Here is a 144,179-nt window from a genome sequence, read left to right as displayed (position 1 = left end):
ATTCAATCATCTTGTCCCGCTCCTTTCTATTTACGTTTATTTGTTCCTTGTATTTTTTTTCACCAAAGCCACTAAACCCACCTGATTTTTTCAGAGGTGGGGATGGGGGGCTTGAAGGGGGAGGGTGAGAAGGTGAAGATTTTTTATCTTTTAAGAGAATATGAGCAAATCCTCAGCTGGAGTATATTTGACTGGAGTAATGGGCAGGCTGCTTCCTGAGTGGAGGTCTGCAAGCCCTCACTGTGCCTCCTGCTGTGACTGTGACAGATAACGTGACAGAAAATGACAAGATGTTTAAGGACGACATCCGTGAGCTTTTCAACACAGCTGACCCAGTCTGGTTTATCAATCCAGAAGACAGATGGAATTTCTTTGGCTCTCTCTTTTTTTGCTGCACAGTATTCACTACTGTGGGTAAGTACAGAGGTAAACTAACACCCTTCAGAATCAACTCCTATTGCTGCTTTCTCTAACTCATTTCTTCCAGGGAATTAAACCACCCTAACAAACAAACAAATGAACAAACAAACAAAAACACCCCTTCTAAACCCAAAGCCCAAACCCCCTTGAAATGTTCCCCTGCGTATTGATGAAGAGTCTGCAAGCAGTTCTGCAAACACAGACTGCAGAGACATAGCTGAGTCACAGAAACAAGTCAGAATTTAGTAACTAATGAAGGTACACACGAATTAACTGCATCATTACATATATACTGTAATATGTATTCATATATGATGTGCACAAGGCTATTGGACTAAAAAGAAATCTCCATTTTTCAGTCAAACCTTATTCTTCCCACTGTTGTGTGTCCTCTTGGGTAATGTTTTCTTCTCTGGGAAAGATAATTCATCATGCATATATTGTCTTTCAATTGTTTCTCAGTTACTTATGCCCAATTCATCTTTGTTAATCTGTGGTTCTGTAATAAACCATGGTGTTCACATTTCTCTGGGTTAGTAGCACATGATAGTGTTTAAGTCACACCTTTGAAATCTTTCAGTCTGACTTCATATTTCAAAGCAGGACCTAGATCAAATGGAAACATCTGCTCTGATTTTGGGTCCCTCTGCATTGCTAAACACAACTCCTCATGCTCATTCCCAAAGCTACTTTTATCCCTTTGTTAATCTTTCTCAAATGCTGGCAAGTACAGGCACTGTCTATCCAAATTTGTCATAATCAAAGCTGGATGGGAAATATTCCCAGAGCATTGTATCAAATTGCAAAGGCATTTCTCCACTGCAGTAGGATATGCTTAAATCCCAGCATGGCTATGCATCTTACTGTAAAAGAGAAACTGAACCTTAAAACAGAGCTCAACCTGCAAAAGGAACAGCTGATGTACTTTCTCAGAGCTCTTGTGTGCTGTGTCACATCTCAAAGCCCAGACTCTCATCTCTTAGGTGGCTGCTCAAACTCAGCTTCTTGCAGTTTGAAGACAGAAGTCTGGGTGGTCAGAGACACACTGGGGATGCGACCAAAATCCTCAGCTCTGTGAATATTTCCTGGAACAAACCCAGCAGCCAAGAACTTTTGAAAGGGGATGTTTTATGAAGGATGTCTTCTGAAGGATGAGGAGGAAAATGGTTGTTTAAATTTAATACAGTTACTGTGATACCAGTGTTTTCTCCCACTATAATGGAAAAGCACAGACTTACAATTTGAGTTTCATATCCAATATGTTAGAGGAAGGAAATATAAATAGCATAATTGGATTTAGGGAAAGGGCATATCTTCTGCTACCATTTTATGTATCAGATCTCTCTCTTTCTCTTCTCTTCCCCTTCTTGTTCAAGGTTATGGTAATACTTACCCTGTGACACGGATTGGGAAGTATCTCTGTATGTTGTATGCTTTATTTGGGATCCCTCTGATGTTCTTGGTCCTGACAGACATGGGAGACATCCTTGCAACTGTCTTATCCAAGTCTTACAACGAGTTCAGGAAACTACAGTCAAAAATTCTTGCCTCTAAACTCTGCTCTGGATCCACATGTAGCAAAAGAAATGAACTGAAATCCAGGGCACAGTCTAAAATAGTCATCAACGAGCCCCTGACAATTATGGAAGTGCTGAGGAATCAGTCAGGTATGAGACAGAGGCCGGTCAAATATCGCAATGTGGAGCTTTTTGAAATGTTAATTGCCAGGGAGAATGAAAACACACAACCAGCAAGAAATAAAAGCATGGAGAGATGGAGCTCATGTCCTGAACTGGCCAGGGAAAAGACAGTGTCCAGAGTAATCAAGAATTTCGACAAAATAGGAAAAGAGTTAGAAAAATTAGATGTGCCCATTGTATTGATGGTGCTCGTTATCTTCGTGTACATCTCCTGTGCAGCTGCTATTCTTCCAAACTGGGAAAAAAAAATGGATTTTCAGGAAGCCTTTTATTTCTGCTTTATCACTTTGACCACTATTGGATTTGGAGATACAAAACTAGAACATCCCAAGTTTTTCTTGTTTTTTTCCCTCTACATTATCATTGGCATGGAAATTGTCTTCATTGCTTTTAAGCTGGGCCAAGACCGCTTAATCGTTCTGTATAAAAAGGTGATTTCATTTTGTGCAGAGAAAAATATGCCATCAAAGAAGATCTATCCAAAATAGGAGCACTCATTTCTCCTTCACTTGTTGGTCACTGGCCACTGCAATGAGATGAAATTGTTTCTGTGCATTTCTGCCTTGGGCTGGCAGGTGCCATATTTTAATCTGATTTCCTCTGAGAAATGACTGTGAAATGGTTGAATACCTCTGGAAGAACTTGGTGAAGGCATCTCCAGGGAGTACTCTCCAAAGGGGTCCCTTCTCCTAAATAATCAAAGATGTTGCATGATGAAGAAGCTGAAGGCTCTCCCTGCCAGTTCTCCCTGACGTATTTTGCAAAGCTCTGACCTCCTGCAGCCTTTCTGTCCCCTCTCCCACCACAAGCCAATTCAGGAATTTTGTTTTCAGTACTTGTCCAAGCAAGGCTCAGATCTCCTGGAAGGTCCTGTCCTGCCACCTTCTCTGCAGCCAGGGCCAGCTTGGCTGTGGCTATCTGTCCTGAGCTGTGACACCCTGCAGCTGCCATCTGCTCATCATCAGAGAGAGCTGGGGAGGAGAGGAATGGGCGCAGCTGCTGTGTGTGGCAAACATCACACCCTGCACCAGCAAGGGAAGTGCTCCATGGAAAGGAAAGGACACCACATCTTCCCATCTCTGCCACCTGTCCAGAAACCAGCCAGAGAGCTGCTCATCTGCTCAGGGCGGAAACCACTCCTGTTCCGTCATGATCCATGATGTCTGTACTCAGCCTGGAGTCAGTATGTGTCCCACAGTGTTCAGCTACAGAGGTGCTCGTGGCAAGTTCTGCTCCTTGGTGGTGTCTGGGGAAAGCACACAGCAAACCTGGGGTGGCTGCAGCCCTGGAGTGATGCTCCATGCCTTCGCTGTCAAAGGAGCATGTGTTGAACACCCACCCCACAGGTCCCCAGTCCTCACCCACATTTCACTCTGCACAGACCACTGGGAGCTCCTTGACCCATCTGCAGAAGGGCAAGCCCACCTGTTTCACTGGGATGGGGGAGGATCCTGTACTTATATAATTGTGGAGCACATTAGGATGAGAATATCGTTGTTTCTTCAAGATTTTGCTTATATTATTAATAATTTGAATTGTCAATAATAGCTTTTCATTTAAAAAACACCATTAATTTAGAATAAAATATATAATTCATATAGAAGAAACAACTAACTTTAATTAACTACCTTTTAACTTGCAGGTGATATGCATGCCCACTTAATGTGAACATCTCTAAATAATAAAAAAATGCTTGATTATGACAGAATGTAGCATATTCTCCATTAGCAAATTTACCAGTTGGAGCTGAGATTTTCAGAATATTTACACGTCATCTTATGTCTGTTGTACTCCATATATGTGGCAATATGTACTCAGTCCTAATTAATAATTAGATGCAATTAAACATTGATGATATGCAAGATATATAATGACTGATAGTAAATAGAAAATGTTTTATAAGAATAAAAATAAAAACTACAGAGGCTGGAAGAAACTTCAGTTAACTCTGTCATATTTGCTGTGATTTTGGCCTTATGTAGAAAGTCCCTCCATTAATATCACTACTCTTACATTACTCAATTTTGTGTCTTCAGATTAAAAATCAGTGTAGAACTGTGGTACCACGTCAAAATTCTCAGAGATCAATGAAAGGACTTGCATGATATCATGGACTTTGGATCAGATAACTGCACTTCCTGCCCCTCAAGGTTTTCCTTGTGATATTCTACACCTGCCAGCATTTTAAATAATTGGTCTTCATGTAATTTAATCTCTTTCTGTCATATCAGTGGGATCTTATTTATGGACAGCAGTTAATCCTGAATTTATGCCCCATATATTTCTCATTGGCATGGTACCTTAATGCCTTACCATTTACTTTATGGATTTAGGGAATTTTGGATGGATTTACAATAGGGATTCTGCACCAAATCATTCTAGTTATGGCCAAGGGATGGCAGTAAACAGCTTTCTTTCCTATTGAACCTGTCAGTTAAGGGGGATAAAAATTGATTTTGTAGAAGGACAGAGAACAAATCACAGAACCATTACTCTCCATAAACTAATAATGCACCTAACTCTTGAATATTGTGCACAGCTCTGGTCCTTCACCTCCCAAAGGATTTGTAAATTTGGAAAAAAGTTTATAGCCCAGGGTAAAGGATGAACAAAAATAGGGAACAACTTCCATACAGGACACTTACAGTAGCTCTCTAGTCTGGAAAGAGGTGAGAGAGTGATGGAGAGATGTGTAAAATTACCAGGGCTCAGAGAAGGGAAACAAGGAATGATGGAATGATTTTTAAACATCTCTCACTATGAGAGCTTGGGCTGACAAATGAATCCCACATGTGACAGGCTTAAGAAAAGAAACAGAAAGAAGAGAAAATGGGGCTTCACACAACATATAATTAAGCCGTAGATACTCCTTGCCATGGGAAGATGTGGCAATTAAAAGTTCCCATTAGATCAATGAGAGATGGGACAAAACCATGAAAGAAAAACTTCAAAAACAATTAAATCCAAAGATAACAATTCTGGCTCAGTAATCACTGAGTTCTAAATCAGACATGAGGAGAAACCCCTCTACAGATTTTGCTTTGTTTTCTTTCTTTGCAACCTGCTATCTCTCAGAGACAGAAAGTATTCTGTCCATCCTGTCCTGGCCTGATTTCCATGCCTGTAATGCATAGAAACATATTGCTGCAGAGCTAAAAAAACCACTCAGCAAATCTAATGCCTGAATAGATATTTAGTTTCATATTTGTGTGCCAGGTAGACAAACTAGTCCAATCTGATTGTGCAAGACATATCACCAAAAATTGTGATTTAGGCAACACAACACAACCAGTCTGCAGCAAGAGTAGTGTGGTTGTTTGGCTTGTGTCATGAACCTAAAGGAGGGTGGAGCGTTGGACACCCATTGCACTGTCAGGTGAAAAAAGGTATTTATGTCTTCTGTTCAGGTGCACTGAAACAGTGATCCCACACAAACAGGAATATCTGGGCCTGGTTCTCTCACTCTCAGAGTTTGAAGCCAGTTTCCAGATGGCAGAGCAGTGTGCAGCAGCCTTGGGCTGACAGTGACAGCAGCAGTTCACACTGCAGAGGAGGGTCTGAATGTAAATACAGTAAATACAGTCAGAGAGTTAATGAAAATGAAACAAAGTAGTGAGTAATGGCTCATTTAGTGCATAAATATTTATGATTTGACTGTTCTTATCATGGACTAAATCCTGGAAGAATTCACAGTCTCTGCCCACAGAAGTTTTTGTTCAACAAAATTGACATGGAGATCGGCTTTGTTTGCTTCAAAGCAGTACAAAATATTGCTTTTCATAAATTTTCCCCATCACAATCTGCATGAGATGCTGGATTAGATGTGAAGGGCTCCACTGAAGAACTCTTCTCTCAGGAAAGACGTGACTGATGGAGAAAGGGTTGCTTGATGTGCAACCCACAGCGGATATGAGTTATTACAGCCCCAGCTGGAGAGCTTTGCAGATCAAATGTACTTGACGCTGAAGGATGCTGGATCAATCACCCTTGATTGGGCCAAGATGGCAGCTGTCACGAGCACTTAGGAGCAGAGGGCAGGGTGTTCCTGGTGCGGGAATCACAGGGGAACCACGGAGGAATGAGTGGAAGGAGGACAAAATAATCTTTGGGTAGAAGGGTTTGAAGGAGAAAACGACAGCAGCAGCAGAGGAAAAAGCCATTTTCTGCGTCGACATAATTTTGGTGAAGAGATGCTTGAGACTGAAAATACAGTGGGGGCTGGTTCCTCTGGCTTGGGAATGTTTGTGCAGCCAGCTTGGTTGGAGAGCCCTTCTTAAACCAACACAGGGGTTATGGATGATGGGCTCCAGCACAGGTTTCACCACCAGCAGCCACAGCAGGGCAGAAAGTCTTTGTAAGGAATCCTCCTGAGAGATAAAACTACCAGAAAGAAGATACAGAATGAACTGAAAAGCCATTAATGAAACCATCAGAAACATTCCTCTTATCCTCTGCTTTGTCATTCAAAGAATTACATATTGTTCATGCTCGTCTTCTGCATGAGCAGTACATCCGAGGACTTAGGAAATTCTTAATGGGATGTAGGACTTGTCATCTGTATGCCAGTACTTCAGATGTAGTCCAGATTTTAGTGGGCTCAACGTTAATAACATCTGATAACACTTTGATGACTTTTATGCTTTTTCAACTTGTTCCAGGTGGAGATGCACCCACATCATAAAAACACTGCCATATAATGGATGCTAATTGCATGTGTGGTGGTGGCAGGCTCAGCAGAGGCAAAGGCTGGGAGTCCAGCTGGGAGCAGTCCCTGCAGTCCTCTGTGCTCCCAGGTTCCCAGCATACCTCGTGATCCTGATTTCCAGACCACAGGGAGCATCAAATGTAGCATGGTGTAGCTATTGCATGCAATGTGAGTGTTTTGTGAACCCAGAAGGATGGGTCTTATCATTTAACCTGGCTTTCATAAATGAAATGCTTTTTGAAAATTTATTATTCTTATATACAAGTAACAACAAGATATATTTTTAATTGCTATTATTACTATTACTAAGCAACTCCACAGGCTGTATTCAGCATGTTCTGCCAGGACATGATATATTCTAAGACCAACATTAAGTATTTAACTGAGCTATCTTTCCATTTCTTCCTCACCTTATGCACCACTTACAAGGTAGAAAAAATACTTTTCAAGCCACCTGACACAGAAGTCTGCATTTACACACAGAGCAAGGGAGATCAGGCTGCTCAGGATAAATTTCAGTTCTCTCTGTTAATGTACACAGGCACAGATAGTGGCAGAAAAATGAGGAATTTTCTCCATCATTCATACAGCAAATCATAGCTCTGTGAAGACAGCAGATCTCTCATATATGAAGCCAATATTTTTAGGATAGCAGCCTGAGGTCTAAGTGCAAACCTTCATGAGCAACGAAGTCCATGAATGTATTGCTTGTACGTGCCAATAACTGATTGTCTGCACATGGTTTTCATTAGAGGGTTTTAGGAAGTGCTTGAACGAATGTTAGTTGGCTCATGTGCTTATGGGTTTGCATGTGAATCTGAGGTATTTTCTTTTGTTGTTGTTTTTTTTGGGGGGGTTTTTTTTGGGTTATTTTGTTTTTTTTTTCTTTGAGTTAAAAATTCAGTCTCTGAGTAGATAAAATGTAGTTCTTTTGAGGTTAGCTCAGGTTTTTTTCAAACTGATGAAGCACTCAGTGTCTGGCCAGAGACAGAATCCTTCCAACACTGATCTTGTGCATAAAACTTTATGTCTGTGCAATTTCAGGATGCACCAAAGTCCAGAGGAAATGGAAAGCAGTGGGCAAGAAGGGAAAGTAAAGCAAAGCAAGAAGAAAAGAGTAGAAATTTGACAGTGAAAAATGACTTTCTATGTTAAGCATCTACTGGTGAGAAATCAGGGAAACGATGCTGTCTAAAAACATTGATTCATTACATTATCTGTTTCCACAAATCCCTGTGTGAACAGGAAAACCAAGTGAGAGAACACCACAAAACCAGCATATAAAATTGCCAACGTACTTGATGTGCTGCTGGAAGAGAGTTCCTTGGTGTGCTGTGCACTGCAGACTCTGATCTGTGCCCTGTGGGGCAGAGCCACTTGTTTGCTGTCTTTTGTCACACTTGGCAAAAAGATTTGAGGAACACCACCAGAGCTGGAGGCTGGGGTTCTGACTGTGGGTACAAGACACTCACACTCAATATTTTCCCCACTTCATATACTTTTCTTGTGGAAAGTAATAGAAGATGTTGCTGCGAAAGGAATTTGGGAGTTTGGGGAATACAGTTATTTATCAAACCTTCTGCTCACCAGCTTGATAATGCACATGGTTTTAGGATGTTTATCTCTCACCAACCATCCAACCTCTCAGGAGAGCACTGACTGCCTAGATTTCACTGATGTTTAATGGATGGTGTTCCAAATACACTTGCCAGCCAAAAGTTGCAAGTGTTTTCAAAGCAAATCTGAGTGTAGATAGCAAACACTAGAAAATACCAGCAAATCTGGTATTTTTGGCTGAACCACAAAATGTTGATGGCGAAGAGAGGGCTTTTGGAAAGGCTTTAACAATTCCACCTTTGAATGACTCTGTGAGATGAACATTTATGTCAGTAAGAAGGGAAGGACCTGAAAGATAAAGATCTTTGTGATCCTCCCATGCTGTCACTGTAACTGCAGTTTTTCAAGAGGAAATAAGAGAGCAATGGAGGCTCATGAATTTTCCTTGGAGTTTAAGAGCAGGACATAATTTGCTGCACTAAGAAGTCTGATTTTCTGAATGGGTGTGTAAATAGTCAATGCTTGGACTAACATTTGACAGCCAACAGCACCTCTTTTCTATCTGCCCTGCAAGAAAAGTTACGCTGCCAAATGGTTTTTACAGCAATTTTCTCTGCCAAGGAAAAGAAGACGTTTTGAGCTCAAAGAGATTAAGGACTGGCGTGGGTACATATGTTTGCCTTCTAAAAAAGCCACTTATAAATGCTATTTAAGAAGAAGCAGGCTGAATTCTGATCTTCTTGATATCCATGGCAAAGCTCACAATGCTTTAGAAAAATCAGGTTTGGAGAGAAATGAACAATAGAATATGTTCTGCCATTAATCACTTTGATCCTGGTTTCAGAAGAGCCATTTCATGCCTAAACTGTCCTCACATGGGAAGGTTTTTTTCCTACAAAAAATGGCCAAAATTACTGATTACTTGTCTTTTCTTTTCTCTTGAAAGGACAGGATATTTTTCCAGGTCAGCAGCACTGACCTGAAATCAGGACATGGTTACAGACTCTGGAGCAAAGGGAATTTCTCAATAAATCCAGGTTCTTCCTGGTCAAAGCCAGACAAGCATTAAGATGTGTCTTAAATCTACATTAAGCAGTCATGTGATTATTAATTTCTTTTGCTGTGGCTATGTTTGCCATTGTCACTGGCTGTGAACAGAATTCCATGTGTCAGAGCTCCCATCAATGGCCCAGCATGTCCCTGGATCCTCAGGCAGGGCCTGAGAAGTGTGATGTTCCCTGGGACAACAAGGCTCACCCTGCCATGGGTCAGAGATTTACTTCTTCCATGGAGAAGTGTGCATATATTCCCTCTCTTGGCCTTGTTTTCCATTAAAAGGGGAGCAGCAGCATCAATAATAACAACACTATAAACACAGCAACTAAGGTAGTCATTAAAGTGAGTCTCCAGGTGGCTTTAAAATAGATTTTAGGGATGATGTTCTAGAAAACACTTTGACTTGAGCTTAATTGAAGTCCAGTGTTTTGAGAGTCAGGTATTTTATTTGTTCAATTATAATCCTTTACTGTTGGGAGCAGGAAAGCATGCTAGAAACTCTTCTCAGAGTTTCTAGTGTTTGGAAAAAGGTGTCATAAAAAATCATTAGGGAGTCTGTTCCTGTAAAATTCTCCCAGCCTACCACTTCACACAGAAGGATTTGAAGTGGCTGGTTTTGGCAAATGCTGCTTTGATCTAAAAATCTCACCTGCTTTTTAGTCTGAATAGCATCACCATGGGACTATACAACCTTTCAGAGCAGCTCGATTTTAAATAAGGAGGCCAAAAGATTTGGTCCCTGGCTCTGATTACACTTCCAGCACTTTCAGAGGGAAGCAGCACTGTCAAAGTCAGAAAAACTCATGAAATTATAAACCCAACTTTGGATTGGGGTCTTGAATTCTGTTAATAATTATTATTTCTGGTGTTTATTATTTTTATTATGGCGGTTCCTTAGAGCATCTTAGACAAGGACTTTAAATCCCCATTTATATGACAGTTTCTAGCAGCATGCCTTCTGCAGAATGCATCTCTGTATCTAAAGCAGCTCTTATCACTTCCTGCCTGTCCTGGCTGAGCAAGAAAGAGAAACTCCTTATGGCACGTGCACAAATATGTGTCACTGGGTGATTGAGTAGATCTGCGAAGCAGCTGCGGTGTATTTCAAAAAAAGAAGAAACCCAGTGTAATAGGAGCTGGGAATGCAGAAGCCTCCTGCAACACCATGAAATTTCATGACAGGGGAAGTGTCTGCATTGTCCATCTGTCCTGCTCCAGCTGTGCCACTTCACCCCACCAGCTGTGCTCCAGCTCGTGGACACTTGGCCTGGTCAATCCATCCATCAATCAATCAGTGAATGCCTGACCAATGCATTGGCTTTGGGTGTTGGAATTTATAAATATCATTACTGATCTCTACATTAAACTCTTGGATAAGCCAGAATACTGAGGAAAGCACGAGTTTTTCAGCCTTCAGACATTAATTTAGCTCTTATGATGATGGATAGCTCTTGTTGAAGGTGCTTGGAGCTGGTTGGAAAGCTGGAAGAGTGGTGCAATCCAGCATAGCAACAGTTTGACAAGCACAGATAAAGGAAATCCGTTTCCTCCTCTCTAGAGCGGGGAAAGAAAAATGTGATAAACCTGCAAAATTTCAAATCATCATCAAATTTTATGAGACTGGACTAGAAGGCATGTGAGTCAGAGAAGTACTTACATAGGAGTGTTTATAGTCATATTATTTTATTGCCCAGATTAAGTGATTTATAGTAAAAGAATCTGTAATCTGGGTTCCACAAGCATCACTTGTATGCAGGCAAGAGTTGCCTTAGAACCAAACAGAAACAGGTGCGGGAAAGAGATCAGTCAGAAAAGCAACCACACTTGAATGCTTGTTATCATTGAGCAGAGACTGAGACAAATTAGTGTGTCCCCTTACAGGAGATGTTTCAATTCAGAGCCCTCCTGGCTCAGCCCCTGAAATATTTGTCAAAATTGTACAGAGAGATGCTTAGCTGGAAGAAAGCTTTATAGCAAGAAGGGCTTAAAACAACGTGATTTAATGGAAAAGAAAGAAAATCAAAGCAAAGCAAATTATAGTGTCTGAGAGAGAGCTGGGCAATGCACAAATGGTCTGATAGGTTATAAATGTCAAACCTGGCAGGGAGATGAACTCCTGGATATAGGAGAGCCCTCCCTTCATTTCTGCAGGCCTATATGGATCTCTGGAGACAGCAGAGCAAGGTGCATCCTTTCACTCCTTTAGTTCTACAGAGAGGTCCCTGCAGTCTGGAGAATACACCCCTCCTGCAAGATTAACATGGGGATAACCTCTCTGGACTATTTGCCTTTATAAATTTAATTCTTAGTCCCAGAGAACACAGTGAGTGAAGGGAAGTTAAATTTGTGTTTACAAGAGGAAAGCAATATGCATGAAAAATTATCTGCTTGAGCTCACAGCCACCTAAAGTCCCAGAGCCTTTTAAACCAAATAGGCTCCTGTTGGCTCTGCAAGGTGTAGGGCGCTCTTCAGAAGGACTCAAAAAAACCCTAAAAAAAACCACTTTATGGCAAACAGCAAGTGCTGAAATTCCTGGAAAGTCTTTCCAAGTCACGGTGTACTTCAGTTCAAACATGACTCAAAGGCTATTCTGAGTGAAGGATGTGATTTACAAAGAATTCTGTCCAGGTGGTCTAGCAGGCTGTCTCTTTCATAGTGGATGTGTTCTACTTTCTGTTTATATTATGCTGTCCTGAGGAATGAATCAGTAGTATTTGAAGAAGGCTTTAGGCACCCATTAAACACAGCCTGGAACTTCACAGCCAAGTGCCCCTCTCTTCCCGGAGGTTTTCCATCCTCTGGCACGACCATGGATCTCCATGGTGAGAGAACGAGGTGTTGTTTGCTTAGCTCAGGTAAATCCCCACACTCAGAGCAACTGACAGCAACTGCAAAACTCTGATTTTCTTCAATGGAAAGCCATAGACCTTTAATGTGAAATGGAAAGCCATAGACCTTTATTCTGTCCCTGAATAATGCAGCTCCTGTCACTCCGGTTGTAGTTCTGAAGTTTTGGAGATGCCTTTCTTTCCATTCACTCAATAAGAGCGGTGAGACACTCTCTCTGTAGCTTTGCTTTCACAGCTCTACTTCTCTCTGGAGGAAAGCAAAACTGTTCTTAGGAAACTGCAAAAGGAAGAATGTGTTATAATGATCACAGTCTGACCTCCATAATACCCGTCCTGGAAGTGAGACTGGACAGATGCCTTCTTTTGTATTGTTGTGGGAGGACTTTCTTGCTTATTTTATTTCTTAAGGATTCTGCTTTTTTTTTGTGCTTTGAATGGCGGTAATGGCAAAGAAAACTCGCGTATGGGGGAAAAGAACTGATTAGTAGAAAATTCTCATTTTATTAATTTATTCGCTTAGAACTACCTGAAATCGCGAATACCTTATCTGTATTTTTATTACTCAGGCTCGCTGGGGACGTGTGCGGGAAATAGAAAATCCCTCCGGCTGGGTTACCCGAAGCCACTAGATGGTGCAAGCAGACCTCGTTCCTTCGGGAGGCCCGGCGCCACCAGATGGCACGGCTGAGATGGGAGTCAGGTCCTCCCGCTCCTTCTGCTGCCTTCCTCCGCCTCGGTGACCGGAGGATGCCCCAGAACATTCTCCGCAACATCAGCCACACTGGGATTGTTAGCGGAGGACTTTAAAAGGAGGAGCATATGAAGGAAGTTTAGGAAGGAATGAATAACAAAACACTTTACACAGAACAGTCAATCTGCCGCTGGTTCTAAAGCAAAACGGGGCCACAAAGAGCGTTTGATGTGATGCCCTACATTTATCATCTCAGGGAAAGCATAGATTTTAAAATGCTCCTTGATCAGTTCTTATTTTAACATTCTTTTTAGACAGAAAAATACACAGGAAGGATTGAAAAAACTCAAATCTCTTAATCATGGCCACAGGAATGGGCAAACTGAGGCACAGAAGACTCAGGGCCACAGGGCAGGGTCAGAGCCAGCAGCTGGGTCTGGTGGGAATTGGCACAGTGGTGCCTCCCTCAATTCCTCCTCTGCTCCTCGGGAGGTGAAAATGAGCTTCCTGCAGTGGAACCTGGAGCTCACTGCCCGAGGCAGGCACAGGGAAGGTGACAAAGTGTCAGTCCCTAAGCCAGGCTCAGCCGAACCCAGGTGGGAGGCAGGCGGTGAAAAGCGAGGCTTTTGCAATCCTTGTTTATGTGCAAGGAGGGCCAGGAAGGGTAAACCCAAAACCCCACATTGCTCTGCCTGCCAGTGGGGGAGGCACCGGCCGATGGCAAGAGAAACTGATCTAGAACAGGGCATTTTATGCTCTGCTTTTTATTTTGCATCAATTTGGGAAAAATGACCTAAAATAAAGCAAATTACAGCCTCCTTTGGCTTTATTTGCCCTCATCCATTGAAGGGTGGTAATGATACCTTTGAGGACTGTGGCAAAGCCTAATATGCTGTTTGCTCACCATAGGATAAAAGATTTAATTAATACCAGAGGAGGAGCTAGGTTCTAACTCTTTGTTCCCATAATTGATCTCTACAAGCCTTTCTAGCATTAGAAAAATGAACATCTCCAACAGAAAGACTTATTTTGAAGTGTATTGTCTTGTACTGACAAAAAATCACTGGACACACACCCAGAATTTTAAAAAGTCAAACCAAATCACCATCCATCACACTCCAATTAAAATAATGGTCAAAACAAACCCTAACGCAGCCAGAACAATGCTGACTTCAGGGTGTGTTGGAAGACAGGGGAGCTCTTTAAAGTCATTTCACCAAGCACACCCCATGTACAACTGGAGGTTTGAGATGGGTAATCACTTCAGGAACTCGGTGGGAAGGTGTTTGTTACCATTTCAGGGTTAGGAACAGAGAAAGAAAATGGATCTTGTTGAAGAGAACGCTGAATGCACAAGCCTTCTCTTCAGGCAGATCAGTTCCCCATGCATTTCCCACCATGTCCACGGAAACAACCAGCAAGGAGGATGCCTTCACAACCACTCTGTAAAGCTGGTGTCACCACTGAGCAGTGCCAGAAGTTGGACTTGGTAATCCCTGTGAGTCCTTTCCAACCAAGGATATTCTATTCTATGAATACTAAACACCACAATGCATCCTGGATGTGAAATTTATGTCTCCACTCAGATTTCAGACTGAAAAAACATCTCTGAGATATCCCCCTCAAGGCACACAATGCCTTTTCTCCTGCTTTAGAGCCCTGGTTCTTTGTTGGAACCCTCCAAACATCATTTTTGCTTCCTGAGTTATCTCTGAAGCAAACTCTGCCATTTCCAAACCACTGCAAGCTGTGATTTTTCCTATTCTGCAGCCAGTCAATATTTGAATTGGCAGGAAGATGGGGTGTTTCAAAGGACAGATAATCTTTTATTTGTTCTCTTCCATCCTTGCTTATACTCGGCCCAGACTTCTGCTTAAATGTCTCCAGTTTCTCTTATTATTGTTATTTTCAGTGGAATTTAAGTTCCAATGGTAGAGGCCACGGGACTCGAGTCATTCCAGCCTATAGTCATGGTAGGATGGCTGATTATAACTGCACGAGGCAGATCTGATGTAAACACACAAAATGTCAGCTCCTGCACCACCAGGATAACACCGACCCTGCCACCCCTCCAAATGCTGCTCCGGATGCTGAACTTTCCCTGCCCTGAATGCAGGAGGAAATACAATGGACAGGGAAGGAGAATGGCTGCCAGCAATGGCCAGCAGCACATCGGGGATCACTGCTGAAGCTGTGAAGGAAAAGGAGATGTTAACCAGGGGTGACATGCTCCTAAGTGTCATTCCCGGGCCATGGAGGGGACTGTGTGACCTTGGGGTACCTTCCTGAGAGGAGGGGGGAGAATGGCGGCAGACCCCTGCCGGTGGCACCGTCCTGGCCCTTTTGCTGTCCCCTTTTCTGTCCCATTTCCTGTCCCCCAATGCTGCACCTTGCCGGGGTTTCTCCGTGTTTGCTTTTGAAGGAGGAGGCAGAGCAGGGGCTGAGCATGCAGAGAAAACACAGCAGCCCTTCCCCTGTCCTCCCTGCCTGCGCTCTCCCCCCGCCTCCTGCAGGGCAATTCTCACATCAGTTCGGACAGAAATCCGGGCAGAAATCGGTGTTGCATCGAGCAGCGTGGACTTTCAGTGAGGGCTTCTGAGAAGGACCAGCACCAGCACCGAGCCCCTTGGGCTGCTCTGCACATCCAGGGCTGCACAGAGGGCTGGAAGCTGACTCAAATCCATCTTCCCGACACAGATTTATTACTCTGGCCTTCTTCAGTGTCCTCATTTACATTTGTGCAAGCCCTGGCTGTGACTCCGTGACTTGGGGCTGCAGCAGCCCGTTTTCCCAAGCCGTGGTTATTGGCAGGTGAGAGCAGGACACAACAGAAGGGAGAGGGGCTGTACATGCACAGAAAATGAGCCCAAGCATTCATTTTGCTAGCTCCCCAATGAATGTTGCTTCTCTTATTAGCAAAGCCTGTCTGGAAAGCTGTAACAAAAAGCTCAAGGGTTGTATCAGAGCAAGCAAATTGTTTTGGTGAGTATTAAGTAATGTTTCTCAATTAAGTTTTTTGGGACAAACAAATTTTAAAAAGACCAAGATCATAGAGTTTCATGGAGTTACCTTTTGAGCACCTATCACAAAAGCAGCGTGCTTTAAATAAGATCATATATCCATAGGCAATTCCTGGCAAGGCTTACGGGACCCAGAAAGGAAATGTTAATATTTAAAAGATATCTTTGTTGCTGTTTAATGATCTTTGCTATACATTTCAGACCCTATTCATTTCTGACTCTACAAGTTGTGTATATGAAACTGACAAACAGAAACAGAACCATTTAATCTGTGCAATCAAATAGGACTAAACCACACACAAAAGAGTTTCTAATATTATCAGCCTTTTGCACTGAATGGATTATTGTCTCACAAAGAAATTCAGCTGGATTACAATATTTGATAAACACCAAGAAGGAGTGTTCTGCTTGTGCAATACCCACAGGGAGAAGTTCCAGCTACAGGATATTGTTCTGCTTTTGTAAACATTTCAAACACAGCCTTACTGAGTGGTTGATGGAAATGCTGTTTGGGGTTAGGTGGTCATGCTCTGGCTGCAGTGTGACAAACTGCTCAGCTCAGTGCTGTCTGATGGAGGGGTGTTCCAAAGAGTATTGATGAGCCCCTATTGATATGGAGGGAGCCTGTAGCCCCAGCCCAGGAGTGGAAGTCCTTTCTGCTGTGCACTGCATAACTAAATAATGTAAAGGCAATGCCTGCCCTGGGTAACATCCAATTACTCCAGACAGCAGAGGGAGAGCTGCATGCAGGAGTACAAGGGGGAAGTGGCACTGCCTAAGGTCAGGCAGGCAGCAATTTCTGTGTGCCACCTGTGCCAAGGTTTTTTGTACTCCCAAGGTTTTTGAGGGAGGACGACAGAGTTTCTTTAATTCTTCTTTGGAGAACGTTTTTGGTGTCAACAACAGCAGACGAGGAAGGACAATATATTTATTAAAACTTAACAGAGTCTGAGCATCAGCAGGGGAGTATCCTGAAGCTGGCACAGAGGTGCCCAAGGGCACACCTTCAGCCAGGCTCTGTGTTGTTTAAAGCAGCCTGTTTACTCTGGTATTCGTGGACACAGCCACTGCACTTTCCAGCAGGTGCAGTAAATGCAATTAGTTGCTATGGATATTGATCCTGCCTTTAGAGTCTAACTTTGAAGTTGGTTTGGGTTATCTGAAAAACAAAGATGTAGCACGATGCTTTGCCTTCACTAGGATTGCAAATTATTTCTTTTATCCTTGAATTTTCCTTTTATTGCTTTGCTTTCTCTCTTTTATTTATTCTTGTGAAGAGACAGTCTGTGCAAATATTGGGATTTGAAAATGGAAGCAATGGAGGCAGCCTATTGAAATCTCCTTTCATGTAGATGCAGGTTCTAGCGGAGCTAAATCAGAGGTAATTTTTTTTTTTTTTTGTGAGGAAGTGGAAGTAGCTGATTATTTTTGACAAGGAGAAATCACACAGAAAGAAAAACATAGTATTTAATGATAAGTGAAACTCTAGAGGTGTTCAAGATACAATTGGATTCAAACTGAGACTGGGAACAGCCCAGAATGCAGATGTCCAGCTCATAAAAAATCCAATGGCCATTTAGAAATATCTAGATTTTAATTCTGAATTTCCAGAACTCCTGAAGATTACAGGAGCTTGATTCTCAGATCCTTGATTTGGGTTGCCGGTATCTTAAAGTATGAGGGATCTGCTACTATATACTTACATGACAATCTAGGAGAAAACAGGTTTTACATTTAAAAAAAAATTATTTAATTTAGGAATTTAGGAATATTTATTTCAGAAAATTAATCATTTAGAGATATGCAATGTTGCAAAATTATGCTCTTTTAATATTTTGGTACTTCATATTTCTTTCAGAAGCTTTTCCTTATGGTGATTGTTCACAGCGTACAATTTCAAAAAGATTCTTGCCTTCCCCTGAAAAAGGATTTTTAATCAGAAATCAGGGAAAGTTATTGGGAAACACATCATTACACAGAAGCCAACTGGCATCTTCATCACTTCTTCACCTTCTTTACTGCAGGCAATCTAGATAGTTAATTATAATTACGGTTCTGGACATAATTTGCAGCTTTCAGTGGATGTATCTTACCTGGGTTCCTCATGGAAAAGGCACAGAATGAGAAGGAAAAAAAATGAATGAAGATATGCTCTCCTGTTAAAATCCAGAGCCTTTTTCCCATGTCAGGGCTTTAAATCATGAACTAAACCAGAGAAGATATTCATCTTTAGTACAAGTCATGTGGTGCTCAGTCCATTTCCCTTTCAGTCCAGAATATGTGGTCAAAATGTGATTTCTGCTTTAAATCTGCATATAATTCTTGTGCGCAGCATCTGTAGTGCCTGGATTTCATCCCACTAACTGCAGTCATTTTTGAAAATGCAAAACCTGTTTTCTTTTTGTAAGAATTTTCTTTAGTAAAAACGAAAAATTGTAGCCTGTAAACGTGGGACTGTTTATTATTCATAAAGCTATTCTTTTCCATAACTCCTTGCATATGATGGGAGCCCCTAGAAGCTAAAAAATCAAGAAACTGTGCGAATATTCACCAGCACAGAGTCAAAAAACACAGTAAAGGACCTGAAAGTTGAAGGGAAGAGGCTGTGAACATGGTTCATGGTTAATTTAGCTGAATGAAGCAAACAGACCTTTGGAAAATGAAAATGAAGAAATCAGATAACGAATAACTATAAAGGCTCATTAAAACTTAGACGTGCGCCCCTCAGATATAATTACCTTTAATACGATTTCATCAAATGTCACCGGAAGAGCTGGAAACTCATAATGATGAAACACTTTCCACCCTACAGTGAGGAGGTCTCACTGGGCTTTATAAATATTGACAGTGACTGACTCTTCCTGCAGGGGGAAAATCGGGTGGCTGGAAGATGTGGATGTTTAATCTAATTCGAGAGCGCAGGCAGCGTCCCCCGGCGGGTGGAGGTCGAGCCCCTCTGGCCCCTCTCAGCCCTGGTGCCTGTGTCCTAGCACCTGCAGGATGGTCACCCGCACTCAAACCTCACATGTGGGATGCTAAACATCTGTCAGGACCGTGGAACTTCCCTGAAATGTTTAAACCTCACATGGATTAACTAAGCTGCCCTGGATCAAAACACCGGTTGTGGTGAGCTGCAGAAGCAGAAAAATTAGGAGGATTTATGGCTGTGGAAAGGCTGTCCCCAAATATTTTGTGTGTGATTGGTTTTGTTTACAGAGGAAAATGGAAGGAAAAATGGTATTGGGGGAATCCCTATTGGGGTACGCAGGACAGAGAGCACTACAGATTTAATTAGCATAGCCAGTTTGATAACCAAGATGCCTTGGCACGAACAGAAAGAGCTTGGAAGACTACCTGAAGATTGGATCAAGTCAGTCTGTCAGACACTAAAAGAAGATTGAATCGACCTTCTACAAGCAAGAGATGTTGTAAAATCATTGTAGTAAAAAAATTATGAGCCTTCCTAGAATAGTATAAAAGTATTTGGAAATCTCAGTAAAAATGAATTCTGATCACCCAATCAGTCTTCCTGTCTCTCTCTCAATCGTCCATACAAAACTATATAGGTTAAAAAAAGTCATATAAAGTCAGGATTGTATGACAAAGAAGATATTCCACATCACAGAATCCTGATTTTACATAAGTTCTCTTCTCTTTTCAGAAAGGCAAAAATGTTATTTAGTGAAAAATTAAGACCTTTGATGTCATGCAGAGAGGAATCCTTCACTCCCTTTGCAGAAATACTCTCCTGCTCAAGGGCTGGTCCCTGGATAAAGATGGAAAGGTTTGAAAGGGTACTGAAGGTTTTTAAATGCAGTGTTCAGCAAATCACATTTTTCGATTTCATGGCTTCTGTGGTCTTATCCATTGCATTGCATTCTGCTATATTAAAGAAAAAAATCTCCTGTTGCCAAACTAAGCCTTTTTAATGCTTTCAGGGAAAGCTCTGGCTTCAGCTTAGTTTTTACAGTTCATGGCATCTCAGTTTGAGCAAATGCATCTTTTGATTCAGCACTGACTCCGTCATTTGTAGTTAACTTTTCAATGCCAAAGGTGTGAATCGCTCCCTCCCTGGACCCTGTGAGGAGCATTGGTGCTGGTCAGGGGCTCTCAGTGACTGAGTGGAGTCTCACCTGAGAGCTGCTCCAAACTCCCATCTCCAGGAGGGCCCTTGCTGGTCTCTTTGCTCACCTGTGTGAAGGCTGATGGCATTTTGCTCCTTGAGCCCACGTGCTTCACACCTACATACCTGCCTTTCCACATGCCAGACACAACCAGTGGAGATTGCTTCCCACTTTACCTGTAAATTCCTGGGTTTTAACCATCTGACCAACTTTGCTCCTCTGTTGCGTTACTTGGATAAAATGGCAAAAATGAAGGCGTCTGAGAAAGTACAGGTGTAAAGAGGTATTCTATTGAACTGCTTCCCCATGGAAGAGCCATGGAGATCCTCTAGGCCATGTACCGTTGAGGGCTCCTCTAGCACTCCTGTGGCTCTGAGAAGCTGTCCCTGCCAGCAGGCCGAGCACACCAGGAAAGTTTTGAGCCGTAGGAGTGGAATCTCACATGAAAATATGCAGCAAATTCACTGATGGCCAGAATTTTCTTCACTGCTTGGAGCTTTCTGGCTCATATTTGCTTCCTCTTTTTCTGAAAGCATTTAACACAGCTCCATGCTCTTACTTGTTGTGTTCCCTTGGAAAATGTCCATAAAGACATAAGGAAAAGCTCAGTCAAATATGCTGCAATATAAATGTCCAGTTGCAGTGCATACATTATATAGTTTAAGTAGGATTGAAAACAAAACTGCAGAGCTCAGTTTATTAATATATTGTATTCACACCTACATATAAATACGTGTGTTTATACATCAATGTGACATTACATGTCTGTGCTCATGGACCCCTCAACACACTACACAAAATTATCTATCACGTTAAGACTACACAAGACTCACTAAAGCTTGAAACACTGACAGAAAACAGGAGGGAGCACAGCCAGTTTTGATGGCTTCCGACAATAAATAGTAACCTTTATTTTTCACTTACAGGCCATGCATCACATCTATGGGCAAGCCCTGCTATAGCTAGTGGAAATATATCCATTAACAGCATCAATTTATTCTCCTTTCATTTCAGGCTTCTACAAAGCAAAATAAAATATGAAATAAAGCAGGCTTTATGCTAAGGGAAATGTAATGCTGAATTTGAACTCATTGATCAGGAAAGAATAATTTGCTCTATGTTTTGGGGTCATTAGTGTGGGAGATAGTGCTGTGTAGTCCAGCAGAGTCTAAGTTTAGCAGTGATATTTCTCATAGAGCATGAAGCTAATTAGTCCCTCTGAAAATTCCTTCTCAATCCCTTGTGGATTTCTTTCTGAAAAACCTCAGAAAGCCAATACAAAAGTTCCTCTTAATGCTATGCATCTCTAGTTAACTCTTTATTTTTCAGGGTAGGACCAGGACGAGTGTGGCAGTCTTGAAAGTTGTTCACAGTTGTTACATTTATAAATACACACACTTTTCTGGGCTTTAGTATTGCAGCCATTAATAAGGGGGGGGGAAAGGGGGAGGAGGTGTTGTCCTGCTTTGATTTTCTGTTGCTAAAGCCAATGCTGAAGAAAAGAGGGTGTGTAAGAGCACAGAAGATTTGCACCTTCAGGCTGCAGGCACAGCAAGCGCATGAACACTGGTGATAAATACACCACGGATTTCAGTGGATCCTCAGGGAAACCAACAGCTCTACTCACAAAAAAAGCGAATTGTTTTACACCAGAGTCCCGTTTTCTACTGCTTCCTTCACTTATGATCCTTCCCTTCCCCTGTTTGCCCTCTATCCTGCCCTGCTCCCCATGTCCATTACTTACTTCTGCCACCTCAAAGGCTTTTGGAGAGCAAACATTATGAAGACATTTCTGCCAAGGGCAGCCCAGACCAGGACTTACACCCCTGTTGTAAACTCGGTCCCTCACAATGATTTCCTTAGCACTGACATGTTTTCCCTTCAGTTGAGCAGCTGCAAAAAATTACAGGCTCTGAAATCTCTGTGTATTGTTCCCTCTCTGAGTGGTAGGGATCTGCTGGAGCCAAGTTCCCTTCCATATGTGGAAACTGTTCTCCCCAGGAATACTCCTGCTAACTCTGCTCTAACCAGCCACTGCCAGATTATTTCTAGGCATTAAAAAGATTTTCTTCAACCAAACACATTTAGGATTTTCTAATAGCAATTTAAACCTAATCTGAGAATGTCTGGAAGTGGAAAATGACTTCTACATGCTGAGGATAGTGTTCCATTACCAGTAATTTATTGTCTTTAAGAGCATCACTGGAACATTTATTGACACAACAAAACACAGACATTTCTGGTTTATTGTAAAATCTCATTGTGCTCAGCCATTTGTGACTAAGCACAGCAGTGCAATTTATACTCCCAGGCAGGGCTTCCTATTTTTCCAAGTGTGTTTAGACTCACATGAAGATTGTATCGTCCAAGGGACAACAAAAATCTCCTGTTGAAAACCAGTGTAAAACCACAAGCACTATTGGTGGAAGAAAATCAGTTAAGATCTTCAGAAAGGAATCTGGCTGAAGAAATTCACTCCAGCATTTCCAGTTGTGTATGCTGGTGTCTAAGAGATTATGATTGGTTTATTGAAGCAAAGGGTCTCAGTCATTTGAGATTGTAAATCATGTTTTCCTGTGTTAAAAATTCAACAAGCTCATGTCAGATATAAACTTTGCATTTGTCTCTTCATTGACTCCAGAACACGTATTTCAGAGAAATATAATTTCTAATTAAAAATTGCACAAAAGAGAACTGTTCGAAAAGCTTTTTTTTAAAAATATACTTAAATATTTATAATTATTGCTAAGACATTTTAGATCCAGTCCTGCAAAATCACATCTTGAAGTCAGGGATAATACATGTGGGTACCTGTTAGGTCTGTCAGAGGACTAGAGTAGAAATCTTCTTTGAGTTTCATCCATTAGCAGTGGGTGAGGGAGCAAGTCCACGGATGGTTCTGGGTGTCTAAGGAGGTCCTGACTGAGTCACACATGGCTGAGGTACAGCTCATGCACCCCACATTTCATTGATGTTCTACTGCGTTATTCAGGACAATCTCAGAACTGAATTCTGCAAGGATTCAGAACTGTTCAATGTCAATGTTTAACCTTCAGATATTTTAGAGGCTCTCATGCATTTTTATTTTGAATATATTTATTTCTTGATATATTTCACCAGTCAACTTAACGTCTATCACCTACCAAATGAGAAAAACCATCAACTTCTTAGGTTTTTGTGGGTTTGCTCCTACTTGCAGATGTAGGTAGGAGGCAGAAACCTCTTCTTCTGCCTTCCCATCTTTCCTGTAAGACCAGGATATTTCATGTAAGGCCTTGTCCTGTAAAACTAATGTGATTTTCTCCAGACCAGGCAGTTAACATTTCTCATTGACTGCACTTCCATCTAACATATTGCATAAAGGTCTGAAGAGATTTCATTTATGCCAGCAATATAAATAAGGCCATACAAAAGCTTTTTGTCCCCTAGCTGATCTAGTATCTTTGTTCCTGCATTACAGTTGTTTGTTTCCTTGCAGGCCCTGAATGTTTCCTTGTACTCTTATGCCATCATTATTTCATTAGGACCCACGAGGCTGCTGCATCAGCAGAGCACATTCAGCCCAGGTGTTGCTAAAATTATAATCTATGGGAAGCAATCACAGCAGCCTGCAGGTCACACCTGCTCAGGGTGGTTGGCTCATTTTCCATTACGAATTTTCCACAGGGTTTATTCCAAGATAATACATTTAGATGTAGGTCTGGCAGGCAGTTCAAGGATTTTAGAATGGACTTTTCATGATGGATGGGATTTGCACTTAAATGTTCATTAAGTAAGGCAATTTTTTGAAGCCCCTTTCACTGATGGTTGTGTGTTTGAGGGACTCCACTGTGACATCATAATTCTTTAAAATGGCATTATTCTTTAAAATAATAAATATTTTATGTTGTTGACACTTAACTTGCCCTTTAAAAAGACAAAGTTAGAGCTTGGTTTAACATTCTTAAAGCCAGCTGCACTAAAACTATGTTAAAGAACAAGGAATGACCCCACAAGAATTCCCAGGCTCAGTGTGTTGTGCACCCTTACCTGAATAACTGATCTTAGACCCTTTATGTGCATGTGTCTGTAAACACAAACTTACTGCATGCTTATTGCTAAACATTTTTCTTAATAAAAGGAGTTCACAGTTTGTGCCTGGAGGGGACTGTGCTTTCTTGCACAGCCACCTAGAAGACACCAGTCTCAAAAGTCATGGAAGCAGTCAATATAAACACAATTCACATGCAATGACTAAATTCCTCTGAGCTCCTGCGATAAGAACGATTTTTTTTTCCCAGATGCTTTTTTAGTTTCAGACAGATTTCTGAAGAAAATAATTAGGTTTTTAAGACTGAGACTAGCATTTCTTCCCACTGATCACGGAGCTAAGAGTGACTTCAGGGCTGTGTTCACTCCAAAAGGAAAAACAGCTTGGAAAGAAAAGACACAACAAGGTGTTATTTAGCCTAGTTGTTTTCCAGCTTTTAATGTGCTTGGCTGAGCCTCTTTTCCTGTCAGATGAAGCATGTCTGAGGCAGATCTCTCCATCACTAACCTGTGGTCAGTAATACCGGAGTAGTCAGACAAAGCCTGCCATGGAAAGGCTGGAAATAGCTCCCCTGGCCATGTTGCAGTGTGATGGTTCTCCTGGACAACTCATGAGGACAGACACGTTAAATCCTCTGCCCCATGCAGCTCTTGGCAATGTTTGCTCTCAGGAATGAAGAATATTCTGGGCGCTAAAGGCCAGCAGAGAAATGGTGATGTTTTGGGATGGGAGGGCACTGCCTCTCCTTCCTCTCTTATCTCCTGGTTCTTGAGGTTAAATTTTCAAGCAAATCCAAAAGGTGAGGATATGCCTGGCATACCAGAAAACCATTGCCACTGATGAAGCATTCATGGTGTCTCTTCTGTCATTACTTTAGCTACCATGTATAGATGTAGACAAATATTTTCCCATCTATACCTAAACACTCCTTGCATGCTGTAACTCATTTAAGTGTCCCAGGTGATGTGTTTTCTACAAGGGGTTTAGACAAGGAGCAGGGTTAAGGGGTGTTTTTCTACTCAAGCAGTTCCCTGAGTCCAGAATTGTCAAATGCTCTTTTTCTAACGTGGATAGCAAAAAAGTTTAAAAAATTAATTTTAGAGATGTTTTACAGTAGAATACAATTTCCTAAGTTTGAAATGCATTGAAAATTTAAGACCTTCATTGAAAACCTCACAATGTTGCATTTTTTGATTTGTTTTCAGTGTGAATTGTACAAAGCAAACCTGAAGGAACACCATCTCAGACTGCTACTACTATTTTGGGTCAAGATTATGCGTGAACAATATTTTAGAATAAGTGCCCTAACTTGAAAAACTTTACTTTTTAACAGATTAAATTATTTAGTGCATATAGATAGCCTATGCCATTATGTATAGAGGTCCAGGAATTTTGTCCATGACACATATATACGTGTATGGTCTTCCAAAAGCATCCCAACGAAGCATCACCTGTTTATGTTCATGTTTTCACCTACTCTTCCACTACAGCCCTCCTACCTCTGTAAGAACCTCCAGCATAGTTTCTTGGTGGATGGGAAAGTGTCTGCCCTGTATTCTGACATTAAAATCAATGTTGTTGTTTCTATTCAAAGGGGAACAAGTGATATTTTCTCCTTTTTACCAGAGACACAGAAGCTGTTCAATCTCTCTTCTTCTTCTCCCACACCCCCTTTCTCCACCCTGAGCCTTTCCAGCTTCAAAAATTACCCCCTCAGAGCATGTCAGACCTGGTTATGACACACATATCTGCTCATCCAAACAAATGCTTAGCATTATTGATGAATTGGTCAGTGATTCTCTTAAAAGCAAAATTTCTGGTTTTTTTCTCTCTCCTCTGAACGTTACATGCCACAGTGAGTAGTCGTACATATAGAAATACACATTCGCACTTTCTGTAGGTTATAATTTCTGCAGATTAAAATATAATGCACACTCTCTGTGCCTGGAGAAGAGGAGATGCATTATTCAGTGGAACTAACTACCACAGTCTCACTGCAGAGTAATTAGCAGCATGACTGTCGGGCACAGAGGGGGAAAAAAAAGAGTCTGGAAAGAGCTGCAAAGGATGAAAAAACTGACTAAGTGTATTACTTGCTATTAGTAAAACATAAGGTGCCAGGTATGACTTCCAACTTAAACTGTAAGAATTATTTATAGCAGGAATTTACCCCAGCAGCAATAACTGCAAATGATTAATTCATACAGAAAGCTAAGTTAATTATGAAGTATTGCAAATTAAAACTCCAAGCACTAAAAATAAATGGAAAGCTTAAAAAGAGACAGCTTTTAAAGGGATTACTTTTCCCAAAGAAGCCAGCAAGGTAGTGCATTTCTCAGACTGGATTGTGAGAACCAGGAGTGTTTCTTTATAAATTTCAACATTTAAGGAACCTGTAGGCAAATGGCCAAAATTCCACTTTTCCCTGGTGATTACAATGGAATCATAGAATGCTTTTTGTTGGAAAGGATCTTAAAGATCATCTAATTCCAAAGTCCCTGCCATAGGCAGGGACACCTTTCACTTGACCAGATTGCTCCAAGCCCCATCCAACACAGTCTTGAACACTCCCAGGGATGGGAAGTATTTATAAGTCATGAAAATCTTTATTTCTAAATAAATATATGCTTTTGGAACTAATTCTGCAGTTTATTTATTTTAAAATTTTCTTATTAGAAGTTTATTTCATATTAATTTCTTATTAAAATTTTAAAAGTGATCACATTATTAAATATGGGTCTAATAAGCATGTGTATAGTTAAAGAAGCCAAAGCAAATAAAAAGTAGAGGCTTAGCAAAAGAGGTGGAGCTGACCAGCATTTTTCAAAGCATGGAAGCATTTTTGAGAATTTTTGCTCCACTGTTGCGTTGAAAGCTAAAATAACAACTGGAAGAAAATACTCCCTGGCTTTTCTTCACTCTTTTTTGACCAGTCTTAAGTAAAAATTACAGAATAGTAAAAAACTCAAAATCATCAACAGCTGATTTGGCTGAGGTCCTATTCCTTTTCTGCTTGCTCTTCAGCAGACACCGGCAGATGGGTATTAGTGAAGGAATCATTATTTGCCTGAATGCAGCTCACACCTGCAGAGCAGCAAACCTGCCCTGCTCCCTGCCTGGGGGTAACCACAATTCCATCAGCTGGATGGGTAAAGCAAAAGTATCCATGCACCAACAGGCATCTTCACATGTAAATGAGTGGTTTTGAGTGCTCTTCTGTCTACCCATGCTGACAGCACAGGCATGATCCTGCATTTGTATTGCAGCATAATTTATCAAACAATCAATTAGCTGAGGCCAAGAGAACCCAGGGCAGTAGGAGAGGGGAGTGATGTAAAACTCCAGCAAAGTGAGCGGGTATTGTCAGTGTGTTGTAGCACCACAGCAAGAGAGGGATGAGGAGGAGAAATATGCCAGAAGAAAGGACTGAGAGAGGAGGCAGGAGGAAGGGAAGGTCCCCCCAGTCATGTCATTGATGTCAAGAGATACAAACAAATTGCTTCTACGGTCATGTCCCTCTTCAGGAATGGTTACAGAAAAATCTTATTCCTCTCCAAACCTGCTTTTTGACAGGTGACAAAACAACCGTATTGCTGTTGATTCACTCCCCTGTGAACTGTGGGGAATAAAAAATACCCAGGCCCACATTTTCCTGGTAAAATATTGCTATTGACATTCCACTGACGTGTATTCCATATTAATGCTGTTTCTGCTCCTGACCAGAGCTGGTGCTCCCAGCCTCCTACTGCAGCCCATGCAAGTTGTCAACTAAATAATGTCATTTTTTGACTAAGTGCCTTCAGTATCTGACACTCAAAAGATGAAACATTTCTCCTCAGTTCAGTCCAGTCAACGGTATTTTTCTATTTCCTCTGAATACAGAAGTCCTGTTTTGGAAATTTAGCTTCAAAAATGAATGTGTCCAGCTCCTGAAGCTGCTGGTTAAAAAAACTTAAAAACCTCAATCAATTTTAAGCCGTCATTCAAGAATCAATCTATTAAAAGCCTTGTGTGATGCTTGTCGTGTGCTGTCATAAGAGGTTCTACATAGAAATAATTCATGGTGGACATGTCAAATAAAATCAAAGCTACCTGCATGCAAACAAAAGGGAGATGAGTTGTCAGCAGATCCTCTCCCACTTTTCATTCTTTTTAGAAAAATCAGTGTATAGCAAATAACCCACTGTTCTGAAAATTTACTCCCGTTCCCAAGGCTTGTTAAACTTCCCTCAGAGATGGGTTAAGACCTAAGAGAGCAATTTAGACCACAAACATTTATCTCCTACTATAACAGACATTGGCAAAATTCCAGTGCAAATGTCTTTTGTTCTCAGTCTGGGTGTTTACAGCACGGAAGGGCCACAGAGGCACCAGCAGAAGTTTGAGCACTTTCCTACGAAACCTGCATCAGCAGTGAGATCACATCACACCAGGGATGGAAACCTCTAAATGGATCAAAATGCGCAGCAGACAATGGAGCTACAGAAATAAATGACCTGCGTAGTGATGATGTCATTCTCTTCAGCGTGACATTTGGGTCTGGGGCTACTGAGGCTTTTCCAAAAGTGAGACTCTGTGAAGCAAGGAGCAGTTCACAAAGTTCAGCATTTGGTGACTAGAAGAAAGTAGTGTGTTATGTGATATGAAAGACAAGAGTTTTACGGAAGTGGAAGCCTTTGTTAGAATGTGTTTCTTGATCGGTTATATGCGGTTAACCTCTTTAAAATTGAGAAGAAATCAGTAAGGCTGAGTCAAACACTTGGAATACCATGATGAGAAGACCAAAAAAAAAAAAAAAAAAATTTGAGGGGAGACCTCATTGTGGTCTTTAACAACCTCATGAGGTGAAGACTGATGGGCAAATAATGATCTCTTCCCTCTCATGAGTCACAGGACTCAAGGAAAGTTATGAAGCTGAGTTAGGGGAGGTTTAGGCTGGATATCAGGAGGAAATTTTTCTCCAGTGGTTGGGCACTCAGGCTCCCCAGGACAGCGGGCACAGCACCGAGGCTGCTGAGCTCAAGAAATGTTCGGACAATGCTCTGGGGCATATGGTGGGATCCTTGGGGCTTCCTGCACAGGACTGGGAGTTGGACTCGATGACCCTGGTGTGTCTCTTCCTATCTCTTATGATTCTATGAGATTCCTAATTCTAGGCAGCTCTGTGTGGCTCGCCAAAGGCTGCGCTGGTGGGCTCTGGTGTCTAAGCAGCGGCTTTTGCCCGTCCTGCCCTGCTTCGGCACATCCCCCTGGGCACACGGAGGTTCCCTGGGCACACGGAGGTTCTGGCACACCCCACTGGGCACACGGAGGTTCTGGCACATCTCAGTGGGCACACAGAGGTGCCCTGGGCACAGAGGTTCTGGCACATCCCCCTGGACACAGAGAAGTTCCAGCGCTGTCCCGCAGCCCGAGCCGCCCCGGCTGTCCCGGAGCATCCCTGCCTGAGCTGGGGGGACAGAGAGAGGACGGCAGAGCAGGGGAGTCCCCCCGCGCCGCTGCCCAGCGCTCCCCGGGCTCACACGGGGACCAGAGGTGCCGCCCCCTCTCCTCTCCTCTCCTCCTCCTCATCCTCCTCCTCCTGCCGCTCCTCCTCTCCCCGCTCCTGCCGTGCCGGTGCCAGGAGCGGCGGCCGGGGTCGCGCCGGGAGCGCAGCGCGGAGCGGGGCTGCCGGAGCCGCCCGTGTCCCCGCCCGTGTCCCCCCCCGTGTCCCCGCCGGTCCCCGCCGGCCTCCGTGCGTCCGCAGCCGGGCCGGAGCATGGCTTGGGGCGAGCTGGGGCTGCTCCGCTGGCTGCGGGAGAGCCGCCAGTCCCGCAAACTCATCCTGCTCATCGTCTTCATCGCCCTGCTGCTGGACAACATGCTGCTCACCGTGGTCGGTAGGTAACACGGGCTCGGGCTCCTTCCCCTCTCCCGGTTTCCGCCAGGGATGGTCTCCGGCCGCAGATGTGCTCCCGGAATGCCTGATTGATGCTCTCAAACCCAACGTTTTCAAACGCCGGTTAATTGATTTAGGTTTTTTAACCATGAATTGGATTCCAGGCATTGCAAACGCGCCGCCGTGGACATCAAAGTCTTGCTTTATTTCCATGTTAATTGCGAGATAAGGAATGGTGTAAAAAGGTCTTATTAACTCCTTTTTTCTCTTTTTCTTTTTTTCCTCCCCCTCCCCCCCCCCCCTTTTTTTTTTTCCTGCTAAAGGCTACTAATATTTCATAGAATGACAGATAACAGTATTTTTAGCTCATCATAGTTGTTTTTTTTTTTCTCCTGTGGTCATGCAACTGAAACGACAAGCTAGATAATATTGGAGATGCCTGTTTCCGTGTGATAGTTCCTGTTTCCCCCACACTGGTCTTAAAATGATAGCTTAATAAGAAAACTATCTAAGTCACTTTTAAGAAAAGCACTTCCATGAGTTAGTTTAATAAAATAATACAAGTTGAGATCAAAGTCTAAGATCCAACTTTTAATGGCTCCGGTGGCACAGTGTCAAGATTCAGAAATCTACTCAAATAAAACAACTGAATATTTTTCAGTGGTAGACTTCGAACTCCTCACATTCAAATGTTTATATGAATTGAAATAAAATGGTCCAGAGAAACCAGTGGCTCATGGATGTGCACAGAAACACAAATGAATGCACTTGGTTCTCCTGGAAGTGTCTTGGTCTGTGCAGAGCCAGCTCTCAGATGATGCTCCAGACTCAGCTTCTGAATCAGACTCCTGAATTTCTTGGAGGGGTTTCAGCTTAAAAGTTGATGCCACAAGATAGACCTTAGTTAAAAAAATATCCATTTTTAGTAAGTTGATTTTGGATTTTTTTTACATTATTATTCTTACAAAGTTATGAATATTCTATATTAATATAGAAGCCCTAGAAATTATGACAGTTTGCAGACTTGAGAGGCTGAGCTTTTTCAGGACAAAATGCAAGATGGGAAGGGGTGATTCTGTCACTTGTGTTAAAATGAATGAACCTGACATCTGTTTTTGCAAACTCTGAAATCCTAAATGTCTGAGATACATATTAATGCAATTAAATTGCGGCTAAGATCCTAAAACATGTAAAAATGGTTCCTTCTGGATGAACTTTTCTATGAAAATTTTAAAATAATGAGACATGCAAATATCATCATATTAGTTCTGATTCTTTGACAGAGGTCTGTTACCTTTCTTCCTTCTTATGGCTGGTACCTATCAATATTTTTTGTGGTTTATTTTAGAAATGGTTTTTATTTTTTATTTTTATTGTATTTTTTATATTTTGGTTTAATAATCATTCCAATGCTGTTCTTATTATTCATGCTTTTGCAGCCTAATAAAACGACTTGTGCAGCCACATGCAACAAAGTGGCCTCAGACATGGGTTTTGATACTTCAAATATTTTGCTTTATGATGTATGTATCAACCTTATGGAAATCTTATGAAAACTGGCAAAAAATAAAGAATAATGTAGAGGAACTTTTTGTTTTAAACTGCACTCCTGAGTTATGGGTGTGGTTTTTTTCTCCCATGAGCAAACTTCTTTTTCAGTTCTGTGTTTCTGCATGTGCTCTGTAGGAAAGCCTCGTATTTCCTGATCAATGGCAAAGCAAGCAAGAAAACTTGGTGGTTCCATTTACAAATAACCTGCTAGTAAGATGCCAATGTATTCTATTTGTTTTTCCAGTGCCAATAATTCCCAGTTACCTTTACAGCATCGAACACGAGAGAAATGCCACAGAAATCCAGACCACTAAGCCTAACCTACCCTCAGCAACCATGGACAGTTTCCAGAGCATCTTTTCCTACTACGACAACTCCACCATGGTCACTGGGAACGAGTCTGACAGGACACAACCAGGAGAGCTTCACCAGACCCAGACAGAGCAAATGGTTGTCAGTGTGACTCCTTCCCCCTCTGACTGCCCCAAGGACGACAAGGAGCTGCTGAATGAAAACGTCAGAGTGGGTCTCTTGTTTGCTTCAAAAGCAACGGTGCAGCTGATGACCAACCCCTTCATAGGGCCTCTGACAAACAGGTATGTTATTGCTGCTGCACCAGCACTGAGGATTCCATACTGATATTTTAGTATTTCAAACATTATTCACTCTCTTTTGGTCCTGGCTTACTGCCTTCTCGCTTTTTCTGGAGGAATATTTTAGTGAAATACGTTTGGTCAACACCTCTAAACACTTACACCCTTTCTAAAGTAGCTGCACATCAGCCATCAGTATCACACGCTTCTCCTCCAGCTCCTGAGACCTTGGGTTTTTGTAGAAACCTTTGCTGAGATGGTGTTGAAATATGGTTACAGGAGGCCAAAAGACACTGCAGTGTAGTATTCACAAAGATTGTGAATTGTCAGTATTCCTGTGGCACGCACATTAGGCAAAGATGGCATTGAAACCATAGGCAGGGTTCAGATCCCTTCCCTGCTCTCACTGAGATGAGCAGCTCTTGGTGGGATTCGGTGTGTGATGGTTTGGAGTTGTCTGAGGTGAAAATCAGTGGGAAATTCATGTGGATTTCAGTGAAAGGTGAACAAATGTCCAGCTTTGCTGGTACCATGTTCATCACCAGGTTCAGTGGGTCCCACATCCCCATCAGTACATGACTCTTGCCCAGCCTTCTAATTGCTCCCCCTAAATTCTTACAAATATATGATATCTATTGAACCAAATATGTTTAAATGAAAATCCACAGGAAATTTATTTGAGCCAGGATCAAGCTTATAAACACTGATGTCAATGACTTAAAGCCCCTCTCCAAATCCAAGTACTGATGATGTTTACATGAAGATTAAAAAGTATATGTGATATCATTTAAATTTTTGATGTTAATAATTCATTTGATTTCATTGTCTGCATTTTGTGTCACTGCTCCCCACAGCTTCAGCCCTCCCCAAAAGACAATGAGATCAATCTCTGCAGGAAATAAACTCCAGACTGTATTTAGTCGGGTCACTGATCTGCATATTCCTTATGTAAACTGTTTTCACAGAGAATTATTCCTTTCAGAAAATAATAGTGAGCAGAAATTTGTACTTGTAGAATGCTTTTGTTTAAGCAGTCAATGTCCATCATAGGTGACAATGTTTAAAACAGCCAACACACTCCAATGCCAGACACTTCAGATTTTGAAGCCAAAACTACCTTGTTTAGATTTTACAGCATATATATATATATATAAATACATACATACATACATATATATATATATATGTAGTCCGAGTGTTTCCTTTCAGTCTAATAAAAAGTATCCAGCTGAGGGCTAAGCAGCATTTGGACTTACAGTGTTATGTATTCAAAACCTGTGTTTGATCTGTGGAACTGATCTAGACACAAAAGCTTTAAATGAGAGAGACAGTTTCATTTCTCTCTCATTTCCCCTTATCAGCAATACATATCACCTACACAGATATAAGTCTGCCACCACAAAATTACTTTGCACAAATATTGCTGCAAGTTGAGAACGAATTTTCTTACCTGTATTGTTTAGTGAGGATATCATAGCTCCTCTGTGGGTAAAGTAACATAACATCAAATAATGTTTTTATGATAGTTCTTTGGATGTGCTTCTAGATTTTCCTAACTGCCTAAATTATTGCCCTATTGATATTGGCTCTTTTTCTGTTAGCATCACCATTTCCAGAGCCTGCCAAAGCAGGAGGAAGCCGTGTGGTCACATCTCTGCCCTGGGACGTGTGTGATGCATCCCTGGGGTTGGCAATGAGGCAGCGGATGTTCTTGTAGCATCTCCCTTTCCTGTTAGGGGCAGGGTTGGCACCACATCAGTGTGAACTTTAGTGGTGGGAGCTGAGGTTTCCTCCTGGAATCACCCTACAGGTTTTTGCCTGGGGCAGGGTATATGACTGCAGGCACAGGGGTAGGTTTGCTCACATGCCCAATGAGTGTGAGAAGGAACAACAAGGAGCACGTCATCCCATCATTGCAATGACAAACTCTTCCCTCTCACAGCTGAATTGAGTGGCTTAATGGCAAAGTGGCCCTAAATTAGATTTAGGGCTCACTGGTTTTCTTTCATGCATTATTTGTGTCCTGGTACTGGTATCTGCCTTTCTTCTGAGAAATGTTTAGAGGGAAATATCAGTTAACACATTTATCAATTAACTGCAGAAGTGATTGGATACCTTCCCCCGCTTAAGTTGACAATTTCTAATAACAATTTATATGATCAGCAATAATTTGTGATTGTATAAATCAAACAGAAAATATCATTAGAAAGACTCTTCTTCACCACGGATAAGCTCTTTGGTTACTGTCAAGCTTTTTGCCTTTATTACTTCTACAAAATTCTAGCAAAATGTCAGAGCTTAAGGAGAAATACTTTCTTGTTTCAAGATCAGTGTGCCCATTTGGTTAAGATGCCCAGTAAGTTCCTTTTTCAAATGAGTAGCACGCTGCATACAGTGATTTTTATTTTTCAATCAAATATAGCTGTTCAAGAGTAGTTTAGAGTTTGGAGTTTTAGTGCTGGTTTTCACCAGGCACTGGCTTTGAGTGCTTGAGTTTGTACGGCCAGCAATAGGATGTTCTACTCATATGGGTCTGTGCAAATAATCACTATTTTTTAGGTTTTCTGAAAGTTTTGGGGGCCTGTTTTCCTTTCTTTTATAATTACTGAGGGTACAGATTTTCAAAAACAAATTTCAGATTTGGTTTCATTCAAGGAGTATGTTCTGCGAAAAGAAACATTTAAAGCCCAGCTCTGTTCATGGAACCCCAGACACACCTGGCTCAGAGAACAGATTTGCTATTCCTGTGTATTCTGCCCTAACAGAGTCCTAGTAGAGCAAACGCTGGTGATAGCTTTGCCATAGGAAGCCAACAACACACTTCCCGCCATGGCACAGTTTCAGGACAGAGCTGATAACATTTTGTGGGTCAGAAGCACATCATGTTTTTCCTGGTGGTGAAATTTGTAAGAAACTGTAGACAAAGCACAGCATTTGACACAGGGCTCTTTGTGAGGAGGATGCACTGGCAGGGGGAGAGTGAAGGCTCTGCCTAAAGCTGTCCAGTGAAGAGATTGGGCAAAAGGCTGCCCTTTATAATTAACTGGTTTATCTAACTGCGCTGGAACAGAGCCCAGAGCCCAGAGCCCAGCTGGTGGCTGCCCCATCCCTGGAAGTGTTCAAGGCCAGGTTGGATGGGGCTCTGAGCAACCTGTTCCAGTGGAAGGTGTCCCCTGCTCATGGCAGGGGTTGGAAGGAGATGGCATCTAAGTTCCCTTCCAACCCAAACCATTCTGTGATTCTCTGATGGACTCCAGTGCTTTTTTCAAACTCCCACCAAGCTCTGTGCCCAGCTGTGCCAACCCCTCAACCACCAGAGCCAATCTATGCCTCTACCATGTGTGCCCCCTTCTTTTTTTCATCAGTCTGAAAAGGTTCGTAGTTCTAACCTTGTCCTTATTCACAGCAGCCTCAAAATCCATAAAAAAATCATTAACTATTTTCACCATCACTATAATGTTTACACCATCCTTGCTACAGCTTTGAACTCCTTTGCATGAGAGAGAGAGAGAGAGCAGCTGGGAGCACAATGTGTTTGTGCCCAAGACACACACAGAGCAGAAAGCAGAGGAATAAATGACATTTGTAACTACATATTTACTGTTCAGTTCCTGCGTGAGCTTTCCTTTCAGGCTTTGGCAGGAGGCTGCAGTGACCTGTTCTGCAGGTCGCTCCGTCCCTCTGCCTTCCCCGTGCTCCAGCATGGGACCACACTCCCTGTTCCTGCTGACCCTACATTGTCCTTTTTTAACTCCACACATATTAAATGGTTCATTGGTTCAGAACCTCAAGGAACACATTCTTGCCATAAATCCTCCCCAGTCTTCACTGCCAGTGAAGAAGAGAACCAGAGTTCCAGCCAGGACACAGCTAGCAAGGGGTGCTCACAGGGGCACCATGGAGCTCTGTAACAGCAAGGTTGGAATCAGTGAATTTGCAGCATGTAATTGGTAATTAGGCTCTAATAATCCACAGCTGCTCACCTGGTCAATGTAACCTTTATTGTGCTTTTGCACAGAACCAACAATCTGTTGTCTTATTCTGGAATAATCTTGTTAATGGGTGTAAATAATTTCCTGAGAGTCCTACAATCTAGAACCACAGTGACTGGAGTTGATTTTCCATTCTCCATCAGTGGCAGCCTTTCCTTTCCCTCCTTCAAGCAGGGACTCAGACTTTTTCAGGGATCAGAAATACTCATAATAAGAACTTTTAGCTGCAAGTAGCCTTAGTGAGACGTGCTGGACTCTGCTTCAAAATTGCTTGGAGGGTTTTGACAGGAGTGCCCAAGAAAATTACATGCTTGGCCATAGTAACAAGGAAAAATAAGAGAGAAGACAGGCTGTAATATTCTTTGGTGTTGCGTACACGCAGAGGAACAAAATGCAGAGGTGATTGTGAGAGTGCTATGTCATGGCTGAGAAAAAACTGCATATTCACTGTTTCCACATGGCAAGAACATGAATGGCCCAGGACCAAGGGACAGAATCACTGAATTGGCTGTTACAGGTGGTGCCTCTCCTTTTTGTGATTATTTATGTTTTATAGTGAACAGTTCAGCAAACGCTCCCAGTCTGTGCTCTCTCACATCTGTAGAACAGACCAGGGAATGCAGCTGCAGATGAGACATTGGTGGTAGCACGACTGCCAACTAATTAGTGCTGCAGTTTCAGGAGGAGCAGGGTTTGCTAAGAGGCAGGGTTTGTTGAGGTTGCACAGGAAATGACAATCTGCACATCTAATTAAATGTCAGCCGGATGTGGGCAAGACTGTCCCCTGAGAAAGCCCAACCATGTCTTCTAGAGGTCCAGCAATCCCATGCAGGGGCAGCACTCCAGAATTCTGCATCTCCACGTTGTAGGGGATGCTCTAGGCAGTATTATCCTCTCAGGTAGGATAAGGACTTGTTTAACTCCACCCTCTGCTGCGTGTCACTTTCCACCCTGCTGTGGCCCTGTTTGTCCAAGGAAAAGGGAGAATAATACCTGCAACTGCAAAAATTAAGAACAGTGTTTGAACAGTGTTAAACTGACCGTTAGAAGTGACTTCCAAAATGCTTGTTTTCTTCCTGCCTTCAACCATCAGAAAGTTCTCAGGTGTAGGAAGCCTGCTGGAAGATTTGAAATCCCCTTTGTTTAGCATGATAGCACTGCTCTGTGTTTAACTCATGAATGTTTATGGGAGATCTCACAGCTCATGTGTCTGATGTAAAGATGGAAATGTGAATGTGGGAGCCAATTTGGATGGCATTTCTCTTTGTGCAAATAACTGAATCTTATTTCAATGTACTTGGAGCAGAAGGAAATTGCTGTCTCATAGGCCCTGTGTCAAGTCTATGAATTGCTTGATTTCTGTACTGAAAGCAGAATTCTCCCTCACAGTGTCCATTCTAGATATGTCTGGGCTGGCCTTGACAGACCCCACCCTACTTTACTTTGCAGTGGGGAAAAGCATAAGGACATTCACCTTCTGCTTTCATACCCCAGAAAAATCTGATACCACCCGCAGTATCCATACCTGCAGGGTTTGGGGTTTTTTTGGACTGTACTCCTATCAGTGCTTTCTTTAATTAAAAAAACCTCCAAATCAAACCAATTATGGTCAAACTCTCTGTAGCCTGTTCTACCTGAGCCCACTGGGAAGGGAAGTGATCACTTGAGCTCTGAGGCAGGTGAGAAGTTGGCAAGAGGTAATTTTTTATTTCCTCATGTACATAGAAACACCAGTGGAGACCAGCATCCCATTGTGTAATACCTATTACACACACAGCAAGGGAAAGGCTGGCTTAGAACAAATCATTCACTTCAAATAAAGCAGACAAAGAAAAGTATTGCTCTTTTATGTATCATGTATGAAGGTGCTGGGAGATTAAAATTATTATCCTAAGGCCACAGGGGAAGTTTGTGATAGGGATTTAATTTGCTTTGGGGACACCAGTTCAGGTAAGTAGCCCATGAGTATCCAGTCTGTGCTGGATATTTACAACATCCATTTACAGATTTCAACTAGGACAATGTGTGCTCTATGTTTTTTATCATAATTTAATACCGTGATGATTTAAGGCAAAATACCACGTGGAAGCTCAATTTATTTCATTCACAAGAATGAGGCAAACAATGAACATTGAGCTCTGCACTTTAAGGTGTTTTCCATTATCAAGGGTCCTTGATTGTATAAAAATATTAATTCTAAAACAAAGCTCAGAATAATTATTTTGGTTTGCCCATGTTTTTAAAAAGACCTTTATTGACCCTTCCATTATTTGATTGACCTGCTTTAGCCAACACTGTGCATTTAAATGCACAACACTGTCAAATCAGTGGACACTGAAATCCTTTGGAAGTACTCCTCTGAAAAGCCGTGTCCATTGTTGAGGAATTTGGCCATTAAATAATGTCGTGACAAATCCATTTGAGATGAACAATCCTACAAAAAATGAAGCTGTGAACAAAGGGTGCTGGATAGAATATGCACACTGTCTTCAGAGCTACCTAGGGTTTGACTCTAGCGTAGATTTTTAATGGTGTGAAAAATAACAAATTGTGATTTTTTTTTTGGTTGAATTTTCAGTTTTATCTGCTAAAAAAAATGTATTTGCTTCCCAGCCAGGAAGTTCTTTATTTCCTGGAAACTTGAAAATACTTGGAGCAACGAGGCATTTCTACAGGCTGTTCAGAGTCCTAATGAAGAAATGGTCTGACGGAGAAAGCTTTGATCAGCTCCATTTCTACTCCTAAACCCATGGAAAGCAAAAGTATTATTCTCAGGCTCTTTGGGACTCTTCCAGTGCTCCTGAGGCAAAACTCCCAGAAAAGCTGATGACAAATTTTTCCAGTAAAAAAGCCACTGGCTTGACTCTGTCTCATTATAATCATTGTCTCATGAGGACTGAAACAGATGAGCATTGAAACTCGACTGGAGTATTTCAAAGTTCAGCACACTCAGGGAAATCTTCCCTTGGCATATCTTTGGCAACCTCGTGGGGGCCCAGAGGGGTTTTATTGGGAACAATTAAGGCAGAATGAGAAAAGGGCAATCAGGGCAATCATGAGAAGGATTTCTTCCAAGGATTTCAGATGCAAAGTCTGCTGTGTCAGCCGAAAAGAAATATGTAATGTGGACGAATTTGGCCGTGTGGTCCATAATAAATAGTTCTAAGCCTACCAAGAGACTACAGGTTGGGTTTGTGTGGTGTGTGAACTCGTGTAAGACTAACTCAAACCCTCAGAAATGTGAGTCTTCTTTTTGTTTTCCAGAATAGGCTACCAGATTCCACTGTTTGCTGGCTTCTGCATCATGTTTGTTTCAACAATCAGTAAGTGTCCAACTCTGATTTGGTCTGGCCCAGGCACAACTTTTAAATAAATGGTCCATAATAATTATCTCTAGGAATTCTTCTTGTTGATGCATGGGGACTAATTTCCAAGGAAAATTTAAGGCATCAGCTTAAACATCAGCTCCACGTGGATGGTGGTACTGATGAGACTGAACAAGAGCTCTCTTGGGAACGTGCTCTAAGGAATCACAAATCTTCATCTCGCCTCAGCAGGTCTCCTCCTTAGCTGAATCTTCCAGGTTTTTCTGATCTGGAGCAGTGCTCAGACAGTTTTAAATAGCCACGGGGGAGCTGTCTTGCAAGGCCCTGAGCAAGGAGATATCATGGGGGTTTATCAGAAAGATCGTGAGGCTGCAGGGGCTCATGAGCAGAGTATGAGTCAACAGGATCACAGCGTTGCCAAACATCTCCGTGGGATGTGCAAACAGGAGCACAGCCTGCAAGTCAGCTGAGATAATTTGTCTGCCCTAATGGCATTGATAAGGCTTCAGCTGCTGTTTTATGTTTGGTTTTGGCCTGACATTTAAAGCTGTGGCCCAGGCAGAAAGAGTACAGAGAACATCAAGGTTCTTTAGAAGCCTGTGAGGTGAAAGAACCATTTTTGCCTCAAAAGGCAGATGTAAGATGTATTAGAGACCATGACAAAAAAAGGAAGGGGACAAGCAGTTTTCCATAAAAGAAATAATAATGAGAGGTCCCCCAGAGGAGGTATGGATACCCCATCCCTGGAAGTGCTCGAGGCCAGGTTGGACAGGGCTTGGAGCAACCTGGTCTAGTGGAAAGTGTCGCTGGCTATGGCAGAGGATTGAGCCAGGTGATCTTCAAGGTCTCTTTCAACCCAAAATATTCTGTGATTCTATGATCTTAAAACTGTATCATCAAGGGTTCTGAAGAACTAGAGAAGATGACCTGGTCTTAGAGCCACTGACAGCTCTGTGTTTTAGGAACGTTTTAGATAAATTCTGGTTGGGATGTAGATAAGAGTAGTGAGCCTAAATCATGGCAGAGGAGAGAACTGCTGATCTGCTAAAATTGCTTTTTTTGCCTTTATTTTTCTTGATTTTTATGTGTCCACACGGTAGGGATTTTTGTAAGATGTGGTGGGAAGCCCCAAAAAGGAGGCACAATCCCACAGGGCAGGTGGGAGGAGTGCACATGGATCCCATGTTTAGTTGGTTCATTACACCTTCCTGCAGCTATAACCTGCCCAGCAAAATTCCTTAGGTGGCCAACAGATGGGAGCTGAAAAAAAAGCTTTATAAACTCACTTTAGATTTAATGACACTGACAACCAGATGGGCTCTACAAGCAGAGATGTGGTTGGGTTTCTGGGAAGCTCCTGTTTTCCAGCGTTGTGGATGAGGAATGTAGCCAGAGTGCAGCATCCAGGGCCTTTGTCCCAAAAGTGACTGAGGGAGGGAGTGGCTGAGGGGGAAGCCTTGGGTTAAATCTCTTGAGGAAAGAAAGTGTTGGCACGTCCTCTGGTGCGGTTTCTCTGCTATTGGGAGGAGAAGGAACTTGCTGAAGGTTTTGAATGTGGGGATCTGGCTTCCCTGCGCCTTCAGCCAGCTGTGCTCCACACATCTGGCACAGGGCTGGCAGCACCAGGGGAAGAGCTCTCTCCACCCACGGATTATTGGAGGAAACATTGGTGAGTGTGTGTTACACCCTGCCTTCCCCAAGTGCCTGGAGCCCCAGACTGGGCAGCCTTAAATGAAGCAGCGTGGAGAGGTGAGGCTGGGAAGAAAAGTCTTATTACTCCTCTTGTGTGCAGCTGAACCAGAGCAGATGTAATCAAATCCTAAGTAATTAGTTAAAACTGCTTGGGCTCTTGCATTCTGTGTTACCTGGAGGCTTAGACACCTGAGATCGATTCAACACTGACACATCTAAATGCAATAAGAGGAAATAATGCAGTTAGCATTGAAAGTGGCACAAGTCACTGTAAACACTTGACTGAATTGTAGGAAGTTTTTGTGATGGTTTCAAGAAATCTAACTTTTTAACCTAGTTAGAGTTAACCTAATTTTAAAAATTACCTCTGTTTTTTATTTTTCTGCAGTGTTTGCCTTCTCTGGAAGCTATGCACTACTATTTATTGCCAGGTCCCTTCAAGGAGTGGGTTCCTCGTGTTCTTCTGTGGCAGGTAAAAGGAGAGGTGATAGAGGAAAAAGCCGATAATTTTCAGTTATTTTTTCAATTGAATTTTGTCAGCACATTCAGTAATTAATACAAAAAATATTCAATTGAATCAATTTCATATTTGGTTGGGGTTTTTTTCTGTCTCTTTCATATGAAGTAGCTCAAAAGCAAATGTCTTTTAAGACTTCCTTGGTATTTGGGTTGCAGTAAGGTAGAGCACTAAATGAACTGCACTCTCCCTGGGATTTCTGCACCTGTGTCTTCAACATTTTAAATTCATTTTTAGCCATTTTAAAGGTCACTGGGAACTTATCTTGGTACTTATTACAGTTAGAACAGCAGTTCTGTCTGTTACGGAAATTTCTGTTATAAAATGTTGTTTTTAGGGGCTTACCATGCTGGCTGCCACTTTGGGCTCAGTGTATCTGTTCCACATTTCCAAAAAAAGTGCCTCATTTTTAAATAGAGTAGGTAAAATGGAGTATGCCTTTTCAGCCCAAATTATTTGAGCATTCTTGAGGCTGAGGCTGGAGAAAATATGTTTTGTTCATGCTGAATATTTCAGTCTTGGAAAAATTTCCTGCAATGGCAGGAACTGACATTGGAGAAGATTGCAAGCCAAGCTTTCCCAAGGGAAGACATGCCAGAGTCAGAATTACTGTTCAGCTGTAACTCAGCCCCTGTGCAAGGGGACACCTTGAGCTACGGGCTCTTAGGTGAGCACAAGACTTTCTGGTTTTTTCTCAGCCAATGTGCACAAAAGAGCAGAAGAGGCCAGGGATCATCTAGTCCTCCCCTTCCTGAAGGCAGGATCAACTTAATATCAGTCATTCCTCATGCACACTTGACAGGCGTGACCTCAGAAGCCTCCAGAACTGCCCTCGGCATCCAGCTCAGTGCTTAAGTACTTCTATGGTCAGGAAGGTTTTTTTTTCCTGATGTCTCATCTAAAGGCTCTTTACTGCCATGGGAACTTATTTCTGCTTCCCATCCTCCAGAGAACACAAAGAACAGTTTCCTTTCTTTATCTTTCTGGGTCTCTTTCATACTGCAAGACTGTTATCACCTCTCACATCAGTTTTATCCTCTCTGGTTTTAAACTGGAAGTCCTGCAGTTGTCCCTCACAGATACAATTCTGAGCCCTTGCTCACCCTCGTTGCCGTTCTCTGCATGGTCTCCAGGCACTCCCAGATTTCTCCTTGTGCTGCACCAGAACCAGCTCTGGGAAGAAGCTTTGATTCCTCACAGGGCCACCAGCAGTGAGAGTCTCATCCTGTATCTCACAGGCAAAGGAAGTTTTGGTACCATTGCTGCCAGTCCTTCACTCCCCTGCATTGCTGTGGGCAATCATTCCTATCTATGTGTAGAACTTTTATTGTCTTTGTATTTCTCCCTCCTTCTTTTTTCCCAGAATATTTCCCCAAATCCCACATTCATTGTGAATTCTAGTGCAGTTGTCTAACAGCTCTCCAGCTGTTCATGCAAACGATTTGATGTCATCCACTCTTTTCAATAAAGATGGTAATCCACACAGGACCTCTGCTCTTTTGATGCACATGATAGATGGTATTTACTGAATGATCTGCCATGCAATGCATTGTTTTCCTTCTCTGTGTAGCTGCGGACCTTATTTACTGAGTCCTATGTAAATCTTGATTTGAAACCAGAATTATTAATTTCTACAAGGACTCTTCTGCAGCATTTACGTCTACAGTGTCTGAGTGCTCCACAAAAAGACAAGCAAATTAGGCTTCATGTTTCCTTTTGTGAAATGAAGGTTCATAATCAAGTGCAGAAATAAGGCATGTGAAGATAAAGGTCAAAAGGATCCTTGAATTTTTTGGTGCTGAACTTGAAAAACTCATTTACAAAGCAATCAGCTCTGCATAATACCTCATGCCCAGACCACTGTCCACAATTGGAGCTAAGTGGGCACCAGACCTTTGTGCACTCTGGGGATAAATAAATGATGGTGAATTCTTGTCAAAGCTTTGTTTCTGCTCATTGGAAAACATAATCTAAAAGCTCTGTGACAAAGAGATTAATAAAGAATCTAACAAATAAGGGCATCACTAATTAACCTGACTAATACTGCACAATAGAACATGGTCTTGGGGACCGTGGACGTTGCCAAAAACATTTTTGCTTGGAAGTTAATTCTGTGGAGAGGGACTATATGTATATTTATATATATTGAAAAATACTTGGTCCTTTCTGTATGATTAGTAGATGTGGCAAATGGTGGCCATAAACTGTAGCCCACAGATCCCTAATTTTGTGCTGAGCTTTTTTTTTCTTTTCTTTTCTTTGTCTCCCTTTTCTTTTTTTTTTTTTTTTTTTTTTTTTTAATTGCAGGCATGGGTTTGCTTGCCACTGTTTATACGGATGATGAAGAGAGAGGCAATGCAATGGGAATTGCACTTGGAGGCCTGGCTATGGGAGTGCTAGGTCAGTGAGCTGGAGGCTCTGCTGGCAAAAGAAACCATCCCCAGCCGTCCCAAAGGATGTTCTTGGGAGCAGCAGAAGGGTTTCATTGGTGTCATTGGTGTTGTGCAGTCTCCAGACTGGATTCATGGTGCACGTGAAGAACAGCTTTTCCCACAGCACACGTTCCCTGTGTGGATACACGTGTCACGCAGCAATCTCTGAGATGTTCGGGGTTTGTTTACACTGCAGAGTGTTTTGGGGAATGAAGAACATGGTTATTGCCATGACAAACAATCTTTGTGGGGGTTTTCAAACTGGATTCTTGGTCGCTGTGTGCCAGTAGCAGGGTGCCCAAACGCTCGCAGGGGGTTTGTTCAGAGTCAGAGTCTTCACAACTGTGTCCTGTCCTTTCCTTGGCAGTGGGCCCCCCTTTTGGGAGTGTCATGTACGAGTTTGTGGGGAAGAGTTCTCCTTTCCTGGTGCTGGCAGCCCTGGCTCTGTTCGATGGAGGTCAGTAGAAACCCTGAGTCAGTGTCACCCTGAAGGGTGTCCCTTTCGTGTTCCTGGAGGAGTGTTACAGCGTTGGTTTCTTTTCACAGCTGTGCAGTTACTTGTTCTGCAGCCCTCCAGAACACAGGCAGAAGTGAGTATTCGGGTAAAACACTGCAGGAATGGGTGTCACTTTGCCTTTCCTAATCCCAAGCTTTTGTTTTGCAGAGTCAGAAGGGGACACCGTTACTGACCCTTTTGAAGGACCCGTATATCATTATTGCAGCAGGTACCAGACCTTTTTTTTCCTTCCTGAAACCAGCCATTGATGTCATTCCTGGCCTCTTGGCATGCCTTGGGCTGAGCAGCTTTAACAGTGTTGCCATTTGCTGCTTTACTTTACATAAAGATCTAAGAATGTGTTGGTAATGCAGGATGAATGTACCAGTAGAGAAGCACAATAGGCAGAAAAATTGAAATAAATGTGTCTTTCCAACTGAGAGGCCACTAATGACTTGCAGATGCCTGCTGAGGCAATGAGATGTGGCCAGGAAACTTCCTGTGAGGCAAGTGACTTGGGCCAAGGCTTTCAGAGTGAGGGATTGCCTCACAGGCAGGCACAGGGATAACATTGAACTTTGTTTTTGTTTGAGTTTGGTCTCTTGAGCATGAATTGTATTTCAGGAAAGGTCTGGGTGGAATGGTGAATGGTGTTTGGTATTATGTGTATCGTTTTTCTAATGAGCCTTTCTGTCTCAAGAGAAGTTTGCCTTTTCTGCATTGCACAGTGTTGAATGTTTATCCTGAAGTCTGCAATTAAGCCTGGCCCTTTCTAATGTTGATAAAATACCTGGAAACAGATAATTATTTTCACAGTTCTGTTTCTGCATCCTAACTTGCTTGACCAACAGAGCAATTCTTCCAGGCCTTTCTGGAAGTTTTCTGTTTCTTGCTGATCTTAGGGAATTATCATAACCTGTGACTTGGTGGAGCTGTGACTTAAGTTACACAAACCCTTTTGCTTGAGAAGTTCTTGGTGCATAAAGAAACCACTGAATAAAAGTATTTCACGGAAAAGTATAGCACAGACAGTACTTGTCATAAGAGATCAGATTTGTCGTTCAGCTGATTCAGTAACTTCTCTTACAGCAGGTAAAGCGTCTAAAGTATGAGCAAGTCCCTCCCATGGATTATCAGTGGGACTTAGGGGAGCACTTGGGGTCTCTGCCTCCCAGGACAGAGGTTTCCCAGTGCTTTGACAGTACAGATGATGCTGATGTTCTCCAACCCCAGCCTCCTCTTGCTTTATTTCCCTTGCAGACCAAATTTGGCTTTGTCAGAGCTGAATGCCCAGTGCCCTGGTTTGTGTCAGAGGTGATGCCTCACTGACGTGCCATCAGTTGCCACCGAGCAGGCAGAAGAAATGTCACTGACATGTTTTGTCACTGCTGGCGGGAGCTCAGGGAGTGAAATCAGTGACATTGCTGAAGCCAAACCTCACTGACAGGGACGACAGGAAAATCAGTGCTACTGCCTGACAAAGTTAGTTTCAGTGATCAGGTTCAAAAAGCAGAGCTGAGACAGCTATCATCAGAAGCACACAGGTCCTTGAGAAGGTGTGGGACAGCTTTTCACTGGGCGCCTGCTCTTTCACAGGAAAATCCAGGGACGTCTGTGGCACTCTGCCAAAAGCTGAGGGCGCTCTTGGCTGTGGGGATGGGATTCAGCTGGAAGGCTGCATTTTCACACCTTCTGGCCAACACAGGACATTTAATCTAATTCAAGGAAGAAAAGATGTAGGATTCATGCCCTTGACACATGGCACTTTGAAGAAAGGTCAGCTCCATGCAAGATTGAGGCAAAAACCAATTTATTTTCTTTTGGGGAAGCTTTGCTGAGGCAGCAGGCTCTTGGACTTGGCCCTGAGGTTGCAGAGAACCAGCTCAGGCTCTCACTTTTCTCTTGGGGCACCTTCTACAGATCTGAAGTGCCTCTATCACCACGTCCCTAAGAACTTTGGTAAGCTCCGGTGATGCTTCCTGGCCTAAGGAGGAGTAGGTGCCACAGCAAGCACACCTGTTTCTCCTTCCTTTGTGAGGTTTGTTCAGAATAGAATAAATCCTTTGCTATTTGAGCTCAGTTTAGAATGGTCCTGCTTCCTCTGGCTGCACTTTGTGCAGCCTGTAATGTTTTTTTTCCAACATCAAGGAAGCTGTTTGAGCATGGCTGATTTTGGCTTGGGAGAGCCCCAAGGTTTTTAACTGGGGCTCCTTACAGGCACTCTCTGGGAGCTTGCACCCAAGTGGAAAGGTTGGTTTTTGTCTTTAGGGCAAAGCAGTGCTGAACTGTTGCTCCTTGCCTGGTGAAGGGAGTGAGCCAGCTAGCCAGCAAGTTCATTTTAGGAATTGTGGATACACAGTCTAATATATTCTGACAGGTTTGAGCAAAGAATGACATCAGTGCTCATTTGGTTTTGAACCTTATGATGAGGAACTCCTTCCAAAAGAAACAATATTTCTCTGACCTCTGAAAAATTCATCTTTTTTTTTTTTTTTTTAAATGAAAAGTGAAATTTGTTCAGTAAATGACTGGAAGATTCTAGAATATTTTCCTGAAATTCAGAGATTGTAAATATTAGGCAGAAAGATGGGAACACAAGTTTGAGGCTGTCACTTCCAGCAGGGACTTCCAAAAGCCATTTTGTAAGGGATTAGCAGAGGGGACTTGTCCTGTTGCCCTGCATTAAGCTTTGAGTGCCTGAGGGTCTTTTGAGTAAGCATGAAAGGCATCCTGAACACACAGAAATGCCATGGGGTGTCATAATCCCTCCAGTAAAGCTGAAGTGCACCACTGGGGAGAGATGAACATGACACAAACCCACTGGAGCCTGGCTCTGCAGGCAGCGGTGTAGGGCAGAGCTGAGCTGGCAGGCAAGACTGAATCAGCACTTCCACCACTTGTTATCCTTTGTGTCTGGGTTATTAAAGGTCCAGGAATTCAAAAGAGATTGGTAAGTGTTTGGAATTCATAGGGCTCTGTGAGCTCAAAGCCAAACCTGTGTTTGCTGCACAGGCTGGCTGACTGTAGGATCTCGAGAGAAAATCCCCATTTGTGGGGAACAGACATCCCTGTGGCTGTATCTTGGTATTTTTAGGATCAAGACCTCCACTTCCTATCATGTGATGTAGGCATGAGCTCTCAGATGACAGAGGCACAGGGTCAGAGCCTGAGCCTCTTACACAACAAGGCTCTGGTATTGCCCCAGGAGAGCAGGTGAAGACCAAGTGATTGTAGTTTCAGCTAATCATTTGTACAACAGACCTCATGAACTTTCCAAATGTCATCAAGCTCACCGCAAACTTTCACATTATGAAATAGCTTAACCTTTATTGTAGAGTTTCTGGGAGAATAGAAACATATAAAAAGTTCAGTGATTTTACACTGGGTTCTATTTAATGTTAATCACCATCTGACACATGACAAATAGGGCTGTAAAAAGTGCAACATTTTATGTAAAAGCATTCATTATTTGCACGGTGTTGTGTTTATAGTCAAAAGAAATAATTACTACTGTTTTTTCCCCTCCCTTTCTTTCTTTAAGGATCAATCTGTTTTGCAAACATGGCCATTGCTATGCTTGAACCAGCTTTACCCATCTGGATGATGGAGACCATGTGTTCAAAGAAATGGCAGCTTGGTAAAGTACAGTGTATTGTTTGCATCTCTATATTTTTTCCATTGAATGTCTGTGTTCTGGTCCTGTTAAAGATCATTTGCTTCAGGGGGGTAATTTTGTTTGTTTTACAGTCTGTAGAGTGTCAGTGTTAAACCTGCACAGTTACAAACACTGCTGTGTAAGAAAAATACGGCGGGGTGGTGTTATTGCAGTAGATGCTCCTGTAATGGGCTACAGTCACATTTCAAGGAAAAAATAGTTGCAGGCAGCCTCAGGACTAGGGTTGGTCCAGCTCCTTTGGGAATCCCAGCGCTGCTTTGGCAGTGAATGTTGGCCAGGGCAGCTGCAAGGTGCCTGCTGAGCTACAGAGCCAGCCTTGCAGAGCAAAACCATTTGTTTGGCTTTTCCCCTGCAGGGAATCCCTCCTCAGTTCCTGGTTTGAATTGCCCTGAGCAGGCAGGCACAGCGACCTGCAGCAGGTGCACTGTGCTGCGTGCAAAGCATGTTTGTGGCAGCACACCCTCCTTCCAGACTGCTCCTGGTGACACGTGGAAGAAAGATGGACTTCTGCTTAAAATGTGGCCACAAGGACACCAGGAGCACTTTCCCTTGGTATTTGGCATCCCTTAGTGATTACTGAATCATCCCTTTCAGCAGAAAGCAATGGGGAGCCCCACCTTGGACCTCGTTATGGCTTTTAGCAGGGACACAGTCTTGGGAACAAAGTCTGCAGGCAAACATGGGACATGTCCCATGTATCCATTTGCACTCCAGAGGAAAGCTGGGGCAGTTATTTTCTCTATGAGGTGGACAAGAGCAGGGTAGAAACCACCAGAAAGTGGATTAAATTCTAGTGAATGACAAACTGTGTGTGAGACGTTGATGTGAATCTTCTTTAGTGGGGGATGCCCAGCCTTCATCTATCTCTGATTAATTTATTAGTGTGTTCATGAGGGTATTTTTTAACATCAGTGAATAGTTTGAAACAAAAAGAAAAATCCCTCATGAAAATGATTTTCAGCTGATATCCCTGCTCTGTGTTAATTTAGGTGTCCCTACACCCTATAAAAAGCACAAACCTTAGTTCTAATTAATGTAATTGAGATCTAGAGGGGCCACAGATACAGTTCTTAATGTACTGCTGAACCTGGCAATAACTTCTGGCCTGTAATACAGCAGAATGAACATGCAAAGTTAGGCATTTTGAACCTCAAAAAGGAAAAATAAATAGTGCCTCTCTACCTCCCTCACCAGTTTCATATTACTGGTGCAATAGAAGTGAGACTTATAAATCTCTTCATTGAACAGAGGTTACTAGAAGGAAAATACCCATTTTAAATTAAGACTAATTTAACCCCTTAATGATACAAGTAATTGACTCCATTTCACTTTGTCTGATTTGGCAGCATTAATTAAAAATTTTAAGCCTCTTAAACTGTAAATTGAACTGCAGGGTTTTAAGCAAATTATTATCTTTTGCAATTGGAAATCCAGCTGTTTGAAGCATGATCTGAAGAAGGTATAAAGAACCTTGGTTTGACCAATGAATTTTACTGTGCATAAAGCCTATTTAGAAAATTATGGTTCTGCCTCAGTATAGCACAGCTCACAGGCCAACCTGGGCAAGTCTTATTTGACAGGCATTTGCAGTATTATTTCTGTTTTACAGCTGTCAAGGTCTGCTCTGTGTGACCATTTGTTATAACCAGACAGCTCCAAGCACTACTGAAGTAGCTGTGGTTACACAGGCTAAAATTAAATCTTTCCCCAGCACCACCACTATAACCCACAAGGTTTTTAATCACAGGATATTGCTGTGCTAAAAATTACCTCTTGTTTTTTTTTTTTTTTTGTCTTATGAATATATCAGAGAGCTGGGAAGGAAGATGGATAGGCAGGAAATGAGAAAACCTATGTTGCCCTGGTGAAAGATGAGGAGCACACACACGTGAAGGCAATGGTTGGATTGTGTACCTGATGCCATGGCTGCTTTCTAAATCTCTGGCTGGGCCCTGCCCTGGGACTTCTGTTTAAGGAGAGGATGAATCCTCCAGTACAAACTCTAATAACTGGCTTTTAAACCAGGGATGTCACCACACAACAGCATCTACTCCAGATACAGCCACTGCTGTGGTAACCTCAGGGATAGAAAAACATTGCTGGTGCCAACAGTGTGCTCTTCCAAGAGGAGGTGGGAAATGGGAGAGACAGAATTTTCTCAGGTGTCCTCATCTGCAAGCTATCACAGTTTTTGTTAATTCTGTTTTATTTAAACCAACACGTGATATTTAAAAATATATATAAATATGTTTGCTAAATCATTTCAGTACAATTTTTAAAGGTTTTTCACCCTTACATATTGATCCATGCTTGACTCAGGGCCATGTCACAGCACTACAGGCTTGCCTGTAGCAGGAAGCTTCATGGCATTCCCAGGCTTGGAGGAGAACTATCACTTGCAAAGCCACAGCAGCCCTGCTGTCCCCTGCTGCAGGGAGAGTCACCCCTGCCCTGAGCACCCTGGGCTTGGCTGCATGTGCTGAGCATATGTTCCATAAGCCCTGCACCTGCAGGGGAGTTCTCTCCTTGACCCATCCCAAAGCTTATTGTAGTCAGATACAAACTTTTTTTGCTCTTTGTTGTTCTGTCCCCTCTCCCAGACCAGCTCTTGTACCTAATGCTGAAACACTCTTTTCAAAGGCATCATGCTGCTCCTGCATTTCACAGATGATGTCCTTAGATTTCACAGGAAAGCTGCAACAAACCGGATATTTGATTCCTTGGGCTCTATTAGACGTGTCCAGATCAAAATTGCAGTGTCTGGGATTTATTAGTTTCTTCTAACACCTCACTAAAATCCTTGCTGATAAAACATCTCATTCATATTTTTCAGGCGTTGCTTTTCTTCCAGCAAGCATCTCTTATCTCATCGGGACGAATCTTTTTGGGATACTTGCTCACAAAATTGGAAGGTATGCTTAATTTAAAACCACTAATCATCTTCCAGTCCCTTCAAGTACCATTTCCAGTGTTTTCCAGGGTAGTTTATTGATAGTGGAAATTATAAAGGCTTGTTCTTTAGGAGCAAAATTGCTTTTTTTTGTTGTTGTTTTTGAACACGTTGCTACTTTTGCTGTTTAACTCAGCGCTCCGCACATGGCTTTGAAACATTCAGGATCAGCTCTAATATCTCATTATCACCCATCTCTGAGTGATGTTTCTTCTTTGATAGGTGGCTTTGTGCTTTGCTGGGGATGCTAATCGTGGGAATAAGTATTTTATGTGTAAGTAGACAATCATGCATCTTTTAAATCACATGAATGTTTGTGTGCTCACCTTCAAATGTGCACTTTTCCCATGAGAGTTTTATGACATGTTATTAAACCATGGGTGGTTAATAGGTTCCAGATCAGAGGTTTGAATGCTTTCCAATTTCAGAGCTTCAATTATTTTTAGACATGATGACTCTGAGAGGAACGTGCTCCTCTGCTGAGCTGTCACTCAGCTGTTCATAATAATAAGTGTGTCAGTGGTTTAATGGCACAGCTGTCTGAAATGACAGCTCAGAACAAGAATCAAACTCTCAGATCTGTACAAAGTGGGCCATACCTACTTGGAGAATTTATCTCAGAAAAAGAAACTAACCTCATTAGCATGTGCAGCATGCTGTGATTAACTGCCTGAAATTTCTTTTATAGGTACCATTTGCTAAAAACATTTATGGGCTCATAGCACCAACTTTTGGAGTTGGATTTGCCATAGGTAAGAAAATTTGCAATGAGCTCTTACAATCTGTTGTTTCTGTAAAAATGTTTTGATATGAAATTACACAGAAGATCAGTTTTGTTGCCATTCTGATCTAATGGTGGTGAAGCTGTGGCCCAAACTGGCAGGCAGAGCAAGCAGGATTAAGGGACAATACTTTGGGAGTTTGGTCCAGGCTGCTTTAGACAAGCTGGAACCCCCAAGCCCATCCAGAATTGCTCCATCGACCTAACCAGATCTTTCAACCTGTCCATGAATGTAAAGATTGTTTTCAGAAATGAAGCCGTGCACTGCCCCAAACCCACACTCTTCCCTGTAATTGAAAAGGATTTTTATAGACATTTCCACAGGAAAAAGAAGGCTTAAATTTTTGGTACATAAAGAGGAATTCCCAAGCTCACACACAGGTACTCTCCGAGTAACATGTGAACTTTCCTTACTCTGGGCCACGCAGGCAGGCTGCAGTGGGGACCCTGCCTTGCTTTTCAGTGCTTTGGCCGCTCAGCAAATGTTCTGGGGCACCTTCACACCGGGGATGTGTAGTGAGGAAAGAAGAAGCTACAGGCACAGACTCAGACCCCAAGTATCTCAGCAGTTTTGTGAGCTCTCTGTGCTGTTTCTTGCCAGAAATGAGGGTGTGTGTCAAGAGACATGATTAAAAACACTGTAAATAATTTTGATTGACTGGGGGCTAATGCTGCCTTTTAGGCCTTCAGTCAGAGCAAGTTCACACCAGATAACTTTCCCCTAATTACTTGGCAGTAATTAGGGGAAATGTGAGGTGGGAGCTCTGCACAGACAGCAGGTGGGAAGTGTGGATGCACCCTAAGCTCACATCTCTCCTGTCCTCTGGCAGGTGCCACCTGTACACCTGTTTAATGTCCACACACGACCCCAGACACTGCAAAGACCATAAAAAGCAAAGCTAGTACAGACTATTTTTACACAAATCTTTTGCTTATTTACGAGCAAGCATCCTTTTAGGTGCTTCTGCATCCCTTCTCAGCACAAGATGTTAAAAGAAGGGGAAGAAAAAGGCAGCATTTTCCTGAAACGTGTTTTGCAGGAATGGTGGACTCCTCCATGATGCCAATCATGGGTTACCTGGTGGATCTGCGCCACGTGTCAGTCTATGGCAGTGTGTATGCAATAGCTGACGTTGCCTTTTGCATGGGGTTTGCCATAGGTAAGTCCAGCCTTTCCCTGCCTGGGAAGCACAGTGCAGAAAAGGGGGATCTGCTCCAGTGCCAGGTGTGAATCCCAGTGGTACTTGCAGATTTTGTGAGAAGACGTTCTTATTTTCTGCAAGAAATCAGAGCAGGGGGGATTGTGTTTGGCATCTGTTCCTCTCTCTGCAGCAGTGTTGTGCTCTCTCCATTAGCTGTAAGAGGCTTGAAGGTGTCTGAAGGCACTGAACACAAATGGGATATGCCAGGAAAGAGGCCTTGGAACATTTAAACCTCACACCACAGCTGTGTTCCAAGAGTCTGTGAGGAGAATAACTCCCCACTGACCCCCCTGCCTCCTTCAGAGCACGTATGACACAGATGCCCTTAGGAACATCTCTAATCTCCTCAAGGAATTTGGAGTATGGAGCCAGGAAAGTTTGATCATATAATTACAAACATGTCTTTACATTCCTCAAATCCATTTGTTAGATGGGGGAGTTTTGTATTAAAAAGTTACTGTTGTTTAAAGTGACTGCTGCAAATTTTGTGTCTGAGCAATCTCCAGAAAAGGGTTTTTATCTGTACAAGGTCCCTCTGCTGGTGGTGCTATTGCCAAGGCCATTGGATTCCCATGGCTCATGACAATTATAGGAATTGTGGATATCCTCTTTGCTCCTCTGTGTTTTTTCCTTCGAAGTCCACCTGCCAAAGAGGAGAAAATGGTAAGTGTAACTTGGTGGGGGTTTTCTTGGGTTTTTTTTTTTTTTTTTTTTTTTTCCACTGAAATAAATGATAACCTACATTTGCATCTTTGCCTCTAACTTCCTCAAAATGGGACCAGCACAGTCAGGCATTACCTTTGGAATGAACCCTCCCTTCTTTTTATGTCCAAGATGTATAAGGGCAAACCCTTTATTAGTTAGATGTTGCAGAGTCACAAATTGGATTTTAATGAAATAGGGTCCTGCAGACATTCCTCTGCAACAGCATAGGCTGTGGTGGAGTCAGGATAGAATTCATTTCTCTTTTCCTCGAAGAGCCAGAACTCTATTGGCCAACTGACCAAATTATTCCTTGGTGTGCCTCAACCTGTTTTTTTCCCATGGTCCTCTGCAGTATATTTTGAATCATCTTTTTTCCTCCTCCTTCCTTCATACAGTTCATCTATCCCTACAAACCAGTGGCTTCTCTCTCTTTTTTTTTTTTTTTTAATTTTTTAAATATAAATTTGCCAAAGACTTAATGCTCTAGAGCACTCAGTGCTCCCCAGCCACTGTAGGGAGTGTAAGGACAGTGTCACCACCTGTAGGTTTAGCCCACCCGGCACTCCATCCTTGCTCTTCCTGAAAAAAGCTGACCTGGGCCCAAAACGTGGTTGCTGGCGGTTTCTTTGGGTGGAAAGAAGCTCATTTTGCATGGTCATGGTTTCATTCTGTAGTGGCACATCTCTGCAAGGTGAGGACAGCACCTGCCGCTTGTGCTGCTCCCTTTGTACCGGCAGAAGGTGGAAAATTGAATCTTGCTGAAATAATGGTGTGTGTGAGGTCAGAGACCTTCTGTTTTGCTTGTATTTGGACTGCAGAATCCCAGAGATCCCAGTTAATCCCTTGTCATGACCTTTGCTGACTGCACTGGTTTCGTTTGTTTTGGTTTTCTTACATTAAATAAGGCTGAGGAACAGAAAGGGGGGAAAAAAGCATCTGATGTTTCCTGGCAATATAGAATTTATCACATATTCCCGAAGTCCCTGACAGTTTCATTTGTAACATCACAACCCTCAAAGGGACAGGATCTCTCCCCAAGGCTCCAACACGCTCCAGCATTTCCACCTCTAATACACCTTTAAATGCAAAATAACTCCTGTTCCCAAAGTGGCTCATGGCTGTAAAATCATGCACCAATTCTTTCAGGCTGGAGCAGAGTCAAAAGGAGGGTCCCAAAATTGTGGTCTTTGCATAATTATTAACCCCCAAACTTAATTACATTCAGCATGAAGAACACTACACAGCTGCTCCAAAACTCCTTGGGAAATTTCAACCCAGAGAATTCAGTATTTGATCTGGCCCTTACCATGATCACCACTTCCAGCTTGCCGTGGGTGTCAAGGCACAGTATTGGGACCACCACTCTTGGCATTATCCTCAGTTCTGCTCTTCTGGATCTCCATGGAAAGAGGGGACAAAAGCAGCAAAAGAGAATTGGCTTGCAGCACTAGGGCTCCTCTTGACCATTCATCCGGGTTTCAATAGATGGAAATTAATTGTGGGAGTGGTAAGCTAATGTTATCTGGAGAGCAGGTAGATGTCTTTCAATAATACCTGGGCTGAAATACTGGAAATAGAATTTTTCTAGAGCTGTCTTTAGCACCAAAATCCCCCCTCACACAGACCTGCGGACTCAATTTACCCTAATTGTAATCAGTTTGGGCTCTACCTCGAGGGAGGAGAGGTGAATGCCTGAGTGGTGCATGCAGCATGCTGGATCAGCCCCAGCCTCAGCTGGATGCTAAGCAGAAATACTCACACTCTGTTTTCTTCCAGGCAATACTCATGGATCACAACTGCCCCGTGAAAACAAAAATGTACACCCAGAACAACATCCAATCCTACCCCATAGGTGAAGAAGAGGAGGAGTATGAAAGTGATGAATAACAGAAAAGCCATACCACGTATCTAGGTGTACAAAAATGCTGTGGTTCATGTGAAACATCTCATCCAGAAATAGGTTTTAGTTGTACTGTACATTTAATAGTGAAATGGTCAGAAAAACCAAAGGTATATTATTTATTGCCCGTGACTATAAAGCAGACTGCAAACTGCCTTACAGGGGGGAACGAGCTTTTATAGACCATTTGTATAGTGTTACTCTGTGTATTTAATTTTATTGAATATTACACTCTATTTTTTATTAAATGTGTAGTATAAACCTGTATAAAATGTGAATTTTAACTATTTGGGTTTTAACGTTACTTCCTTGAGAGTATTTCATATTTCATTTGGAGTCATAGGTTACTGTCAAATTTGAGTCTTTCTGATATAACTGGGAATTTAAAAAAGCAACCCTCAAAGAAAACCTACCCAACTTGCCTCCTTTTAAGTGACACCCTTGTAAGTGCACTGAAAGGAGCTGGAGTTCAGAGTGTGGACAGCACTATCACTTTTTTCATCAACTTCAGGTCGTAGTAATATATTTTAAAAACTAAATAAGAGGCACAACTTCTCTGCCAGTTTAAATAGTGGGTTCTCCCCGAACCACCAATGTTGAGGAAAACATGCTGTTAAACAGATGAGTGTATTGCTATTATTGGTATTTAACAAAGTTTTAATCAAGCGGTTGTGCAACATGAAGCCCCCCAGACAAACACCACCAGGTAAACAAATCAGTGTGAAGATGCACTGTTCCTTTCCCTTAGCAGGGAATGTCACAGCATGAGGATACGTTTCGTTTTTCTGTCTTTTGGATCTTTTAACATATTTCAACTTTGTTTTGGTTGCATCTTCAGTGACTGGTTGGGAAAAGCTGCAGTATTACAGTATTTAGTCTTAGCATGTACTGAAAGTGAGCTGCTAACTGGAGCAGTTCAAGTGACACTTTTACATGCATTTACATATCCATCTAAAAATTCAATGTATTTGTTTTTTTAAATGAGTTCAAATATACTCTTTGCTTAAAAAAAATGGAAGAAACAGCCAGTTTGTTGCCAATCTCTCTTAACATTTGGGGACACAGTCCAATACAGGTCAAGTATTGTATTAAGCAGTCCCTGTCTGCATTTAGAAGCATTTTAAAAACAATCCCCATGTCCTTCTCAACCATAGTGTATCATTTCATTTGTAAAATGAAAATCTTTATGTGCCTTCTCTCATGTAATTGCAGATGTTTTATGTACTACAGCATAGATACTATGTTTACATATAGTTTTGTAAAGCATATATACTATGGTCAAAAATATGAAAAAATATAGTGGATCAAACTTCAAGTATTGCTCTGTCAATAATTATGCATTCAGAACGCATCAAAATAAAGTTATCTGACAGAAGTTCACGATCTATTGTAATAAAGTGAAAAGAAGAATTAAAAAAGAACGACCTCCCCTCATGACTTGCCTTATGCAGTGTGCTTTACCAGTGTGGGCAAAGCTGTCAGGTGTCTCAGCTGGTGGGAAAGCGTTTCTCAGAGCTCCTTCAGAAACCAAGATTCTGTTGTATGATGAATTCTTCACTGCCACCAACTTATAACTGTGCAGATCAGTGACTATTTACACTAGCCTCAGATTTTACTGCGATTTGCACACTTCAAACTTTGCCCCAAGAGATGTTATTCTACTTAACTTCACTGAAGTCTTTTGGTCAACATCAAATTGTTAATCTGATCATATTTGAGACTGAAATACCAATGCAAGAATTCTAAATTATTACAGGATGTGTTTTTTTGCCAGCTGATCAACCAGTGTATTTCCTGAATTCACAAGTACGTAATTCAAACATAGCAACTCACTTTTTTTAAAAAGCATGGAAAGGCTTCCTTCATGGCTTGGTTTCATATTTTTTTGAGCACATCAAAACTAAGGAGGAATTTCCATTAATCTGCAACATGAGTAGGAGGAGAAGACCCAAGGAGAGATTAATGGATCACATTCCTTTGTGCAGCTGGAGCCAGGTTTCTGCTGGGCCTTAGGGAGCAGCATCTTCCCAGGATTTGCTGAGCAGATCAATGCAATGCAGTGGCTCCCCTGCTCTTGCTCCACTCCTGCTTCAGCAGAAAAAGATTAATTAAAATCCACACAGACACTCATGTTTGGAATCTCTGTGTTACCTTTCCTCCCACTCCCAAATAAAAACTTTGAAAAAGGTTTGGTTACTCATTACTCAAAAAATCCAAAACAACTGCAGTGACAGGAAGAAATTTTACTCAGAAAAATACACAGAAATCCCACCTCTGTCCTGCACAAATGTTGATTTTTTCCTATTTTGTATATTTTGATCTGTGTCAATTCAGTTGTTAGACACTGCATTCATTTGCTCCCACTACTTATTCCTCCTCTGCAGCTGGAAACTTCCACAGATGCTGTATTTCAAATTTCTCAGCCCAATTAATCCAGTTATCAGTAGTTTCATACAATGCAAAATGTGTTTTTCCCCTGAAGATCCTTCCTTTTAGTGGTGGCTTTAGATGATAAGCTACTGCAATAGAAGTGTTTAAAAAACATTGACGCAATGCAAGAAAGTTGATAATTTAGCAAAACTATTTTATTAAAGCTTATTCTCATGATAAAATAATAGCCAACAAAATCATATTAGGCAGGTCTTCTGCAAATGTGTGTAGCTGCCACCTATTCAGATATCATTAAGTCAAGATATTCTTGGTTTCTGTGGTATTCTTTATTTTCAGCTATTTACAGTCAAGCATGAAGCAAAGATTACATCAGGAATGTAGTATTACAATTTCCCCTTCGAGATTCACTGCTTATTGTAAATAATGCCAGATAGGAATTCGTGTTTTCCTTCTTATCACTAAAATACAACTATTTTGCCCTTTTTCCATTCGGCATTTTTAAAAATATTGCACTACATTTAATTTACCTCTTACAATCATCATCATCATCATCATTAGCAACACTACGCGAGGAAAACGATATCCAGCTTTTCTTACCCACTGCGTTACACGAGTCAATTTAAAACCATGAATGTGTTTTTGAAATCAGTATTTGCATTGTTTTCACAGCTCCTTCATGTGCACCAGGGCTTAAATGAAGCACTTGGATATATTTGAAAACCTCTGTAGTAGTCTGTAAGAGCAAACACTGATGGGATTGAATGCAGATCACCACCAATGGTAAGCCGCTGAGAAAATGGAGTGGGGAAGTCTTAATATGCATCTCAAGCAAGTATAGGTTAAATAACTTTTAGACAAGAAGGGAAGCTAATTTTGTGCGATTATTTGCTGAAGCTTAATTTCAGAAGTGTGTCACATGCCTGTTTTAGCATGGATAGTGTTTTCCATACATCAGCTAAGTAGTATCAACTGCCCAGAACTCACAAAAAAGTGCAAGTAGTTGCATGACTGGCAGTAACCATTTTGTTTAGAAGCACAAGCACGCTGTTCCATGGTAAAAACCTCTGCTTCTTAATTTTGCCCATCACAAACTAAACCAAGAAGCAAATTTAAAGAAGAGGTACATTATAGATTACCTCAAAAACTAAAGGAGTTTTTTTTACCATCTCAAACTCCACTCCCACAAAGGCATTTTTTTCCTACTACCAGCAATACCAGTGATAATGATACGAGTACCTAGCACAGTACCTAAAATAAAGATGATATTTTACACAAAATTTCTATACACAGAAGATGAAACGAGGACATGTCTACAGGAAATAAATAAGAACAATGGCCTCAGCCATCACCAGCCTTAGGTGATGCTAAGATCCACGGTTTAAACATAGCACAAGACCAGACAGTTCTTTTCAAAAGCAGCTGGCTGAATTTCTTCCTCATCTCTACTGGACTTACAAATTGACTCAAATAAACCATGTTATATACAATATAGGACATTTTGCTGACAAAGGTGATCCTTCTGCTCAGACTCTGTCTTCTGTCTGAGAAGCTGAATGCAACTTACCACTCTATGATTATTCAAAAGTGTTGAGACAACATTAGTTACTTTGTGTTTTGCACCTCAAGCTTTCCAAAATGATAGTCTGCAGCAAAATATTAATTTCTTTATATTACTTACACCATCATTATACATGCTTTTTCACAGAAGGCGATGAAACCTCCAACTCTTGTGAAGAACAACTTTCCATTACCAGGCTATCAGATAATACAACATCAAAAACGTATGATTTTGTTCTGGAAGGCAACAAGCCTCTTACCTTGAAAATATTCCCAATAAATTATTATGAGATACCAGTTTATACTTTGATATCTAACAAGAGTCAGAAGTTCTAAGGAGGATTTTTTCTTTTAGCATAGCATTACTATATTTTGTGTTAAATAAAAACTACAAAAAGTTCTTCTATTTAACAAAAACATGGAAAACAAGTGATATGCAATGGTAACATCAGTAAGTATTAATAACAGATGGAAGGAAAGACCTTTTGTTTGCTTTCAAGATATGTTTGGCAAAAAATACACAACTACCTAGAAGACATACAATAAAACTGTGATCAACGCTTAAAAGCCTGGCCCCTCAGTGACTTCTGTGTCAGTCATCAGCTTAGGCATGCAACAAGCTTATAATGTTTTCATCATACACTGAAAACGGAACATTTTGAAAACCCTGCCTGTTTCCCACTAAAAACACTAGCTAAAAAAAAAAAAAAAATACAGACAAGGGAAGTGGGGGCAAGTAACACAATAAGGAAACCACACACACGGATGTGAAATGGTAAGGTTACATAATTAGAAAAAATAAAAATAAGTTATTAAAAATAAATTTCCAATATAAACCCCAAAGTGTAGTTTCAACCAGCTAGTTTAACAAAATGATGGTGCTCTAGCTGGAGAAGAACCACTATGAGCAATTAATTGTGGAGAAGCAGGACACGCACATTATACCAGTGTTTTAATGTAATTTGTGTGTGTTTGAAGTCAAGTGCAAAGTATTCTTTTAGTCCATTCCTTCAAAGACTAAATATGTAAATATCAGTCTACTGATTGAGGTGGATCAACTGGTTCTTCTGATATGATGTTCAATGTTGGAGCCTCTGTCAGACTGGCATCTTCGCTATCCACTTCTTCTGCTATACTGGATTCCTCGAAATCTTTAGTCACTTTTTTGGATTGCCTCTCAATGAACATGTTCTCCAGGGACTCTATATCCTCAATGCCTGCCCTGTAGTGGATCATCAGCAGCGTGAGGGCCTGCAGTCTCTCACCCGACTTAGCCAGCGCAGCAGAAATCAGGGCTTTCTTCCTCGCGTCGGTCGTCTCCTTTTCCTCCTTAACGAGCGAATTATTGTTCTCCAGCTCTTGGTCTATCTCATTCTGCAGCTTATCCAACATAAACTCCAACTTCTGGAAACGCTCCTCGGTGGGTAAACTTCTGTAGAGATCCCTCCCAATCTCTTTGACGGCGATGAAGACGCTGTCGTCCAGGCCGCCCTCCTTGCGCACCAGCTTGATGCCGGCGCCGGCGGCGCGCTTGGAGGGGCTGCTGGGCCCGCTGAGCTCCGTGTCGCTGCTCTCGTTGTCCGACGTGTTGGGGGTGTGCTTTGGCGAAGGCTCGGCCACGTCCGGGCCCTGCTCAGCCAGGCGGGTTTTGGGCACCTGCCGCAGGTTCAGCAGGCGGGTGCTCGTGTTGATGATATGCCTGGTCAGACCTGTAGTTCTGTTAGCAGACTTGGCCTCGGGATCGACCCGAGAGGATGAGGCTGCAGGAGGCTCCTGCCCCTCCGCTCTGCTGCTGCCCGCAGTTCGATCGAGCCGCTTTTCAGCTCCTACACAAAAGGGCATCTCAGTTAAACATTTCTCTTGACATTTTTTATGGCAAACGTAAGCACAGAACATGCACTGCGAAGCTGCTTTAGTCCACACTTTCTTTTTGCAGTAATCGCACCAAGTTGGATTCTGAAACTGGGTATCTTGAAAGTTATGCTTGTTGTCTGTGAGAACTTGTCCCAAGCAAGGATCCTCTTTCTGAAGGGCACGAGCTTCTTCTTCTAAGTGAGACTCCCTCTCTTTCTCCAGATATACGCTTGAATCATCCACTTCACCTTCTTTTAAATACTTGAAGTGTAAAGTTACATCACCGTAACAAAATTTTTCATTGAAACCTTTATGGGTTGTCAAACTCCGCAGTGCTGTTCTGGTGACTGCTGCTTTAGGTGTAGGAGCACCCAGGGGAAATTTTCTAACAAATTCCATTGAGGATGTAGCTAGACAATTTAAAGCAATTTCTTCAAGTTTTATGCTTGCATATCCTAAGCAGATAAAACCACCTGCTTTGAAAGGGTCTCTGCACCACAGTGCAACATTAAGGTACTTGTGGTATTTTTCTACTTCAAATAGACAGGAGGATGTTCTCGTCATTGGCCATCGGCCCTGACGACCTTTATAAGGAATTTCTGGTGACTCCCATGTTCGATGATCATCACTATCTTTGCAGCTACGTGCATTTTCTGTAAGTCCATCTTTTAATGTATCTTGCTTTGGTGCTGTTACTACTTTTGATAGTACTGGGTCTTCTATCTGATCACTAATTTTATTTACTTTCTCTGTAGATTTTTCTCCATTATTCGCAGGTGGAGGTGGCCTCTCTGGTTTATCAGAACATACACTTCCAGTTTCTAACGAAGTTTGGCTATCACTAGTAGACAAAACAGGCTTAATTTGTGGCCTAGGTGGCACAGGAGGCTTGGTACTAGATCCTTGTGACTGTTTACTCAATGGCTGTGATGCATCTGAAACCTCAACAGTTTTAGGTGCTGCCACTTTAGCCACATCTTTCTGTTGCGTTTTGGATGCTGCCTGGTAACTTCCTAAATGCAGTTTTCTATTCAGGATGGGTGATATAGTTCCAAGAGGTTTAGCAGCAGCAAGAATTACTACCGACCGTTTGGGACTCGGAGTAGTTGGCAGATCTTCTTTTTGGTCAGGTGCATCACAAGCTAACTCTTCAAATTCTGCATCCAAATCTCTGCTGTCAACATCAACTGCTAAACTAGTCTGGTCATCTTCTCCCTGTGGCAAGAAAGCTGTGTCCTCCAATGGTCCAAATCCATCCTGCAGTGTTGAGCCATGCTGATTACACCCAACAGGCCTCTCATAAAAGACTAAAACTCTGTCCCCAGCTTGTCTAATAAGCTTCAACACTTGGACAGTTGATGTGATTTTAACACCTATTAAAAAAAAGACAAACATGATTAAGTTCTAATTATGATAATATTCTAAGTGACCAAAAATAGTCAACAAACACATTGTTGCTCAGTAACAAAGGAAGTAAATTATGACAGAAGAGCTTAACTGAAATGTAACAGATGGATTCTGTCCCTTTTAATCATACAAAATATGGAGCTGGAAAAAGTAATTACATAAATACTCCAGTTTGCTGCTCACAAGAATACTGTAATCTTACACAGTAATGTTGATCTGATATGGAAACAGTTTTAAACTTGCTCTTACTGTAAGTTTGGACTTTTTAGCAGTAGACATTTAACAAAGGACTCAAAAAAGATGCGTTTCTTTAAGCCCAGTTACAATTATAACAGAAGCAGGCTAAAATGAAAATAGTTCCAATATGTTAACGAAACATGGGCATAATGCTGCATTATCAGTGTGGCTGGAGTGAGCTGAACCGTCTTCCTGAGCAGAATTTTCAGAGCCATTTGATGTATCTCCAAATTACATCCAAGCCAAAATATCTTAATGAGCACACAGTCCAAATACAGTCATGCAGGGGATCACGTAAAAATGACTTTTCTTTTGTTCTAAAGCAATCACCAGTTATCTGTTCAAAGGAACTGAAAACCCTTTTAAATTACTGGAGTATTGCAATGGGGATTTATTTAGGCATTACCTAAGCAAAAGAACTCATTGTAGATTTTAAGCTCTGGTCTGTAAAACCTCTGTAAAAGGTTAAACTTCCTGCTAGCCCAGTCACATTAATGTTTTGCCTGTTTCGTTTTGTTGTTTGTTTGTTCTGTTTTTACTGTTGTTGCCATATGTTTATTCAAGCTTCTTTTACCCAAGAAGGAGTAAATAAATACGCAAGAAAATAAATCAAGCAAACAAAGACCTTAAGTGACCATAAATACATAAATGTTAGCTTTTGAGTGCCAAGCACAACCGTAATTATAAAGAAAGGGAGGTTAGCTGAACTGCACACACGACAAGACGACCCTTATTGTGAAAGCTGACATATCACTCACTGCCAATTGCCAGCAGTCTGTCTCCTCTCTGTAGATCAGCAGCTGCAGCCGGTGAGTTTGGAGTCACAGTTTCGATGACAACGTGCCCTGCGTCCTCCTCCTTGGACTGCACAAGGCGCAGCGTGAGCCCAACGCTCTGCAGATTCCCTTTCACAAGTTCTGCCTGCAGGGAAAGAAGTCAAAAGTATCTCAGTAAAGCTGACTGCAAGGATTCATGGCTACTAACAATAATTTAAATAAAAATTAAATAAAATCATACAATTTTAATATTAAAAAACAAGTTATTATTTAAAAGACAAATTAGGACATCCATTGACTTCACCTAATTGATTAACAGTCTGCCAACTAAGTTTACACCTTTGGAGATAAGTCCCAGTCCGAAATAAAATACTACTATTAAAAACAAGCTCATTATCCATTTTATTAGGAGCACTGTACCATCAATCTAGGTATCGCTTTGAATGTAGCCCATCTGTGTTATAAAACAGAACACTATGAGCAGCTCTCCAGTAGTCCGTACAAACGGGTGTTTGGAGTGACAAATCTCCTATGTACTTACACATTGCATAAGTATATTCAGAACAAACCTCAATTAACAACAGCCTAAAAAGTTTCTTCAGAGACACAAATCATTTCCTCATCTTTACCTTGCAAAATAAATGCGATTTAAATTTTAACTCAAACAACCTCAAATACCCTTAAAAAAAACCAAAACAAAACAAAACAAAAGGACAACTGAGGTGCTAACTCTGCAGCTGACTTTCATACGACAGACCTAGATAGTGATCAATTACTTACAGACCTCAGTGTCTGAGATCTTTGGCAACCTTTTTCCTAATAAAAGCAGTCTTTAATGAATTTAACAATACCATTTTTCCCCTAAAGTACATTCCTTTCAGGTTGTTTCAAATGACTGTCTACCATCATTCCATCAATAAATATTCTATTTGAAAGGAGAACTCGTATGTTTCAGCTTCAAGGATAGAAATTTAATTTGCTTTTTTGATTCCCAAGAAGAGACAGGCAGACAGTGTAGAAACCTCCCCAGGAAATTTTGTATTTGGTTTCAAGTTACTGAGTTCAGGTAGACAGCCTTCTCCACCAGCCTTCTGCATTTACTTTGTTGCTATTCCGATGTGGATGTTTGAATTGTCTGGAGTTGATCCTCCTCTTTGGAGGATGTGTTTGTTTATTCAACTTGTGCAACGGCTTTCCAGAGATGGAAGAGGATTGCTTAGCTCAGTCCATGGCTCTCTCCTTGGCTGCATGGCTTTCACTCCTTTCCTATAATCTTAATAGCACTGCATCTTGGTTTTGGTTTAATTGTAGTTCAGTTCTTTATAGAAATAAAAATGCTGTGCTGCTTGGAAGTTTGCTATAGAACTGCACTGAGTTAGAAGAAGCAGACTTGTATTAACTTTCTAAGCTTTGTCACCGCTTCCTGCATTTCCCACAGGAACCGACTCTTTTTTCTCAAACTTCTATTTTTAATACCCAGTAATGTATGTAAGAATACCAAGACCAATGTAAGCTTAATTGCAGTTCCAAGACTTAAAGGTTATTCCAGAATGAAACAAGTAAATAGTTGCCTACAGAAACAGCCCTGATGGAGTCTTCAAGTTGATTTTTGTCCATTTGTTTGTTTAAATGCCATCCTCATTTATACCAAAACTACTGTTACATAATTAAATTTCAAAAAAATTAAATAATAAAATACTAAGTGTTAAGAAACAAAGAAGTATTAGAAATGCCCGTGGAAGAAGACAAACTTTTTTTTTTTAAAGAATTGCTCTTCTACTTTAGTCCTTTATTTATATGCAATATAGCTTTAAGCTAGCAATTCACAAATGTTGCAATGTGCTGTATGGAAACAACATGAACAATTACTGCAATTTCAAACAACACTAATTGAATATTTTAACTGTCAAAAACACAAATGACATGAATTTGCTTTGGCAGCACGCAAAGCTGCAACAAAAACAACATCCAAAGATCACAATAATATAACTGCACATTCTTATCAAACAATGAGGAAGCCATTATTTCTGAGCTTTGCTCGGAGTCCAAGTACTTAAATCTCAGTTTTCCTATGATGGTCCCTTTCTAAGTCTCGCTCTAAGTGATTAAGCTCAAAAAGATATTTCCAAATCATTGTGTTTGAATAGAAGAGGAACCATCATAATGAAGATCAGGAAGTAAACTCGCATTTAAGGAATGCTGACAAACATGAAAATTACAAAAGGCTGAAAAACAAATTATAACCACTTTTCCCCCTGATTTCTGTTAGTGCACTGAAGTAGAAAGCTGTTTAGTGAGAGAATTCCAGGAAAGAAACGGATGCTTAGGAAAAAAAAAAACCAAAACAACAACAACAAAAACCTCAAAGTGGTTTTCCTTTTAACACCCTGCTATTCTGACCATTTAATTATACTCCTTTAGGAAGTCATCTATTTTGACTGTATATAGTTTCTTCTGAAATCTTACATTAGTTCTGTATCTCAAAGGCCAGAACTGGAGTTCATTAGTAAGACAAGAGAGTCATGGGCTGTCCAGGGTGGGCATCCTGCTAGCTCTGCATGGCAGCAGAAGAGACGTTGCTGTGAGTTTGTTCCAAACATGAGACAAATTCCTGACCACTCAGGCCCTGGGCAGGGCAGAAAAACACCCAGCTTCTGAGGGAAGGTGGCCACCACAACCCTGCCACAGGAGCTACCTCAGGCAAACCTACTCCTTTCTTTTACAGTTGGTATTTTCTCATCCATTCAAAGAGTGGCCCAAAGTGATAAGATTTCTCCAGAAAGTCACAAGTCTTGTCTGAAAGATAATGTCAGGAGGAAGGGCTGGAGTTGCAACATCTGACTTTTTGAAGAAAGGCAGCAATGACCTCTAACCACTGTTTGTACTTGCAATCATGGCAAAGTGCATGATGAGCAGATATACAGAAAGAGCATTATTAGACAGTAAAAAGGAAAAAAAGAGGTACCAAAAGGCTTTTTTTTAAAGCATTTGTCAGACTCTGATGCTCTTGAGTTTCCTTTGAATCCAAGAACTCCTTTGAGCAGAACTATATAGTGAATGACTTAACAGTGAAAATATTCTGTAGTGCAAAGACCAGAAACCCCTGAGGTGAATCCCAGCATTTCACCCTTCCCTCCTCCTCCAGGGAAAGACCACATGAAAGAAATGAGGGACAGCTGGGACCCAAGATATGTAGGTATCTCTGAACATTTGGCTCCCATGCAGGGACACAGCCTGCAGATTACAACACGTATGACTCACTGATGGCAAGGAGACTTCCAATATTCCAGCAGTATCTGATGGAAAGCTGCTTTTGGAAGGAGAGTGCCTTTGAACGTAACGAGCAAAGTTCATCTCAACTTTTTTATTAACTTTGGCACAGTCACAAGCTTTCTCATGAAGTAAAGTGGTTTTGTTTATCAACCCAAACCAGATGAATAGTTTCCTTGATTATTCTTTCTGGAAACTGCAAGGAACACCACACTATCTCAGGCTAAGATGAATGCAGGTGAAGACCATTTGGAGCTCTCAAACACCCTCCACCACAACAAGTTCACTCACAAACCCAAACATCTTTGTACACCCAGCACAGTTACTTTATGCCTTTTTGTCTCCCCCTCAAATTAAGAATTGATAATAAATGCGAAGAGCCAAAGACCTATTGGAACACGAAACACGAGGAGGATGAAAATCAGCTAAACGACACAGAGGTTAGAAGAAAATTGCTGATAATGAAAGGACATTTATTATCCAGAAACCTTGCTGCAAGGGAGAAAAACTAACAGCTGCACCCAGGAGAAAGGGAAATTTTAACCAATTAGCTATATCATATTGAAGCAAGTTTATTTTAATTTGCTCTAATTAATAGCTCTATTTTACTAGGTCCTGCAAGTCTTAGTAGTTATTTAAATAAGGAGCAAGATGAAGCAGATATTAATACTTCATTGTCAGGACAGGCACACATTCAGTGTATTTTACATTGAAATATTTAAACTGCATCACAGAGCTTGGAAAATGTGCTTTTTTTTAAAAAAAGTAAGCAATCTCCAGACTATTTATTTAATACTTGTTGAGATTAAGACACAACAAAACAGGAATGACTATCCTGGAGGAAAAAAAAAAAAAAAGAAAAAAAAAGTAATTTCCTTTGTTTTATTATTAAAAAACCCCCAAACCCAACAACAAAACAAGACACGAGACGTCCATTAACTTTAAAATTAATAGAACATTTTGATGTGGAGCTGTGAACACTTGACTTTTACAGGACGAAGTCCACAAGCACTGATTCCACAGCACAGGCTTTAGCTCGTTTATATGCACCAGTGTATGAGGCTCTGCAGAGCACAACCCCACGGCTACTTTCAGTTCAATATTGGATGTATGCTCTAGAAACACAATGCAGGAGAAAATGATCTTGTGTCTCACAGCCTTTCCTTGCCTCAGCCTAGCTGTTCTGAAAGCCCAGCAGTTGAATGTCAGTGAAAATCAATTTTTCCAAACCTTTTCAAACATACCAGTACTGAACTCCACTGCTCCACAGTGATTAATCAGAAGTTTATAGCTTGCTAGTATGATTTAAATGGCCAAATATTTACACGAGTGTCAAAACACAATGCAGTTTTAATCTTCAAATGCTTCATGAAGAAGCATTTGAAGCACTTGTAAATTATTTCATAATTATTTATTTCATAATATTTCATATTTACAAATACAATGGCATGAGAAATAAATATCCCTTTTACAGGCAACAGACAAATGTGATGCCATCTCATTTACTATTTTTTCCAGAACTGTACATAAGAAGTTAGATTATTATTTGATTCAGAGGTAAGAATGCCACCAGTAATACTGCAGTCCCATAAGTAGAATCTAAGTTAACATTAGATACTGCACTTCCATTCAGAATTTCTAAGACAAGACAATAATAAATAATGTCCATTAATAAATACAGAGATTATAACATCTAGGAAAATGTGTATTACAATCTCTTACCTTATCATCCAGCTAAACTTAAAAAACTCTTAGGTGCATACAAAAATAGAAAATCACAATTAAGCCATAGCAGGATAATTAGAGCATAAGACTTTTGCTTTTAAACCAAACTGCTTATTTTCAGGAACTAAAAAGGAAATTGTTTTTGTAAGCTTAATTTTAAACTGTAAAATAATTTCTAATACTCTAAATTTGCTTAACTATTTGTAAATATTAACATCATAAATCTTTACTAGAATTTAGTAAGCATGTCACATTCTTTTGAATAAATGCTAAGAAAAGCTTGATCACCCAAGCACAAATAAGAAATCTTATTTTACTTCCTTTACATCAACTAGAAGAACACTGTTTTTCCAAACTGTTCCTATTCCCCAGCAGGGGTAGGGAACGCTGTCTATGCAGCAGAAACTGAGCCCATGTCAGTGCTGTATGACAGATAAAAATAATTTTTTTTTGGCCAAACCATCGCAGTTGCCAAAGGGAATCTTAGATATTCCTGCAAGGTATAGTCTAATGCATTTTGAGGAAAAAGCAGTGAAAATGTCTGTGAAAAAGTCAAGTATTATATTTTCCCAGACAATCCTCCATGCCGAGAGGAGAGGAAGGAATATTTCATGTCAAAACCCCCCAAAACATTAAAGTCCAAAATTGGGAAGCAGTTTCTGCTCTTCGGAAGACTCGCTTATTTGTATTATTGAAAAAAGGTTTTTGGCAAACATCCTTAAAACACTGACTTTAGTATTATGGCTTTTTTCAACCCTATTACTGAATACAGTTATTATATATGACCTGCACAGCAAAGAGACCGTGAGATTATTTACAGGGGAGAGGAGGCAGTGAAAGGAAATGGGTAACACCAAACTCATTATTTGCTGCTTAGAAACATTGGACACAAAGGAAATAAAATAATTTTCTTTTAATGTTCTGAGAGGATTTCAATCTATGCTTTAGGAAACGAGTAGATTCTCCTTCTCCTTGTGACACAGCCCTGCAGCCTAAAGAGAGAGCCTGTGCTAGTGTAGCACAAGTCTTTTCCAAACCTCTTCCCCAGCCCTCCTGTCCAGGGGCAGGACAACCCCAGATGTGCTCTGATGTAAACCTTAACTAAGGAATCCATGATGACAGAAACACTTTCATTTCCCAGGCATAGAGAAAACTCCCAGCTACAGAAAGAGAAACGTTTTCTGAGCATTCAAGATCTAACCCTGTTCTTGGGATGCTTAAATAGCTCAGTAATCAATAAAGTATGCCCTAATTATCAGTTATTCACTGTGTTCACTCTCATGTCTTACACATGCACAGGTATAATGCTGCAGACTTGTGGATGTGCCTCCATCTCCAGATTTAACCTTTAGCAGGTTCAGAAATGTTGAAACATGCTGACAGAAGGTTGAAATAAAATAAAAAGTTTTAAGAATTTATAGAAAAACTAAACTATACAGTACGACAAACAATGAAAAGGAAGGAAATAATCTCTGCAATCAAATTAAATCTGCACAGAAAATTGACTTAAGTTATTTTCCTCCCCACTAGAAACAAATTACAAATTACAAATCACTCAAATCATTACAAATCACTCATTAGAAAAAAGACTGAGGGTAATGTAATGTAAAAGATAATACACTGGCTACTTAAAACATCAGTGTACATTACAGCTAGAAGCAAAACGCCATTCTAAGAAAACAACATACACTAGAAAACACATTTAAAAACTTAGAAATTAATTTACTGATTTGTGAAATTATTTTTTTCAAATAATTAATAAAAGACTGCTTGAATAAAAATCTGATTTAATTTTTCCATAACTGAATCTAAATCCTAAATCTAAAATTGCTCCTGTTCCACAATTAGTATACTTCTATGACAATAACTAACATACTCTTCCTTGCTATGGGCTCCTTCCTCCATACCGAAGATCTTTACACATCTTTAGAATCATTCAAGTGGGAATTTTAATGGATTTTTCTACCGTTCCCAGATTTATGTTGATTCAGTTAATTTCAACAAACATTTTGATTTGTCCCCCCCATTTTTTAAATATTTTGACAAAACATATCAGACAAACATCTTGAATGAATATTCTTCTAGATATGCAGAGCAGTAGGTGAAGAGTGGGTGTGTGATTTTTTTTCCAAAATTACTACATTTATTAATACATAATATTATTATGTATATAATGTATATAAATTATAACTAGCCTAGAACTTTCAATCAGAAATCAAAAAGAAATTATCTGCTGCTTATAAAAAAGTCCTGTTGACCTGCAATCCCAATTATTGTTTTTGCCCCATTCCTTTTACAGCCATAACTGAGCAACGGCCAAAAAGATATTCTTATCCCATTACGCCTGAAAGAAGAAATTTGATGATAGTATTAAAAACATAACATGCAAAACCAAAACAATTTCGGAAAAGCTACTAAAGTGGACTTTTACCGTAAGGAGATATCACCAGAAAAAAATAAAATTTCAACCACATTTTCTTGATTTCTCTTTCTGTTCTATGCCATTTATTTGATAGTTAAAACTTTCTTACTTCTACCCAATGTTCACTTTAGTGTTTGTAGTGGGTTTCTGGACCAAATTTTAGACAGTTTTAATTAATTGTTTTTTTGCTTAACCTGGAGTTCTACTTTCTTCCACTGCAGCTCTCGATCTGTGCTGAAACCCCGTGAGCCAGGAGGGCTTTTCTGTACTCACAGCTGTCCTGAGCAGACCTTGCCTAATTCCCTAAGAAAAATCAACTTCTCACACTGCTCACCTTCCTCTCCAAAACCTCTGAACAACACACTCTGTCCTGAAAATAATTTTCATCAGTAAAACAAAGCAATCAGCCAACACCCAAAATCATCTTGAGACTAAATACTCATGCAATTCTTCTAGTACAAATACCAGAAAATATCCAGTACAGTATCAGTAAATAAGCTCTTCAGCTTCTTTCCTTTGATTCAACATTGCCCATTCTGTAATTTCTGCGTTTTTGACAAATATTTGCATTCCATACCCTACCAGCTGGAGCAGCTTTATAGGGCTGGCTACACCTTGGTGTCTCATTGAGTGTCACTGAATGAATAGCCACCAGCTGTTTTGGTGGAATATAAGGAAAAACAGATTTTTGATGCTATAAAACAGTGAAAAAAGGGAAGTGGGATGTTCTATCTTTCGCTGTTATAATCTTGTGGAACTGCGGTCTGTGCATGGGGAAACACAACGATCTCAGATGAAAACTGCATCTTTCTCATTTGGCTTGGTTTACTTTTAGGATGAAGTGTATTTATGGAAAAGGGTCTTGCTATTTTCTTACTAGTCATCTTAAACAGCGAGCCAGTGGGATTCATTTTCTGTTCTACACGATAACTTGTAAAACCCAAAAAATACAAGTTACAAAATATGACGGTAATTTCATTATGAAATGAGTTACATATTGGACCTAGATCATATTTATAAGTAATTCATTAAGGTCACTACACTGCAAATGTTATGCACATGTCTAACTTCAGCATCATGAGCTATTTGTCTGAAAATAAATGCGACAATTCATCATAGGAAAATTAAACATCTGCATGTCTGCCTGATGAGCACTGAAAACATTTGCCATCAGCAAAATCCAGAAGAGGCTTGTTCCTGAACAGAATGAGGAGCTGTATCTTATTTTCCCAAATACTGCTGACACATTGCAGGTACTCTTTGGCTATGCTACCCCTAAAAAATCACACAGTGAAGCAGGTTAGACAACATGCAAAAAGCAAACTGTTTAGCAATTACCGTGAATTGCTGGGGCATTCTTACAGCAATTACACGACTTGAATGGAGGAGCTAAAGACAAACAAGGCAGCAGAAAACCTGCATTTAACTTTGAAGTGTCAAAAGCAGGTAAAATAAAGGCCTTCAGCTTTAGGTGGAACTCTCCTTTGCAGAGCAATTTAGCACAAACACCAGCGTAGGTCTTCTTTGAGTGCTCTTATTCACTGACATCCTTTCAGTGTTTATTAAACCCAACTTTGATGATTTCCTTTGGCTCTGAAGAAATGAAAAAGGTAATTTTTTCCCCTAATGTTATACCACCATATAAACCTTTGATAGGGAAAAATCTTCCTCCAATATTGCTTAAGCATTACTTGGTCATCATATAAATATTATGTGCAAAACTCAGGTCGTCCAGTAAGAAATACTGAAATAACGTTATTAAGTTCATTAATAATATTGTGTGACATCAAACCAATAAAAACTTTACACCTTGTTATGAATCACTGCATTGCAAATTACAGATAAAGGAGATTGATGAGTACCTGTGAGTTTATGCACTGTGAATACGTGCACATGAGAGAGGACAACTCAGGGGTTTGTCCATTTCCGAGACAGAAGCAAAAACCGATAAAAACATTCAAGTGTACGCATTAAAAGTAATCCCCCTAAAACACTAACTACTTATATGTATCTTGGGAGTAACTAATCAATGGTGGTAAGACAGCTACTATTAATCTTCCTGCAATAAACTCAAAATACTGGACTATCAGGTAAAGTTCTTTATGATGGAAATAATAGACACAGAGAAAACTCCACACAGAAACTGCTTGGCAATTTTGAATATCGGACCCAGCAGCATTAACTACCTGAATACTCACATGGATACTGCCATCAAAACTAGAAATATGAGAAGTTATTATCCACTGTGATTACAATAATATGCATCACAGATGCTAGTCTCCATGGAAATAAGATATACAATGTAATTTACACGTACTTAAAAGTAGTAATGCTCAGATTTCAATAATGGGCTTAAAAGTCACATTTTAAAGGGCTTAGAAGTTACTTTTCTGACAGAAAAGCTACACTCTCACAAACAAAGCATTAAGACTGCAAGTAATACAAATTACACTCTTATCAGTAACACAGCCAAAGCAACAGGGACCTCACATGCACCTAGAACCTCCATAATCACACAATTTGAAATCTCATAGAACTTCAAGGAACAGTTTGTTATTTCTGCAAAAACACACTATCTTCTTGGCAACTGGTACATTTCTCATCAGCATTAATGGCTAGATGGCTATTAATGCAAAGCACAAGCCTGAATAATCTCCTGTGTGACCCACTGAGTGTTCAGACTCCCACATTCCCACTGAACTAGCTAAGTCCAAAGGAACTAAAGCAGATGTAGTAAAATGATTCGTGATCTTAACAGCTCTTCAGAGATTAAATAGAAGACCCATCTGTATCAAAATGAAGTTCCTGTTGCATACAAGCCTCAGCCCCACCCTTTGCCCAGTAAAACCAGACCAACACTTCTCCAAAATTCTACATTACCATGGCCAGAAGAAATGAGGATTTATATTTAACTTATTCCAAATAATTGCTGCAAGAAGGCCAAGGTTTTGTATATAATAATCTTTCTGTACCTAGAAAGGCAGCCAAACCACACTGAGTTGTTTTCAATTAAATTCTGGACAAAACGCTGCAGTATAAACACACAACTATACAACCAGTAAAGGTTTCCATGACCATACATCTATTTCTGGTTATTTTGTTGAACACATCACATCAAATCAATTTATTTATGGTTATAGAGCACAAGTCGCTGGCAGGCAGTGAAACAGCAGCTCAATGTCACATCTAATTAGCAGCACCAAGACAACAGCACACCTAGAAACCAGATTTTCATTCTGTTACCCTCGACCACCACTTGTAAAAATTGCCACAACTATTAAACTGAAAATATCTTTACATCAACTCAGTCAAATACCGACAATTCACGTTGCAAAAGAAATCAATACCCGGCTCTATCTCCTCTGCACTTGAAAAATAATCCAGATTATTTTTTAATACACATAAAGATCAATTCCCAATAGATTGAAAGAATGATTTAGAAGCAGAACATTAGCTGTAAATTGGAATCCACATACCAGCTGTAAAGTGGAATCCACATACCCGCCAGCTTTGCAACCGAGCTTCTAAAAACGCTTCATGAAAATCCAAACATCTGAACTTTCCACAGAAGGGATCTTTGTCTGCCGTGTTCTCCCACGCAATCAACGTAACTGCAACTGCCTAATAAAAAGTAGGATTTCCTTTCCTTATAGTCAGCTATCTGAATGACAAGAAAACAATTTGTGTGACTATGTCTTCTCCAGAAACCAATTTTAGATCTCAAACCACTAACACTAAAGCACGTGAAAGAGCTAAAAAAAATACTCTTCCAGAAACAGCTTACTTGGAGTAAACCCCCCAAAAAGTTACAAGAGAAGCAGAACACTACTCATAGTGGAAGTAAAAGTTCATTCTTTTTGACCTTTTTTTTTTCAGTATCTTCCAGATCAGGGAAGTAATATATACCAGGTCCTCATCTCCCTTTTGTAAGGTAAGTAAAAGAAGGAATAGGAAATTATGTCAAGCTTAAAAACTTCTTTTACTTCAGCACTCACTATCACTTCATACATTCTGGTTTTATGCTCTATTATTTTTAAATTAGCAACATATTTTATTGATACTTGGTGAAATATATATGAAAAATACCCACGGGATTTCACAAAGCAATATCTTTCTACATCCCTTTTCCCCTTCTCTCTTCTGCCACAAGAAACACAGCTTGCTTGGGACTGTGACCAATTACCTCTTTCAAAGAATTCAGAACTCACTCATTAAAATAAAAATTGAACAAAGGATTAGTCAATACCATACAAGGCTTGAGAAAGAAATCTAACTTTGAAAAAAAGTCATACTGAAGAAGGTAGGAATAATTCTGCTTACTTAATAATTTCAATGACCCTTATCATAAAAGAAAAAGAAAATTGCATCCAAGAAGTTGATGAAAACTTGTGAAGTAATTTGAATACTTGGTTCAGACCACAGTAATACACTTTTTTGATCACCACTGTAAGGGCATAGGTGAAACAGCCCGAAAAAGGCATCGTTCATAAACGGCACATTCAATACTAAGTATTCAAAAGTCTGAGGTTTCTCTTTTTAAGTGATACTTTTAAAATACTTCTTTTGAAAATCTACAGGGTTAAGACCTTAGGACTCTTTAGAAAAAAAAACAATGTGCAATGTGATGAATGATGAAATACCTCACAATAAAAAGAAGAGTAAACCCAACAAAATTCCCAATAGCAAAGCTTCAGGATACAAAATTACAAATTTAATCATCAGCTTGCTCCCAATGTTATACAGCCACTTTCCTCACACCACAGTTCAATACTTTTATAACCTCTACAACACACTAAAAAAAAATCTACCCGAAAAATTGTATTCAGTCAGGGTTTGGGAGGGGGAGAAAATAAAGGGGTAAAAAGACCGTGTATATAGAGATGGGAAGGGAAAGGAGGTTGGAGATGGAAAAAAGAAATCGTATCTGAACCGGAAAATCGCAGTTTGTAAATCCATGGCTGCACTATGATGGCAAAACATTTCTAATTTTCCCATTCCCATGACCTCTGATTAATAAAACTTAATTCACATCAACTACCAAGAAACCAATGGATTTAACTTAAAATTGATAATTTTCAATTATTTGTGCTCAGTGTTACATTTTGGTAGAGACATCCATGCATATATTACAATCTATTAAGAATGGAATTGCCTTTTTTGCATGAAAAAGGAAAAAAAAGACAACTTGGGAGCTAAGAAAGCAAAACTATCGATACCTCTTTTTTTTCTTTACTTAGGAGTTATACCAAAAAAAATCATAACGAATAATCATGTGTGTCCATCATGCACAGCTTGCCTGTTTCCATGAACTCCTGAAGTCCACAAAACCAGCCTGTGACTTACATACTTTTATATCATTTGACCAAGAGCATTGCAAAGTACTTAAACCTCAGGTAAATGCACACTATTAAGTCAGACAAACATCAAAATTAACTGTAATTTGGATGCTTTCAGCAGAAGCATCACTGATTTTTTGCCATTTTCATACAAGGACACATTTCTAAGTTGAAACACTATTTGGCATAGAAAGCAATCCAAGGTTAAAAATGGCATGCAAGGATCATAATCTGAACATAATGATAACATCAACTAATGAGTTGTTAATAATTATTGAAAGAGCTATGGTTTTATTACACAGAGAGTGAAGTGCTTGCTGCCGTGGAGAATATCAGCTTTTTTTGCAGGCCCTCCTCCAGGGCAGCTGCCAGAGCTGTGGACACAGGGGTAAACGCAGCCCTGATGGGGACAAGTGGCAATGGTGACAAGATGCACCCAGCCCAAGGGTGAGTGGAGAGGGATGGGGTGGTCCCACAGCAGCACCCTTGGACACCCATGGCAGCAGGAGCCTCCTGGGAGCCATCCTGCCCTGCTGGGGATGTGTCCCTGCTCTGGGGGACCTGAGAGCCATCCTGCCCTGCTGGGGATGTGTCCCTGCTCTGGGGGACCTGAGAGCCATCCTGCCCTGCTGGGGATGTGTCCCTGCTCTGGGGGACCTGAGAGCCCACTCACCCCATAGAAACCTTGAGCTTTTCACCTGGGCTTGCTGCAGCTCTCTGCAGACCACCCCCCGAGGTTTCATACCCCAACATCTTTTTATTTCCCTTTCCTGCTTCACTCCTCTGCCACCAGAAACCCAGCTTGCCTGGGACTGTGGCCAATTACCTTCCCCAAAGAATTCACAACTCACTCATTTAATTGAAAATTGAACAAAGAATTTGTCAACACTGTCAAATGCCTGAGAAATAAATACAACTTATAAAACTCATACAAATAGAGAAGTTCTGAGGACACAGGGCAAAGGAGCCTAATGAGGACTAGAGCCAAGCTAGGCCAACTTCTTGGTTTAAGTCTCTGCCTGGGTAAACAACTTTTTTTTTTTCCAACAGAAGTTCACTATTTTACAAATACCTGTGCTTTTTTTTAAAACAAACAAACAAACAAACAAACCAAACCCAAAACATTATACAGGCATACAGACACTCAGAAGTATCAAAAAATGAGACACAGCTAAATTAATACAAAGATGAGACTTTTCCAATGAGCACTGAGACTCTTCGAAATGGATATCAAAGTTATGCCTCCAGATTTCAGTGACACTTACTCAGCTGACATACCAACCTTAAAGCAGCGTGGCTAAAATATGATTTTCTGAAATTCTTAAATAACAAAAATTGCACTACTAACAATAACCAAATAAGAATAAATCTGTACACTAGATAAGACCCCTAGCCAAAATTCACACATTACAGGGTATTGAAGATAAATGAGAGCAATACTCAAAAAATGGAACTAAAGATATGCTGGGAAAGAGGTGAAGTGATAGAAACTCAAAAAAGCTTGTCTGCATCTACAGTGCACTCCTGCACATTTTGCATATCAGCTACACTCTCTCTCTTACAGAAGGCATTGCTTTAAAGCATTTCTGACCGACTGATAGTTACTGCTGTGCCTGCTCATGCAGCACTCTCAACTGCTTTTCCTTCCTTAGTAAATGCTATGTAGAAATGCACAATACTTATAGATTCACCAAAAAAAAAAGACTGTACACTTCAAGGTCATGGCTCATTTGCAAAATTTTCACTTTCCAGTAACAACAAATTAACCACTGCTCTCCTATTCTGGGGTTTATGCTGCCACCTCAAGAGAAATTCCGCTTAAAAAAATTCAATCTGTTCTATTGACAGTAGAAATTTATACTCCTGCACTCTGCATTTGTCAATACATAATACTTGAAGCTTACCAAGTAATCTGTAGAACTGCTAGACACCAGTCATCAGGAAAGCACACAGCAAGAAAAAAAGAATCTAGTTTTCGAAAGGAAGAAGAATCTCTTTCAGAAGCTGGTTGGTAACCTTCCTCCCCAGTAAAACACAAAAAGAAAAAATAAGAAAGAGTGCCAAGTTTCAATGTCAAAGATTTATTCTGATATAGACAGAAGAAAGGAATTTGCTCACACCTCTCCCATATTACCACAGATTTGCTGAAAAGGAAGCCCAGGATAAAATCTGTCAAGACCCCTGCAGCAGTTTTCCCTACATTGTTCTTCCTTCAGCCACAGCAGCATTCCTTGAGTCCTTTCTATTGTAGACTTAAAATATGTACCTCAGCATTTGAAGAGTTACACACCAGGTTGAGGATTTGGCAAAATCAAAAAAGAACCCCTTGCTCCACTAAATTATTTCTGAATGTGCAGGGAAGTTTGTATTGTGTCCAGGACACATTTCCAGTGCCTTTATAAGTTACTACTTCCATCTGTTAGAACAAATTCAGAAATAAAACTAATCTCTGCAGAAATAATTTTTTTCTTCTTAGTGAGAATCAGGTTCTTAATTTTCTGGTAAATTGCATTTATTTTCATTACAATTACCAGATATGAAGGAATATTGCTTTAATGACCTACCATAAAATCTGTTCCTCCTAGCAGCTATTTTTAAAGCTCAAGAATTAATTACAACTCCTGGTTATGTCAATCATATCCAACCAAGACTTGGGGTTCCTTATCCCCTTCTACACATCAGTTGGCAAAAATCTGAATGCCTCTGCTCACAACAGCAGCAGGAGTTTGCTCCTAGTTGCTACAAACATTTTTAGAATATTTCCTATTTCAGATTCTCTTCCAAAAGTGAGAGCTTCAAGAACTCCAGTGGAAATACAAATGTTTATCAAGATTGGCAAAAAACTTGTTTAAAAAAATGAAATTTTTTCTCAAATATTGTTTTGCAATGAGAAAAAATCCATCATAGATGTTCCCATATTTTGGCTAGACACCCATTGTAGCCAAAATGAAGAAGTTTAATACTACTTTCTCTCTCCAGCAGATCTGTACCTGAGATGTAATCCTGATGCAATTTAAATAAGAATTTTTAGGCTGCAACTGTCTCCAGCCTGGACTGCCTGCTACACAAGGAAAGCTTATTCCATCTGAAGCCATCCCTACAGGTGTATTCTTAGGCTAGTCTGAAGACTAAATTAGTCTTTTTGTGAATTTTTTTTATTTAACTAGTTGAAATCAGATAGCTCTGCTGCCCTCCCCTCCCTGTGTAACAGCATCATCTGTCACATACTATTTAGCCAAAGTGAAATACAATTTGAAGAAAAAAGACTTTTTTATCAATGAGTCTGGCTGTGCTCAGGAAGAGGGTCTGAGACAGCTTGGCACTGACCTGGCTGGAGCTGGGACCAGATTACTTCCAGAGGTCCCCTCCATTCTAAATTACTGGCTTGACTCAAACAGATACCTTGCCCAGATACCATTTTAATCCTGTTTTGGACTAGACATATATATATTTATAAAGAAATGCTTAGAATCAAGTCAAATTTTCAGCTGAATGTTTCTGATGGTACAACCACATATTTCCTGGGAGTTTCTCAAACCTGTAAATAACATACATTAATCAGGCACTTTAAAGGTTCCACACTAGCCAAATATTCACAGCTACTCTACTCCCACGAGCTGACTTTACTGACAGCGTTACTCTTCTACTTATTCTGCTCTGTGTTTATGCGGCAGACCTGGTGCAGGTATTTATCACTGCACATGGTCTCCAGCACCAAGATGACAGTCACTGTTTGCTCTTCCTTACTGCTGTGCACAGCCACAGCTTTTTAGTTCAGACCAGCCCTTGAGGCAGAGCATGGCCCCCACCTCCTGTGCTCTGATTTGCATTAGGAAGTGCTGCTGCTCCTGGAACACACCAAATGCATTCCCTGCAGAGGAAGCTGCACCAGTGTGTCAGCAGTGCTAATCCTGATGTGAGTATTCCAGGAGGACAGAGCAGAGGCAGAGCCCAGCAAGACCTCCAGGACTGTGGTGTGAAGTGCTGCCCCCAGCCCCGAGGCTGTAGTGGCTCTAACAGGGGCAGCCTAAGCACCCTGCTGTCCACTCTGCTTGCAAAATGCACATCCGTTCTCCAAACTTCCATTTATTTATATGTACATCTCCATAGACAGAACTTGATCTACAGTCTATACATCAGTCTTGAATCCAAAAACAGACTAATTGCCATATTGGTGTGTTTCACAGTCCACAAGAACAGCCTATACAGCTCAAACAGAATTGGACTCCACGTTTCACAGAAATACCACGTCACTGAACAGCAGTTTGTGACTTAAGCAAGTTATTTGTTGTACACTTAACTAGTCCAATGAAATCCTACTGTAAATGTGCATCTGATTTAAACCAGTGGAGATCACTGGTTTGAATCGGGGAGATTTACAGTGGAGATGAACCACATGTTTGTTTGCATTACAAGTTCTGGACATTGTAATCCTATGCTCCTTTCCCATGCAGCTCACATTGTTATGTAAAGTAGAGCAACTGATGTTTTTTCATTATATATATATTTATTAAGTGCATGTACTTATATATATGCACACCTGATACATAGAAAGTGCATATGTATATTTATAATATATATGCTTTTATATAGCTTTTATAATTAAAAAACCCCAACAAACAAAACACAAAAAAATACTTCTAGGTATTTGTCTCAGGTTTGTAAGGAATTAAGTTTCTTTTCTTTCCCTCAGCCAAGGAAAATCTAAAGCTTCGATTAAGATCAAATGGATCTGAGGGTGCACAGCCATTATATTTGCTCCAAATTAAGCATCAAAAAATGGAAAGGGATGACATAAATAGAGATCTGAATAGACTGACTTTTGGTTAAAGTATCTGTGAAGACACTCATAGCTCATAAATTCTACTTATCTCACCCAAACTCTGACAGAGACAGCCTTTTACCAGATTGCATTAAGGGAAATGCTCCATTTTCTAATGATGATTTACTCCTGATCACTTGTGATCTGCATGTGGCCTTTGCAGAGCATCACTCTGCTCCCTCTAACCTTAATACACCAGGTGACCTTTTAGTCATTTCATTTGTATGACGGGAATTGGCAATTCCAGGTTTGATCCCCAAGGCTTTTCCAGGACAATTGCTGTGCTGCCCACTCACATTATTCTCTTACTGCTCTCTGTTGCCATTACAGAGCTCTGGGAGAACATGCACTGCATTTTCCTCATGAAATGTTTGCTTATACATTTTCTTAAATTATGGAGACTATTTTTAAGATGCTTGGTCACCATTAAGAATCACTTATCTTGCACTGATAATTATCTTAACATTCACTTTTGCCTACAAAGTGAGATTCCACTCCTGCTATTCAAAAAGACATCGCACAGCCACAGTAACTGGCAATGCAGTAACCAGTGAAAATTATATCAACAATATAAATACACCACTGTTCTCATTCACTCTGTGCTGCCTCCATGTGTTGAGCTCCACCAGACCTAGAAGAGACCTGTAACACTGAGACAAGCACCTAATTTCTGGTTCAGCTTGTGACTGACGAGGGAGAAACAAAGAAAAAAGATAAACAGTCGATTTGAGATAATGTTCAGTTAAATAATTACATTCTAGGAAGGCAAGATGTGACACATGTAACAACACTGCATTACTTTGAGTCCAAGAATCCGAACTACTTAGAGCATTTGACTTCATAAAAAGAGCTACAATACATTAGAGTGAATTCAGAATAAGGAATTCTTCCCACAAAATTAAAGGCTTTCTTTGCCATCACTCAGTACATTTTATGTCTGTATTTTGACACTTGAACCACAAAATCTAAAATGACTAGACATTAACTAACTATTTGTGGTGTATGAAAATTTATTTCTATCCTATTGAAGGGCATCAGATACAGATGTTAAAAAAAATGGAAGTTTTATATAGTTAAATAATTAATATAAATAATTATTTTATAGTTATTAATTAAGGATATTAAAAAAAAATCTCCATTCCAAATTTCTTCCTAGTATGCAACCTGATGATGCTTTTGTTTAAACTAATGTAATTGTTAATTTTGCCAGTATAAACAAAAAAATAGGAACCAGAATCAAGCAGCTGAGATTTTTTGTATGGTCTTCTCAGTAATTATGAATGCACTCTAAAGTCTATAAACAGGTGAGATGTTTAAACTCAGAAGCAAGGATAGTATCAGATTCCTGAAGGGCAGAAGTTAAACATCAGCTGTTCTGTGACAAGCACTTGCCTATCCTTTGACAGTCTGCAGAAACTCCAAAGTAATTTTCTCTTCCTTAACTGCAAGATGAACTTCCAGATGATGAACTGCTTGTGGCAGTAATGTTCAGACAAGCTCCCACTGAGCAACTCCCAGTCAGAAAAGAACAACTCTGCAGCTCTGTCCTGTCAAACCCAGACATCTCACACAGATTTTGGAAGATGACTGGTTTTAGGAGAGTTTGTGAGCACCAAGTGCCAATACCTTGCTACTTCTTAAAAAGTATTTTTACTCACAGCCATGGGCCTTTTTCCCACAACTTTTTACCCAAGCTGGACTTTCTCTCTGGAAAATGCTGCTGTTCAGTAATTACACATTCAAGCACAGACTCCCCTCCTTCATTATTTTGGGAGACATGACATAACTGTTCACCAAAGGAAGGAAAACAGCTGTCAACCTGCCCAACTTGATGAGGTCCTGATTTGGTAGCGAAACATTGCAACATCACAAAATCCACAAGGATGAGTAAATTAGCTCTAATCTAGCTACTACCTCCTTAGTAAGAACAGATCCCAGTCTCTCAATCTGAAAAGAAAAAAACCTATGTTAGGAAAAGGCTAACTATTATAAGGTTATCAGAGAAAATATTTTAAAAGTAAACTGGAGGGCTGAAGAGGAAAACAAGCTACAAGCCAATGAGAATAAAACCAGTTTACTTTTCCAAAGGTGGCTGTAGATATCTGTGTTTAAGTAACTCCCTCCCCTTCCACTTCAGCCATGTGAGGCAGCCTCCAACCTAAGCTGCCAGCTCATCTGGCCATGCAACTTTGCAATAGGGTGTAAGGAAATAATTTAAAGAGTCATTCCAGAAATAGTGAATTACCCAGAAACCACTTTGTGTACTCTGGTCAATAAAACACTGTTATCTCTCTTACAATAAGCCCTACTGTTTATACAAACAAAGTTAGCTTTCATGCATCAGCCATCTATTTATTTAGCAAGATCAGCTATCACTGTAAATCAATTTCTTCACAAATGAGCAACACAGCTGCTGTAAAACCCACTTAAAACTCTTTACTGCATTCAGTATTTGGACATGTTGCAGAGGAGGCAACAAGAACAGGGGGAAAAAAAAAAAAAAAAAAAAAAAAGAGTCACCAGCACCACATCCTGGTGACACTGAAACAGTCTTCACTTTTACAAGCATTTCTAAGGGAAAGTATAATTTACTGTTTACTTAATGGTTATACATATTAAATAAGAACCAGTACATTAAAAAGTATTACAAGAAAAGCTTATAACTGACAGTCAAACTGAGTACTATCAGGATGAGAAATAAAATAGGCAACTGAAAGGTAACTCATAGAATCTCTACTACAGGTTGGCTATTACATGCATAAAAACACAGCAAAAATGAGTATTCTTTTCGTATCAGCTGTGTAAAGAACACTAGAAGAACAGATCTAATCCCTGAATAAGCCTCAAGTTACATGTAACTTTTGTCCTACAACAGTCACACAGAAAATTCTTGCTAAGGACAATTCGCCCAACAAAACCAGCTAAAAAGCTGGAGCCTCTTTCATGACTCTGTGACGAACCAGGAGGTCACTGCCCTGTTTTCAGACGTCAACACCTTGCAAAATACCAGCTTGGAAGAGCTCAGCTGGATAGACAGTATCACCAACGGCATCTGCAATACAACTTGGCTGCAAAATCTAATGGAGATTTCAACTGGAATTAGGTGGCTTCAAATCAAATTTATTTCACTATACAAGACTATATCTGGTTCTAGAAGAACTCCTCCTAAATCCAAGGACCATGAACTAGCTTTGTTGGCAGCTCTCGAAGTAAGAGCTGCGGATGAGGAAGTGCAAGAACACAAAGCACTAAGCACTGCTCAGCACAGCTTCTTCTCACTCAAGTTATTTTATCCATTCATCTTTTCATCTACTATTTTAAATGTGAGACTCAGCCAGGCAGATTTGTTGCAAGCAGTCGATGACTGCAGCACTCCAGGGAAAATCCCAATGTCAAATTTGGACACAGGGAGGAAAAGGTGCAGAGAAGGGAAGCTCCAGACTTGGATGGACAGGCTACATTTAGTATTGTCTGCTGCCAAATGCCAGAGTGTGGCAAGTTCCACTCTCTGCCTGCCCCGGGGAGGGTGTTCATGCCCAGGATGCAGCACAGGACAACTTCTGATTAGCAGGTAAGAAATACCAGGTCAGGTTGTGACTGAGATAATGGCACTGCATTCTAAAGAACTATCTGAATATACACTGAAATAAATCCTTCTATCAATGGGGTTTTGGTGGGTCGTCTTTTTTTTTTTTTTTTTTTAATGTTCATATTCAACAGTCTCTAAGCAATAAAGAACTACAGTGCATTTTCACAGAAGGTTGTTCCTTAAATCACAGTAAAGCTTTCTGAAGCCCCAAGCCAAAAAGCTTAAATGTTTAGGATGAGATTGAAAAAATCCTGATGGCCTTCAAGTTTATTTGAAAGACAGATTACAGAATATTATGTAAGGCACAAATCTCAGAACTATTCCCCATTGTATTTACAAATATTACCAAGTTTTACAAGATCATGAATTTTCATAAAAAGTGACATTTTCAAAAAGCTTTTCTTGCTTTAATCCTCCTTCTTTCTTTTGATAGGATTAAATGCTGAAATGGCAGGCTGTTAAATAAGCACAGTGAAATGCCAACTGTGAGGCATTTAACTCCATGTATTCACAAATTAACATTTCACAGTTGCTTTAAATTTTGACATTATAGTTTAGTACCTTCAGGCAACTCATTTCAGAAAGTGCTGGATTTGATTTACATTATTTTTCATTTTAGATTCATATATTATGGTACTGGAATACCTTGAAGTTCCCCTTAATCCCTGATAAAAGCAATTCAGTTTTATGAAAAGCTGAGAAATATTACTCTCTTTTTCACAGTGCAAGATTGAAAGATGGTGTTACAGGCCCTCCCCTTGAGTTACTCCAGTGCTGATTACAATATTCAGAATGAACTGGAGAAAACATCAAGCAGTATTCAAAAAAAAAGCACTGGGATGCTTATCTTAATTCTTTAATTCTTTCTATTATTAGATTACTTCAGGAGATATGTGTGTGCTTCTGAGACAACTGCTGCAAGAGTGAATCCTATGGGATACAAGACGTCCTGTTTTAAATGGAAATTTTTACTTTCCAGAACATGAAATGCAGTTTCAGTATTGCTAAAGTTAATATTTATAGAAGGGATTAAAAAAAAAAAATTGTAATGAAAAACCCTACCAACAATAAAAAAGCCCCAATACTTGCTGCCTGTAGAAATAAACTGGAGAAATATGAACCCATGGCTATTCTTACAGTACCACCTCAGAAAACATAGCTGACATCAGAGGTTAAAGGTGTTCCCTCATATTTTTCTTGGGTTATGTAACTTATTTCAAGATCAATAATGGTTCTCTCGTGCTCCTGAATTTGTATAAAAAAAGACTTTAAAAGAAAACTTGGAACAGACACATTTTTGGTGTGCAGTTGAGAACTTCTCCCCGTTATTTCATATTCTTACAACCAGTGAAAAGCACAAACCATTTACAATTTACATTCGTTTTCTGGGTATAAGACTACCAGAAGATACCAATGTCTTTGCAACAGTTTCTACAACTTCTAGAAAAAATACTTTATCAGAAAAATCAGTAGGTAGATAAAAGAAACATGACTACAAAGATTTTCAGAGCAGTTCATAAGAAACAAGATTCTCACTTCAATACAACTGCACTTTTGAGTCATTCTTCTCCACAGAGGTGGATCCTGAGAAAAGAACCAGCATCTACCGAGCAGTCAAGGCACTGCAGGCAGTGCACAGGGCACTTCCAAAGCTACCCCAGGTCTCTGCTATTCATACTTCAAATTCATCTCCATGTCCCTTCTCCTGCCAGTTCTAAAGAAAGCAGGCTATATTTTCCTTTTATACATAAAGAAATTTTGATTTTTCTTGAAATATCATGCTGTTCTTTCACAACACTACACAGAAAGTGCTGGCGCTGGTAAAGTCACAGCAAGAGTCTCACCAAGGGTAGAGAGGGCCCAGGGTTCACTCAGAACAGATGTGCTCCAAGGAAAAACAGAACAGCTCTTTTTGTTTGTAGAAATCAAGCTGGGACTGCTGACTGGCACTGCAGTGGACATAACCATCCACATTTATGATGCAGCCTCCACTTCATATGTACAAGCATGTACCTCATTATTGAGAGATATCTCATTTAACCATAGAACACCTGTCTGGTAATCCAATGCTACTAATGCTAATTACTGCATCCTAGCCATACACCATTTTTAAATAGCAATGCACTGATTAATGCTAATTCCAGCAGCACGTACTACTAATTAAGGTATTTAAGGATGTTTACATGTTTCACACGGGAATGTGCCAAATCACTCTCTGAAGTCTTACTCGTGTTTCACATTTGACAAACGTAAGCCTGAGACACCTTTGTATTGTAACAGACACTTCAATAATGCTCCAGAGATATTCAATAACACAGCAACTTTTTTCCAAATCAATTGTGACATCCACTAATGTTCCATAAATTCTGGGATCAGATTAAAGTCTTGCCAAAATTCATTACAAAGTATTAAACCTGTCCAATCTTTTATCACTACTACTAACACAATAAAATGAATGAAAATGTCAGGAAGTTTAGAAAGTTACGAGAATTCTCCTCAGGAACACTGTAGAATGTAGTCTGAATCAGGGGATGTATTGTCATGCCTTTGTGAGGCTTGTATAAATTAGACCCTGTTAAATCAGAATGTATCTTTTAACTTTTCACTTCAGCTTTGTCTGCTATTTCTCCTTCGTAGTTTCTGAAGTTGTTATTCATTCTAACTTCATCTGGAGTAAGTATTGCACATGTGAGCATTAAAATAAGGACTTCATATTAGAAAGATATTAAGTATTGCCATCAGCTGCCTCATGGTTAATATTGCATTAGGGCTAATAATCACAACTAAGGATAGAAGTAAACTTTTTGTTTGGAAAAATAACACCATTTTTTCATTATAACTTACTATTTAACTACTCAGTTAATATTTCTGAAAAGAACAAACTAAGTTCCAGTGCTAAATGTGTAAGCAACACTTCCTATGTTGTTGAGGACCTTTGAAAATACTCTTGCCACTCGGTGAGATGTCCTAACATTTTGTAACTTAGCTTGCAAATTTACCTGGATTTCCTAAGGAAAAGAGATTTCCATGATTTCACTATATCTGTTGAATATAAACTGAGAACCAAAAAGTAGTTCTGCAAGTTGCTAATTTTCAGTTTCCATATTGTTCCACATATTGACACATTCAAAAGCAGGATTTTAAACCAGGCCACCATTCCAGGGGTCTCAAGTCCAAGGTTGGGCACTGATTTCTCCAGTGCCAGCTGAGCTCCAGATGCAGCAACCCGAAGTAAGGAGCCTCTGCTCTCTGGCAGTGCTTGAACACAATGAAGGATTGCAGCACAGATGCACAGAAAACCCTCTGGACATTGCGGGCCAGATTTCCAAAAACTCAGGACATTTTTTAAAAGCTGCCATTTCATGTAAAAATCTGCCATTTCACTTCAGATACTGACACAAAAGACGAGTTTTTGAGAGTCTCTCCCTGAATACTTTTCCATAGTTCGAAAAGAAGCCATTCCACCCTCACTCGTTTACTCCTGCTGCCATCTGCTGTCACTAACACATCAGTGCCACAGAGTCTTCAGAGAGTTTTTTCTTTCCTCTTGTGAGAGTATCAAAGAATGTGTTCTAAACACTGCTACTCAACCTCTAAAAATAATCCCAAGCTATTTTGTCTAGAGGAGTGTACTGGTGAATCAATGCATTGCCACCTTCACTGCCAGAGCATCAACCCTGCAGATCCATTTATGTTTTCATGCACAGCTGTTATTCAGCCACACACCCTTTTTGGCAGTAGGCTGAAAACAAGTATCACAGCATTTGTTAAAAGTATTTTAGACCCAAAGCAAAGTGAATTTAATGGCGAAAAACTGAAGGAGATGTTGAAATTCTGGATTCTTGCTGCCCCAGTGGAAAATGATGCTGGTCTCCAAACATAACTCCAGTCAGATGTAACAAAGGCACAGGTTTAGGTTAGTGGCACTCAGCAGAGGGTAAAATGCAGGACAGGGATTTTTGTTCCAGTGATTTTTTTACATGAAACCAACTGTTAACATGAAGTCTTTTTAAAGCTTTGGGGGGTTTTTCTTCAATAAGCACACTACCTATTGCTCAGCACAAGCCCAATTCAATTTGATTACTAACACAATATCCCTCTAATGTAAAACTGAAAGGCTCTTTCATACATCACACCTCTTCTCTGCAGAAACAGAAAAAGTTCATTCTCACCCTCATGCACAAAAAAAGGCGGGCAATCTGCAGGCTGCATGCTGCTAAAATCCTGTTATCAAGTGCAATAATTAGTAAAACACTACTTTACAATACTGGCCAGGCAAAGGCAGGTGAATCATACTCACTGCTTTCTAAACGCCGCCCCACCCAAATACAACAGGGCTATAAAATGTCTATTTTCCACTATTTGTTTCAATGCAGCTAGGCAGCTGACAATATATCCAAACCAGGCAGTTTCAGGCACAGCTGTGAGAACTGAACACGATGTTATCCATACATGGTAAATTGACAGGGGACTAAGAAGTAAATAACTGGTCTGCTATGTTTTGGATTTGGTTTTTTCTCTTATATCACCCATTTGATTGCCTAAAGACACAATTTCTAGACAATATATCAAGAGCATAGACAAACTGCAGTATGCAAAGATGACACCCTTCTTTTTTACCGTTTTAATAGAACTTCTTGACTTTTCTTCCCAAACATTACTGCTCAGCTCCATTGTGCAATGAACATTTGTTTCTCTTTCATAGGATCCAAACATCAGTAACCTGAAATAGAAAAGCCTATGGTAAGAACTGTAATACCATTACATATACCCCAGATAATATATTTAACTCTCTATTCTTTATCTATACACTATTACCAATGTGTATATGTAGAAATCCAGAGAAAACAGATTGCACAGGCACAGCATTAAACCAAGGGAAAGACACTGCCACCCTCTAGTGGAAAACTCCAAAAATGTAACAAAATTTTCAGCTGAGGTTTTTTTTCAGTTGACTTTTATCCCTACAGTGTTTTCCTTTTTTTTTTTTTTCTTTGGGGGGGGGGGTTGGTTGGTATTTAAATAAAGTATTAAATTGGCATTTTTTTCCATGAAGGGTTTTTGTTTTATTTTAAGAACAGCAACAATAGCCACCAGAGTCTTCCACTGTCATCCTAAACATCACAATTTGAAGCTCTTGTTGGTTTAAGAGAGTGCTACTGTAGAGTAAGTCAGTTTACTACTGCTTTATATTTGTATTTCACTAAACTGGGATCCTCTTTTCTATGATTTTTGTAACATTTCTAACAAAGAGTGGTTCTTCATCCATGATACTGTACTCCAGAAGGCTACACAGCTTTTCAGACAGATATTAGAAGAAAAAAACCTCATACTATAAACTTGAGGCTATAGAACAGCAATCAAGCTGTTCTCAGCTTATCTCACAGTAGCTGGAAGCAGATAAATATTTTGGAATAAAAACTTCAAACAAACCATACTCATTCAAAAGAGCTGTTAGATTTTAATTCCCCCCTAAACTTTCTATGTACATTTGACAAGAACAGTTTCTAAGCTTTCATCCCAAGTATCTCATTTGTGATTGTGATGTGTAATACAACTCTTTAGAAGATACAGACAAAAGCTTTCAGAAAAACATGTCAATTTTCTCTGTTTATCTTGACATTGTTAAATAATGTTTCTAGGTTAAATATTTATAATCAAAAAGTGCCTCATCTTTCAGATGTGGAGATTTGTAGTAAGCATACTTTGAAAATTAAGTAAAGCTATTGAGGATAACTTTCACTAATATTTAGAACTGGTAAAATTAAGACAACCCAAGGGTAAACACCTCTCTGACTGTGACAGTTCTCAAATTTGCTTCTGCTCACTCAGACACACTCTTAGGGAATTTTTCAGGGGTACTTATGGCCCCCTCTAAAATATCAGCACAGGATCTATTTCACTGCACTGGAGAGAAAAACAAGCACATGAGATAGCTCAAAACAGGAACTGAACAATTTTTAGCTGGAACTACAACATAAGTCAGAAGCAAAACAAAGAGGCACACTGAGATTTCACCTCACCCGGGTTAGCAGCACCTGCTGACCTGGTGTAAGGTGAACAAACACATCACAAGACAGCCAAAGCACATATTTAAATTTTAAAGAGCCCCTCATGCTGGAGTTTAGAGCAAAATTTCCAACTTCAGAAAGACAATGGAGAAAATTTAACTTCTGCTACAGTAAGAAAACTTTTGTTTGAACAGTATCTCCATTAATGTGCAAACAAAGGTGCTGTACCCTGTAAGACAGCTGCACATAAAAACTGACATTATTATATATTACTGTATATTAAAGAGATAACTATATCCTGCAGGTTGGAAAGTACACACTTCATGGCACAGTTTTAGAAGTGTATCCTTGCCTAATAAAGTCAGAGTTTATGAGCTTTGTTACTTTCTTCACAGTATTTCTTAAAAATAAAAAGAAACAGAACCAAAATTTGCCACAATGTTGCTTTGGTTTTTCCTTTTTCATAAAAGCTTTAAGATAATGACAGATAACAGCATTTTTGCAACTATTAAGTTCTTTGAGGGTATTGCACTTTTAGAAAACTTGAGTTTGTGGCACAGGTCAGATAAAGATTGGCAGGAAATATTCCTTATTATTTCTTTATGCCAAAGTTCCCATCCTTCCGTTAATTTATGAGCAAATTCAATTTTTTCTTTCAACAGCACGACAGCAGAAACTTGCTATGGTCAAGCCTGCAACTAGAAAAGAAGTGTGAGAAGTGCAAGTATTTGGCCATGTGAAGAATATCATTTAATTAAACAAGCCATTTAGAACATAGAAAAAGTTTGCTAAACATTTTAACCACTATAGTTTCACCAGTGATGTCCAGACATAAATGGGAGAAACAGCAGAACTCTATTACCTGACTAGAGAGAAGAATTTTACTTCCAAATTCTACAAAGAAGTCAAAGATCATCTACTGTACTGAGAAAATATAAAACTTCCTGGAGCACTGAGCAAAACTGAAAACCACAGAGAAATTAAAGTGATCTTTCATTCTGGGATGAGAATGAAAGAATGAAAAATGTTCAGATGCCTATGGCAGATGGAAGTGCAAAATCCCTGGACACAGCACACAGGGCTGCACTGGGAATTGGCCCAGCCAACCTTCACACCAGCTCACAGAGGGCTGGTGGAAAAGGAAAATTGGACCACTGTTACTTCTGTAAATATTTATGTTTCTTCTTTACCCAGATTCTCTATTTCTCTATCTCTTCAATCTCTTCAGATGCAAAGCCAGAATCTTTACTCTCTGAGGGACTCTATGGGCAGCAGCTTAGCTCAAAAAATGAATGGGACAACTGGAAGATCTGAGGAATTACTGTGGGTCCAACTGTCACATCTAGGCTGAGAAGCGTCTGTTGGGACAATTTTCAAATGTGTGTTGAAAAATTCCAAGATGCATAAAACACTTGGATTATGTCAGACCTGACAAATCAGCACCTGCATCCTCTCCCAGCCATCTGATAAGCATCTGTGACAGCTGAAAACACTGAGAGTTCACAATGATGTCAGACTGAGCAAACTGAGCTCTCAATGCAAAGAAACTCAAGAGTTGATGCTACACACTGTTTCAGATTCAGGAAATACAACATTTAAAAGATTACTTTCCAAAGCAAGAACAACTGCACACAATTGCAAGGTGGTCATTTTGGCCCTCAGGAGAAAAACAAATGCACCACTGGGCTGAAATTGGAGAATTGCTACGAAGAGAGATCAGAGTTCCCTTACTCAGTACAGTCAAAGGAGAAATGCTCCTGGTGGTCAAGGAATGCAGTTATTTAGTATCGTTGGATAATCCACAGAAAACATCACAAAGATAGAGAGACAGGTAAGCAGGAATTTTATCACACAAATATAACCACTGCTGCCACCACAGAACTCTGAGAAGCAGAAGAATATCTTCAGGAAATCCTGACCACTGATAAATCACATCAGTACAGCAAACACAGCTCAGACGGCTGTACAGTGCTGCAGAAAGAAAAGTGCAAAGAGGAGCTGATATGGGAATAGAAACAGTGAAAAGAACAGGTTAAAAAGAGTCTCTCTGCAAAGCAGTTTAGTTCATAAAGAGTACAACTGCACATGACTAGATCAAAGCCTTAGCACTATTTGGATAAGATCTAACATAAACCGAGAGGCCTGATAAAACCACCAACAAATCAAGAACCCACACACCTTTTCTCCAGCTTTGAAGAGAATAATATTCCCTTCAATGAATGAAGGAAATAGATTTTATTTCTTCCTTTCCACTATTTTGTTCAAGACCAAGACAACAATAATGCCTTATAAAAGTGATTTGGATTTATGTTAGACTGAGTGAAACAATTATTTCCTTTTGCTTACATAATACAGTAATATAATTACAACATTTATTTAGTCCTGGAAAGAGACTCATAATTTGCTGAGGCAGAAAAGCAAACTAAGCAAATTAGAGGAGGCACAGATTAGCCTGTAACCAGGCAAAATTCAGAAAGGCAAAGGCTTGTCTCCACACAAACCAGAAGTGCCTCACAAAAAGCCGGCAACACTCATTTATTCATTTTTACTTCAAGAAAAATACATTTCTTGCCTAGAGTGCAATCATAACACCCAAGCTGTCACTTTTGTGAATCAGAACTGGCCTACAACTATCATTACTACAAACTGAGGAAAGATGGGTCCTTGCTTAGTCAAGAATGAGCAAAAGTGCACGAAGATATACCTTGAACATTCAATTAATGTGACTTTCAGTCGACCTTCTGTCAACAGAATATCCTGTATAGAGAGGTCTCGATCTTCATATTCATCAGATGGCAATACTTGAATTGGAAAAAATGGCTTGAATCTGAAAAACACAAGAAACTTCTCTTAATCCAAATTACACAACAAGAACCCACAAAAATATTAAAAAAGTAACAGGACAATAATGAATCTTTAACACTCTTTCAGAAGAGAAATACTGCCATTCCTACACATTCATTGATCAAAAGGAATGAGTGGGAGCTACTAGAGCTTTTTGAATGCAGCTGACTGGACAATACAAACAAAAATTGCTTCACAGGAACAGACTGAGTTACATCTACTAGCACAGATAATTCTGACAAAGTGGGCAGCTGGTAAAAATCACACAGTGTGTTTATGACTGCAAACATGATTTAACACAAGAGTCTTACTGCAGGAAATATCTTACGAGATCTTTACGTTTATCTGCATAAACATCACAGCACAGAAAGATGAAAATATGCTATGAACCTAAAGCTTCAATTTTTTATGACAGTGCCATTGGTGCACCCTAATGAACAGTTCATTTCAGTTACACATATAGATTCTTCTCACACTTTGTAAAAAACTTCAAGTTGCTCTTCTTAGCCAGCCTTCTTGAATAAAAATAAAGATACAGGTATCCTAAACATTTGCCCTTGAGCTTTATTTCCCTCAGGGCAGCATGTGATTCACAGGAAAAGCAGTTCATGTTCCAGATAATGTGTATAAAATACCAACTATCTCACCACATAATCCTCTCTCTTTGATTAGAAAATGCTGAGTTCTAAATACCAATCTGGTTTTTAAGTGATAGTGCTCTGGTGTGGGACACAGTCCTGATGTGAGGGGAGGGGAGGCTGCAGCCCCATCCCCTGGCTCACATACAGGCAATCCCAACAGCAAGGGCCACAACCCTGCACAAAGAACAATATCACAGCATCTCTACGAAAGTTCTGGAAAAAACCCCAACCCTCTTAGAGGGTATTCCCTCTTTCTGTCTTTATTTATTGCTCTAATTTCCCAGCACTGCCTTGTGCCTTGGTTTCCATCCTCTGTCACTGGGGCAGCCTCTCAGTAATTATTTGTGTGGAGATTTACAAATGACAGGAGAGGGGCAGCACAGCCTGCAGGATGTCTCTGCCATGTCATGAGAAAGAAGTCTTTCAGAAGTTCTGTTGGCCCAACCAGCAGAGGCATCTGCTTGTCACATTCAGAGATCACAGTATGTTCAGGAAACAGCCACATGGAGTCGAACTGAAGAGTTTCAGAAACTGAAATAAATAATTAAGCACCCTTTAACTGTCAGCACACACTTGGGGAGGGAGCTCCATGCTCTGATTCAAGACACTTCGGTTCTGAATGAGCAACAACCACTACAGAGTCATGAGAAAGACATTTCTTTTGTTCTCTTTGTGAATAAACACAACTCAACACTCCAGCTATTTTCCTGAAATCCAATTCAACTTCTAACTTTAATTTGCTTCCAAGTTTCTCCCTCATTAACTCCTTCATGAAAAAAACAATATTTTGAAATATGTCATGTAAAAATACTCAGTTTTAAATACTTTCTTTTTTTAAAAAAAAAGTCTTGTGCATGAAAAATAAGAGGCTATTAAATCACTCTGGCCAGGGTTTAGGAGTATACCACAAGCAACTAACTCAAAATATGCCCTGTTCAGGTACTAACTGACTTGGTATTTTACTCATAATCTTCCTTTATAGTTCTTGAATTACTAAAGTAATAGCAAATATCACAAGGGTAGGGAAAAAACCACCAAGATGACCCCACTGTTCTGATCCTACAAAACTTCACATCAGAGCCTGGCCACCTCCCGCTCAGACCCACCTCGGGTTTCTCAATTCAAGCACAAGGAAGAGTGTCCTGTTCCTGCTAGGAATGATTTTACCCCCTCAAAATACACACTTAGCTCTGATCTTGCAGAAAAGGAACAATCAGGCAAGCACACTGGAAAATAATGCCAAGTTTTGAATGAACAGGTACTTGAAGGTTTGAGGATTTTTAACTACTTTTCAACTAGTACCAGCAACTCCTGCTACACCTTCTCCCAAATCTGTTGTAAAGGTGGTTTTCCATGGGAGCATCAAACTCACAACCACCATCCTGAGCTTCAGCGACTTACTGAAAGAAGATTTCTGGCAGGGAAAAAAGACAAAGGAAGAGGATTCAGTAGGTTACCATTAACTCTCTCAATTTCGGCAAACACCATGAGTAAAAGTGTTGGGATTTCAAAAGCCTTTCACTTACGTACACATCCTGCAGGCCATTTACAAGAACACAAACTTGGACAAATCTATTCTAAATGCTAAAAGTAAACCAGAAAAGCAAAATACCACACTGAAACATTCCAGTAAGGATGCAGACATATCCACCTACACATTTAAACCAAAAACATCATCCTCAAGTGACTTCAGAACAAAGTGTTAGCACAGCACACACCGCAAGCCTGGGCTGCAGCACAGAATAATGAAACAATCCCCAGAAAAAGCCATTTTCCTTGCTAGATTAAGGCAATGTTTATTGTAATTTTGATTTCTATTTTCAAAATCCTTTTTTAAAAATGTACACAACAATGAATTAAAGAGGAATTAATTCTAAAATACCAATACAGCTGTATACAATAATATATAAAGCACTTAACAGTGTATAGGGGACCTTGTGCAGCACCGCTTAAATTTTCTACAAATACAGGATTAAAATACAGTCTCAACATCATGCTTAATTTACAACAAGCAGTTATGTTCACATTCTTATCACCACAACTAATTTGCAAAATCATTAGCAAAAAAAAGAACACATCACCTATTTCCATTGGCACTAGCAACATATAAAGAGATGAATTTCCCACATTAAATGCACTTTTAATGTTTTAGTGCTGCTCTGAAGCCTTCTAAATTTATATTACAGCACTTATCTATTTAATTTACAGAGTTTATGCATTTCCAAAATTAAACATGGGACAAATTACAATTTCCTGTAGATTTCAATTACATTTTAGGGAATTGAACTGCTGTCAAAACATTTAAGTGCAAGACAACACTATTTATTTGAACAGACTTTCCCACTGGGAGGTGGTGAATGAATACAAACCCAGATGGGGACTGCTGGCAATAGGGTGGGACCGTTCCTCGTGTTGTAAAACCACACAGAGGAAATCCAAGCTCCCAACAGGGTCAGGCACCACCGGCTCTCCCATCTTTTCCCCATGGTAGGAAAAGCCTGTGAGCTTCCCCACCCTCTAAAAGCAAGGCACGTGTCCTCACAGAGCCACCATTCCTGTCCTGCTGTCCTTACAGAGCCACCATCCCTGTCCTTCTGCTCTTACAGAGCCATCATCCCTGTCCCTGGACTGCAGCAGGCCAGCAATGGATGCTCTCTCTGCAAAAAGTCTTTAGAAGTGCCTTATATTAAATGCTTTTAGCGTCTTTTCGACTCGTTTTTAAATTACCAATCCCTCCACAAACTCACCTTATTTGTCCAAAGGTCTGAAATTCAGACAGCACACTATTAAGAAAATGCTAGCCAAAACCTAGCATTAATATGAAGAGGAATATCCATCAATCAAACTTCATGTGACATTTTAGCAAGTGAAAAAAACCCAACCTTACAGAAACAATATTTAAAAGAAGCTGTAGCGTAGCGAGTGTTTCTTTAAAAATATCGCAAGATACAAACAGCAAAAATTCCTCCTTCACATGAGGAATTAGTCAGATGATTATACTGAAAGTAATTAAGATAAAGTGACTGAATTAATATATAGGATTAAAGGTAGACACTAAAATAGCACAATACTGAGCTCTTGCACACACAAAGCGCAGCAAAACTGTTTCCAGCCACTGCAGGCAGTGTCTCCTTGACTTGAAGGACTTCTACAGACTCCGATCGTGCCAGACCTCGGAGTCACTTCAGTGACTCACTGCCTCTCATCACCACCTCCCTCAAGCCATGACCAAAAGTGTATCCAGAAAAAACCCGAGCACATCAAGCTTATTCCCATCATTCTGAGTGCTCCCAGTCCCTGAATGGGGAGAATTCTGTTCTGGGAGGCAGAGCTCATCTACTCTGAGTAGGTCTGGATTTGGTTATTTAATTTTAAAGATGTCTGACCTACATTCCCTCTAATTCACTCTTCTGTGATGACTGTTTTGTGGCCCTTTAGCCAACTTTTAACAGAAAAGAGGACAGAAGTCTCTTATATCTTAGTTTAATTAACCTAATCCCTAAATAACCTGCTCCCCTCTGTACCTGTTTAACAATATTTTTAGTTGCAAGAGGAAATCTATTGACAACTACAAAAAAATATCGACTTACCTGGTATGATAACCATATGGTTCTGTGTCTGCTCACTGCATCAGTTAAGAATATCCAGCATCACAGTTTAAAAAAATCAACAATCACTAAATTGTACGGAGCTAAACAGAGACAAAATTCAAAAGCTCTCAGAATTCCATCTCCAACTTGGAGAAGTAGAAAGTCTTATGGTTTCATTTCTATGTGCAGGAGGAGGTGGGATTTTGTAGAGCTTTTGCTAAGAAGTGAGAATATTTTTCTAGAATAAGTTATAGGAAAAGTTTTAAATTATTCTCTGGTTTTATAAAGGAAGTTTGGTATCTAAAACAGTGTTTAAAATTACTGAACATCAGTTTAAGACCACGTTAAATACTTGCATGATACGAATCCCAGCACTAAGCTATTGACATAAAGATTCAACGTTTTCAGGTTTGGGAATTTTTAAGTTACATTAATTGAACATTTGCATTCTAATAAAAAGCAAAAAGATTTAAACCTCAGAAGAGTCAATCAAACAAAAATGCAAGCATCTTTGGCATAAAGCTACTCTGAATGCATTGCAAGTTTCAATTTTCATCTAGAATGTTAGGCAGAATTCTATCACAGTCTAAAGAGAGACTGCATTTAGGAGATTTCAATTTTGCAAGTGCTACTGTATGTGAAGATTCTGCTATCTAAAATACTGTTGAAAGAATATCTGCTGGATTTATTTTCAGTTTGGGGATTAATCGAAATGTTCAACTAACTACACAACAGAATTGAGTCATTTTTAGTTGTGTTTTTCACCTGAGTCACAGAAACACAAGTCAGGCACTTGTAAAGTGAGTAAATTTCAGAGTCATTGGGACCAGATATTTTAGGATATAAAGAAGTCCTCTATTTCTAACACTGCATGTAATTTAAGATGAAGTTTTACTTCTAGAAAAATATTATGATCCACTCCTAAAAAGACATGGTCACCTTAGTAAGATTTTAGAAGTACTTATCAGCTGACATTTACACTTGCCAGGTATTATAATGTAAACAGCTTATATCATTCTTCACACCGAAGGTATAAAAATGAGGTTCATCCTTATTCTGAACAACAAAAAAAAAAAGTAGCAGCACTGGTTTCTTTATAGATTTTGTTAGAGATTTTACAAAAGCAATTCTCCAGCTTCCACTGATTTCTGCTGCTAAACTGTATTAGCATTCACACTCAGGGGATTTTAACAATTCAAATTATAGTAGATTTTTATAATGAATAAGACTAATTTCAGCTATACTCACAGTCATGACAATAGCCAATAAATAAAAAATAAATCTTACCAAAACTTTTTCCTTATCAGCACAAAACAGATCATCTTGACCATGTGCACACTTTTTTGCATTTCAGGAACACTACCTTCCCAAAATCTGAATTCCAAAAAAAACTGAAACAGCTTTGTTAACTCAATGTAGTCAACACCTGTTTGAGTTTTCAGGTTCTGTTGATTCAAATTAAGGGATAAAAATCCTGGTGTAATTGAGACAGGATGAAGACAAAATTCCCCCGTCCAATCAAAAAGCCAGAATTGTCGTGGCTTTGCTCCAAATGGGACAGAAAATACAGAATGTGCTTATGTAGAGCCGAAAGAGAAGTAGGTGTGGTTTAGCAACCAGCTTTTAGGCGTTCAAGGAAAACAGCAGCAAGAAAAAAAAAGTAAAAAGCACACACACAAAAAGGCAAATAAAACCCAAGCCACACCAAACCTCTCCCTTCAGCCAGCTGGATTAGAGATTAGTGCCCCTGACTGATGGTAGGCAAACATTTGCTCACTTCAGCAGAATGTTCTCCCATAAGGAAGTCTTGAGTCTCTACAAACATCACCTGTCTGCAATCCTGGTTAGAACAGAAAGATGATCATGTTCTATGAGAAGTCTGAGCTCTGAACACGACTTACTGAAGAGTTCTAACCCTTGGCTCCAAACCCCAGCCCACATCCATGTGAAAAAAGTGACATCTCTTAGGCTGCTTAGACAGAAAACAACCGGCTCACTGCTGAAAGCAGTCTCTGACAGCTGTATAAACCAAAAGGGAAAAAAACTTTGTTATCTGTTGTGAATTCTAGGCAAGAGAGCTTCCCAAGGTTTATCCTCACTACTCCACTTAGTTTTAAAAACGCTCCAGCTGTGGAAGCTTCTCCTCAATCTATATTATACAGTCACTTCTGACAAGACAGAGGATGCTCCAGCTCACAGCCTGGGAGCTGAGGCTCAGAAGCAGCATTTCCAGAGCTGAGCTGACTGACACTCACTCCGAAGCTGTGAGCAGCGGCCGTGTGAGAGCTCAGGGACGGCAGGGGTGGGGAGGGCACAGACGGGCCCAGGGACACACCATGGCCGTGTACCTGCCAGCTGTCCCCAAGCAAAGATGACACCACAGGAAAGTCATAGCAATTTATTAATAGACCCACATACTGAAAACAGGATCAGGTAACACAGATGCTCAGCCTGGACATGACCTGCGGCACCACTGCTGACAATCAAACACAGGAAGGGTTTGCGATATTAATTAACAGGAAGGATTCCTGCACTTTTCAAATCCTGCATCTCTCATGGCAAGGCCTTGTGATTACATTTGATAGATGCAGCTGCTCAAATGATGAATTTGGATACTTCCTCTAATTTGCCCTTCATTCAGAGGAACAGAGGGAAAGAAAAAACATCTGAGTTTTTGTAGCATTGTTTTAGAACAATACCACTGCCTAACACTGCTGTTCCCACCCCACCTCCCTTCCTAACTCACTGGGCTCTTTGCTTGGAAACATCAGGCTTGTTTTGTTTCCTCACAAGTTTTGTTAGCAAGTATGTAGTTATTCTTTAAAAAAAAACAAACAACCAAACCCAAACCAACAGAAAAACCACACCACTGCTGAGGTTTTTGGAGTAATTCCCCCTGGTTAATTACTTAGTGAAGATTCACCTCGCCAGATCATCCAGAGATGACCCAAATACCACCAGGAAGCCCAGTGCCATGTCACTGCAAGACTGGGATCTTCCATTTCTACTCTTCCCATTTGAGCTCAGACAAACAGGAATAATGGTTTAAACCATTTACTACACAGGTGACATTCATGAAAAAGTCCATTTTCATTTTTATTACTCAGTGGGTTTCCTTTAAGATGCTACATGTAAAGCATTTGTGACAGGCTAATTTTCACAGGTTTAAGCATAATTTAAAGCATTTTACACATGTGGTAGTAGTTACTATCAGTATTACTACCTTCATTTCACTGGCAAACACCACATAATCTTGTACTTAAGGCCATTACAGAAGTAAATGTTAATATTTGTACACATTTCCTTGTGAGTGAGCATTTTTCATAGCAATGCTGCCACTGACACTGACGCAGGAAAATATCCTGCTCAGCATTAGGTCTCGGTTAAGAAAGTCAGGAACAAAATATATGATTTTGTTATGATTTCCATTAGATATCATCAGATAATTTTTAAAGCAAAGAAAGTAAGAAATACTTTTTTGAATTTATGTCTCAAAGTCTCCCTGTAAGTTTTTCACATAAAGCAACAAAAAATTGCCAAAAAATTAATTCCCAAGTGATTATCCTAATTTAATTTTATGTTAGTCATATCTTACAATTAGTTACTGTCTTTGAGTGTAACAGTCTGATTAACTATCATCAGCTGATCACTGTAATACACTCTATTTCAGACAGAGCTTTATGACATCTGGTAAACCTTCAAAAATGTGTGAACTGTATTGCTGGAGTAGAATTCCTTATGAAACAGCTTTAATGCAGAGGGCTGGGGACACTGCTCCTCACTCCAGCACTGAACAGGGAATTAAGATATTATGAAGTTAAGTTGTACACAAATTATCTATTCACGTAACCTACCTATGTGGGTTGCTAATTTTTCTGCCTACTCAGTTTAGGAAATAAAGTTTATTAATCCTAGAAGAAGACTTTAAATTTGAAATCTTTTACTATACTCTAAAGAAAAAATATCAAGAATATCCAAATGTTGAAACAGTTTTAAATCAAACGAGTGTGAACATGAGCTGTAAATACAGGAGCATGCTGGGTGACTTTAGGCCATCTCTGCAGGAATGCAGAATAAGCAGTTTCCCACAGAAAGGCAGACTATGAAAGAACATATTCCACTAGTGAATCCAGCACTGCACTGCTCTGCTGTCCTTACCCAGAGCTTTCTGATCAAGTGTCATTTGCCAAGAAAAGATTAAACTGTTTCCATGCATTTAATATATATAAATAGCTTGGACAAAAAAGACTCCTACGTTTTTACATCCAATGAGCTGCTGAGAGCTGTATCAGCCACACACCTTTACAGGTAAATTCCGTGTCTTTGTTCTCTGAATTAGTCTCCTTCAGGAAAAGGCAGTGTTCAGTTCTGTGTGACCAGTGGGGAACATTAATCAAACTATCTATGCACAGAGTGTAAAAATCCCAGCCTGCAGAAGGTGGTTCAGAACAGCCCAATTCCAGAGCCTGAGCACTGCTCCAGCAGACAGGCTCAGAACCAAACCCAGACATTCCTTAGGTGCCTACAGCTCAGTAAAGTGATTAACTCCCATATCATCTGTATTTTGAAATAAGTTACCTTTAAAAAAATAAACACTACTACTGCTTATTTCGTATTTTATCTAAATGCATTGAAAGTAACACAAATCAAGACAACTGAACAAAAAGATCCAATTTGTGTTCAGTGAGCAGCATGATCAGTTCAAGATCAGAGTCCAGATGAACAGAAATGAGGTCTCAGTGCTGGTGCATGCAAAACACCATCAAGCACTAAATAAATCTTAGCAGATTTTCCAGAGTCTTTATTCACTATCCACATGACAGTTCATTGCAGGACTAAGATCAAGCAACTTCTAATACAAACCAGCGAAGGATTAAATGAGGTAATTTTCCTTACATTATTACTCTAGTGTTTTATAGGCTGTTGCAAGGAAGAAAAGTTGAAGAAGGTCCATGAAAATTCATGTCAGACCAATTATGCTGGTTGGATTTCTATCTGCACCAAAACATATTCCTTTATCCTGTATCTTCATCCATCCCTCCCCCCCAGCTGAGATTTCCCCCTTGTCCCATCCCTCTGGTCTCCCATCATCTCAGTGATGTCTTAGTTCCTCACCCTTGTAGGTAAGAACAGAAAATGGAAGATTTGTTGACTAACCACAGAAAAAGGCTCACTCTTAAGCTGAAAGGAATGCCACCTGCACACGGGGAAATGCCTGGTATGTAGCTGGTCACTCATTAAATCTGACTTTCCTATGAACAAGTTTCAAACTGGCATTCTTTCAAAATTCAGCCTTTCCAGTGTGAAAACTCATGAAGTGCTGGAGCTGGGGAAGATGAATAAAAATGTTTCAGAACTCTTAGAACCAGTGGATCTGAACTTGCTGGCTATGTAAGAGTTACACACAGGCATGGTACCATATAATTTCAGACAATCTTAACAAACTTGTACTTAGTGACCCTGCAGAAATTATGTATGCCTGAGATGGAGCCCTGCAAAAGTAGAACAGTAAAAAGCTCTGTGTTACAAAAAGCTTACTTCTACATGTGGCACCCTTGAAAAAAAAAATAAATTTGCTGTTCTGAGGTTTGGTTGTGTTTATTGTGTGTCAGGTTGCCTACAGACCCATTTATTCAATTCCTGTAAGACTAAGGAAAACTACTTGTCCATGCAGTATTAAGATAATCTTCCAAGCATGAAACTACTGACTACAGACAATCTACTGAGTGAAATTATCACCACTCTGCCATCAGCAGAATAGAAACTGACCTGGCATCATTCAGGTCAGTATCTCTGGGACAGTCTGAAAATCACAGTGCTGCTTTACCATCAATTTCTGCAGAGCAGAAAAGGACTCAGATCCTGCAGGCTTTTTTAGTGCTTTTGTACACTAGATGAGTTTTGTACCTAAAATAGGCCTGGTGTTAAAAACCCCAATAGATAGAACCAACAAACACATCATCCTTCTTTCTTTTCAGCAGCAGTGGGAATGAGAATTTCCTCCACTCCAAACAGGAGTGTCTTACAGATTTAACTAGTGAGAGATTCAGATCAACTACAAAAGAAAACCACTCCAAAAGAAAACCCTTCCCTTTGCAGCAACAGAGAAAGGTCTCTGAAGCAAAGACATGATCACAGCCCCAAGACCTGATTATTTCTGGTACTCCTGCCTCACCACATAAATAATACATACTTGTTTTAATTTTATACTTTTTCCAATACCTCCATTTCCTCATTATAAAGTAATTTCTATTGTAAAACACGTTTCAAATCAATAGCTTTTTACATTACTTCTAGGCTTAAGTTTTGCCAAAAATAGGAATCTACTATGTAACTTTCAAATTGCATTCTATAATGGTAAATAAAAATAGGCTGGTCTAATTGTTCTTCCCAGAGAAATTCAATATAGCCCCAGCTTCCAAATAAAGCATAAAACTATTTAACATGACTAAATATATTGCAAATGATCAGCTCTAAGGATAATTCATGTTGGAAGTGGCCAGAGGAGGTCATCTGAACACCCAATACAGAAATGGTAGAAGGAATCCTTTTGAGAATATTTATAAAGAAAAAAAAAGTTATTCCCCTCTGTGGCAGCATGCATTAAAATAAAACACAGTTTCTCAAAGCAGGCTAGTATCAATACAAAATATTTAGGTTTTTTAATGTAACAAACTAAGAAACAAAATATACAGAACTGAACCACTGTTTAGGAACACCTGGTCTGCTCAGAATCTGAATGGATGAACTTGGGAGATATTTAACTCAAGAAAAAGTAAAAAAAATGCAGCTGTCAGGTTCTTTTCATCATTGCTTAAGAAACACCAGGAAGTTAAATTCTGGCAGAAGGACTTTACACATACACAACAGGTTCTGTACCTTCATTAGGGCAAAGTGTATTTTAATTGCCTAGAAGGAACCCAAACCCCAAACCTCTCCAAAATCTAAAAGCAAGATCAGGAGCTGTGCAAAAGAGCAGAAATACATCCAACTATTAAGAACAGGCTGGAGACAGCATAATCAGTGTACTGATAAACCTGAGCTGAGGGGGGCACAGCAAGGCTGTCACCATAAGCAAATTAACAAAAGATAATGAGCAGGGTAGAGCTCATTAAAGAACTAACACTGATGATCCCATGACTGCTCCCAACAGCACCATCGAGCAAGGGGACAGACACCTGAAATATCTGTGCCCCTAAATCCCAAACATGCCATGGCAATGTAAGGAACTGCAGCTTAGTGTCAACCACTTTAACAGCCACTATTGAAAGGACATGATAAATCTAAAGCCAACATGAACAGTGTCGACAGCATTAAAGAACTGTTTGAGTGTAAACAATGAAAAACCAAAGGCTCAGGTCACAAGATAAACTCCACTTTGTGCTGATAGTATTCACTGCCCTGCTCTACTGAAAGAAACCCACAGGAAAACAAGGTTGTATTAGATCTTCCCCACATCTGAACAAGACACTGCCCTAACACACCAAAATGTTTGCCCAAAAGCTGTTTGCATTTCTATTATAAAGCAACAAATACATTAATGTTAACTACAAAAGTTTAGCTATTGCTATTATCAATAGAATTGCATAAATCCTTTATCAATGATGACAAAAAAAAAAAACCCAAAACCAACAAAAACCTCAGCCTACATTCACTGGATTTTACCAGCAGCCTTACATCCAGGGATTTATTTAAATTCTACTCCACAAGATAGCAATTGCCATTCAATGGCAGAGCAGCTACAAAACACTTTGCCAGACACAAACACACTTATTAAAGAGACAGAGAAAAGTGATTACATGCTATTAGAGTAAAACACAAATTACTGCTTATTAGTTTAGACATAAAGTGCAACCCTTCTTTTTCAATTAGTAGACAATTGCTTTTATGGAGAAAAATGTGTGTAAAATGCTAGACAAACTTTAAATGCACTTTCTAGGCTACCCTGCCTTCCCCTCTAGACTCTCAGGAGTGCAGCAGGAATGCAGGATGCCTTTTCCTACTTTCAAGGTCCAGTTATGCAGATCACACAAAGTCTGTAGAAATGGATGATACAAAATATAATCTTACTCATCACTGCTGCGCTGCATAAATTTTGCCCCTAACTGAAAAGAATACAAAGTATTTGTGTAGTAATTTGGCTGTAGCAACAGCACACATATAAATATACATTTTTATAAATACGGTATTTTGTAACTAAACAACAGAGGAAGCGAGGATCTGTAACACAAACTTAGTAACAGGATGGCGAAAATCAACTACTGGCAAAAGTTCTCTTCATATGCCATTCACCACCCAGAAATAACCTCTGGAAGTTGCCTAATACGAAAGACAAAGAAAATTATATATCTTTATATGCTAATTAACACCTTGAAACAAGCTAAAATTCTTTTGTGGGCTTCAGTGTGGAAGCCAACAGAGTAGCAAAGTGTCCCTTCCAACCAGAGGAAGAGAATTCCTCCCACTCCAAGTACTTTTATTTACAACATTGTAATCACCGCAATTCAAAGTTTTATTTACAAAGTTACTTAAGCAAGAGTAGGAAGACAGCGAAGAGGTTCTGAACTACACATGGATGCAAATACTATGTACTTAAGGCATACAGGCAATAGGGAAAAACTTGGGAGAGAATAATCACATTCTACGTGGATGGGAAACTTTTAAGCTTTAAGTAAGGTAAGGGGTTATTAAGCAGTTGTGAAACTCCCAACTTTCTCCTATTTATTCTTTGCTAAGAATTATATTAACATATAATATATGCTAAATCCCAAATCCAATGTAATCTTACAGTTCTGTTTAAAGTCTCAGTTTTGCATCTTATCAGCAGGGGACTTGATTTTCCAAACCAGCTTTCAGTAACACCTGAACTCTCAGCTCTGCCTCCACCTAAGAGTGTATTGTTACTAAGTTCGGGGATTCACCTAAACTCAGGTGGGACACGTTGGGAAAGGATTTGCAGCTTTCGTCTGTGCTCCACAAAACCCTGGGCCACTGTGAACAGCTAAAGGGTCCCACCTGAAGCTTCAAAGGCCATGTTATGGACAGCTGGAATACCAATGACCCAACTTTCCCTCCTCAGAACAACTCCATTAATTCCTGCCTCAGCGCCCCCTTCTCAGCACGGGGGTTGGAATGATGCCTTCAGTCCATGGAATAAAATGAGAAGGTCAAAAGCACGGCAGCAGAGTCGGACACTGTTCCACTGAGCACAGCAGGCTACCAGCCCACTATCTAGTGTGGAAATCAGCTGTGATGCTGCATTTTCCTCTGGAGCATTCATAGATTCCCAACTCCTTCAACCAAAGAGAACATTTTAAGTTATCTGTTAATTCTTCTTATAATTATTTATCATTATCAGTGTCAGTGACCTTCTCTCATCACACTTCTCATTTCTGTCCCAGGCTCAGCACTCTGCTTCTTTCCTTAGCTGCCCTTCCAGCTCCTCACACATGCCTCATTCATTCTTTATGGTGGCAAAGTTTGAGGAACACGTGGAAAATCGACCATCTCCAACTAAATGATAAGAACACTTCACTGCCCACGTGCATCTCTCAGAGGCGAAGTGAAGGTGTCTGTCTTCATTTGCTGAAGGGCAGGAGCACATCACCACAGGCTGCACAGGAACCTTAAAAACTTGTCTAGGGAGTGCCAAGTTCATTTGCCCTTTCCAGGTGCGCTGACAGTGCTGACTCCGCACTGACTGGGTTATCCCAACCTCTCCTCCGGGCTCCTCTCCACAGTTTACAGCTTCACTCCTTCCAAAACAGTAAGGGAATGGAAGCAAACTTGCCAGGGCAGTTTCCCTGCTGTCCAGGGATTTTCTCTTCTGGCGAGCAATTCAGTACCTCAAAATCTGAAAGAACCACTACATTACTCAAAAAACCCCTACGTACTGCCCTGTCAGGGCTATCCAGATCTTGGATATTTTAAAAACCCACTTTCATGAGAGCCCTTATAAGTTCAATTGCAGGGGAAGCAGCTGAAAAGGCTTCAAAAATTACACTACTACAAAGCTAATTACACTTCAAAACTCATATAGGCATTTTCAGTTACTCATCTCTCACAAATTTCAGGGAAAAGGCTTATTGCAGAAGAATGTGGTAAACAAACCTAAAATCCTTGCTTAACACATAAAAGCTACAAAGAACTAACAAAAGAGAAAGGCAACATGGTATCCTACGAGTGGTAAGACACAACAAAAACACGGTACCTGAGCAGTCATAGTACATTCAATATCAATATCAGAGGACTGAAACAAAGCAAATATGCCTCTTGCCACTCTGCTACAGAAGTATCAAAGCACATTTCAGTATATTCACTATACAATGCAGTCTGTGCTGCAAAGTGTGCATTTGTAAAAGAAAATATACTATAATACAAAAACGCCCAAAACCCAAAAGGTCCCTCAAAGTTTTACTTACCACAGCAGTGGCAATAGTTCTCTTATCAACTTTCACACTTCCCCCAAAATTACTGAGGGAATTCTGCAGGCCAGAAAAGAAGTAGGATTGCCTAATACTCCTTAGACAGTGAACTCTACCCTATCTTATATTAAGTAATAATCATCTCACCTCTAGAGGTAAGCATCAGCCACAAGTCTTGTCCTGGACACCTCAAACTCACACACTCTCCATGGGGCACCCTCCTCCCTCTTCCAAAGAGGGACATCATGGTCTTGTCACACACCTGACAAGATCCCCAAACTTTTCGCACGCATTAGTTCTGCCACTCAGTTACACCCAGATGAGGGCATGTAACAACCGTGCAATGGCTTCTTCACCTGTCATAAATGGAAAATGATCCTTCCTTTCATGGAAAGCTTCTGCCAGCAGACAAGCAATGTACAGTGCTAAACACCCATTAAGATCAAAACAGCAGTTCTGCCGCACACCACCCAAAGTAACGCTGCGGACGCAGGACAACTCACCTGATTTTATAATTGGGTAAGGTGTGCTTGCGCTTAATGACTTTCTTGAACTGGTTCACTATGATGGAAGTGAGCTGAGGCATGGGCCTCCCTTCAAACTGAGACTTCACCTCGAAGACTATCACGGGGTCGTCCATAAAAGAGAAGAACCAGTGCGTGAAGGGCAGGCGCGTGAAGACCAGCTTCAGCTTCCCCATCACCCGGGAGATCTTGACGAAGAGGTAAGCCGACTTGCCGAACACCAGGTCGGCGTCGATGGCCAGGTGGAAGCCGCCGTTGTACTCCAGGTCTACCTCGAAGCCCAGCTCCTCGGGACAGCCCTCCTCATTGCAGGCCACCGGCCGGATGAGCTTCACCGACTTGAAGACAGGCAGGACATTGCCCAGAGACACCTCCCTGAGGCTGAGCCCCTCCAGCACCTTCCCGGTCATCTTGGCCTGGAGCAGCTCCTCGAACTCCACCTTGATCTTCTTGACCACCCAGTCCCTGACCAGGGCAGTGTCCCTGAGCTCCCTGAAGAGGAAGAGGAAGATGGCATTGAGGAAGTGGCACGTCTCCTCGCGGGAGGAGGGGGCTGGAGGGGGCTCCGGCTGCGGCGGCGGCGGCGGCTGCTGTTGCTTGGGGCCGGGCTCGGCGCCCGGGGCGGCGGCGGGCGCAGAGGCCGGGGCCGGGCTGGGGGCTGGCTCCGCGGACGCCGGGCCGCCGGCCGGCTCCGCGCCCTGCAGGTATTCCCTGAGGCCGTGCTCGGCCGCCACGCGGGAGTAGACGATGCCGCCGCAGGCTCCGTCCGCCCCGGGGGGTTCGGGCTTCTTCCTGTAGATGAGCAGGAGCTGGAGCAGGAGCGTGAGGCAGCAGCCGGCCAGCGCCGAGAGCAGGATCACGTACAGCAGCGGCATCCTCGGGCCTCCGCGCTGCCCCGGGCGCGCCGCCCTCACCGCGCCGCCGCCATCGCGGGGGTCGCGCCCGCGCCCCACCGGCGTTTAACGGCCGCGGCCGCCAGGGGCCGCCTCATCCGGGTCCCCCCCGCCGCCGGCCGCGGGGAGGGGCGGGGCGGGGGCGGTGGCAGCCAACCAGCGGCTCCGGCCCCGCCCTCTTCGCCCTTCGATTGGCGGGGCCGGTGGGTGACGTCATGGCGCCGCGCGCCGCCGTGGCGTCACGGCGCGGCGGGCGAGGGCGCGTGCCCGCGGGGGGAGCGGCGTGGGCGGAGCGGCGGCGCGCGGAGGGGTCACCCGCGGCCGTGAGGGGCGCCGCGCGCTCCCGAGAGCCGGCCCGGGGCGCGCTCCCCGAACCCGCTCCCGGGACCCGTTCCCAAGGGTTCCCACGCTCCCTGGGAACCCTCCCGGGGACCCCTCTCCCGGGGCGCGCTGCTCGTACCCGCTCCCTGGACTTGCTCCCGGGGCACAGTCCCGAGACGGCCCTCCGGTACCGGGCGCAGTCCCGACACCCGCTCCCGAGGCGCCCGAGGCCCGGCGGGCCGTGTCCGGGGCAGGGCAGGCGGGGTGGGCACCGCCCCAGGGAAGGCGGCCGGTGTCGGTGGCACTTGGTGGCCCGAGCAGCACTGGGGGGCGGTGGCAGGAAAAGGACGTCGAGCATCTTCAAAAATCGGCGGATGGTCGGGGATGGTTTCGGTGAAGTTGCTCCGGAGAGGGGCGATGAGATAAAGTCTGTTTTCGTGGGCGTTGTCTGACTTCCTAGAAACCTCCTTGTTTCCTGCTGATGAGAGATGCTTTTAGCACATTAAAAAAAACCAAACCCAACAAAAACCTTCCTAGATGACATTTCATCCAGCTCTGCTATTATTGGTGATAAGATATAACTCTGTTTCCGTCCCCTTCAGCTATCCACTTGTGCTTAAAAGTCATCATTGAATACATGAGGTAAAAAACCCCAACCAAACCTGAGGAGAAAAGGAACATGAAGAGAAGGAAGCTGAGAGCTTTGCATGATATTTCAGCCTCTGATGTGTATGAGATCGCTGCTGTCCTGTGGGTAGGACAACCAAGGACAGAGGTTTCTTTTAGGACAAACTGTGGCTTCGATGAGATCACAGAGGAAAGGAGAGGAGAGGAGGAATTTCACTGCCCAGGCTGCTGAGAGCCCTTCCAGGGAGGTAACTGGTCTGTGCAGGAGGCACAGCCAGTGACAGCCCCTTCAAACTCGGGACCAGGAGGGATGGACTGCTTTAAAATCAGTGAGCGAGGATAGGAAGAAGAAATGTGACATGAGGCAGGGCTACAGCGTGCAGGAAAAACATGTGACTCTTCAGAAAGGGTCATTTTGAACATTTTGAGAGGTTAACTTGGAAGAGCCGTTCAAATTCGGCTTACGGAATTGTCATAGAAAATAACCATGTTTTTACTGGAAAATATAAACGTATATCCAAAAGAAACTGCTGTTGTTCTAACCCAGCAAACTCATTTAAAGGCCAGATCAAAGCTGTATATACTGCTGGAGAATGTACTATGTCAGCTGTACACTGTTTTTCCAGGTGCTTCCCTCTGTCAGGGGTCGTCATTTCTTTCAGTTTTGAAATAAAAGTTTCATGATTTCTGAAAGGCACCAACAATTGAGACAAAAGTTACTTCAATGGTTAAGCTTGTTTTTTACACCGTTTTTTTATGTTTAGCTAAATGCCTAGCTGAAAGTTCTTAGATTATGTTATATTTTAATAGAATAAAACAAAACTCATGCTCACGTTGTTGGTTGTTGTTTTTTTTTTCTTCCTAACCTCCAGAACTGCTTAAAAATGCAAACAAGAGAAGAAGAAAATGTACAATTTTATTACCAAGAAGATAAAAGCTCTCTTCCCCATCCCCCTTCATAAAGTGTGTGGGGTGGGAGGATTGAAAAGCTCTTAATGATGTAGTGCTGTGGTTTGAAACTAGAGATTCAGAGTATGAATTTTTTATAGGTCTTGTGACTGAAAGTTGAAATGCCTGGGTGTTTAACAGAGCACTTCTATAGAAATACCAGAGAGGTCATTAGTCCAACATTTGAGCTGCTCCGTTACGGGCCTTTACTGTGGCTAATACAGGAATATGTGGTAATAATGGAAAGGTTTGGGATTTGCAACTAAATGGCTTTTCAGATAAGGACTAATCTATTAAAAAAAAGGCAATAGCAGCCTTGCTTTTGGGTCAGGAGGAACAGCAGGAGGATACAAAAAAAAAAAAAAAAAGTCGTGTTGCAGATGTCTCAATTGAGTATTTTCTTCTGTTAGATGAGCAGAATAGGGAATTTGGCACATTCTGTGCACCTGATGGCAGCTTAAGAGCCTCTGAAATGTTCAGCTCTGTAATCGCTTTTCTCCTTCCCCAGGAACATTTTCAACAGGAGCTGTGTTATCTTAAAAGACACGTTATGAAGCAAGAATCAGGCATGTTTTTAGCATTGCCAATGAGAATGGGAGAATGAAGGGAAACAGCAAATGTGTTAAGGTGAATACAAAATGATTGTGCAAAAATGTTATGTAACATAGGATTGAAATGAAAGAAAAAAAAATTTGAATTTGTCAGGTAGAGGAGAAAAAGAAGATTCATCTTAATGCCATCTAAAAAGAGCCTTTAAGAACACATTTTACTTTTACTTCCATTTGGAAGGTCTTATTTGCATATTATGGAAGTCTAGATAAGAAGAAAGGTTTGTGTAGTCTCACCAATTTCACTCTGGTTACACTGAGCTTTGTAAAACTGTGTAGAATGTACTCAATTGTTTATTCTTTGAATAGCTGGAAATTATTAAATGGGACTCAAGACATACAAAATAAAAAAAAGGCCTATATTTATACTGGTCTTTTTAAAAAGTACTAGGAAATCGTTTATTAAAAGGGATATTTTACCTGTATTTAAACAAGGAAAATGCTCTTTTCATTTGTAAATCAATTTAGTACCTGATGGCAGCAAATCTCTAAGTGTAGAGCTTCCAAATTAATTTCGGCATTTTGTGGGAGATTTCATCAGTAATAGTGCACGAAGATTGCAAAATATGTAGAGTTCTGTAGTTGATAATGGAGAGCAAGTAGCACAAATTCACAGAAGGGACATGTTTGAGGGAGTTGTCCTGTTCTGAGCAAGGACTGGTGGTGCCTTGAGAACATTTGTGTCAATTCATGTCACTCATGCCTGATCCAAGGATTACTGGGCTTTAGGAGCATTTTCAGTAACCCCGGGCAGCAGGACTAGGCAAAGTTGCACACTTTAAAGTTCATGTTGTGGCACCAAGGAAAGAAACATCCACGTCACAATCTTGGAAAGGCAGTTACAGATGGGGTGGGTTTTATTTTTTTCAGAACTGCAAAGTACTCTAAATAGATTGTTTTTTCAAAGCAGGATGTTTTGTAATGAGTGGTTTTAGTAATTTTCTTCATCACTGGACTGGAATTGTTGCCTTCTTTTGTAATATCTGTTAGCAAAATGATTTCATTCTTTCCTGGGCCTCCTATTGTTTTTGTATTACATCTCTTAGAGACCAAAATTAGATTATCATTCTCATGGTGCTGCATGAAACAGGATTTAGAAAGTGATTAGGTAAATTCATGAGGAAAAAACAATCCATTGAAGGCTATTAAACACAAAGATTGCTGAAGTTACACTGTGACAGACAGCTGGCGGGTGTCTTTTCCTTTTGAATGTCCTCAGGCATCTACAAATTCAGACAGGATATGCTTCACAGAGAGCAGCTGGTCTGCCCCAATGCTGAAGATATGTTAAAAAAAAAGTATATATAGGAAACACAGTGATCAGTACTGCTTCCAGTTCTTGTTCAGAACTCTGCACAGTGTTACATTAATGTCAGGCAATTCTGCATTTTATTGGTATAAACCTCTTTAAAATACTGGAGCTTCAGGTGAGATTTTCTTTGCCATCTAAATTCCTACCTTTTTTTTTTTTGTTTGTTTGTTTTAATTCTGCCTTTGAAGGGGCAGGTTGTACTGGGAGTCTGCTCCCAGAGCTGGCAGAAAGAGCTCACCCTGTTTCTAGCTGGTCCCTGGGGAGATTTGTTCAACCCACCTGGAGGAATTTGTCTTGTGCCTGCTCTGAGTCCTTTCCTTGTCCAGAGGAGAATCCATTGCTTGGGGCACCGCATTAATTTCCAAATCTCTCAAGTGCATTTCACTATTATAACCTGAGTTCTCCTACTCAGAATTTTGTGGGGAAAAATACACTTTGGGTGACTCAATCATATTTAGGCTGTGTTAGTGCTACAGAGAACCACCAGCATTTCATCAGGCAGAATAAATCATTGGCTCCATTGCATTGATGCATCCATTTATCCCACTAAAAAATAGGACACATGCATCCTTCAAATTCTAGTTATTTTTAAGGATGACAACTGAGAATTTTAGGAGGTTTTATTCAAAGTGGGAATGTATATTTGCATATTGGTTTTTGGTGAATCCTACCTGAAATAACCAACCCTCAGTTTTCAGAGATAATGAGAAACTACCGAATTTACTTTGGAATTGTGAATATTTTATGCAGCAGGAGGAAAAAACCAAAACAACTTCATTGGCTGAGTGAAGATGCAGATGCCCCAAATTGACCCTTACTTCTGAAAAAGAAGAGGTTTTTGACTCTCTGTCTAAATTTGCAGGTCTGGTATAATGTCTCACAACAGGAATACTGTCATTTATGAACAGCTTTGCAATCTTACCTGCAACAAATACAACACTTGAGTTGTTTGGTAAGAGTGGCTTAGAGCCCAACCACTTTGGATCAGAACATGCTAAAACAAAAAAAAACAGCGAGGGTTTGCATCCAAGATTTAGTTTGGCCCAAATACAAACCCAGTATTTTCACTGAAGCTCATCATTAATTATCTTTTAAAGTATGTTCTGCTTGTTTAATCAAGAGCTTAATATTTTGGATGTAAAGATGCTTTGGATACTTACTTCAAGAGGCTCATCATACTCAAGCTTAAAGTATCATGGTTCTTAATTAGGGATTCTGTTACTATCTTACACAGACTCTGGCTTTTATTATATCATGGAACAAGATACTCCACTTAGGAACTGTAGCTCTCAGATAACTTTTCCAAGATTAAAAAAAAAAAGTTTAAAATTGCTATTTTAATTGTAAATATAACAAATTCAGGTTTTTAATATTACCAGTATGCAAGGCAAACTGAAGATTTCCTTTATTCCCTGTCTGCTGTTACATCTTAAGTCCAGAAACTGTTACTTAATTCGCAGATGCGAGTGAGACTTGTCACACGTATTTCGCTTTTTCCTGCATTTACTTTGCTGACTTGTGGTGTTCATGTAAATGCCAGCTTGCTTAAGCTTTAGAAAGTGATGTGTTTGGGACAGTGATTATCACATTTGTCATTTAGTGTTCACTCCAGTATCTTTTCCTTACATGCTCTGAAGCACATTCACCCTCCCTACTCAGAATTGCAGGCACCCTCCCCAAGGCCCTCTTGCACGCTCCCAAATTATCTTTTTTCAGAGTGGAGATTGTTTTAGCTACTTCCCCTAATCCATTTCAAGTATAATTACACTATGGTCAATATGTTTTAGATGTTCCATAACCTCACATTATTTTTTTTTAATGCTTGGCTCATTTCCTGGATTAGTCCAAAGCAGCCTCTGGCTGATGGAGAGGCTTCAGGAAACTGCATTAAAAAGCAATTTTGGTTTGCACAGGGATTCACTGGCTAAAGGGTTAATACACACTTCAGGGATGAATGTGGGGTTTGAGATGAGGGTCCCTGTGAGGCTTTGTGCCTCGCTTGCCCTTCATTAAAAGTGTAATTCCCTGCATCAGTCCACAGGTAGATGGTTGTGTCCGGCAGCCGCCAGTCGTGGACCATCTGCTGTGGCTTGTCAGCCTCCAGATAAGCTCGGCCAAACCAGGCCACGGAGAGAAGCTCCTTCCCCCTCCTTCCCTCCCTGCTGCTGGAGGTGATCACCCTGTGGAAAGGTCAGAGCTGCACACGTGGCCGGACTGCAGCTGCTGCGGCACAGAGAGAGCCTCTTCATCAGCCTCTATGTTCGAGATCCTTTATCAGCCCCTGTATCTGACCTTTTATCCCTTTATCAGCCTCCATGTCTAACCCTTTATCAGCCCCTATATCTGACCTTTTATCCCTTTATCAGCCTCTGTGTCCAACCGTTTATCAGACTCTATGTCTGACCCTTTATCAGCCCCTGTGTCCTGCAGCAGGGAGGGTGAAAGGGCCATGCCAGGAGCAGTGGGAAAGGAAAGAACCACCTGGCACTGCCACAATCCCAGCCCGAGTTCACGTCCCGGTCTGGGGAGGGCGATTACTTGTGCAAAGACTCTGTAATCCAATTTCAGCAGCTCCAGCCCTGGGAGCAGTGACATGCCGTGGCAGGTCCTGGATCCTGCTCACGCCCCCCGTGGATCCTGTCGCTGGCTCAGCTGGAAAGAGGAGTGAAGTAAGGGAACAGGAGATTTGAGGGAACCTGCTCCAGTTCTTCAAGCTGGAGGGAATATCTCAGAAATTTTAACTCATATTGAAGTTTTCTCAGAAAAGGAAGATTCTGGGATTTCTCCATTATCCACCTTAGCGTCTCTGTTTGCTGCTAAGTTTCATACGAGGTCTCATGCCATTAAACCAAAAATAAAAAAAAAAAAAGGAAATTATTGATCAGCTCATGTACTTTGGTGTAAATGCAGTGAGCAGACATGACTGCATCCTGTCCCCTGCCATTCCTTGGATTTCTGAGGCACCTTCACAGGGCTCTACATGAAGCTTTCCATCTCAGCATCTGTAAACATGTTTGTGGAGCTGAACCAGTCACTAATGCCTGAAGAGATCCTTTCATCTCCCCTCCTGTTTGGTCCCCTCAACCCAGCAGTTTAAACTAAAATGAATATAACTTGTTCCAAACACTCAGAGGTAGATCAGGCATTTTGATGTAAATACGTCTGGGGGAAAAATTCCTTTTGTACTGGCAAGAAGTTCCGGAAAGGTAAATGGAAACATTTATTTACGTATTCTCATTTCTGTTTCTTTCTACTAACAGGTTTTCACAACAGTCTTCCCCTGCCTGTATTGATGCTTCTCTATTCAGAGAATGAAAATATGCATGTGGGCTCCCAAGGCTAATCTATACACACGTAGTTTTATTCCCTTCACAACATATTTCTGCACAAACTCAAGTAGATTTTCTCAGAAGACATCCCAAAGGCCATGTTTAATGACAAATAATAATCATTGCAATCATATCTGAACTATAATTCTAATATATGTACATATGTTTGTATTTTAATACATATACATATCAATTGGGGCTACATATTAATATTTGTAATAGCATGAGCTACTTTGTTTAACTTTATAAGACAAATAGCTGTATTATTGAAATCTCTGTAAATACCATTAGTAACACATTTCAGCTGAGAAAGCATAGCATTACAATTCCTGCCATTCTCCCTTTAGACTTTATTTAATAGTCTGGTTTCATACTACACTGTCTGTGCTGCTTCTGTTCAGAGCAAAGCAAACATTGGCCAAATTTAAATTCACCCAGGAACACAACCTCACATTTTACACTCAAGAAGTGATACATTGGAGAGGACAGAAGCAATTCATCGTGTCACAAACGTTTTGCAAGCTGGAAAACTGTATTATCTCTGTAGTAACAGTGAGATCTGGCCGTATCCTTTGACACTGAGCCTAGGCCTTAATTTTAACACTTTTTTAAACACTTTTTTCGTGCATAAGACATTGCAGAGGGATGGGCTAAGTGAACCACCTACACAAAGGAAGTAACAAAAATAAGTAAGAAAAATATTAAAGAGAATCAGCAGTTTGGGGAGGTTGTTCTAAAATTTGGACTATCAGTAAAAATAGATGGAAATCTCTGGCAGAAATGCAATTTAAAACAAGGATCTTCATGTTCACTCCCAGACTTCTAACAAGGCAAAAAACCCCAAATGCCTCTTAACTGAGGGACAATTTCCCATACTTTGAACAAACTGTGCTCCTGTACCTTCAGTAGGCCAGAAGGCAAAGCTCAGGGAAATTCCTACAGCTTTGGATCTGCTCAGTCTCACTTTTCCTGGGCACTCAGTGATGCTGAAGATGCTGGATTGAGTGAGAAGGTGAAATTCCAGTCTGCCGGCTAAAACAAGGGAGGAACCTGTTTGTTGTCCTCAGCACCACAGCAGATCAGTATTTCCTCCCACTACCAGCCTACAACTTTTCAGTTATTCCTCCAATTTAAGAAGCATGTCTCTAAAACCACAGCTGCCTGAAATGCAGCCTGTACACTTCTGTTTGAATTTACTTATTGAGCTCTACATCTCACAAATGGAAAAACTGAAGCAAATATTTTCAATATGAAATTTAAAACTTCTTTGAAATAAGCCTTAAAGAAGCTTGGGTTCCTGAATAATTTCTGCTAAAATTTGTCATCTGTGCAAGGTTATTTAATCCAAATCAATATTAAAATAAAAAAAAAAAAACAGGAAGATGAAAACTGTCATCTAAAAAGTGAAACTGAAGTTCTGTGAGGGCTGTATTTCCAAATAATGTTATTTTTATTGGAATGGGTAAAGCTTAGAATATGGTAATAAAAACGTGGAGGTTTTTTTGGCAAGATTTTCACTTAACTGCTTTTGATCAGCAACATTTTCTCAAAAGCTTTTGAAAAGAGCAGCCCATGTAACTACATGAGTACCAGCAATACATTTTCTGCCATTTCTGTACTGTGACCAGATCAGCTCGGCTTAAAGACAAGTAAAATTTTTCATGCGGTCAATGCAGTTTTTGTTTGAGTGCTATGTGTTGAAACTACTCAGATTTTACTGAGGGAGCTCCCTGCCAGCCATGTGAATGATAACCCTTATTTTTATAATAGGATTGCTGCATTTATCACCCCAATTACAATGATCCTAAGCACTGATCCTAAGCCCCGCTGCTTGAAAAAAAGGCAGAATGTATTAAACAAGGGATGTCTGCAAAGGCAAGAAACTGTTAATGGAGTGCTGAAACTGTACATCTACAAATTTTTAAGGATTGAAAAACTGAGCAAAGCTCCTCTCCAGTGCTGTTTAGTTCCACAGCCTGTGTACTCCCACCACCTCGTCCAAGTGGGAGGATTGTCAGTTTCTAGTAGTCTGAGAGAGGAATGTTACCTATGAGGAATATAATCAATGCACATCACGTTCAGTGGCTACAATAAAGGTCTCCGTAGCAACATTAGGAACAGATATTTTTAAATGCTTTTAGTCTTATGTTCATTTTTTTTTAATACAACTATTAGCTGCTTCCACTTCAGCTGCTGCTGTGAGCTAATCATCCAACAAAACTCCTTTGCTGAGGTTTGAAAAGTTGATCTTGTTTTTCTACAGATCAGCACAGGCTTGCTTTGCCCTGCAATCACTTAATATCCACTAAGTACTGCATCATTTTTTATCAACAGGCAGCTGGTCTGAAAAATCAACCTGTCAGATCTTCCTCTCCTCTGAGAGGAGTCAGGAGAGCTGCAGGAATAGAAAGAATTTTAAAAGGAAAATTTGAGCAGGTTATGGCAGACAATCCACTAAAATGGTAGAAAACAAGAGTCCAGGGAGGCTCATCCTGCCTGGGAGTGGGGCTGAGGGAAGCAGAGGTAGAGGGTAAGGTGGTGAGGAGGGGGAAGAGGAAGCTGGAAAGCTCCTCAAAGCCCTGTGAGCTGTGGCAAGTGCTGCAGCGGGGGAGCCGTTGTGGGAGCAGAGCTTGGTTAAGAGAAGAACAACAGAAAACAGGTGGGTTTATCTCAGGGATATGAAATGGCTGTTTCTGGAAGAGGAGCAGAATAAATGTTTATATTTTTCTGAGCAATGAAGCAGCGTGTGAGTTTTTCTTGCATTTTCTTGCTCCTTTGGACCAGTGTCCCCAGAGCTTCACCCACTCCTGATTCTAGCATAAAGACTGAGTTAAGGCAAGCGTGGATTTCCAGACCTCCTTGTACCCAGCACTTTTCTTCATTATCACAGTGTAATCCTATTGCTTTCCCCTGGTTCCTCAACGCCACAGATGTCAAACCAGTTTAAAAGGGGAATGTAGATTTCAGGCAGGTAAAGCAGGTAGAAAAAGGCTGAGCTCAGCCCTGTGCTTAGAGTAGTACTGGGGCTTCATTTCTGAAAAGAACAGAAAGCTCTTTCTTTTCACTGTTAACTTCCAAAGAGCAAGGAGCAATAGTAGGAATAATTTATACAGTGCTGTACACAGGAGTGATACAGGAGTGGTAGAGGCATGTACTGCAAGCCTGGGACTTCATTAATTATATATAAATACGCATACTTGGTAAAAAAAACCAACCCTCCTAATTTGTTAATAGAATTCTGAGATGCTGATCTTTGCTTCATCAGCTAAAAATCTTAAAACATAGTCTGGCAATACTGTTTGTACCATGCAGGAATGATCTGCTTTGGAGGGAGCACAAACCAGGCAGCATGAGTGTGCAGTCATCCATTATCCAATCTATAATGTACACAGGGTTCTGGTCCATCTCTGGAGCAGCTTGGGCACAAAGTTGTCAAAGGCAGGGGAAGGGAATCACAGGTAAACATGTAAAAATTGCATGTTGAGAAGGATGGCAGGAAAAAAAAATGAGTGGGGATTTAACAGCAGGTCTCGTCAAGAACAGGGTGTGCACAAGGGTAGGTAGAAAGAGTGGATAGGTAAAAGGATTGAATTCTGTCCCATTCTAAAGCTCTTCAAGGGACACTAGTGGTCTTTAACAAGGATTCACAGATTGCATTTGTGCAACAGAATTTCCTGGGCTGGGCAGAGCTGTTTATTCGGGTGTTCCTCTCCTATTAGGGTGAGAGCACAAATTTCTTCAGCTAATTCAGCCCTGCTCCTAATTGCAATTTTCTGGGATGCTCTCCTTCTTCAGCACTATATCCCCCCTCCACTCCTGCTGTTTTGCTGGGAATGCCTGGGAGAGAGCCTGTTGATGGCAATTTGGCTGAGCTACCCCTATCTCTAGGAAAAGGGCAGCAGTCAGCAGCTCTGTGAACGCTTAATGCAATCAGTGCAGCTCCTGGCTGGGAAGTAGCCGAGGATTTAGGACCAACTGCAAGGTCTGTTCAGGATCTGCGCCAAGGAGCAGCTGGACAGGCTGCTGGCTGCAGCCTGTTACACCACCATGGTTCATGACCGAGGTAATTGTCTGTGTTTGATTTTACACAGGAGATTTGTGGGCATCAAGACTTCCTCTGCACCACTTGCTCAGCACGTCTGATGCTGTAACGTGAGCTCCCCGGCTTGCTCGCTGTCAGAAGGGCACCATCAAGGACGTTTTCAAAGTGTGTGCTGAGCTATTCGTGAAACCCTCTCAGAACAATGAAAATACTGCTTTTCCACAAGGCCAGGTTCTTGTTTGATTCCTACAGTTACCCTCATCAGCGTGACTCTTCCCACAGTAGCTTTCTTTTTCATGTCTTCTCTACATGTGCATTTACTGGGGGAAATTTTTCATTTGACACAAGATATGTGCCATTAAGAGCAAGCACAGGTTCAAATTTTGGGGAGGAGAAGGTCACACAGATGCAATGAAGATTTAAAAGCAAGTTATAGCTGTCCTTTTCACACCATTGATTTTCCCCTTTTGCTTTCCCCGTTTTTTACATTTAGTCGAGTTAGCAGTAACAATCCGTAGGTGGTTTACATTTTGTATTTCATTTCATTGTTGTCTTGGGCGGGTTTTTTTGACACATGTGTTACCTACAGAAATAGGTTTTAGTCAGAGTTCATCAGCACAGTCCTGTCTTCCCTCCTTACTCATAATTCTGGCTCAGTTATTTTGCTTCTGTGTTATTCTGCGCCTGGGCTCAATATGCCCAGCTGCCAGGGTGATTTTGCTTTCAATCTGCCCCATCCCAACATTTAAGGTGAGTATTTTAATGATTTGGATACCAGACCTGGAGAGAACAGCCCTGTGAGACAGCAATGCCAGGATTCCTGCCTGAATTCTCACCACAGACATCAGCCAAGTTGCTTCATTATCTTCAGGAGGTATTTAGATACCTGAATCCTATGAGCTGGAGCTTAGGTCTTCAACCCCTGAAGTCACATGTGTAAGATCAGGATGAATGTGCTTACTAAAATTACAGGCTGGTTAGATAAGTTGGACATGTAGACACATCTGGGGCAGCTGGAATAAATATCCCTAACCATTATCCACACCAGTGAGCTGATTTAACTTGTTGGAGGCCAGGGCTGCAGGAAACTGCATTAGGTGCTGTGGGAGGAACACGGGGGCAGTGAGGGTGCTGTGGTTGCTCTCACTACATTTTCTCTCTCTGTGGCTTTGTGACTCATTTTTCTCACTTCCTCATTTTTCCATTTACCAACAATACAAAGTACCCTTTTCTAACAGAGGAGCATTTAGAGGCACTGGGTTTGGGTAAACAGGGTAAGAATGATTCGTGGTATCTGTGAAGAGTTCTGGTTCACAGCTTTTCTGAGGAGTGCTTGTCTTGATGCAAACACACCTCTTTTCCATGGCCCGTGTCTTACACAAGAGCCAAGAGCTCATAGTTTGAGCAATACCCCTGATGTACTCAATGATTCTAGTCCTGACTTCATGATGGATGATGAGAATTTGAAATATCTGATCCTCTTCACCTGAAGATTTCATGCTCAATAAATCACATACATTTCTTTTTCCTTATTTTCATCTGGGAAGAAAACTTCCAGTGCCTTTTCTGTGCTTGCCTTGGTTCATATTTAGCTCATCTAAGGCAAGGAGGTCCTGCATTGGTCTGGCAAACAGTGTGTGTGTTCCTGTGTGCTGTGATGAAATAGCAGGTGAAGAACTTGAGAAACAAGTTATTTGGAAATGCAATTAAGATGTCAAGGAGTAACTTGCAAGATTTTGCTGGACATGTTGACCCAAACAGGCTATTGCTTAATAGGTGCTGTAGACTAACACAGCTGAGTGGAAGGAAAATCAAATAGAGAATGGTCATGATAAAATTAAGTAGATTTTCATGTAGTAAAGAAATGAGGGGATCCTCTGTCTTATATTACATGTACTAGAGGCTTGTGATTTTCTTTTTAATTTTTTTTTTTAAATTTGGTTGTTTTGATTTTTTTAACTAAGTGTGAAATATAATATTTCAGGACATTAATTAAATGCTTCAGCAGTTAACCACACAGAGACTCACAGCTGCACCCCTCAGATTTCCTGTGGCATTAAAAGCCTAATCAGCACAATAAAAAGTACATTATCCTTTAAACAGTTCCTCCTGAAGGTATTCTTGTCTTGAAGAGACAAAATATGGTCCAAAGCTTCATCCTCATAGGTCTTCTGGGACATGGGGCTCTGAAACTTTGTTCTTTTTGAATAGCAAAAGATGCAGAGCCAGCCTATGCTTTCTCCAAAGCAGATCAGCATCTGCACATCAGTGTGTAAAAGAGAAAAACAAAGATTATGAGATCATTAGATCTTGCCAAGGTTTGTCTAGTCAGGCTTCCTGTAACATGATACTAAATCCAGCAGCAGAGGAATACTGGAAAACCTAAGTGCAGTGCCTTCTTTGCGGGCAGTAATATGCCATTATATCTTGTCAGTTCTACTTATTGATGCTAAAAGAAGAGCTTTGCAGTTGTGTAGACAAACTCAAACAATCATTACAATGGAGAAGATTTTCAGTTTCTTCCGTTTGTTGCCCCCAGTCTGAGCCCCCGTTGAGGTAGAATCAGCACAAGGAGGCCTGAACTCACACATAAAAATATGCAGCATTGATGGCTTTTTTTCTCATCTCTGGCTAATGATAAAACTGCTGCCTTCACCAGGGAGCACAACCCTCATTTCTTAAAAAATTTTGAAGACCATGAGTATGTTTCTCACCACACAGTTGGGGTACCTCAGCTATAGGTAATCTACAATCCAGTAGAGAAGTCCAAAGAAAACGGCTGGGAGAAGATAAAAGACAGCCAGCCAACAGCACAACCGTGTGCATTCAGAAGATCCTGAGGGAGATGCACTGAAAACCAGCATTGAATCCTGTCATTGAATCCGCTCCCCTTGGGGGAGGCACTTTTTTGTGGGGCCACCATCACCACAGATTTCTTTGGACAGATGCACAATATTTCTGAGCATAACTTAATAAAGGTTTTTGTACCTGTTTCTGTATTTCTCTTGTGTCTTCACTGGGAGCTGGGCTGGTCCCTTTCCATGGGATGTAGGACAGCCTTAGGGTCAGTGCAGTATCTGCTCCACAAGGTGTGTCCTCTTACACTGTTAGCATTTCCACAGTGTAAAGTGAGAGACCATTCCAGCTCAGGGATGAAGAAATACTGTGGAGAAAAAAAAAAAAAGCAGAACAGGCCTTGTTGATGGATTTGGGCAATGCTATAACATTCTTCAGTTTGGGAAGGCAGGAGAGGGAGTGGGATGGGGCGAGGGAAGTCGTTAGGAAAGAAATAAAGCTGTGTTTTCCTCCAACAAAACTTACTTTCCAGGAAGCTCAAGGAATTCCACCTTTATTTCTTGCTGCAAGAATTAAAAAACAAAACAAACAAACAAAAAATAAAAAAGGAGACACAGGCGGCAGTTGCTTTCTGTGCAAATGGAACTGCTCCCTCTTCCACGCACAGTAAGGATTAAATCTTTATGCTCTCTATCTCCAGCAGCAGGTAGCTGTCATGAATCCCTCCCTGTGGTCATGCTGATGATCTCAAGTCTTGGAGAGAGACCAGGGCACCCCAGCAGAACCACACCACGCTCCCAGACAGGGCAGCACTACATGACCAGTCCACAGCTGCTCTTATTTCGGCCTGCAGCCACCCTTCACACATATTCCCTCTCCTGCAGGTGGGTTGCCTAAGGACCTTATGCCTGCCAGGGATTTTTGGGAATATTAATAATAAGAGTGACAAAATATACTCCAACCACCCCTTTTAAGGTTTCATTTCTTACTGAGCTGCCAAACCGCCAAATCCCAAACTTCTGAGAAAGCAAATCTTACTATTTGCTCTGAATTCAGCCAAGTTTAATCCTATTACATTCTGTTAACTCCTGCTAGACTTACACTGCCTCATAAAGACTCTGCTGGAGACCGATACTGTCACTTAGTCATTTCTTCCTTTTTCACAACCACTCTGCTCTGTCACCCACCTGGCACCAATGACACAAAGCTTTCCAATTTTAACTCCTGCCTTGCAGGCTGATGTTTTTCTGAGATGTGATTCTGATATCTGGTAATCTATTCACTCTCTCCTATCTCAGAGGATGTTTCACATCCCATGGCAGGGGGTTACTCAGGGAGTAGCTCAGATCTCCTATGGATTCAGACACTGCTTGTTTGCCCTTCTGTTTCCTTAACAGGAATTGAACATCTCGATAATGATGGACTTGCTCTGTTCAGAAGGTTAAGCAGAGGTGCTAATTATACTGCTGAAGCATCATTAAATTCCTTGGATTTGGTTTGGAAAGTCATCCCAAAATTTTCTTAAAGGATCAGGATCTGAAGTTATTATGAATGATTGTTAGTACAAGCTGAGGATAAATAGTTGTATGTCAATAATAGGAGCTTGCTGCCATCTGGGTCCTATTTGGAGCCTTAGCATCTTTTAAGCACTGGTAAACGAACATTGCAAGAAATGGAAGCAGCAGAGAAATAAGAGTCATCCTGACAAGGGCGAAACAAAAAGTGACATGACAGAAATCTCAGTCATCGCCATGATGTCCTTAAGCAGCCACCCTGAACAGACAAGTGGGATGTTCTTTCAGGCTGCTATCTCAGATAAAGCATCAGCAGGATCTGATCAGACTGGCTTATGTGCCCCTGCTTTTTAGTTTCAATACATGTGTTTTTAGACTCAATTGTCATTCCTTGTGGCATCTGTATCCTAAATGTAAGCAATGAATAGTGAGCAGGGTTTTACTCCAGCCCTTTCCACAACTGTGAATTAAAGGTTTGGATCTCTGTGCAAAACTTGTTGCTCAAGTGCCTAAATATAAAACCCTGCCTCAAGCACAAATCAAGTACACCAGAACCATAAACCAGGCAAGAGCATTACCAAAGCCCAGGGCTCAAAAATCAGTGAGCTCCTGCAGTGTAATGAATTACTTACTGAGCATCAGTGGAGCCAGATGTTCTTGGCCTGTCTCATATTTGAGGAAAAATGTGTTCATTTAAATGTCAGCAAAAGAAGATTTAAGATAATGCATTTTTGCTGTGTGTTTGTGGGAGTCTAGGAGAATGCATGTGGTGGAACCCCCAGCCTCGAGGAACACGCAGTGACTCTCCAGCCAACAGTAACTTGATTATCTCCCCCAGCCCTGAACTGAACCACAGCAGTCGCTTCAGATTAGAGCTGAGCAAGAGGCACAGGAGCTGCCAGCGAAGGTGTAAATTTAATGTCTTAAATTGCAAGCCTGGTCAAGTAAGAAACACTGTTTTACTGAAGATTTCCTTTGTGGAGTCCCAGCGTCAGCACCTCACTAAAGAAAAGCCTATTGTCTCTGAGGGAGAGCTGAGCATTTCCTAGTGCACGGTTAGTAAAAAACAGTCTGTGTCTGGCTCACACTGAGCTGGTCAGAATTTTTCTAACACACCAAGAAAGAGAATCGAGGTCTTCTCAAGTTCCCCAACTCGTCCAAACCAGCTGGTGCACTCCTTGGTGGCCTGCTTCATATCCCCCATGAGGAGTCACTCTGCAACCCTGGCTCAGCAAGAAGTGAGGCAGAGTGGCTGCAATCCAAGAGAGTCCCTGTGTCTGCTCGTCCAAGGTCAGGGAGCCACTTGGATGCTTGAAGTATTCCCTTTGCTGTATTTAACACATTGTGGGTTGGAACATTATAACATGATCAGGGAAAAAAGCAATCATGATGTAGAAAAAAAATCACTCATGATGTAGGTTTGCCAAGTTGGACTACATGGATCTAGTGGCCATCTAAATCTTGGGAAATAGGGCTTTGAAAGTTTTAATAAGGGTCTGCACTGTATTTCATACACATTTCCTTTTTAAAAGCATTGGTAGCAGATCCTTCACTCATCATACACGAAACCACAGCATCTGCATGACTCTGCCAAATGCAGAAAACCCCTTTGTTTAGACAGCATTGCCAGAAGATGCCTAAGAAGCCAAGGAGATGAATTGAAACCATCTGAGAGCCAAAAAAGCCCTTGGAAAAAACTAAACAAACTGACAACCTGCGTAGACACCCCAAGTTTACTTTATTTTACCTTTCACTCCAAAACTTTAACTCCAAAGTAACTTATTGACTGAATTAAGCTTATTCTGAAGGCCGGTATCTATGGAGGGAACGTTGTGTGGGTCAGAGCAGAAGAGTAGCTCCTAGTACAAGGTCTGGGTGGAAACATATTTATATATATATATATTTGTCTGTGTGTATATATGTGTGTGTGTGTGTGTGTGTGTGTGTGTGTACATATGTATATATATTCCTCATTCCCTGGATGACGGCACTTATAAAATCCGCAAACTTTTTTATTTTTTTGCGTACACAACACTTTTAGGAGACATGCAAACAGCGGTAAATCCAGCCCGAATAGTTACATCCCAAAATTACTGCGGTTGTCTCAGTTTGTGGCCACTGGATGTCACTACTGATCCATTTCAGAGGACCAGCAGATTTTTACGAGTGTGAAACAAATACACCCTTAATTTGGAGAAAATGAAACATTATTTTACTCCTTATTATTGTTTATAAGAACTTGACAGACCATTTTCCTAAGTCAGCATAGCCCGCCTGTCTCTTTGTCTGTAACTGTGAAGGAGCACAGGCACAGACTGTTTCCTCACATTGCCAGACCATTTCTAATCAGGGAAGAGATCTTGGGATCCAGGAGGAAAAACTGCAGATTTGGAGTGATGGTGCCATGTCGAGAGTGCTTGGAGCAGAAGTACCTCCATTCAGCCTGGGCTCATGAGCTGGGGGGTACCAGGAGCCTGGCAGGGGAGGGTGCTGGGACCCTGCTCCATACTTTCCTGGAGCTGGTGTTTTATGCCTCTTTCCCTGCCTCTTCTGTGGAAAGAGGGAAGATTTGCTTATTTTCTTGGGGACAAAAGGCTGATCCCAAGTATTATAAATTTCAATAAATTTATAATAGCGACACAGCACGTGCCAGGTCACCAAAGATCTATAGATCCACCCCAGTGTGTTGGACACTGGCATGAACGTGAAGTGAGAGGTGGGTCTGCTTCTGAAGCTTTGCAGTAAAGGAGATAGCAGAGATCAGAGGACAGAAGTATTCTGTTTTGTGATGTCTTTGATCTGCTCTTCTGGCATCCCCACAGACCATGGGAGAAGCAGTCTGACAGGAGCAGGTGAAATGGGGCTCTGGGGAGGGAAGAGAGAAGATGACATCAAGATTTGGATGAGAAGATAGAGTTTTATGGCAATGAAAGGCAGGTTAAGGAGATTCTGGAACAATCACATCAAAAACATCATGAAACAAGGAATCAGCCTTGCCTCCCTGAGACCTCTGGGCAGATCATATACATTTACCCACTCTATGCAGTGCTCTGGGGGGTCTGGCACAACCACTGGAGTGCTCTTCTAAACATTCTGTGAGTCCATCCTGCACTGCCTGAGCCCCACCTCATGCCAAGGTTGCTCAGAACTTCCCAGGAAAAGGTCTTATTTGCCATTCAATATAGCCTCACAAAACATTCATCATTCAAGCTGAAAGCTCCTGTTAGATGGTTCTGCCTCGAGCTGAAAAACAAGGGAATAAAGCCATTAATCTATTTCTAAGAAAGCAAATTGAAAGAGAAATCATATACTCAGCAGAGACTTCTAGAGATTAATAATTTGACTCTTCCAAGATTGATTCCCTTTAGGCAGGAAAGGATCTCCAAGACACTTAAAAACTGGGTGACAGCCTGGGAGGAGAAAGGAGAACAGGACCAGACAGCTAAAGGGATGGAGATTTTATAGACAAGGGTAAATTCAGTGGATATAGGCAGCCCAAAATTACTGCCTTTGAGCTCCTCCTTACCACCTGGAAGCGTTTGGAATGCATTTTTGGAGTACCTTCCCCTTGTGACCCAGTTTGTGCTGGGGTGTCGTTTGGGGTGATTCAGGTATTTTGGAGCTGCAGGGTTCCTGAGCCCCATCACAAGCTCTTGCGGAGCAGAGCATGGCCTTACATCTTCATCATCCAAGCCACGAGCTTGGTCCAGTGTGAATTACATCAGCTTGCTGAATTCCTGCAGTGACATAACCAGATAAAGATAGTGGTGACCAACACCCAGTTATCTCATGGCTCTAATAGGGCTGAGCTGGGGCTCTCCCCATCACCAGCCCACTGACCTCATTGGAAACCTGAGGAACTCCTCAGATTTATGCTGGGAGGCTCATTTTGATTTAATCAGTCTGGCATTTTGCCAATGTAAAAATTTCCTCTCTGAGATTTTTCCAGCCTGCTTCAGTGAGAGCTAATGGATAAGCTGCGGAGGTCTTCAGGAGCTCCTCTCTTTCCTCCCATTTCCTTACGTGCAGACCCATATTAATGCCATGGGGAAATAGCACCATGTGGAGAGTTGTATTAACGTCATGGGAAATGAAATAAATACATGTAACAGCACGGAGGGGGCACAGAGCAGGTACTTCACCAAATCAGCTGACTTATTTCAGGAAAAGAAGCAGCAGGACCTTGCCCATGGGATCCACCCTTTCCATCTGCTAGTGGAAAATCTACTTTATTTAAGTCAGGGTACCCAGTGAAGTACACTCACTCTACCAGTGTGACTGGGAATTTGTCTGGAGGGAGGAGAAACAAAATGGCTTTTTGGACAGATTTGCTCTATCCTTTCTTACCTTGGATTTCTTTATGTATGGTGAGAGAGCCAAGCAGGCAGCAAAGCTCAGCCATGGCATCTCAGTCCCAATATACTGCAATGCCTGCAGGGCATTTAAAGATTTTTAATACGTAAGTAAACAAGGTGAATGGATGTTTGGAATCAAAGCTAGTGGCCTCTACACCCTGCCAGGACATCTTTCAACTCCATTGCACTACCATTGGTTTCAGCACAATTGCTTGCAGAATAAGAATCTGCTCAGCCTGAGGGAGAGAACCTGATCCCTTGTTTTCAGCTGAAAATGTAAACTTTGGGACAAGGATCATTTCCATCTTGCAGAGGCTCAGTTTGGCTCTCTCCTCAACCATTCTGTAAAGCAGCATTTTACAGGAAAGTCATTTAGTACTCCAAACCAGGATACAGAATATCAGCTTTAAATCACCTTTTGGAATCATAGAATTATAGAATTGCTTAGGTTGGAAGTACCTTTAAGATTCCTGTGTTCAACCATTAACCCAGCACTGCCAAAGCCACCATGAAACCCTGTCCCTGAGCACTACATCTACTGGATTTTAAAACACCTCCAAGGCTGGTGACTCCACCACTTCCCTGGGCAGCTTGTGCCAGTGTTTCCCCACCAGCTCATCTCTGAGCATGTGGGAACAGCCTGTTCCTCAGTCTTGAGGATTTCCTTCCCAAAGAATGTCCAGCCTTCCTGAACTCCTTTGCCCTTCAGCTCTTCTTGCAAGTGACTCCATGAATCAGTCTCCTAAAGAGGGTAAAGTCTTCCCTCCAGATGACAGCAATTCTGTGGATCCTTCTCCTTCCTTCTCTGAGAATCAAAATCTCTATCATTCCATGATCCCTGTGCCCCAGGCAGCCTCCAACCATCACATCCCCCACCAGTCCTTCTCTGTTCACAAACAGCGGGTTCAGTGGGTGCCTTTCCTGGCTGCCTCCCTCACCAGCTGTGTCAGGAAGTTCTCTCCTGCACGCTCCTACCACCTTTTCCAGGGAGAAGTTCCAATTCCTGCCTGACCATTCTCAGGTGTTTCCCTGGTTTCTAACATATCAATAACCCTTGTGTCTCTCCATCCCTTCTTTCACTGAGAGAGCAGACCAAAGGACCTCACTAGCACCCTGTGCCTCAAATTTTGGGGTGCTGGCCCCAGGCTGTCTCTAGCAAGCCTGAGCTTATCCCTTCCCCCTTCAAATCTAGTCTAACGCTGTCTCAATGAGCCCTGCTCATTCCTGTGCAAATATCCTTTTCCCTTTTTGGCACAGGTGTACCCCATCTGTTGCCATCCAGCTCGGTGTCATGTAAACTGACCCATGATCAAAAACCCCAAAATTCTGCCGATGACACCAGGCTCGGAGCCAGCTATTGATCTGCTGGCTCTTCCTGTTTCTTCCCTCATCATTCCCTGCAACTGGAAAGATAGAGGAGAGCACTGCCTCTGCTCCTGATCCCTTAACCTGTTGTCCCAAGCCCCTCTCTTGATTTCACTTGAAATTCTTGCCATGGATTTGTCCCTTCCTACCTGAAAAAATCAGTAATGGATAGAAGTCCCACACCCATACCAGGGCAGAAAGACTTCTCTTCACATCTTTAATCTGGACTCTAGGAAGGCAGCAGACATCCCTAAGAAATGAGTCTGTTTGGCATAGTAGACCTTCTGAACCCTTCAGGAGGGAGCCTCCTCTGACACAGACCCATTTCCATCAGCTTCTTTTCACAGTCACACTAGATATTAGGCTAGAAAACTTCGACTTTCCCTACAAGAAAGCAAAGAGGGAAGGAGCTGGCCAAAGCTGTCTGAGAAACATTGGCAGGATCCTTCCTTCCCCACTCCACTGCCTGGCAGATGACTCCCTGAATGCCTCAGCACCCTCTGCTCCTCCCTCCTTTCCTGGAAGTGTTGCTTTGTCCTGTGGAAACTCAATTGCATATGATAATATGTGAGGAGTTCTTCCTAGCTCTTTTTATGATCACTGTGAAAGATGTCAGATGATTATCTGAGGCCTCCCCGCCAAACCCATCGCTTCAGGGGGACACATGGAGGCTGGCAAGGAAGGGAAATCCTATGGCCAAAAGCTCTTGGAGAGAGCAGTTTCTCCTCCCACTTGCAGAGGCCATGCTTAAATATTTGTGGTATCATAAATATGCTCTTTAGTGTGTGCACACTAATAGATCTCTGGAACACAGCTGGGTTTGGACTCTTGGGCTTGTGAAAAGCCAGGTAAGAAGTGTGCAGTGTGTGTGTGTGTTGTGTGGGGTGTTGGGTGAGTGTCTGCTGGGTTCAGGGTCATTCTGTTTGACCCCATCCAGGTATTAAAGCAACTGCCACCATTACAGCTGTGAGATTTTGAAAATAACAGTTTTTTATCACTAACCTTGATGACTATAGCATAAACATTACATATAGGGAGGAAAAGTTACTACCATGGGGAGAAAACTTGGCAAAACAGACCTCTAGTGCTTTATAGGTTATATAGCCACTCATGCAGGCATGAAATGGATATAAGAACATATAAAATTGATTATATAAACATAGCTGATAATATTCTGTTTACTCTCCATACAGTGATTTTATGCTGAAGGGGTTCACTTACCTAACATGGTGCTAAAGCCCCAATCTGAAGCCTTAGTTCCCTTCTTCAGCCACATTAAAACCCCTCCTTTAGGAACAGAACTTCTCTTTCCCCCCCTGCACTTGCTTTCCCACACTATTTGCTCATGGCTTCAGAGAAATCTCTTCAGTCTCAGAAGCTGAGGTCCTTCCTAAGGAAAGCAAAGTTAAAGACAGGCTGAAGGCTTTACCTGTAGCAGTTTGGTGTAACAAGACAGCAATCCCTCGGGGCAGAGGGGTTGAGGCTGATTTTAACGATTTCCTTCATGTCACAAGGAGAGTTTAAATAGATTTCTGTGCCCTGAACATGAGACCAGTAAGAAGTGATTTCTGTTTAAGTAGGTGTTAGGAGGTAGGAAAGAGTGTTGTAATAACAACCTGTCTCATAAGCCGAGGAAGTGAGATGTTGAATCCGTACCCAAACAAAGAGTGGACCTGAGTCACAGGAACACTTTGTATTTATAGGGCAGCTTTCACTGGAGAATTCCAGACTGTTCCAGAGTGTTTTACCTGCCTGGAGAGCTGGTGTAAACACATGAACTTACACCAGTGCAGCTTTCCTTGGTGATGTCATGGAGCCAAACAGTCAAGGAACACAGAGCCTGGGACTGTTTCAGCATGAGTAACAGGACAGAATTTAGCCCCATATGCTTAACTTTCACATCTCTTTTCCCTTGTAAATTAAGCTTTCATTCCACTTTATAGATGGGTAACTGATGTACAGAGATCCCAGGGAGTTTGTCTAAAGTCACAAATTGAGGAAGGTAATGAAAAAGGACCTAAAAGTTTTGGCTTTATGCTCTAACCCCAAGGAAAACTTAATTTGGTACTAGCAGCTGCTTGATCTTTAGGGCTTCTGCATGAGCAGGGAGTAGTTTGGTTAATGAAATAATATCCCAGGCACATATGAAGAGCAATTACTTGCTCTCATATAAACTCTCATATATTCATCTAGAAAAAATGCTCATGACTCAGTCATCTGGGATGGTTCAGGCTACTCACCCTCCAGCATGAGGCGTAGGCATTGCAGTGGTAAAGTTAAAAAGGAAGACACGTGACCCCAATTACTCACAAGGAGAAGAATTATGATCTCAGATACAGTGGTATAAATCCAAAGTCCTTCCCCCCCTGAAGTAATTGGCATCATACTGTATTTTCTCTAACATACAGGAAATCAGAATGCAGCCTGTAATCCCAGTTTGTCCGCAGAGCTTTGTTCAGGGAGAGGCTTTGCTCTCCTGCAATGGATGTTAACTGATGGAGAAAAATAAGGCTGGAAAATGTGCAAGAAACCAAAATGTGCCTGGTTTCCCTGTAGCAAGAGCAACAAATTACTACCTAGTTTTAACAGTGTGCTTAATAATAGTTTCACATTTTTAATCAGGTTTTCTCCATTTTTAATAAACAATAAAAATGAACTGATATATAGAAAGACCGTGTAGTTGACCTGTATCTCAGTTTCCTCTTTTTTGCTCTGGATATCACAAACACTGAGGAAGGAAACTGTTGATTGTCAGGAAAGGCAAAGAAAATTACAAACTTACAAATTTACAGATGGACTTTGACAACAAACACAGATCTAGTATTAGGGACATTGCAAGTTCAGAGAAAAGATTAATTGATGTAATGACCACAGTGAACTGTTCCTGTGGGACATGGGCAATTGTATGAAACTCTTTCCATTACTGAAGAACAAAGGACTTAGGGCTTGAAGAGTGTGGACACTGGATTCAGCACAGCAGCAGATCACATAGAAAAATATTCTAAATAGATCCTCCATTTATCATTCCTGAGATTTTGATAATTGTAATATTCTCAACTTTATGGTTTCAGTAATTTGGAACTGACAGATGAGAACTTTACCCCTTGGGCCTACGGAAACCCTGGCAAGAAATGAACAGGGAAAGGGTTCAGTTTGAAACATTATAGGCACGTAGCAAGTTTCCTGCACATCAGGCAACCCAGAGTTTTTACAAATATGTGTGCTTTTTACATTTTCTAAGACCACAGAAGCAGTTCAAACATATGTTAAATTATCTTATTGGCAAATTGTACCAGCAGCATACAGAGGAACACAGGAGTTATTCCTTTAAAACTCTGGATGTGCAGGAGGAAGGATGGGATGCCACCACAAAGCATCCTGCCTGCCCCTGCTGCTGGCACTGGGAGGAGCACAACATGCAGCTCCAGTGCATGAAACAGAATTTTATGGGCACATATTGACATTTCTGGCTGGTCACCCAGATCAGATTCCTTCCTGAAAAGTCTTGGCACGCACATCTTGTTGATATAATTTCTAAGTATGCAGAGGACATGCTTGTGCACCAGTAAAGCTCCAGATCTTGTGGGCTCAGGAAAGCTGATACCTGTATTACATGCATGAATGCAAAGCATGTATATTTACACATGCATAAAGGGTAGATGTATTTTACATATGTGGCAGCATGTGTGTAATGGAGTGTAACACGAGGTCCAGGGGTATCATTAGGAGACACTTGAGTGAAGGTGGTGAGGAAACTGTTTGCACTGGCACAGCTGAAATACTGGAGCCTTCTGCCTCTTTGCAGAGGGAGGCATGGTAACAACTTGAAATGTTTTTGTGGCAGATCCAAGAATAGTAAAGCCTTTCCCATCATCAAGTACAGTCAAAGTGATGGTTTGCAGTCGCTTGCTGTGTGTAATTAACCACTCTCCATATCTGCATCAGTCAAAACTCCTGCTGTGGAACTTCCACATTTTTGGTAACCCTGGCAGAGAAGTGACCCCAAATAGTCCCCAGTACCCAGTGCAGCTGAGTGGGGCCAGCTGCTCTGTGATGCTTCATAATCACAACTGTGTCCTGGTCTTAGCTGGCACCCTGTATGTGCAAAAGCATAGAGCAAAAAACAAAGTCCTTTAATTAAGTATCCTTTATTACTGAAGTAATGAGTGTTTTTGGAGCAGTTTTATACCATTTCATTTCAGGGGTGATTTTTTTTGCTGAAGTAGTACCCTAGCCCATCCCTGCACATCTGCAGTGTGTCCAGTGTGATCAGCAGAGAAGGTGCTGTACACTAAAGCAGCAACATCCACCTCCAACAATAAACTCATCTTCCCCCTGAAGAGGCAGTTTTGCCTTTCTCATGGAGAGACACTTAAAAGAGCTGCCCCCCAAAGTGCTGCTCTTCCTCTGGCCTGGGACCCCAATGGGAAATGATTACTGGTCCTTTGGCTAGCCAGCAGAATCCAGGTCTCTGATCCAGGTGAAGCTGGACACATGGCACATTTGTGAGAGGAAGGATAATGTGAGGGGGAAATATCTAAAGGACCCTCAGAAATCAAAAGGTATCCTGTCAACACCAAGAGCGTGCTGAGAGTGGTGTTTTGGCAGCTGGGAAAAAGTCACATATATAGGACCAGATTTCACAAATTCAAGTGGTTCTGGTCCTTGAGAAGCTTTAAAGAAAAGGACTCTGGCCGTGTTGCATGAAAAGGGAGCATTGTCTGCAGAGGTGGCACACCTCCCTTACTTTTGTTTAGGGACTTTGAGTCTCCTCATCATTAACTCAGTCCCTTACAGGGTCTGATGGGAGCACAGGGCTGTTTTCCAGCAGTACCATCCCAGACCTCTGCCAGGACCGTGTCTGCAAGGCTCTGGGAAAGCTAAATCTCTAAAATTGCATAAAGATTTCTCTGCAGCCCTATTTTCAAAAGTGTTGATACTGATCTAGCTCCTCTCCTCTGAAAGCTAGCTAAAACACTTTGGTGAGGGTTGTAGGACTGCAGCAGAGCACTTTGCACGGCATTTTCCTCGTTCTTGGTGAATATAGAAATCTTTAAAGGGGTATTTATTTAGTGTGCCAGAGCCAACAGGTGTAGGTAATTTGGAACTGCCAAGGACAAATCACCACGTGTAATGTTAAGAGAGTTACTCCAGGGAGGAGAGAGGGAGGAGGGAAATGCTCTATATTAGCATAACTATCTCCTCACACATCCTCTCTCTTCTCAGCATAATATCCCAGTCTTGTGGGCCCCTGCCAGCAAAATAGAACAATGATCCCAGCCCTGTGGGCCTGTCATTATTGATTTTTAAAATACTTAAGCTAGTTGTGTTAAATGTGTCCTTCCATTGCAAGAAGGAATTACTGGGCATACAGTGGTGTAAGACTGCAGTGTTATTATCATGCTATATGAATTACATATAAAGGCATCTTCAAAATGCCTTTTTTTAGGGATTTTGACCACTTCACGGAAACCCATCTGGAAATAAACGTAGCTGGCCTAATGTATGTAATGAATTTAATGTGCCGTTCTTCCACATTAGGGATAAATCTAATAGGATGATTGAGTGGGGCCAAACTTCTCCAGGAAATTCCTTTATAATACATGATTGAATTATTGTTTTTTTATTAGGGCAGCCAAAACATTCAGCGTTCTTGACAATGCAGGATGTGTGCCGTAACTTTTTTGCCACTAAGCTAGGCATACTGTATCTGGACATAAGCCCAGCTTTTTGAGTATTTCCAGTTGAATGATTTATTTATTTTCCAAAGAAAGGCTACATAAGTCATACAGAACTCAGAAGACTTCTTCTTGGGTCAGACGACAGAACTCGGTGCCTGGCTGCCAAATGAACGAAATTTCAGGAATCTGGAGGCGTTTTACTGCAAAGCTGAGATTTTCCTAATGGATACCTAAAAGTTGTGCTTAGGAAACTACTGAACCTTTTCTCAACAGAAATTGCGCAAGTGTCTATTTCAGATCTGCACTCAAGCCCCTAAATATCCTGATTTTCAAAAATGTTGGCTTTCCAGCTGCAACCGTGTAATCTAAGAGAAGCTGATCGTAGCACATGTGAAAATTTGATTATTTATTTATAAGCCTAAATCTGATTCTAGAAGCCTGACTTCAAATGCATTTTTAAATCTAGATTCAATGATCTTAAGGGCTTTTTGCAACCTAAACAATTCTATGATTCCATAATTTTTCTGGGAAGACATTGTGTATTTGAGACACCCACTTGCCCTCCCAGGGCTGACAGCCATGAAATTATCAGTGCACATGATGAGAATGTCTTTGACTCTAAGACGTCCTGAAACCCCAAACATAAGTGTATGGCTATATGCAAAAGGAGGCAGGGAGAAGAGCTCTGTATTTTTTCAAACTACAGCTTGGGAAAAGGTGGTGTTTCTTAGCGTAGCCTCCTAACCTTGTCTAAAAGATCTCATTGCTCATTTCCTGTGGCAACAGAGCTTCTTCCTTTCTGTCTTCTTAATAGAGGAGGGCAATTATTTTTCTTCTGTGAATAAAATACTTGACACGCCCCCCCCCCCCCCCTTCCCAAGTAGTCTCAGGTTGAATCAGTCGTATAGTTGCAGCTGGAAACTATTTTTGGCCTAGGTTTACAGCTCTGTAGAGGATATCCAGATACTTCACCAAATATTTAAGGCACTCAGCCAGGGTGTGGGAGATGGCAGGTTCAAATCTCTCTGGAGAAGTGGATTTGAATCCCCCCCTCAAGAGGTAACTATCACCAGCATCTTGCTGTGTAGGAATGATGAGTGAGAGAGAATGATTCAAGCAATCAGCTACTTGTCTCACTTGAGGCTTTCCTCAGTTGTTGGGCTGCAAGGAAGGTGGGATGGGGTACCAAACCAAGTAGAGGCCTCAGTTTTACCTTGCAGAATACACCAACCCACTTTTTCATTCAACCATCATCTGCCTGAGTTGTGCAGAGGTGAGGCTGGGCTCGCTTTCACCCCTACCCATCTCCCAGAGAAACCAGCGTTTGATTGCTGTGCTGGATTTCTTTTTAATCCTCCCTAAACTGAAACTCAGAGATTATCTGCCACCGAGCCAGGATTCTTACTCATCCTGGCAGAGATCAGGTTCTGACGTCTGGAACATCAAATAAAAGCTAGGAGGGGAGTAATATTTGTTGGCCGTGTTAGTAACAGAGAGTCAAAGACACCCAAGTGGGTAAAACTGGAGTGACCCAGTACCTGCTCTGTGCACAGAACATGCTGGACCTCTCCTGGTGACATTTCTCTAAATGTACCCCACAGCCCTGCTCCTCAAGTGTATCTTGAGTTAAAGAGCTCCCCAGGTTAACCCATACTTTTTGTGCAGGATTCCTAAGTTAGCAGAGTGTTTATCATCATCCTTGAGGAATCTCGCCTGTGGAGGTTTGATTAATTTTTTTCATACACATATAAACAGATTCAAGATGTTCTTGCTCAGCCAGAGGATAAAGGTTTCTCCTGCTATCTCAGTCCTCCATCAGAAAAACAGCCAGTCCCAATGTGCCAAGATTCTCCCAAAGGCATTATTGCCGTCATCTGCATTTACTGACGCAGGCTTGCAGGCGTCCTGAAAAACAACGACAGTGTCCTTTCCCAGCATGAACTCTGGATTCTGGATAGTCCCAGGTTTGAACTGCTTCTTACACATTCCTAGAGCCAGGAGTGCCCTCAGAGAAGACCTGGAGATCCCATCCATGCTGCAGAAGTAACAGTGGTCAGCTTTGAACAGTGGCCCAGCCTCTCCAAAGCAGAACCATTAAAACTGTGATTCCAATTTGGACAAGTGCAGAGCATGACCTAAACCTTCTTAGTTCACTCCAGAGTCTTCCCTTTCACTCCTAAGTTGCCAAATCATGCTGCCAGATATTGCTCAACCACTGATGAGGGTTTGCACTGCGTGTGCCACGTGTGAGTGGATGTTAAAGACAGTCATTATCATTATAGAATCCATATTTGCTATAAAAAAAATCACTAAAAAAATCACTGAAACCTCATGAGAGGATTGAGCCACATGCATCCACAGAGAGCTCCCTAGGATGCTCCAGACCCACTTGTCCTTTCCTCCAAGGCAGAGGGCAGGCTGTGTGTCCAGCACAAATCCAACCCAACTCTAAGAAGTCTCAAAGTGATTTCACTGATCCTAAATGAAGAAAAGATTATTTGGTTTAGGGTTCAAAATAGTGAAAAATTTCCACTATTCCACCCTTTCTTGCCAAACCCCAAATATTTAAATTGAATGCAACTGGACCATAAAACCCCACCAAAATAAGTATTTTGATTATCTGGGATCTCAGCCTTCTTACTGAGAAATAAGGTTAGAGAAAGTGAAAAGAAAGTGCATTTTAGAAAGTCCTTGACCCCAGTGCTACAGCTTTGCCCTTGTGTCAGTGTCCTAACAGGGTGAAAGGCTCTTCTGACCAGTTCTGTTTAATTCTTTGTGGGAGATGCCTGCCTATTCAGGCTAGTATAATCTGCCTACACTATCTCATTTACAGTCTAATCATCAGCACAACTGTATTCCAAGCTGGCAGGATGAACATCCAGGTTCAGGATCTCTGCTTTCTTCTCCCCTTTTATTTTTCCTTCTAATTTGCATGTATGCACATCCACATTTCAGATATACCCAATGATATCAGCTTTTTAATTCCTCCACCATTTGCTATCTCAGAGGATTCTGCAAACTAGAATTCTTAGTTCTGGAAGACCAGAGCTTGTCAAAGCTCTCCTCTGCACCACTTTCTACTGACATGTTTTCATGTGAACAAAATAAAATTCCAGGGATTCCCTGTAACATATTTCCAGCTTTCCTGAGCAGTATGGAAATCAGCTTGTTCACTGATTGCTACAGCTGCACAATGTCATAAAATGTCATCATTAATACATTTGCTTTATTAGGCAGAATAATAGGAATTATTTCCTCATAAATTTTTACAGTAACTCCTCCCTACACAGGGCTCTGGTTGACGAGAATTGTAGGTCTAATTATTGGAACATGTGCTTTAATGTGTTTTAATGTCATGTTTTCCTTTAATTGTATTATATTGTAAGCCTGCTCTAGAAATAACACTATTAAAGTTCCCTTTCAAAACAAAGATCAATCAAAGAGACAAGCAATTATTTCATTATCCTTAAGAAGCTCATAACATAATGAAAGGAATGTTAAAAATAAACTAAATGGGTGTACTTGATTGAAAGAATAGATCAGTCCTAGTGACTTTTCTCAGAGAGTAAAAATTTATCCAGGATTACATTTTCACAGCTGTGAGTATATTACGGATTCTCTGTTTGTAATAATTAAATAGGGAAGACTTTCTTCAGTAATAAACTAAGAATGTAATTGGAGGCCATTGTATCTGAGGAGAAGCAAACACTCGGGATGAAAAGCCAAAACTGCAGTTCTGAGGGCAGGTGGGATTAGGAGATGTTTGGGTTGACTGAGTCCTCTCCAGCCTGGCTTGGAGGAGACTCCACATGTGACTCCACACCATCCCTGCTGGGGAGTCCTGGAACCCTCTCGAAGGGAATTGTGCAAAGCTTTATGGGCCTTCTTTGATTTTCTTCTTTCAGCTTTTTGTAATATTGGAACCTTTCTCAGATACTGAGGGTAGAAGCAGTGTAGAGGGACATCAGAGAAAAACTTTTTGCAACAGAAAAGCTTTCCAAGAAACTGTAAGAAGAAAAAGCTGGGGAAGTAGGATAAGGTTTAAGGGATGAACTTGTCTGTCTTCTCAGTCCTCTGTCCAAATCTGACTTCTCTGGCTTTCAGTCAAATAGTCAGCACCTGGTAACCTTGAGGCAGCCTGGTTGCAGAAGGTGAAGGCAACTTTGGGACATTTGTCATGTGTAGCACTGGGGCCAGATGGACTCTGCAGCATGGAAGACAAAGCTCAAAACAACAAGAAAAACCAAATTTCTCCTTTCATAAGCCGAGCAAAATGCCTTGCTTCCTGTCTGCTTTTCTAGGTAGAAGGGGAAAATCAGATGGAGGATAAGGGATCTCAGTTCAGCAGCACAGGGCAGGGCAGGTGAGCATCACTGCACTCCCCTGTGCTCCCGGCCCAGCTGATATCCAGGACCAGGGCAACCATCAGAACTGGTTTTCATGGGGTCACTCTGAGCAAGGTGTGCTGGGAGCAGCTCTTTGGACATCAGCTCTTCCTACACAGCCACTTTTACCAACATAACTCTCCCAGGAGGATGTGTTTTTACTCCTTGCAGCAGAACTGGGCTGGCAGTGCCTTCCTGTTGTTGGTTGGACCTGAGCTTGAAGCTGGAAATAGTCCAGTCAATGCTGCTTACCCTGAAAAGTATTAAATAAATTCCTGCTCAGAGTTCTTTTAGCTCCCATTGTTCCCATTTTCCTGAGGGAGGAGAAGAGTGAGGGCAGCTGCAGATGGCCATGGCACCAGGTGTGGGAACAGGTGACATCCCAGGTTCCAGGGCTTCCTTTGTCACACTGACAGCAAGGATAAGGGTTTCAACGTGGTTAAACTGGGCCCCAACTTCCAGAAAGAAAATCCCTCTTGGCATCCCTGCATCCCAGCATGGCACCACTGTTGGTTTAACCAGTTTCTCAATCTATATAACCAGTTCATCCTGCCTGAGGTGTATGCATCAGTATTTATTAGAGCAAATACTCTCTACTCTCATGTCTTGTGTTTGCTGAAGAAAAGTGTCTGCTCAACATTCTTCATCCTTTCTTTTGCTGTTTCTTTCTTTGTGGGGGGTGGCTTTGCTGTGGCAATTTCTTTCACATGTTGGGACTGTTGTTTTTCTAGCACAAAACACTATACATTTCAAAAGCTTAGTAGGAAAGATATATTTCTAAGTCAAGTTTCTTGCCAAAGGAGTAGTGAACACTAAATGTTGGCTGTAGACAGTGGCAGACTTGGGATTTGGTAGTTAACCAGTAAAAATATTAAAACAGGCAAAGTCTGTCATCATGTAAGAGACAGCTTTCAACTTTACTAAATGTCTTTCTACTTGCAGAGTTAATGGAAACCAGTCACAATGATAAAATCTGTGATTGTCTTAAATAGAAAGAATTCTTGGTTCCTTGTGGTAGAAAGAAGACTGGAATTTAAATTCTTGGGCTTTCCCTCCTCATTTTTAATTCCTTTCATTTGATTAAAAGAAAGATTTTTAAATGAACAGGCTAATGCAGGAAGAAAAGAGAAACATACATCTTAGCAAGATAAAACCCCAACCCTTTAAAAAAATTATCCAAACCGTGCAATTATGAGAAATACAACAGCCCCAAAACATGTGGGCCCAGAGCAGATAGAGAAGGTAAACAAAACCTTGGGCAAAAATGGGCAAATGCAGGAATGTTACTGGAGAATGCCTGATAAAAACATGACAGGAGAAACCACCGTGCAAACCACTTGCAGCTCAGGAAAAAGAGCAGCAACGAGGCAGAGATGGGAGCCACAGATAACAACGTGTGGAAAATTTCTGAGAGAAATCAGGGAGAAAAATAAGGACAAGGAGAAATCTAAGAGATTCAGATGTGCTGAAATGCCAACAGAGTAGAGAAAATCAAGAGGGAAAGAAATTGTGAGAACATGGAGTTGAGAAGCTGTGATAGCTCTGGAGAAACTGAACATTACAAAAGGAGGAAAAACACCCCAGATCTTCTGCCTCACCCTGAGCATCTCTGCCCAAAGGAGGAGGTTGTACTATGACAATACACTATAGTGCTGCTATTGCAACCTTGCTACAGGTCGGGTCTGGAAGAAAACCTCAGCTCTTGCTCTCACTTTGTGGGGGAAGCTGTTCTTTCAGTTCTTTTAGCCTGATGCAGCACAATCCAGGCTCAGTCTCCTGCTCAGGCTCTGAGACAAGAGCAGTGGCCCAAAGAACAAATAGCAGAGTATAGTCTAAGTCTCACAGCATCAAAACTGAATGGACTGACTCTTGTTAGCCTAGGAAAGATAATATTGGCCCCTGCATGGAAGCCAAAATGCAAAATCAGCTGGTGTTTAGTGCATATTTTTGTCTGCCCTCTGGAATAGTCTTTTAAAGTGATGAAAGGGGAAGTAATATTTTCTAGCCTATGAAAACTTCTATTGTAAAAGTGGTCTAATCTGGTCTGTGCTAGAATGAAGCCATGACTGGCTGATGTTTTACATGAACAAACAGAGAAAGGCTCTCATCACAGCACACATTAGCCCAGTGACCTTGACACCTGCCTGTTCAGACCTGCTGGTGAGGTCAGCTCTCCCATATCTCAAGTGGGTCACCACAAGGTTCTTCTGTCTTAATTTGATGTACTGGAGGCTTTTTGTAGTGGAACTTGAAGGATCCCGAGTCTAACCCAAGTCAATGACAAAACAGGCTGGAATTAAGCTCTGAGAACCGTGCCAGTGTGGTTGAACAACAATGTAATTAGCAGGTTATCAACTAGGGGCGTTTTATCATCCATGGAGAAATAGTCTCCAGTGTGTGAGACTGTGAGAAACTCCAAGGGATGATTCCTGCCACCCTGAAGCAGGTACCCACAACAGGTGAGTCAGGGTGCATGGTTGCTTCTCTCTTGCTCCATGGACCACAACAGCAATGTCAGGATTTGTTTAGCTTTAAACATCCAGCTTGCACATGGCTCATATTCAATTAGAAGAATCCATCCAGAGGGCTTTGACATGTTTGGGTCAGGGACATGTACTTTTGGAAATAAAATGTTCTGGGGAAAAAAAATCAGTCAAGCCCTTTTATTTGGAGGAATGTCTGTATTGCTGCTTCTCCAAATTAAAATCTTTTTCTTTCAGTCAGGGTAGGGGAACTGTG

General features: G+C 41.1%; 3 protein-coding genes and 1 long non-coding RNA gene across 6 annotated transcripts in view; 2 read left to right on the top strand and 2 right to left on the bottom strand.

Annotated features, from left to right (window-relative positions):
- KCNK18 (potassium two pore domain channel subfamily K member 18) overlaps nucleotides 1-4,128 on the top strand; it is a 5,361-nt gene extending 1,233 nt beyond the window's left edge. For both annotated transcript variants that reach the window (XM_066190560.1, XM_066190559.1), the window contains 2 exons: nucleotides 268-414; nucleotides 1,797-4,128. In XM_066190560.1, the coding sequence (XP_066046657.1) occupies nucleotides 268-414; nucleotides 1,797-2,608 (959 nt within the window). In that variant the 3' untranslated portion in view covers nucleotides 2,609-4,128. The remainder of the gene's footprint in view (nucleotides 1-267; nucleotides 415-1,796) is intronic.
- A 25,771-nt stretch (nucleotides 4,129-29,899) lies between these two features.
- SLC18A2 (solute carrier family 18 member A2) lies at nucleotides 29,900-57,291 on the top strand. Of its 2 annotated transcripts, XM_066190850.1 has the most exons (15): nucleotides 29,900-30,032; nucleotides 31,827-32,178; nucleotides 39,432-39,490; nucleotides 41,574-41,657; nucleotides 44,010-44,102; nucleotides 44,502-44,591; nucleotides 44,681-44,724; nucleotides 44,799-44,859; nucleotides 48,172-48,267; nucleotides 51,140-51,218; nucleotides 51,479-51,530; nucleotides 51,945-52,008; nucleotides 53,078-53,197; nucleotides 53,769-53,902; nucleotides 55,721-57,291. In XM_066190850.1, the coding sequence occupies exons 1-15, from the start codon at nucleotides 29,912-29,914 to the stop codon at nucleotides 55,829-55,831; spliced, it is 1,560 nt and encodes a 519-aa protein (XP_066046947.1). In that variant the 5' UTR covers nucleotides 29,900-29,911; the 3' UTR covers nucleotides 55,832-57,291. The 2 variants fall into 2 exon arrangements, with proteins under 2 accessions (XP_066046947.1, XP_066046948.1); XM_066190851.1 differs by lacking the exons at nucleotides 53,078-53,197; nucleotides 53,769-53,902; nucleotides 55,721-57,291 and adding an exon at nucleotides 48,662-48,858 and having other exon boundaries at nucleotides 51,945-52,006.
- A 1,120-nt stretch (nucleotides 57,292-58,411) lies between these two features.
- PDZD8 (PDZ domain containing 8) lies at nucleotides 58,412-110,182 on the bottom strand. Its single transcript, XM_066190849.1, has 5 exons — nucleotides 109,244-110,182; nucleotides 93,946-94,068; nucleotides 89,851-89,953; nucleotides 64,049-64,211; nucleotides 58,412-63,019 (listed from the first exon to the last, which is right to left on the bottom strand). Exons 1-5 carry the CDS (start codon nucleotides 110,137-110,139, stop codon nucleotides 60,825-60,827), a joined length of 3,480 nt encoding a protein of 1,159 aa, XP_066046946.1. The 5' UTR covers nucleotides 110,140-110,182; the 3' UTR covers nucleotides 58,412-60,824.
- Nucleotides 110,183-121,266: 11,084 nt separating this feature from the next.
- LOC136293821 (uncharacterized) lies at nucleotides 121,267-124,924 on the bottom strand. The gene is made up of 3 exons (XR_010722261.1): nucleotides 124,666-124,924; nucleotides 124,333-124,507; nucleotides 121,267-123,602 (listed from the first exon to the last, which is right to left on the bottom strand). It is a non-coding gene; the product is annotated as an uncharacterized lncRNA (long non-coding RNA).
- Nucleotides 124,925-144,179: the final 19,255 nt, after the last annotated feature.

The sequence above is a fragment of the Chamaea fasciata genome, unplaced genomic scaffold (genome assembly GCF_029207755.1).
Source record: "Chamaea fasciata isolate MVZ Bird 193981 ecotype frontalis unplaced genomic scaffold, bChaFas1.0.hap1 SCAF_9, whole genome shotgun sequence".
NCBI classification, from domain to species: domain Eukaryota; kingdom Metazoa; phylum Chordata; class Aves; order Passeriformes; family Sylviidae; genus Chamaea; species Chamaea fasciata.
The sequence above is the reverse complement of the archived record's forward strand: the minus strand, read 5'-3'. Positions and strand labels throughout refer to the sequence as shown.

Coding starts and splice junctions, on each gene's coding strand:
- SLC18A2 (XM_066190850.1), top strand. CDS start 29,912: ATGGCTTGGGGCGAGCTGGGGCTGCTCCGCTGGCTGCGGGAGAGCCGC. Junction 48,268..51,139: donor TTCAAAGAAATGGCAGCTTG/GTAAAGTACAGT, acceptor CATATTTTTCAG/GCGTTGCTTTTCTTCCAGCA. Junction 51,219..51,478: donor CTTGCTCACAAAATTGGAAG/GTATGCTTAATT, acceptor CTTCTTTGATAG/GTGGCTTTGTGCTTTGCTGG.
- PDZD8 (XM_066190849.1), bottom strand. CDS start 110,139: ATGCCGCTGCTGTACGTGATCCTGCTCTCGGCGCTGGCCGGCTGCTGC. Junction 94,069..109,243: donor TTACCCAATTATAAAATCAG/GTGAGTTGTCCT, acceptor TGTGTTTTTCAG/ATTCAAGCCATTTTTTCCAA. Junction 63,020..64,048: donor CAGACTGCTGGCAATTGGCA/GTGAGTGATATG, acceptor TTTTTTTAATAG/GTGTTAAAATCACATCAACT.